A 121,896-nucleotide genomic window follows, 5' to 3' on the forward strand; every position below is an offset into this window, starting at 1 on the left:
GTAACAAGTAAATGAATACACTTTACAACTAACGAAATAAAACAAACATTCATTTAAAAGTAAATAGAAATGAAGGATACAATGACGTGTTAAAGCAATTCTGGAAGATATTGTCACGGAAGTGGTAACAACGCCTGCTCGAAAGTCCAGGATGACCCATAACATTTCCGTATCACTGCTGATGTCCACGGAAGACTACCATCAAGAGACACTTCACCTGTTCTATCTACGATTCCAGAGATACAGAAAGGTAACAAAAATACAATACCTCGTAAATAAACACCGTGTTCATACGGCAAGGGCAATACGGTCTACGCTGATGCGGATAAAATATCTCTGCCTTGTTTAATCTAAAAATATTATTTTGCTCGAGAAAATATATCATCCGTCGCAGATATTTCTTCTATTTCCACCTTATCAACAACCTTGTTTAAATTTGTTGCTGTTAAATAAAGGAACCAAACTGTAGATTAGTCGGTACAGCTTTTTGATGTTTAGAAGAAATTGGTTACGTTATCGGTTGGTTGATGAGATCTTCACCACTCATTAATGATCAAGTGAAAATAAGGAAGGAACATAACATTTATGACATACTGACTCATAGTCGTTGTTAAGGATAATTCGACGATGCTTACTACTCCTCAGAGGCACACAATTCCACCTCTGGTGTTATTCGTTATCCTCATCTTTGCAAACGATCGGAAAGATCAAAATTCATAATAATCTTTTTTTATATGAAATATTTTGGTACATGGATTTCTGATAATTCTATTAAATGTATCTACATTTGTGACGCACTTTGTATGTATTTCAATGTGTAATACAGTTATCTTTCTGTTATGCATTATAACAGTATGCCTTTGTTGATATATTGTATATGATATAAATAGATATACGAAACACAATAGATGGATTTATGAAAGTTGAGGAAACGTCAAACGTTGATACGTACTGGCCTTTTCATCTATAAATTTGCATAGGAAATGATTCTAGTATAATTCTGATTCACTGATTATACAAATCATCCAATATGTATCCCCACAAAAATATTTTCATACAGTCCTCTGTTAATTCATTTCAGTTCTAGAAAAATATATTTGATATATATATTTTTTTGTCATTTAAATGTATAAATGAATCAGCGGGTTTTCTCATGTGAACCCATAAAACTTGATGATTCATCAATAAACTAGCTATTGCCTTCTAAGAAACAAATTGGCACGTGAATATATATTTTTAATGTTGTATTGATAACAGGTGCCATTGAAGGAAATTTACGCAAAATAATTTCCGTTTCCTTGTGTTGCAAACGTGAGAAAGAAATTATTACAATATTAATAGCCAAAAATAGTGATGATTTGTATCGCAGGGTGACAGTTGGTGTCAATGTTCATTATATATATATATATATATATATATATATATATATATATATATATATATATATATATATATATATATAGTTTGTAAATAAAGAATTCGGTATTTGATACAGTAAATACATCCAATAATAAAAGTCAAGAAACACAAAACTCGAATAACATTTCACTGTTAGCGCTTTCGGCCATGGGGACAAAAGTGAGTCCTACCTATGCAACCTTAGTAATGGGTTACTTGGAAGAAAAACTACAGAATAAACTTCCTGAGATGTTTGCTGAAAATTTTTGCACAATATATTCGACATAATTGGAAAAGATACCTCGATGATATTTTCATTTTTTGGAATAAAACTACAGATGATTTACAAAAATTCCGTGCTGAAATCAATCAATTACATCAATCAATTCAATTTACTATGGATATGAGTGATAAAGAACTACCATTTTTGGATCTCCGAATCATTAAGGATGATACCAATATAATCACGGATCTTTATTGCAAAGAAACAGATTCACATCAATATTTGGATTTCCATTCATGCCACCCTTCCCATACTAAACGTAACATTCCATACAACATGGCTAGACGGATATGTACAATAATTACGGATACCTCATTACGGTAAAAAAGACTGGAGGAATTGAAAGCATGCCTTCGGCGACAACATTATCTGGAAAACCTCATTAATGACGGAATTACCAAAGCACGGAACACACCTATATCTATCTTAAGAAACTCCCGACACGAAGAAAACGATGTAAACAACGATATTCTTTTTGTAATTACGCATAACCTTCGCAACCACAATATTTTTGGAACAGCTAGAATTTTTTTTTTCTATATTAGAACAATCCCAAAATCTCAGAAACCTGATAAAAGAATCTCAAATAAAAAACAGCAGAAGACAGGCTCCTAATCTGAAGAGAATTCTAACGCGTGCCCGATTTACTACGGAAAATTCCAAATCCGTGCAAAAATGTGGTGATTCACGTTGCGGTACATGCGATCATCTAGAGGAAGGCAGAGAAAAAATTCTTAAATGCGGCAAAAAATTAACACCAAATTCTAACATGACATGCAAATCCGAAAATGTAATATATTGTATGACCTGCCCTACCTGTAATGAAAACTATATCGGACAAACCAACAAACTGAACGCCCGTGTGCGCGTCCACAAGCAGCAAATTCGCGATCCAAGTATCAGAAATTCGCCATGTTCCGAACATTTTGCCAATTGTGGTCATGGAGATTTCAACATATTTCCATTTTATAAAATGTATAATGACTGCAAAATTTCCAGAGTTACAAAGAAGGAATACTTTATATAATTGTTTAATCCCAAACTTGATAGAAAATAACTGTGTAAAATTGAAACTACATTGAACTGAAATCTGTAATTGATTTCCAAGTTTTGTCTAATATTGTGTGTATTATACCGCTATCAGTGTAATTTATTATGACGTCACAAAGGACAATTACTTACGTCGTGATATGTTGACTTTACTTAGCAATATTATTTCATTTTATAACTGTCTGAAGAGAAAAAGTACAGGAAGATACACTTTTGGTTAGTTTTGATGTTACCAGTCTGTACACTAACATACCACATGACTTGGGACTAGAAGCAGTGAAATTTTCGATTGAGAAATATCCAACAGAAATTAACGAAAGGTTTTCCAAAGATTTTATACTTAAAGCTCTTCAAGTAGTTTTAGAAAATAACCACTTTCAATTTGATGATCAATTCTATCTTCAAATTAAATCTTTATTGCAAAGAAACAGATTCACATCAATATTTGGATTTCCATTCATGCCACCCTTCTCATACTAAACGTAACATTCCATACAACATGGCTAGACGGATATGTACAATAATTACGGATACCTCATTACGGTAAAAAAGACTGGAGGAATTGAAAGCATACCTTCGGCGACAACATTATCTGGAAAACCTCATTAATGACGGAATTACTAAAGCACGGAACACACCTATATCTATCTTAAGAAATTTCCGACACGAAGAAAACGATGTAAACAACGATATTCTTTTTGTAATTACGCATAACCCTCGCAACCACAATATTTTTGGAACAGCTAGAAGATTTTTTCCTATATTAGAACAATCCCAAAATCTCAAAAACCTGATAAAAGAATCTCAAATAAAAAACAGCAGAAGACAGGTTCCTAATCTGAAGAGAATTCTAACGCGTGCCCGATTTACTACGGAAAATTCCAAATCCGCGCAAAAATGTGGTGATTCACGTTGCGGTATATGCAATCATCTAGAGGAAGGCAAAGAAAAAAATTCTTAAATGCGGCAAAAAATTAACACCAAATTCTAACATGACATGCAAATCCGAAAATGTAATATATTGTATGACCTGCCCTACCTGTAATGAAAACTATATCGGACAAACCAACAAACTGAACGCCCGTGTGCGCGTCCACAAGCAGCAAATTCGCGATCCAAGTATCAGAAATTCACCATGTTCCGAACATTTTGCCAATTGTGGTCATGGAGATTTCAACATATTTCCATTTTATAAAATGTATAATGACTGCAAAATTTCCAGAGTTACAAAGGAGGAATACTTTTTAAAACTGTTTAATCCCAAACTTAATAGAAAATAACTGTGTAAAATTGAAACTACATTGAACTGAAATCTGTAATTGATTTCCAAGTTTTGTCTAATATTGTGTGTATTATACCGCTACCAGTGTAATTTATTATGACGTCACAAAGGACAATTACTTACGTCGTGATATGTTGACGTTACTTAGCAATATTATTTCATTTTATAACTGTCTGAAGAGGCATTAAAGCCGAAAGCGCTAACAGTGAAATGTTATTCGAGTTTTGTGTTTCTTGTCTTTTATTATTGGATATATATATATATATATATATATATATATATATATATATATATATATCCAATAATAAAAGTCAAGAAACACAAAACTCGAATAACATTTCACTGTTAGCGCTATATATATCCAAATTGTGTTTTGAAAAAAACCACAGTGTCCGGTATAAAATATTAAAAGAAATAGAATAAACAGTACACAAAGTTAAAAATTAAAATTAAATTTTTAACTTTGTTTACTGTTTATTCTATTTCTTTTAATATATATATATATATATATATATATATATATATATATATATATATATATATATATAATTTAACCTAGCAGAATAAAATAAAAATAAATCGTTTCTACGTTTTATATATATATATATATATATATATATACTCCTTGCTTTTATTTTATTAAAACGCAACAACACTTCATGTTCAAAGTGATCTGATTATAAATACGAGGTCAAATTAAAAGGGATATAGAAAGTACTAAATAATTATGAACGACACGAACAATATGAAATTTTCTTTTTGGACAACTTGTCCCCTTTTTTTAGGACGTTAGAATATTTACATTGAAATGAACACTATATAAATTTTATGAAAAACAGAAACAAATGCAAACTAGCTACAAAGACCGAGGAAATGATAATAGATTTTAAAAAAAAAAAAACCAACCAAGAAAACCTGCATATTGAAATTATGGAGTGTTGGTTAAAAAGTGTCTTTTGTCAATGAGAGTCAAGCCTGGTTTTTTCCCTCAGTCAGCCTTTATACCTTCTTCAAGACAAAAGAAAAGGTTTAAATAAGATGACTAAAGATATACAAAGACACTAGCACTAAAACTACACTAAATATACAAACGTATTCACACTGCAAAATACATGATTATTGTTGGCTTGCTAATAGCGAATGAGAGTTTTTCTGATCACCTATCATCTGTCCGTAAACTTTACACATTTTTTATTTATTTTTTCCAGAATCGTGGGGTTAATTTCAACCAACCTTCCCATATAACATCCTTTGGTAAAGGGGATTCAAAATTCTTCAAATGAAGGGTCACACCTCTCTCAAAGGAGAGATGATTAAGAAATAGTAAAAACATAGGGGCTTCTTGTAAAAATATTCCACTAGACCAGAAGCGACAAATCTAAATATGAAAGCTTCCTTAAAGAACATATATTTAAAATTGTTCAAGTAATGGACCCCTCCCCCCCCTCCCTTTGGGGGAGGGTATAACCACAAAAAGGGATCAGATATTTTAAAAATGGGGATAAATAGGGGGACACCTTACAGAGTGCAGTTCTATCCACAATATCGGATAAATCCCTCAAAGTTCATCGTCACTCTATAAGGACTAGTAACCTTGACCTTTGGGTTCAGGGGGTATTTGAAGTTGTAAGGTTAGGGAGTGTATGAAGTTGTAAGGTTAGGGGGTGTATGAAGTTGTAAGGTTAGGGGGTGTATGAAGTTGTAAGGTTAGGGTTGTATGAAGTTGTAAGGTTAGGGGGAGTATGAAGTTGTAAGGTTAGGGTTGTATGAAGTTGTAAGGTTAGGGGGAGTATGAAGTTGTAAGGTTAGGGGGTATATGAAGTTGTAAGGTTAGGGGGTATATGAAGTTGTAAGGTTAGGGGGTGTGTGAAGTTGTAAGGTTAGGGGGTGTATGAAGTTGTAAGGTTAGGGGGAGTATGAAGTTGTAAGGTTAGGGTTGTATGAAGTTGTAAGGTTAGGGGGAGTATGAAGTTGTAAGGTTAGGGTTGTATGAAGTTGTAAGGTTAGGGGGTGTATGAAGTTGTAAGGTTAGGGGGTGTATGAAGTTGTAAGGTTAGGGTTGTATGAAGTTGTAAGGTTAGGGGGAGTATGAAGTTGTAAGGTTAGGGTTGTATGAAGTTGTAAGGTTAGGGGGGGGTATGAAGTTGTAAGGTTAGGGGGGTGTATGAAGTTGTAAGGTTAGGGGGTGTTTGGAGATGTAAGGTTAGGGGGTATTTGAAGTTGTAAGGTTAGGGGGTGTATGAAGTTGTAGAGTTATGGGTGTTTGAAGTTGCCCACAATTTTTGCACCTATGAATTTTTATGTTTTTATCTAAACGATTGAATCCTGAATTATCTTAGGTCTCTTTTTAGATATGGACTTCTTATCACAGAATATATACATTTACTTATGTTTTGTTATTGATAATCTTATTATTATTTTATTCATTTATAAAGCGCAAAATTACCTATAGTTTCTTTGCACTGTACAGTGTTTGTGCTAATAATCATTGATGATATACTAATAAAAGACCTGAAAGAGCTATACAGAAAATGATAAAACAATAGAAAGAATTAAAAAAAACAAAAAAACAAACATGGTAGTAAAATGACGAAATGTGCTTCAATGTGTAAGAGAACTTTCCAGACACGAGATTTGATATGCATAGGTACAATTACAAACCATAACTATATAGGAGAGGTAGATACATGTACACATCACTTCATGCCACCATTGTTTTTCTATTTCTACAATACAATCAATCAAGATATTCATTCAACATGGCATAACTAAATAGAAACTTAATTAATTCAGAAATAAGTATAGAAAAATCTACATAAATAGTAGTATAATAGAATATCATGAAACCTATTGTGTGTACTCGACTTGTTTCTTTAATTCTTCAATAGTGTAATTAATCTTCCTGAAGAAGTAAATGAATTACCCGGGTATACTCAATCGGATTTGTGATATAGATACATGAATTAAAAATATCACAAAAGCTGATTGAGTATACCCGAACAGTTCCGTTACTTCTTCAGGAGTATATAGAATATTACTTACATGTTCTCATCACCTCGGTCGATTCCATCTAGGCTAATGCCGAATGTTAGTTCACTTTGGTATGTCTGACACAAGTAAAGTCTACTTCGGTATAATAAAACACCTATTTACTGACTATTCGGACAATAGCAAGTTTATTGTCCTCCTCGACAGCATAATAGTAAAGCCTCGGGAAATAGTTGCTGTCTTGGGGGACAATAAACTTGTTATTGTCCTCATAGCCAGTAAATAGGTGTATAATATATATCAGTGGAGTATTAATCATATGTACTTATACTACCTTTACTATTATTACATGTAGTGGTGTTATGTTCATGTATATATGTTTTTTATTTTATTTTTTTACTTACATATAATACAAATAAGTATTATAATGTTCAAAATGTCTCATATATGAACATTGCTCATACTAATAGTGCATATTTTGCTCTTATTTTTTTTTTTTTTTTTTTTTTTTTTATCATCATTTTTTAGAATAAACATTGCACATTGAAATGTTAACAATCATGTATGCTGTATGCCCGAGAGGGCCCTAATTTGGAAATAAATCATATTCTATTCTATCAAATCCGATAGAGTACACCTTCATAGTTCCTTTAAAGGGACTGATTCACAATTTCGACTCAAATTTTATTTTTCACTTCAAATGATCAAAATATACAGTCTAATATGTTTAGAAGGTTTCATAAAAAAATTAAGGTAATTTATCATAACAGAGGCTCATTATAGAGAGTTTATTATTTGTTTTGAAAACAAAGATTGAGGCGTGTTATTGTTTACAAAGTTTTCAAAATAAATGGATATTGATCCAAGTTTATTATATATATCACATCTCAAGTATACTTTAGGTAAAATGCGCCATTTAAAAGTTAAACTTCGTAATCGTACAAAATGAAGATGCTTTAAATTACAAAATTAACTTTTCACTGGTTTGTTTGTTTACATAAAAAGATACATAATACCGAATTATAGCTAAAATATTACTCTTGTCCTTGCATTCAGAAGGTTCAAATCCCGTGAGGATCCGGGTTAGAATAGGTTCTCAGTACCCCTTGCTTGTCGTAAGAGGAGACTAAATGGGGCGGTCCTTCGGATGAGACCGCAAAAACCGAGGTCCCGTGTTACAGCAGGTGTGGCACGATAAAGATCCCTCCCTGCTCAATGACCATAAGCGCCGAGCATAGGCCAAATTTTTGCAGCCCTTCACCGGCAGTGGTGACGTCGCCATATCAGTTATATATTCTCGAGAGCGACGTTAACAATATTCAATCAATCAATCAATCAATCAGAAGGTTCAAACTTTGGTTGTCTACATTAAATAAGTTATATTTTTAATTTTTAACATAAAAAATGAAGAAAAAAACATTTCTTTCGAAAAAGGTGAACCAGTCACTTTAAAGTAGTGCAGCAGGTGTGGCACGATAAAGATCCCTCCCTGCCCAGAAACCGTATAGACCGAGCATAGACCTAAATTTTGCAGCCCTTCACCGACAGTGGTGACGTTTCCGTATGATTAAAAAATTCTCAAGCGGAACATTCAATAATATGTACACTACACAACCATCAACATGAACGCAACGCAGTTGTGAACAATGTGCGCATGAATCTTGATAGATATAGTACGTCTATCTCAGCGACCGGAAATTCCGATGGAATTGAAAGTAGAATACGCAACTATTTTAGAATATATATATATATATATATATATATATATATATATATATATATATATATATATATATATATATATATAATGATCCTGGATAATCATGTATATTATACAATATTAAACAAGATGTGAGTAAAGTAAAGAGGTGCATATGATGATGGGGACGTTTTACATTAGTAGTATATGATTGTATTTAAACATTCTAGTGCTACAAATTCTTGAGAGCAGAGAAGACTCTACGACTTTGTATTATAATACCATATCTGTTTTATCTGTTTGTAGACTTTTCAATTGTTGCAATAGATACAAATGGGATAGATATCCTGCAAAATGTCTTCGTGTGTACATGAATCTGTAAATGAGAATATCAGCATCTATAATATTTAAAAGAAACAATCAATATATATATGATGATATTTTGAATTGCGGATAAACGAATAGTATGATAGTTTAAAAACCCAAAAATAGAAACAAAACTTTTTGTCGGAATTGTTTCATTTCTTTCCCATTGAAATTGTAGCCTGTGATACTATTTTGAGATAGATGATAGATAGTAATGTCCCATTCTCTCCGTTGGGAAGGGATGTCAGTTATTGAACAACTGCTCTAAAATTTAGGTTAGTCATGCAAAAGGATGCCCCAAAAGTGGTAAGAAAGTGCGATTATATAAAATATACCGGTATATGATTAAGAATTGACTTGAGAGGCACCCTGGAATAACGTACAATGATGATGTTGAAAACTGACTTGTCTACGTTTCAGACTGTTCTTCGTGATTTTTTTGACTTGAAGTACCGGTATCCAAGTTTTGGTAAGGAATGTCAGAATAAATGTTTGTGTGAACAGGAAAAGTGTGATCCACCAAAGGGATGCCAAGGTCTACAGTTTTATTATTACAAATATTTCTGTATGTTACATGTGCTTAACAAGGCAATTTATACTCTACAACTTACAAAATGAAAACAATTATTCCTTTAAAAGTAAATAGAAATAAAGTATACAATGATGTGAGGCAATTTTGGAAGGTATTGTCATGGAAGTGTTAACAACACCTGCTCCAACGTCCAGGATAACTCTTAACATTTTCGTATCACTAAGACATGATGCTGACATTGACACTTCAACTGTTCTATTAAGGACTACACTTTTGCGGAAAGGTAACGAAAACAAAATATAATACACTGCCTCGTTTACAGAAATGAGTAAACACTTTATTTCGAATTAGCTCAGAATTAAAACTAAATTATTGCAAAATAAATTTACACTGTCCTCACATGGAGAATGTGGTCTTGCGTGTTTTATAACAATTGTTAGATGCAAGGTGAAGATAACGAACAGTGATCAATCTCATAGCTCCTACAAGCAATACAAAATAGATAGTTGGGCAAACACGGAGCCCTGGACACACCAGAGGTGGGATCAGGTGCCTAGGAGGAGTAAGCATCCCCTGTTGACCGATCACACCCGCCGTGAGCCCCATATCCTGATCAGGTAAATGGAGTTATCCGCAGTCAAATCAGTGTGCCAAGAACGGCTTAACAATCGGTATGAAACACGTCAGACAGCATTTGACCCAATGCGGGGTTGTATTGGCGAACTGGATCGTTATAACGACCATAGAATTTGCGAAATGCTGACTTCAATCGAGACTGTTGAAATCCCTGTACCATCAACTTGTTTGTCAGTAGCTTACCTCGATTTAAAAATTGACTATACCCAGAACAAGCTCTTGCATATCGAATCAGTTGAGATATATAAACACCATATGCAGGTGATAATGGAATATTGCTACATAAATGTGGGAAGTTGACGATGGAGAAGCTGAAATCATTCCGTTTGTCATACAGTAGAGTTGTCAGTTTGCCGTTAATGTCTACTTTCAATAAAATATCTAAGTATGAAGCAGAAGTGGACGACTCTGTGGTGTCCTTTATTTCGAGCTCACAGGGATATATCAAATCGACATATGAATGAAAGCTATCATTGTTAATAGACAAAACGTCATCGATATATCTAAATGTCGAAGTGAAGGTCACAGCGATATATTTTTTCTTCTCACGTAGAAGGTTTTGAATAAATTTTGCTTCATATGAATATAAAAACAGGTCAACTAACAAAGAAGCACAATTCGTGCCCCTGGGAATTCCAACAGACTGTTAGAAGACCTGATCACCAAAAACCACGAAGATATTGTCAATGAAGAACTCTAGCATATTTTTTATTTCAACTTCAGAGTACTTGTGCGTGGAATCAGGGTGGTGTTTAACAAAGTAAGTTTTTGAATGACTGATCACTAGATATGAATATTTCCGTTTTCCGTTTTTGTTGAAGAAGCAACTGTCTATGATGTCAAAAAGTCTAGTCTTTAGTTTATCGTGAGGAATGGTCGTGTATAGTGTTGAAATCGTTCTTTCAATGCTAATTTTGACTATGGATTATTTCTTTAGCTGATCAAGATGTAGGACTCACGGCGGGTGTGATCCGTTGACAGGAAGTGCATACTCCTCCTAGGCACCTTATCGCATCTCTTGTGTATTCAGGGGTCTGTGCTTTCCCAACTTTTTATTTTGTATTTTTGATAGGAGCTATGCGATTTATCACTGTTCGTTATCTTCACCTTTTTCATGATATGTACTACACTGATCCGGATTCAATTCTTTTTTCATCCTCGATATGAGAAAGATATAACTTTGCTAGGAAAGAAAGGACATCGTCAGTTTTAAGTGTTCTTCTACATGCATCTTCTAAACAATCTGGCTTAAATTTCTTTATCTTAAATAGAAAAACCAAATATGTCAATACAACCCTGAAAGTAGACCTATTACTCGGCCTACTTCACAATCAAATGGAAATGCGGAACCACTCGTCCGTTTTCCGAAATGTGGTATTTTAAAGATATCGGTTTGATTTTTATATGGCGATATGAATGTCCTATATTAATTCCTTCCAGGGCGTTCTTATAGCTGCGGTCAAATTTTGTATCAAGAAAAAAAGGAGGGGGAGCTAAAGATGATTCAAGCTTTAGAAAAAAATCGGTTGGAGAACAGACAACATTTTGGGGGATGAGGGCGTCCGTGAGGTACTTTGACTATTCATGTATGTAAAAGTTTTACAATGATCCATGTTCAAGATATGGAATTGCGCGGGCATCAGAAAGTTGGAGAGATGGATGGGAAAGGGGAACCAATTCATATTTCCACCAGCATCATGATAATATTATATCTTTTGTGAGGATCCGGGTTAAAATAGGTCCTCAGTACCCCATGCTTGTCGCAAGAGGCGACTAAATGGGACCGTCCTTCGGATGAGACCGCAAAAACCGAGACCCCGTGTCACAGCAGGTGTGGCACGCTAAAAAGCCCTACTCAAAGGCCGTCGAGCATAGGCCTAGGCCCAAGTTTTGCAGCCCTTCACCGGCAATGGTGACGTCTCCATATGAGTAAATAATTCTCGAGCGTAATAATTGCTAATTCAAAACTACGCAGCTGTTGATTCCAAATTATCATGAACAAATACATGGTAAGCTTGTGTAAAAATAAAAGTTCACACTTCGCTGTTTCAGTGACCACATCTATCGTAGTTGTGTTCGCTGCTCCAGTGTTGCAGATATTGACGCAAGCTTCAAAGAACGGCTGCAAATAATTCGTTTTATTTCACCGACCGTCATAAATTTGTCATTTTTTCCTCATCCCCTCTCCTTTTTTTTTAAAAAACATTGAGCGGCATCTGTATAACGCGATTAGTTCCTTATTGAGATTGCATCTACATAGGTCGGCGTAAGTGGTGTACATGTACGTATATCCAATTTATGTACATGCAAATTATTTCATGATAAAAAGATATAACACACATTACACACATGCATTAATCATAATAAGCAAAACTATCAAATTTCAGTTTGTTACTTTCGTTTTACATTCACATTGTGAATACCCTCTTCTAGAATTTGTTTTCAGATAAAATGTAAAATTTAATTGCAAACCACATGTATCTTATAATACTTATCGTTTAACATAGATTAAATTATTTTCCAAGGTTGTAAATATACTCAAATTTCACATGTCGTATGAAAATATGATAATGTATAATTCAGATTTTTTTGGGGGTGGGGGTGGGGTGGGGGTGGGATGTACTTGTTGTAGAGCTTATATCTTTTAAAATGATACGTCAACATATGATTTTCTTACGCAAATCCTTTTTCTGAGATAATAATCTGTAAATTAGGAACAATTTATTCAAGATTTAGTCCATAAAAATTGGGGGAAAAGACCACTATTGACATCAAATGACATTTTCAACAGTATTTGTTTTAACATGTTTGGACTCACAAAGTGTACATTATGAAAATAGTCATTAAATAATGGTTATATAGTCTATGTTGCTTATTACAGCCAATTTGTTTGGAAAAATAATAATTATTAAGTAAAATAAGAAAGAGGAATACATTTTCATCAATGCTGATTGTATGTGAATGGGGTACTTACTTTTGAGAAGCAATAACAATGAAAATAGCACGTTAACATATATATTTTTCAATGTTTATCTATTACTGGAATATATATCTAACTTATAAAGGCAATTTTTTCATGATTGAGTCCATTTAAGGCCGAATATAGGTCTACCTGAAATGTTCAGAACAAATTGACCAAATTCTAAGTTGGTTGGTATTTGCAAGGTGAAGATAACGAACAGTGACCAATCTCATAACTCCTACAAGCAATACAAAATATATAGTTGAACACTTCGAATCAAATTGATAAGCTTTAACTTTTATCAGGATAGTTGTGCTGCTTTGTCAAAATACAAACGCTAGTATAGTTGTCAAATATTTGTTTGTGTTTCCATGGATCAAAGTTTTACGGAAAACTAAAATCATAAGGAATTTTAAGATTGTAATTTTCAAAATATTTAAGAAGAATCGAGAGAAGTAAAATTTTCATTTTAAATTACACATTGGTTGAGATGATATAAATTAAAAAAATAATCCGCGTGCCTTTGAGTTAAATGAAATATTATATGCTTCCAATATCAGATAAAATCGGAATTCCAAAAAACCATGCATGTTTTAGTTATAGTTTATTCCTATAGATATGTCAAAGGTAAATTAGATTAGAATATGCTTAATCTTCACAGAAAGTATATGGATTTTAGATTGATTTGATCATGCATTCCTCTTCGAATAAACGTTATACAAATCTTTTCTGAATTATAATACAATTTCGTGCGGAATAAACACTTCGTGTAAACAAAGTTTGAAGAAGAGACTCATTCAGATTGAAATAATATTCTTGAAAGGGAGGACATTTTTACTGTATAACGTACACTAACACCCATTCCTGTGTCAGAAAAAAAAATCATTCATCACGAATGACCCCTTTTTGCGCATGCTCACGAATATAGCTAAAATGATACAGTTACCACCGGCGATCTGTGGAACTGACTGTGGAATTGTAACATCAACTTACGTATCAGTAGTCTACCTCAATTTAAAAACTTGTCATACGCAGAACATGCTCTTGTGTATTGAATCATTCGAAAGGCATAACTTCGATATGCGATCACGGAATATTGTAATAAAATATCCAAATATGAAGATGTGAAAGTCGTTCTTCACATGGATATATCGAATCTACATATATATGAAATTAATATTTTGAATAGAAAACAAACGTTGATGAATCTTTATTTTAAGATGAAGACAACATCATTTTTTTTCTCTCACTATGCTAGAAGCTTTTGAATAAATACTGCCTCTTTTAGAATACAAGAGTATCTCGACTAATAAAGGAACACAATTCGCACTTATTAGGCGTCCACAAAATTTTTGGAAGACTTGATGACCAACGATCAATATGAATTTACATAAAATAATTTCAAGAGTTTTACATTCGCTGCAGGGTACTTTAAATGCTCTATTTTATTACCAGTTATACAGTACAGTACACCGTGTATCTACAGGTTTGCATCATAATCATGATGACATAAATATTTTAGAAACGTCAATTCAAAGTGACGCTGCATCAATGTGGAAAACGTTGAACGAGAAGAAAGTAGGTATGGTTATCAGCATTACAACGCTAGGACTACTTTTTCTTATCTTAACAGTCATGTACATCTGGGTATCTCATCGCATTCGTGTAGAAACAAATAATCGTGGGAAAACAACAGAAGATTTACAATGTAGATGAGTATGAAGAACGGGTAATATGTTGTTACAAAGTGCAGTGTAGCGGGACACGATGTGTTACGCCTGTATTTGTATTTACCTGTGCTTTGTAAGTGATAAACTTTTCATGTTTAATCATGTATAATTTTATATGTAAACTGTGACTTCTTGGTTATCTTCAATATGAAATAATCAAACCACGGAACATAAATACATTTAGAAGTACGGAAAACCTATCTAATTTGTATTATGGTAATATAAAACAAAGAACACGTTGTAGTTCAATGCAGCGCATTGTACAATAAATGAAGGGCATTTCGATGTAAACTCTGTAAATTTGGTCTGTCATGCAATCAAAAGTTGTTTCAGATGACGTTATAAAATTACGAGCGATAAATCATGTCATTATAAAATGTTCGATGCCTCAGGTGAAAGTTTGATAGCGTCCTGTAAATCACACCAAGTGATTTTCGTAAACATTTTCATGAAAATTAATCCATACGTGAATGATAGACATTTTTATGTATAAAACTCAAGTTATAGGAAAATCACTTTACTTGACCTGGATGCTATAGGCCAATCCGAAAACATGAGTTATCTTTCCTTGATCCGGAACGTAGTGCCCTTGCGTAGCAGTAGTTTAAGACTTCCGGGTAGTATATTCGAGAAGCGTCATTATCAACAGTGCAGAAGACCGCAAAGATATTGCTGTATAATTTTACAGTAATCATGCCAACAAATATGTTAACGTTAATAAAAAATCCCAATGCATAAGTTTACTTCATACACGTGAAAATAACCAACTTTGCATGTAAAAATAATAGAAAATTAATGTTGTAAGTAGAGGAGGACCCCCCCCCCTCCCCGATAGAATGTGATGTAATTTCCTACGGCGGGCCTGTCATGAGACGCAGTTATATTATTCTAACTACCCTTCCCCCTCCCACTTTCCAGGATTTCACGTGTTTTATGACTGAAATTAGTATATATTATATATTGCATACATTTCATCAGGATCTTTAGCCCGTGTTTCAATAGTCAGATTTATAATAAAATATCAGAAGTTACTTGTTCAATATCAATGTAGTACATTCAGCGATAACAGTTCTGCCACGATGAACGTCTAGGTATGTCGGACTGACACCTCTGGATTTTGAAAATGTCCATCTCTTTGATTGGCGAGTAAAATTTATCCCAGCCTGTACTTGTACGTGAGAGTCCACTGACAGATTTCCAGCTGACTACTCACAAATTTTATACAGTTTCAAATACAAGTACAACCATAAAAAAATTCATCGTCACAAACCATCTTTAAACTGACATTTACACATACAATTGTTTTGAAAATAAAATAACTTATAATTGAACGCCCTGAATTTATAGTCGGCAAGAGTGTGTACCTGTAAATACAGCCATTTGGGGTAAAATATTTGGAGTTTTACTCAAATTATTTTGTAAATTTGTGGCGAAAAGGGGGATCTAAATCTGTCAAATTGCAATTTCTGTTATGACACGATGCATGCCTATATATAATCATTTACATTTCAAGGGGGCTAAAACGAATAAAAGAGGGAAGATACAGAGACGTCAAAAGCATTCTATTGGGGGTTAAACTTACCTTCCCCCAGAAAGTACATTTGAGAATATACCCCCCTCCCCGATCACACAGGTCTATGAAAAATAATTTATATCAATCGAGCAATATTGAATAAAATTAATTAATTTTTTTTATTTAATTACCTATTTTCCTGCATTTTAAACATATCAGTTGATATTTTAAAACAATTTCAGCCTCATGCTGCAATGTACAAATGATTTGCACACAGAATGAACACGTCCAGGTACTTTGGAGAAAATTACCCAAACATTGTGATCTGGTTTAATTTTGAAAGAATCGATTGGTAGTGGTGGAATAATTTTAGCGCTGATAAAACAATGAGAGCATTGATTTCCTGATTTAATTGATTTGGGGGGGGGGGGGGGGGAGGGGGGATGTTATGCAAGATCTTTGCACTGTCGATCCTCGTAAAAACCCGAGCTTTGAGTTGATGAGATACCATCATCTCTTGAGAATCAGAAGTTCTGTTCTGACTTCATACAAAATAATTATGTCAGTCGTTATTAGAGACATATGTAAACAAATGAATGTCTGCGTGATTTCCAATTCAACCCCCCCCCCCAACCCCCGAAAAATCACAGCCGATTCGATCAAGAAATTCGTTTTTGTTTCCATTAACATTTTCTTACTCTCTCGTACAAATGATTTCAATGTTTACGATTTTGAACAACACCCATACTAATATAACTCTTATAATATATGCGCAGCCTGAGTGTGTTACTACCCGGAAGTTGTCATATTCACACTAAATGTAAGAATACAAAGAGAGATAACTCACGTTTTCGGAAAGGCCTATATCAGGTGCGTTAAACTAACTATTTCTCTCTTAGAACTACATAAGCGTGCATATATGAAAGTTGAAGATAACGAACAGTGGCCAATGTAATAACTCCTATAAGCAATCCAAAATAGGGAGTTAAGCAAACACTGACCCCTGGACACACCAGAGGTGGGATCAGGTGTCTAGGAGGAGTAAACATCCCCTGTCGGTCGGTTACAACCACCGTGAACCCTATATCTTGATCAGGTAATTCATAACGTTGTAATAATAATGTATCATTGTGAATTAGGGATCAATTTTGTTTAGGCACACTCAACTTCTTAGAATTGATATAAATTAATTTTCTGTTTTCTTGTATTGGACATGTGCAATGAGTTCAATTACAGCATTAACTTTGGTCATTAGAAACTGATAGCCGGAGATGCTCTTAATTTGTAACGCAGGCAGACTGTTGGCTTCAATCTTCATTAAGTTCTCTCTGCAGCTGGTTTAATGGAATGAGATTCCGTCTGGTGGGTGAGAAATGACGTTCGCATAATTGTCACGCATAATTATTGATATCATATGATATTAAACGGTATGTGAGTAGAGTAAAGATGTGCATATGATGATGGCAATGTGTGTGTGGGGGGGTGGGGGGGGGTGGGGGGGGTGGGGATGTGGATGTAAGTGTTCTATTGCTAAAACTTTTGTGAATGTAGAGAGGACTCAAAGACTATGTATCATAGTATCACATTCGCATTTATCCATTTTTGCAGATCTTTCAAATGTTGCAGCGGATAGAAATGGGATAACGGTTAGAAATGGGATAGCAATCGTGAAAAATTCCTCCGTATGTATATAGATATAACAAACACATTATCAGTACATGCACAAAGATATTTTGAATGTAATTTCATACAAAACACCAAAAAGTATGATAGTTAAAATCCCCAAACATATCAATATATACTACAATTTTGTCCTACGTGTTCGAGGTCAAAAGTGAAAAAGATTCTTTCCTCCCTGAAATTGTAGCCTGTGAGATTGGGGTTTTTGGGATGGATTGTACACAGCAATGTCCCTTCCCCATCTTTGGAAATGAATGGCACCTAACCTGTGTAATCATGCAGTGGATACCCAAAAAGTGGCAAGAAAATGTGATGACTTAAATATGTCGAACTTAGAAACAACCTGGAGTGTTGTTCAATGATTATCGTGAAAAGAATTACTTGTTTACGGTTCAGTTTATCCGCCAGGTTATATATTTGACTTTTGTTAAGTCAATACATTTTTTCTCTATCATACATGTACTAATATGTACTTACATATATGTTATAAGGAAATAAATGTGCTATAGAGCTTACGAAATCAAAAGGAAAAAATAATTTAAAAATTAACGTGTTACAGCATTTCTGGAAAATATTGTCACGGAAGGATGACGTATTACTGCTACTTCCTTCAAGAGACACTTCACCTGTTCTATCTACGATTCCAGAGATGCAGAGAGGTAACACAAAAAACAATACCGCGTAAATTAACACTGTGCTCATAAGGCTAGGGCAATACGCTCTATATTTATACGGATTAATTTGTTTTGCCTTGTTCGATATAAAAAAGTTGTTCGAGAAAAATTAATAAGTCGCAACAGATTTCTTTGATATGCATCTTCTAAACAATTTTGCTTATATGTGTTGCTCCGAAATAGAAGGATGGTATTGAATATCGGTCAGTACAACTATTTGATATTCAGTGGGATTCAATTACGTTTTTTGGTTGGTAAAATATTTTTCTCATATTAATGATCAGTTTAAAATAACAAAGGGGCATATAATTCATGCCATACTGACTTGCGATGGTTGTTACTAGTTATCAGGGGATCCATACTCCTCCTCAGACACTTAACTCCACCTCTGCTGTTTCCAAGGGCCGCTGCTAGTGGAGGGCTAATTTTGCATTTATAATGGGATTTCTAAGATTCATAACTAGTCGTTATCTTAACGTTGTCCACCGATCTGAAAGAATATAATTTATAATTATTTGTTAAAATATTTGGTACCATGGACTTCCTGATATAATATGTATTAGAGCGAGTTAGGGAAATATGAAGGCACAACCAATTGATGGAGAATAAGTTAAGTTTCATTTTCCTTGTTTCATACATGTTACAAGCTATTACATTACAACACAGCATTGGTAATTAAGAACTGATAGCCGAGGATGGTGATGAGTTGTAACGGAGAAAGACTGTTTGTGTCTATGTTAATCACGTTTTTCCTGCTGCTGGTCAGTGGGAATGGTTTGCCATGTGATGGGTAAGAACTGCCATAATCGCATAATCATTTTGAATTATTCTATAATACAAAAACAATTGTGGGTAAAGTAAAGGCGTGCATAGGATGAAAAAGGATTTTTACTTCCGTAAGATACTATTTTATGTAAATGTTTTATTGCTAAGACATTCTTGAGAGGAAAGAGAACTCCTCGACCATATAGCAAAGTAATACATCTAGTATATCTATGATTGCAGATTTTTCAAATGCTGCAATGGTTCCAAATGGATTGAAAATGCTGAAAAATGTGTTTGTATGTACATGGGTATTTTAAAAGATATTATTAGTACATATACTAGGATAACTTGATTGTTGATGTCATACAAAAAAAATCAAATACCGGTAACATGATCAAAAGTGTCAATGCATTCCATAATCTTTGTCGGAGTTGTTTGAGGTAAATAGTTCACATTTCCCTTTTGCTAACTTGTAGCCTGTGCACTTTGATATTTTGGGATGTATTGCCCAGAGCAATGTCCCTTCCCCTCCTTTGGGAATGAATGCCAGTTATCCTGCAACTGTTCTAAACATCAGTGTAACCATGCAAAAGGATGTCAAAAAAGTAGTAAAACGTTTAATTACAGAAATATATATCATTAAAACATGAACTTAGAGACAACCTGCAATGATGCTCATTATCTTGGAAACAGTCATTTCTTTAAGTTTCAGATTGTGGACCAGGCTATTTAGGTGAATTTTGTGACGTGAAATGCCGGTATCCAAATTTTGGTATGGATTGTCAGGATAAATGTTTGTGTGAACAGGAGAAGTGTGATCCAGCAAATGGATGCCAAGGTCTACAGTTTTATTATTGCACATATTTCTGTATGCTATTGTGCTTAACAAAGAAATTTATACTTTACAACTTACAAAATGAAAGAAAAAATCCTTTAAAAATCAATAATCATAAATTATGCAATTATGTGATGCAATTTTAGAAGGTATTACCAGGGCAGTTGTAACAACACCTGCTCCAACGTCCAGGATGACCCTTAAAATTTCCGTATCACTAAAACATGATGCTGATGTTAAAAGACGTTTTTCTTCACGAGACACTTCATCCGTTCTATCTACCACTCCAGACATGCCAAAAGGTAACGAAAAGAGAATGCCCCATTCACACATATTGGCATAGATTTTACTTAATATCAGCCTAGTATTCAATCTAAATTACAGCAAGGGAAATTTACACCGTGCTTACTCAGAGATGCTGTATGACATGTTATGCCGTTCTGCACACACTGATTTTGACTACGGATTAATCCGTTTACCTGGTCAAGATATAGGACTCACGGAGGGTATGAGCAGTCGGCAGGGGATGATTACTCCTCTTGGGCACTCAAACAATCTTACTTGAATTTGTCGCTCTAAAATAAAAGAAACAAATAAATGACAATACAGCCTTTTGATGATTAGAAGATATAGGCTACATTTAAGTTGGTTTGTAAATCATTAACCTCACATTAATAAGCTTTTGTCTTTAGCAGGACATTGTTGTCGCTCTATTAAAATGGAAGCACTGACGTCTTTGTCATGTTTTTGTTTCTGTTTCCAATGTTCAATTATCTATTCAAAATTAAAGTCCTAAAGAATTTTAAAATAATTTAAGACGTAAGATAGGAAAAATGTCCTGGCCAGACTTTTCATTGACTGAAATTGTAGAGATTAGAAAATATGAGAGGTATATTTACACCCACATGTCTTTGAATTAAATGAAGTATTAGATGTTTTCAATATCAGATAATTTAATGGACTTCCCAAAATGATAAAATTGATTATTATTTTTTGGGTCCACCAATGAAAACTCACAGTTGTATTAACTTTAGACTAGGTATCGAACTATGCCTGTTAACAAAGATGAACAACCATATATCGTTTTGTAAGCTCCAGTATTCAGGTTAGATGTTTGAAGATAGTCCCCGTGTACGTTTGAAGTAGGTTTCGTAACATCGTGTATATAAAAAAGTAGTATACTGCAAGCTGCTGTTTTCATAGACTTAAAATGGCTTACTACACAATGAAATTGTAGTTTTAAAATCAGCGCAGAATATGAGTTTGACTATCATTCTTATTAAGGCCATGTATAACGTTTACATGATTATACATTTAAAATAATATACGAGGTCACTTGAAACACAATACAAACTCTAATCATGTAGCAGCTGAATTATATACAGGCAAGTAATATCAGGTGTGTCAACCCCTTCCACTTTTTCTAGAAAGAGTGTTTTTTTGTATATTTATACGGGGATAGTGCCCTTCCCTTTTTTTGACAGAAAGGAATTATATAATAAAACGTTCAATTAAAACTTAACATGGATAAGGGAGAATTAATGACACCCCTTATGTAGGAAATTCGTAGTCGATTCTTCTTATTCTGTCTTTTTCTTAGTTCGTCTGTCAACCTTTTTGAAGGTGTACTCCCCCTCTGAAATAACTATACAACATGTCCAATATATGTTGTCAGTATCCACACGTGTTTTAAAATGTGACATTACTCATTGCTCTGATTTTGTACCTACGTCTTTGTATCCATCGCTTACATAACATCTACTAGGAATCTACATAAACTACAAGGAAGGGTTTTCCCAGTGTTGTGTGTGTAGCCGATTGAAAAACAACACACCAAATTACATATTAGCGCTGAGTCGTTGTTACGACTGTGTATGTTCCAAACGTTGTTGTACCCGGAAGAGGTAAAAGAGAAATTGAACCAAACAAGACTTACAGACCTTATTCCCTTTTCCTTATAGCAGTTATGAGATTGATCACTGTTCGTTAGGCTTAAAATAAAAATTGATTTGTTTGATATACTCCGACCGACCCGTGAAATTTGCCCCGACCCAATCTTTTTTTCTGCACTTGGAAATTTTAATTTTTTTTATTTGCTCCCTGGAAAATAAACTTTCTTCGAATTAGTATTAAACTTGATGCCATTTTTTTTATTTGGACTAGTTGTTTTACAGAATTCTTGTTATTGTATTGCTTCTTTTATCGTTTAGTACAATTGTCTGAACATGATACCACGATTTACCTTAAATTTGAAAATGTTAGGGGGGGGCGGTTGCGCCCCCTTAAATCCGCCACTGAAAAGAGAGTTGTTATAACGTACGTTAACATAGTTAAACGACAACTTAACAGGAATGCTATCAAATTGTATTTCTAAATTCAATTTGGATTAATGTTATTGTATAATTATCAGACGTAGATCTGTCACTCTTGATTTTAAAACGAATCCTGTTTTAAAATGCATTCCGATTTACTCATAGTAATTCAATTAGAAAAAATAAAATGAAATATTACAGATACAAACTATATCAAAGATAATTTGAATTATAATCACCTGATAGAAATCTTGACGCACAATTGCATAAAAAATTTCCATCGCCTAGGATCTTAATAACTCTATAGTCATTCTCTCTCTCTCTCTCTCTCTCTCTCTCTCTCTCTCTCTCTCTCTCTCTCTCTCTCTCTTTTTTTTTAAGGGAATCCAAAGGGGGGTTGGGTTGCAACCCTCGTAACCCCCTCCCCCCGCTAGATCCGCCACTGAACTTTAATCTACTAACTTCATGACTATGTAGTATGTGAATTTTGCTAAAAATTGCTTCATAAAGTGTCTGATATTAAAAAAAAATAATTTGACTAGTATTGTGAATTCTGAATCACCGATCCACAAATCGAGTAAGAGATCGGCTGAAACCCCGAAACCCCACATTCGCAGTTAAAGCGAAACACTGTTTTAAACCAATTAATGTCTTCTGTGGAAAAGTGGAACGTACACAAGAGACAGTCAGTATCGGAAAGGTTGGAAAGGTACAGTAGTTTGCCTAGTTCCGGATCAAATTTTCATTAACGATTGATAGCGGTACAATTCACGAAGATACTGTAGGTTTTAATCGTCTTTTGAGATCAGAAGTTACTAAAATGAAAAATAACAAAAAATATTTGAAAACCATGGTAAATATCACCAGCCTTTGTATTTACCATAACCGTGTTCATGAGTTAGTTCCGAATCACACTGCCAGTTCCGAATCACGGGAATGTTTGAAACAACTGCAGGCCGATTCGAACTTTTACTGACCCATTTCGACTTTCAATCGGTCCAAAACTTTAAATCAGTACGTGTGTATGTTTATTTCGCTTAATATATACCTAGTTTTTTGTAGAAATAAAAATCAAATCAAACACTAGTTTAAATTAATCTTTACATTATTGACGTTATATATATTGAACAATATTCAAAGCTTCATATCTAGGCATAGACATAGCCAAAACTGCGGCATTCAAAATTCTCTTAATTAATATTTTTAAATAATTATTTTTTCACTGAGTAAGGTTATGATCTAACGTTATATATACCCGGGATAACAATCCTTCGGCATTTTCTTGTGGAGTTGGAAAGAAAAAATATTAGTTATACATGTATATTGATATGCTTAAAATTGAATTGACTACAGTAGGCCTATACTTTTTAAATATCAATTTCAATATGTAAATCTAGATGCAATACATAGTATATTTACTGTCCCGATGTTCTCATCTTAAAATGTATTTGCGGGGGAAGGGGGGTATCCATTTTGGTAATCAGAAAAAAAATAGTTTACTGTGTTTATGAAAAAAATGTGTGCGTATTATATCTGACACTACTTCTATAAATCGAACAGTGCATTTAATGTGAACTGAGATATTGCTCAAAGTTTAAAACTAAGTTCAACAAGTCGCCCATGACAGTAGTTGACTCGACTGATCCGGAATTTGACAAACAGATGATGTCTCTTTGGTAAGGCATCTCAACCACAATAATGCATTCACTGAAGAAATATTATTGATGCATTTGCTGAGAGATATATTAAATGCATTTATTTTTTGTGCAGACCACTTGGTTATTTTTTAGCTACAGACAACTCCCCCCCCCCGCCTCCAATTTTCCCCAAGCGTGTAAGTGACAAATATGTCGAAGCCCTAACGTATCAAAGAAGAGTGACAAGTAATAAACCTGGGTTGGATAAAAATTACAATAGTTTTGTATCCCTCAGTAATCATTTTGAATGTGATTTACTTTTCTAAGTAAAAGTAATTTCATTAATTAGATATTTTTAATGATAATTACAAAGTGATTCGGAACTGGCAATAATCCAGAACTGGGCAAACGAATGTACATGTAAAGAACAGTTACAAACAGTTTTTAAAAAGCCTTATATAAATATACTTAATTTTTGCATAGCAAATTCTAGCTGGCCCTCCATATTTCTGTGCACCATATGCGCCCTAACTTCTGGCGAACAATTTAAGAAATATTCTTTCTATCAGTTTACGAGGTTATTTTTCGTTCGCGGAAATGGCCGAGTAGTAACGATTGCTATTTCTCTCTTAGAGCTACATAAGTGTGTATATACATATATATATGTAATTGTTGTAATAATGATATATCATTATCAATGAGCGAAATTATTTAAGCACACTTAACTTTTATAATTGATGTAAAATAAGTTTTCGGTTCCTTGCATTGGATATGTGAGAAGGAGTTTGATTACAGCATTAACGTTGGTCATCAGAAACTGATAGCCGAAGATGGTGGTGATTTGGATAAGGGGGAGACTGTTGGTGTCAGAGTTCATCACGTTTTCCCTGCAGCTGGTCGGTGGGAATGATTCTCCTTGTGGTAGGTAGGAAATGAAGTTTGTATAATGGTCTTGGCTAATCATTTATATTATGTAATATTAAATTATATATGAGTAAAGGGTTGTATATACGGATGGATACTATATTTAATGATATTTAGCAATATATGTAATTAAATGTGAATTGTCGCGAATAAACATTTTTATTACAATATTAAACATGTTTATAAAGTAAAGGAGTGTATATGATGATGGGGACTATTTACATCATTAATACATGATTGTATGTAAATGTTCTATTGCTAAGACATTCTTGAGCGCAAAGAGGACTCTATTGCTATATATCATATCCACTTTGTCTATGTTTGTAGATCTTTCAAATGTTGCAGTGGTTTCAAATGGGATATAAATACTGAAAAATGTCTCCGTACGTACATTGATATGCAAATGAAATCATTACTATTTACATGTATACTATTTTAGAAAAAAAACATATCAATACATACAATGATATTTTGAATAACTTTTGATGAAACAAAATGCAATGATAGTTTAAAAATCCAAATATATAGCTGTACACAAAAATCTTTGTGAGAATTTTTTAAATTTCTTTCCCCGTAAAATTGTAGTCTGTGAGGTTGGGTATCATGGGATAAATTGTGCAGAGCGATGTTCCTTCCCCTCCTTTGGAGAGGAATGTCAGTTATTCTGCAACTGCTCTGAAGTTCAGTGTAATTATGAAAAAGGATGCTCAAAAGATGGTAAGAAAGTTTATTTATAAAAATGTATATCATTAAGAATTGAACTTAGGGAAACTTAGAAATCTTGCACAATGATTATCTTCAAAAAGTTGAGTGTATACAGATTATGGACCAGGCTATGTAAATGACTTGTGTGACGTGAAATGCCGGTATCCAGGATTTGATGTAGGATGCCAGAATGAATGTTTTTGTGAAGAGAAGGACTGTGATCCTCTAAATGGATGTCAGGGTGTGAATTTTATCAATTCGAAGGTTCTCTATGATACATGTACTTAACAAGGAAATAAATATGCTTTACAATTTACAAAATAAAAACAAATATATATTTGGAAGTAAATAAGAACAAAGTATGAAATGATCTGTTACAGGAAGTTTAGAAGGTATTATCATGGAAGTGGTTACAACACCTGCTCCAAAGTCCAGGATGACCCATAATATCTCTGTTTCACTAAGAGATGATGCTGATGTTAACAGAGGTTTTCCTTCACGAGACACTTCATTCGTTCTATCTACCACTCCAGACATGCCTAAAGGTAAAGAAAACAAAACCACAATTCGTTCTTTACACAGATAGGCGTACAACATACTTTGCCTCAGATTAGTAATCAAAATGAATTACTGCAAAGAAAAATTTACACCATGCTGACAAGGACAATACTGTCTGACGTGTTTCAAACCAATTGATGGGCCGTTCTTTACACATTCATTTTGATTACGCATTGTATGGATCGCTACTTTATCTTATCAAGATGTAGGACTCACGGCGGGTGTGATCGGTTGACAGGGGATGCTTACTCCTCCTAGGCACCTGATCCTACCTCTGGTATGTCCAGGGATACGTGTTTCCCAAAAATTTAATTTTGTGTTCCTCATTTTTGAGTTTTGAGATTGATCAAAGCATTTCTACATCCCCGCACCGAATGAAAATGAATATAAAGAATCGTAATACATGCCAGAAAGAATACGAAATTACATGTAAAGCAAATACGAACCCATGGACACACCAGACATGGGGTCAGGTGCTTAAAAGGAGGTAGACATCCCATGTTAATTGGTGTCACCCGCTTCGAGCCCTCTATCGCGATCATATAAACGGAATAATTCATAGTCAAAATCAAAATGGAAAGAACGGGCTAACAATGGGTATGAAACATGCCAAACAACATATGGACTAACGACATGGATTGTATTCGTAAATACGGTCAATATAAAGACCAAAGAATATGCAAAATACTGACTTCAAAGGAGACTACTGAACTTTAATATAGAGTTTCTTATCAATAGCTTGCCTCAATTTAAAAACTGATCCTACTCAGAACATGCTCTCTTGTATCGAATCATTTGAGAAATATAGCGTTGATATGCAGGTGCTCATGGAATATTGCTACATAATTATGAGAAGTTGAAAGATGGAGAAGCTGAAGTCATACCATGTGTCATGGTGTTAATTTGTCTGTTTGCCCTTAACATATATGTCCAATAAGATATTCAAATATTAAGAAGATGTGGAGAGGTCTGTGGTATAATATTTCGAGTTCATATGGATATATCGAATGAACGTATGTACACAAATGAAACCTGTGAATAGAAGAATCGTGGAGAAATCCATAATGAGAGATGAAGGTCACAGCAAAAGTTTTTTTTTCTTACTATGCTAGAAGCTTTTGAATAAAAAAATTTAGAATGAAAAACAATAGCTCGGCTAATAAGGGAACACAATTCGTACCTATGGATGTCCATCAGATTTTCGGAAGACTTGATGATTAAAGACCAATAGGAATTTATATAAAATGATTTCAAGAGTTTTACATTACTTTCAGAGTACCTTGAATTCTCTGTTTTTATTACCAGAATAAGTAAATATTTCGTTTTCGTATCTTCATTTCTCCCTTCACAAGAAAAATTAAAACCACTAGTGAATATAAAACAATACACCATGTATCTACAGGTTTGCATTATAATCATGATGGCATAAATGTTTTAGAAACGTCAATTGAAAGTGACGCTGCATCAATGTGGAAAACGTTGAACGAGAAGAAAGTAGGTATGGTTATCAGCATTACAACACTGGGACTACTGTTTGTTATCTTAACAGTCATGTACATCTGGATATCTCATCGCATTCGTGTAGAAACAAATAATCGTGGGAAACCTACTGAAGATTCAGATGAAAACTCTGCAGTATGAAAAACGGGTAATCTGTTATAAGGTGCACTGTATCGGGACAGGTTATGTAATGCTTGTATTTGTATTAATCTATGCTTTGTAATTGATAGAATTTTCATAATTTTATTTGTAAACACTGACTTGGTGGTTGTTTTTCAATCTAAATAATCAAATTAGGAATATAAATAGATATATATATAGGCCAGGAAAACCTGTCTACTTTGGTTTATGGTATATGTTCAAGATGGTGGGTTTTTTTCAAGATCCACAACGCCGATTTTGCAAATATGCTATATTGTTATTATAGCATTCTGAAGTAGACTTCATATTCTTATATATTTGGTCGTAAACAGGTCACATCGTTCTGCAGATCATTTTGTATTGACTCAAACCGAATTATTCATGAAATAAAGATATGTATTTTGAAATTTCTGTTTACCCCTAGTTATCTATAATAAAACAAGATAGAGTTCAATGTCGATAAAATGATTTATAAAGCAGACGTGATTGTTTTCAGTTTTAAAATGGAATTCCGCTTTGTGTTCCGTTTTAATGTTTGACTTGAAATATCTTAATGACTTTTGTTCAGGTGAATTTATTTTAGGTCCTTTTCATATTAACTTTAATGTTTCGATGTAACACGTAACCCTATTAGTTCTCGGAATCTAGACGTGTGTATTTAATCAATCTTTGGTAGTGAAACTGAGAACGTAGATCTTGATAAAGTCGTAATAGATAGTTCGAGAACAAAAGTGAACAATGAATCAGAAGATGAAAGTGGTTTGAGAAAAATGAACAATAAGCCAGTATGTCTTTACAAAACGTTAGCGTGAAGGTGTTTTACAAATTGCGTGACAAAATATTAATACTCGTAACATGGATGGTTAGCACCAAAACAGAACATCACCAAGAAATCGCATTAGGAGAACATGAAATCTAGGAGAACAAGTGAAAGAGTTTCTGGTAACTAATATATCAATGACTGTAGTCTCCGTTGATTTACGATACTAGTAAACAGGGATTTATCACTACCTTCTCTGTGACATACGTGCGGCATATTATCCGTAATTCTCACTTTATAGAACTCCATCATTAATTTGTTTCTAAAAGCACCAATCAAACTTCACCTAATATCATAACGCGAATTATCTTTATTTTCTCTGTATGATAATATATATGTTTGCAGATCTTTCCAATGTTGCTGTGGTAGTGATTACAAATGAAATAGCAATATTGTATACGTATGTGTGTGGAGATCAAAAAGGCTTCATCAGTCCATGTACGATGATATTTGGAATTTGATATTATATAAAAGTACAAAAAAAAAAAAAAACGTATGATGGTTGAAATCCCGAGACATGTCAATGCTAACTACAGGTTTGTCGGAATTGTTTGAGGTAAAAAGTGAAATTTCTTTCTTCCTTTGAATTGTAGCCTGTGAGATTGGGGATTTCTGGATAGATTGTACGCAGTAATGTCCTTTCCTCTTCTTGGGAAAGGGATGTCAGTTATCCTACAGATTAGGGTAATCATGCCAAAGGACGCCCCAAAAGTTGTAAGAAAGTGTAATTATCAAAATATATCGACCTTAGAGACAACCCAGAATGTTCCTCAATGATTCTCGTAAAAAGATTTACTTGTTTACGTTTCAGATTGTACGTCAGGTTATATTGTATATGGTTGACTTCTGTGAAGTTAATACATTTTTTTCTTTATCATACATGTACTAATTTGTACCTACTTCTATGTAACAAGTAAATGAATATGCTTTACAACTAACGAAATAAAACAAACATTCATTTAAAAGTAAATAGAAATTAAGGATACAATGACGTGTTAAAGCAATTCTGGAAGATATCGTCACGGAAGTGGTAACAACACCTGCTCCAAAGTCCAGGATGACCCGTAACATTTCCGTATCACTGCTGATGTCCACGGAGGACTTCCTTCAAGAGACACCCCAACTGTTCTATCTACGATTCCAGAGATGCAGAAAGGTAACAAAAATACAATACCTCGTAAATTAACGCCGTGGTCATACGGCAAGGGCAATACGGTCTACGCTGATGCGGAAAAAATTGCTTGGCCTTGTTTTATCTAAAAGTATTGTTTATACTAAAAATTTATTTTTGCTCGAGAAAATACATCAACCGTCGCAGATATTCTTCTATTTGCATCTTATAAACAATCTGGTTTAAATTTGGTGCTGTAAAATAAAGGAACCAAACTGAAGATAAGTCGGTGCAGCTTTTTGATATTTAGAAGACATCGGGTACGTTATCGGTTGGTTTATGAGATATTCACCACACATTAATGATCAGGTGAAAATAAGGATGGAACATAATATTTATGACATACTGACTCATGGTGGTTGTTAAGGATAATCCGAGGATGCTTACTACTCCTCAGAGGTACATAATTCCACCTCCGGTGTGATACGTTGTCCTCATCTTTGGAAACGATCGGAAAGATCAAAATTTATAATAATCTTATTTTATATGAAATATTTTGGTACATGGATTTCTGATAATTCTATTAAGTACTGCTAACTCAGAAAATGTATCTAGATTTGTGACGCACTTTGTATGTGTTTCATTGTGTAATACAGTTATCTTTCCTTTATGCATTATAAAGGTATGACTTCGTTGATATGCTGTATATCATATATATAGATATACGAATTACAATAGATTAACTTGTGAAAGTTGAGAAAAATGTCAATTTTTTTTACCTGACTGGCCTTTTCATCTATAAACATGCATAGGAAATGATTCTAGTATAATTCTGATTCACATATTATACAAATCATCCAATATGTATCTCCACAAAAATAATTTCATACAGTCCTCTGTTTATTCATATCAGTTCTAGAAAAATATATTTGATATATAGATTTTTTGTCATTTAAACGTATAAATGAATCAGCGGGTTTTCTCATGTGAATCCATAAAACTTGATGATTCATCAGTAAACTAGCTATTGCCCTTTAAGAAGCGAATAGGCACATGGATAGATATTTTTAATGTTGTATTGATAACAGGTGCCATTGAAGGAAATTTATGCAAAATAATTTCCGTTTCCTTGTGTTGCAAAAGTGAGAAAGAAATTATTACAATATTAATAGCCAAAAATAGTGATGATTTGTATCTTAGGGAGACAGTTGGTGTCAATGTTCATTATGTGATATATATATATAATCATGTAATCATTTATATTATACAATATTAAACAAGCTGTGAGTAAAGTTAAGAGGTGTATATGATGATGGAGACGTTTTACATTAGTAGTATATGATTGTATCTAAATGTTCTAGTGCTACAAATTCTTGAGAGCAGAGAAGACTCTACGACTTTGTATCATAATACCACATCTGTTTTATCTGTTAGTAGACTTTTCAAATGTTGCAATGGACACAAATGGGATAGATATCCTGAAAAATGTATTCGTATGTACATGAATCTGTAAATAAGTATATCAGCATCTATACGATTTAAAGGATACAATCAATATATATACGATGATATTTTGAATTGAGGATAAAGGAATAGTATGATAGTTTAAAAACCCAAAATAAAAACAAACCTCTTTGTCGTAATTGTTTCATTTCTTTCCCCCTGAAATTGTAGCATGTAATGCTATTTTTGGATAGATGGTAGACAGTAATGTTCCTTTATCTCCTTTGAAAAGGGATGTCAGTTATCCTACAACTGCTCTAAATTTAGGGTAGTCATGCGAAAGGATGCCCCAAAAGTGATAAGAAAGTGCTATCATATAAAATATACCGGCATATGATTAAAAATTGACCTTAGAGACACCCTGGAATAACGTACAATGATGATGTTGAAAACTTTTACTTGCTGACGTTTCAGACTGTCCGTCGGGCTATGTTGGTGACTTTTTGGACTTGAAGTGCCGGTATCCAAGTTTTGGTACGGAATGTCAGAATAAATGTTTGTGCTAACAGGAGAAGTGTGATCCAGCGACTGGATTCTAAGGTCTATAGTTTTTTTTATTACAAATATTTCTGTATGATACATGTGCTTAACAAGGTTTATACTTTACAACTTACAAAATGTGAATGGATATTCATTTAAAAGTAAATAGAAATTAAGTATACAATGATGTGATGCAATTTTGGAAGGTATTGTCATGGACGTGGTAACAACACCTGCTGCAACGTCCAGGATGACCCGTGATATTTCCGTATCACTAAGACATGAGGCTGACATTGACCTTCAACTGTTCTATCAATGACTACAATCTCAGTACAATCTCACAGAAAAGTAAAGAAAACAAAATAAAATACAATGTATCGTTTACACAAATGGGTAAACAATTTGTTTCGAATCGGCTCAGTATTCAAACTAAATTACTGCAAAATAAATGTACACTGTGCTCACGCGGAGAATATTGTCTGGTGTGTTTTATTACAATTGTTAGATTGTTCTTTAAATGCTGATTTTGACTATGATTTTTTTCTTTAGCTGATCAAGATGTAGGGCTCAAGACGGGTGTGATCCGTTGACAGGAGATCCATACTCCTCCTCAGGTTACAGAAAACGTGTTCATAACATTGTATTCCTGTTGTAAGGACGTTATCAGAAAACATTACTAACAAAACATTTTAAAAATGTTATAATAGCATTATTTCCCAGTTGTGAAAATATTATAAGCAAACGTTTTTAACCAAACATTTGTCAGTGTTTTAGAATAATTTTGTGATCGTTATAAAAACATTGTAAAACATTGTTGAAAATGTTAGGATCATTTTTCTTATAAACATTTGAAAATACGTTTTCAAAACGTTTTAATAAAGATTTTAAAAACATACCTAGTATACTATTTTTTTTCTTAAAGTGACCCAAATCAAAGTCGTGGTTTAAAGATATTCTTTTGAAAATATGTTTTTCTTAAATTGCATAATATTAAAATGTTGCCAGCCAACAAAAATACAACATTGCCTTACAATGTTGATAAAACATTTTTAAAACGTTACAGAAATACATACAACTTTCAAAACTACTAGTACCTCAACTTGATTTCATTTACTTCACTGATATCAAACTTTATAAAAATTGTTACAAGATTCAACTGCAGTATATTGAATTATGATAATCATTTTGTGAGTTAAAGAAAATTATTTCATGTTTCTAAATTACCGGTAATCATCTTACGTCAATTTTAAAACATATTTTATTTTAACACCAAAAAAAAAAGAATAAAGGTGTATTTTTAACTCAACAATATTTTAAAGAAATGAATTAATGTCATTTGCTTGTGGGTATTGCCTGCTCTGGGAATCAGGTTCCCCCTTTCAATGTGTTTACTGAAAGTTAATGGAATTACACAGCGGGGTGCTATGGCCAAGACTCACACAGGGGATCCTAGTTATGCAATTGTCCTCGCGATTTAATGTACTGTGTAGTCAACGTTTTGAAAAACCCAAGCCATTCTTGTCACATAAAGTCTGAGAGCTGGTGAACAGTCGGGTAATGTGAGTATAGTTTTGTAGTTAATATTAATATCTTATACATGCCAGCATTGATATGTAAATGATTCATTCTGTATATTTAGCAATTGTAAGGTATAATTTGATTTGTAAACAAAAAGATTCAAATTCTAAGAACATTAATTTTGAAATACTAACATCAAATGCACATCATTACTATTATGTAAACATGTATAACATGTAAACATTTAAAACAAATTATGTAACACTAGCATGATATGCATGGTTATATTGATTGTTTAAGATGGCTCTGAATTTTGTGGTAGAACGCAGTGATTTGAGTGCCGTTTTGTTCTTATTGTTTACACATATCCACCTACATATTTGTGTAGACGCTGCATCACTCTTATATTTGCACAATTTTCACAGCTAGCTTAAATACTTTCCCCAAAGATTGAGCAATATTAAATGCATTCATACCAATTAAGGATGATGTGAAACAAAACCAGTATTTCTTAAATATGAAATTCTCCCACTTTTTCTTTTGTTTTATTTCCGGATTTGGGGACAATGTACCTAGTCCCTGTTATATCTTCCATATATTTATTGAATTGAATATCCTCTTAGGTATTCCTGTAAAATTTTACTGACTCCTAGATGTGTTAATTATGACCAACAATTGCATGAGTCAGTTTAGCGGCACTGGACAGAAAGGAATAATTGCCTTTATTGGAAATACCCTTTACAAAATCATCCTTTGTAAGTTTAAACAATAAAACTTTGGTATATTTAATGAATACAAGGTGAAGATAACGAACAGTGATCAATCTCATAACTCCTACAAGCAATACAAAATAGATAGTTGGGCACACACGGACCCCTGGACACACCAGAGGTGGGATCAGGTGCCTAGGAGGAGTAAACATCCCCTGTTATGATAATGATAATAAATTAAAACATATGGGCTCATCACATCTCAGTACATATCGTTTTAACTAATGCTGTAATTCAACTGTTTTAAACAGTCATGCACTAATATATACTTTTTACAATGAATTCCATTTTCCATTTTTATAGCTGCTACACGTAAAGCATCAAAGAAAACTGTTTAGTTAGAAGGTTTAGACGTTTTCCGGTTTGCTCCATACCTTCCTGGAGGAACTAATTATGCTAAGGTATATATGAAATTTGTCGTCAGAAAATTACATTAAAACATCGTTGACTCTCATGCTGGTCTGTTTATAAAACTCTGTAGCGTATCACATGTTGATCATGTTTTCATCAGATGTTTGAATATACATAGTACATGCAGTTGTCCGCAGAAATGAGTAATACTTTTGTAAATTTATGCTTCATGTTCAAATCGTTTTTTTATTCTTCAGAAAAGGCGGACAGAAGTCAATTCAAAAAGATGAATATCCATCCGATTTGAAATAATATGGAATGATTTTTCAAAAATACAAATTTTATTTGTAAAGAAGACTTGTTTATTTTATTTTAGTACAGTTCAGGTTTTTAAACATATTCACATAACTTTTATATAAAAAAATTGGTGAAATAGTTTGAAAACATTTATCAGAATTGTTTGAAGAATATTGTATATAATCTTGTAAAATTGAATTTTAAATTCTCTCAAAATGTTTCTGTAAATGTTTTCAAAGCGTTTCTTAGAAATGTTCTCTAAACGTTTCTCTTAAATGTACTTAAAGCGTTTCTTTTAAATGTTCTGTAAACGTTTCTTAGAAATGTTTTCAAAACATTGCAGTACAATATTTTCAAAAATGTTCTGCTAACATTTAAAAAATCTACACAAATCACGTTATAATAATGTTTTAGAAAATGTTTTCCTAGCATTTTCACAATAGTTTTACAACGTTTTAATCACATTGTAGTGTTAACTGGGTCCTAGGCACCTTATCGCCCCTCTTGTATATTTAGGGGTCTGTGTTTTCCCACCTTTTTATTTTGTATTTCTGATAGGACCTGTACGATTTATCACTGTTCGTTATCTTCACCTTTTAATGATATGTACTACACCGATCCGGATTCAATTCTTTTGTCATCCTCGATATGAGAAAGAGATAACTTTGCTAGGAAAGAAAGGACGTCATCAGTTTTGAGTGTTCTTCTATTTGCATCTTCTAAACAATCTGGCTGAAATTTGTTGACCAAAAAAAAAAAACACAAATAGAAGGTCAATACAACCCTTAAATGTTCAGAACAAATTAATCACATTCTAAGTTGGTTTTTGTATCATTCCTCACGATAAATTAAAGACAAGACTTTTTGATATCATAGACAGTTGCTTCGTCAACAAAAACGGAAAACAGAAATATTCATATCTAATGATCAGTCATTCAAAAACTTACTTTGTTAAACACCACTCTGATTCCACACACAAGTACTCTGAAGTTGAAATAAAAATATGCTAGAGTTTCTCATTGACAATATCTTCGTGGTCTTTGGTGATCAAGTCTTCCAGAAGTATGTTGGAATTCCCATGGGCACGAATTGTGCTCCTTTGTTAGCTGAGCTGTTTTTATATTCATATGAAGCATAATTTATTCAAAAAATTCTACGTGAGAAGAAAAATATCTCGCTGTGGCCTTCAATTCGACATTTCGATATATCGATGACGTTTTGTCTATTAACAATAATAACTTTCATTCATATGTCGATTTGATATATCCCTGTGAGCTCGAAATGAAGGACACCACAGAGTTGTCCACTTCTGCTTCATACTTAGATATTTTATTGAAAGTAAACATTAACGGCAAACTGACAACTCAACTGTATGACAAACGGGATGATTTCAGTTTCTCCATCGTCAACTTCCCATGTTTATGTAGCAATATTCCATTATCACCTGCATATGGTGTTTATATATTTCAACTGATTCGATATGCAAGAGCTTGTTCTGCATGTAGTCAGTTTTTAAATCGAGGTAAACTACTGACAAAGAAGTTGATGGTACAGGGATTTCAACAGTCTCAATTGAAGTCAGCATTTCGCAAATGCTATGTTAGTTATAACGATATACTTCGTTAGTACAACCTCGCATTGGGTCAAATGCTCTCTGACGTGTTTCATACCGATTGTTAAGCCGTTCCTGGCACACTGATTTTGACTGCGGATAACTCCGTTTGCCTGGTCGGGGTGTGGGGTCAAGGCGGGTGTGGCCGGTCGACAGGGGATGCTTACTCCTCCTAGGCACCTGATCCCACCTCTGGTGTGTCCAGGGGTCCGTGTTTGCTCAACTATCTATTTTGTATTGCTTATAGGAGTTGTGAGATTACTCATTGTTCGTTATCTTCGCCTCACGTTAACAACAGACAATTTTGTGTATAAAATTCAAGTTGTAGAAAAATCACTGTACTTGAACTTGAAATGTGGATGTGATATCGTTAAACTAATATTTCTCTCTTAGAACTATATAAGCGTGTATATATGAAAGGTGAAGATGACGGAAAGTGACCAATGTCATAACTTCTATAAGCAATACAAAATAGGGAATTGGGCAAACACGGACCCCTGGGCACACCAGAGGTAGGATAAGGTGTCTAGGAGGAGTAAATATCCCCTATCCGCCGGTCACAACCACCGTGAGCCTTATATCTTGATCATGTAGTTCATAACGTTCTGATAATAATGTGTCATTTTGAATTAGGGATCAATTGGTTAGGCACACTCAACTTTTTGGAAGTGATGTAAAACGAGTCTCCGTTTTCTTGTATTGGACATGTGCAATGCGTTCATTTACAGCATTAACGTTGGTCATTAGAAAATGATAATCGGAGATGCTCTTAATTTTGTATCGCAGGGAGACTGTTATCTTCATTAAGTTCTCCGTGCAGCTGGTTTGTTGGAATGATATTCCGTCTGGTGGGTGGGAAATGACGTTTACATGATTGTCCTGAATAATTATTGTTGTCATGTGATATTTTACGATGTGAGTAGAGTAAAGGAGTACATATGATGATGGTAATATGTGTATGTAAATGTTCTATTGCTAAGACTTTCGTGAGTGTAGAGAGGATTTAAAGACTATGTATCATTGTATCACATTTGCATTGATCCATGTTTGCAGATCTTTCAAATGTTGCAGTGGTTAGAAATGGGATAGTGATTAGAAATGGGATGGCAATCGTGAACAATTCCTCCGTATGTATAAATATATTAAAAACACATTATCAGTACAATCACGAGGATATTTTGAATGTAATTTCATGCAAAACACCAAAAAGTATGATAGTTAAAATCCCCAAACATATCAATACATATTACAATTTTGTCGGACGTGTTCGAGGTAAAAAGTGAAAAAGTTTGTTTTTCCCCTGAAATTGTAGTCTGTGAGATTGAGTATTTCGGGATGGATTGTACACAGCAATATCCCTTCCTCATCTTTAATAATGAACGGCAACTAATCTGCAACTGTTCTAAAAACAATAGTGTAATCATGCAAAGGATGCCGAAAAAATGGCAAAAAATGTGATGATATAAATATGTCGAACTTAGAAACAACGTGGAATGTTGATCAATGATTATCATGAAAAGAATTACTTGTTTACGGTTCATATTCTGGTGTGTCCAGGGGTCCGTGTTTGCCCAACTATCTATTTTGTATTGCTTGTAGGAGTTATGAGATTGATCACTGTTCGTTATCTTCACCTTGCATGTATGTTACAAGGAAATGAATGTGCTATAGAGCTTACGAAATCAAAACAAAAATCCATTAATAATAAAGGATACAATGACGTTTTAAAGCATTTCTGGAAAATATTGTCACGGAAGTTGTAACAACACCTACTCCAGGATGGCCCATGCCATTTCCTTATCACTGAGACATGGTGCTGATGTCCAGGGAAGACTTCCATCAAGAGACACTTCACTTGTTCTATCTACGATTCCAGAGATACAGGGACGTAACAAAAATGCAATACCTCGTGAATTAAGATTGTCCTCATACGGCAAGAGCAATGCGCCATACAGTGATACGGAATAATTTGTTTTGCCTTGTTCGATATAAAAAAGACAATTTTTTCTAGAAAAATTAATAAGTCCCAACAGATTTCTTTGATATGCATCTTCTAAATAATTTTACTTAGATGTGTTGCTCCGAAATAGAAGGATGGCATTGAAGATCGTTTGGGAAGGACTGCCAGTTATCCTGCAACTGTTCTAAACATCAGTGTAACCATGCAAAAGGATGTCAAAAAAGTAGTAAAACGTTTAGTTACAGAAATATATATCATTAAAACATGAACTTAGAGACAACCTGGAATGATGCTCATTATCTTGGAAACAGTCACTTCTTTAAGTTTCAGATTGTGGACCAGGCTATTTAGGTGAATTTTGTGACGTTAAATGCCAGTATCCAGGTTTTGGTACGGATTGTCAGGATAAATGTTTGTGTGGACAGGAGATGTGTGATCCAGCAAATGGATGCCAAGGTCAATGGTTTTATAATTGCAAATATTTCTGTATGATAATGTGCTTAACAAAGAAATTTATACTTTACAACTTACAAAATGAAAGAAAAAATCCTTTAAAAGTCAATAATCATAAATTATACAATTATGTGATGCAAGTTTGGAAGGTAGTACCATGGAAGTTGTAACAACACCTGCTCCAACGTCCAGGATGACCCTTAAAATTTCCATATCACTAAGACATGATGCTGATGTTAAAAGACGTTTTTCTTCACGAGACACTTCACCCGTTCTATCTACCACTCCAGACATGCCAAAAGGTAACGAAAAGAGAATGCCCCATTCACACATATTGGCATAGATTTTACTTCAGATCAGCCTAGTATTCAATCTAAATTACAGTAAGGGAAATTTACACCGTGCTTACTCAGAGATGCTGTATCACATGTTATGCCGTTCTGTACACACTGATTTTGACTACGTTTACCTGATCAAGATATAGGACTCACGGAGGGTATGACCAGTCGACAGGGGATGATTACTCCTCTTGGACACTCAAATAATCTTACTTGAATTTGTCGTTCTAAAATAGAAGAAACAAACTGATGACAATACAGCCTTTTAATGTTTAGAAGATATAGGCTACATTTAAGTTGGTTTGTAAATCATTAACCTCACATTAATAAGCTTTTGTCTTTAGCAGGACATTGTTGCCGCTCTGTTAAAATGGAAGCACTGACATCTTTGTCATTTTTTTTTTTTTTGTTTCTGTTTCCAATGTTCAATTATCTATGCAAAATTAAAGTCCTAAATAATTTTCAAATAATTTAAGAAGTAAGATAGGAAAAATGTGCTGGCCAGACTTTTCATTGACTGAGATTGTAGAGATTAGAAAATATGAGAGGTATATTTACACCCACATATCTTTGAATTAAATGAAGTATTAGATGTTTTCAATATCAGATAATTTAATGTAAATTGATTATTATTTTTTGGGTCCACCAATGAAAACCCACAGTTGTAATAACTTTAGACTAGGTATCGAACTCTGCCTGTTAAAAAAGATTAACAACCAGGTATCGTTTTATAAGCTCCAGTATTCAGGTTAAATGTTTGAAGATAGTCCCTGTGTACGTTTGGAGTAGGTTTCGTAACATGGTGTATATAAAAAAGTAGTATACTGCAAGCTGCTGTTTTAATAGACTTAAAATGGCTAACTACACAATAAAATTGTAGTTTTAAAATCAGCGCAAAATATGAGTTTGACAATCATTCTTATTAAGACCATGTATCACTTTTACATGATTATACATTTAAAATAAGATACGAGGTATCTTGAAACACAATGCAAACTTTAATCATGTAGCAGCTGAATTATATACAAGCAAGTAATATCAGGTGTGTCAACCCCTTCCACTTTTTTTTAGAAAGGGTGTTTTCTTGTATATTTATAGGGGAATAGTTCCCTTCCCCTTTTTTTGACAGAAAGGAGTTATATAACAAAAAACTGCAATTAAAACTTAACATGGATAAGGGAGAATTACTGACACCCTTAATGTAGGAAATTCGTAGTCGATTCTTCTTATTCTGTCGTTTTCTTAGTTCGTCTGTCAACATTTTTGAAGGCCTACTCCCCCTCTGAAATAACTATACAACATGTACAATCTATGCTGTCAGTATCCACACGTGTTTTAAAATGTGACATTATTCATTTCTCTAATTTCGTACCTACGTCTCTGTATCCATCGCTTGCATGACATCTACTAGGAATCTACACAAACTGCTAGGCAGGGTTTTCCCCAGTGCTGTGTGCGTAGCCGATTGAAAAACAACACATCAATTTACATATTAACCATGAGTCGTTGTTACGACTGTGTAAGTTCCAAACGTTGTTGTACCCGGAAGAGGTAAAAGAGAAAGTAAACCAAACAAGACTTACAGACCTTATTCCCCTTTCCTTATAGCAGTTATAAGATTTTTCACTGTTCGTTATCTTCCCACTTTTTCAGAATTGTACAGCCTTAAAAATACAATATTCACTTCGTCCCTCGATCTCGATGAATATAGTGCATTTTAGATAGCCAAATCCCTGAACTGACATTAAAATTTCAGTAGTTGTATAGTGCGTGTATGTATTAGCTATATTTTATTACTACAAATATCGATGTGTCAAAGTTAAGCTACATTCTAATTCACTTGGCGTTTATAGAAACGGTTTGATAAATTAGATTTGAATTTATCTTGCACTATACTCCGTATAAACAATTTACAAATCTTATCTGAGTTGTCATAAAATCTCATACGCAAAAAAGTCGTTGTGTAAAGGAATCTTGAATAAGAGACATATTTAGTTTGAAATAATGTTCCTCAAAGGGATGGAATTTATACTCTCTAACGTTAACCAACCTTCAATCATACGTCAGAAAAAACCATCAGGGGCACCTTTGTTGTGTTCACTTACAAATATAACTGAAAGAAGAGTTACGACCGGCGATACGATAATAAATATAGCCGCGAATCATATCACTAAGTCTCAGAATTAATTCTTCTTAGTTTAAACGATACACACAAAAGGACAGACATATTTGGGGTATTCCCGCAGCTATAAATTAGTTTTTATAGAATGAAAATTGAAAATAACGAATAGTGATCATTCTTACAAATTCTATAAAAATACAATATTTTTAAAAAGTAGGGCAAAGACAGAACCCTGGAAAACAAGAGGAGGGTTCAGGTGCTTAGCAGGAATAAGCATTCCTTGTTGATCGGTCACACCCGCCTTCAGTCCTTTAACCCAATATTGTAAACGTAGTAATCCGTAGTTAAAATGGGTATGTAAAGAACGGCATAACAATTGATATGAATCATGTCTTACAAACCTAACAACTGGGGTGGTATTTTGAAATTACATCACTATAACTAGCATGGAATTTGCAAGAAACTCCTGTAACATCAACTTGTTTATCAGTAGCTTGCTTTCATTAAAAAACTCATCATACGCAGAACATGCTCTGGTGTATCAAATTAATTCTGAAACATAATGTTGATTAGCTGCAATAATGTAGCCCAATCGAATTTTTTTTTTTATTCTGACGTTTTCGGGATAGGGCTACAATTCCATAGGATCTCCGTAATGGTGCAAAATAATTTTATGAATAACCGATAATAAACTCTGTGTATTAGTCCCAAATGTTGTTTACACCAAAAGGAGTACCAACTTTGTGCTCGGGCATGTCTAATAAAGGTGTTTTTCATTAAATATAATGTACAGCATGCAAAATTCGTCGTCTGCTCCGCCATGCTTGTTATCGAGAGATCTCGTAGGTGGATCTAATGAAAAGCCTAAACATTGACAATCAGCGCGAAAATGTAGTTACTCGAGCCCCTTCGACAAAGGAAAGAAAATCATATTGTTGCAGAAAGAATTTACACTCTGCTGTTCGGTTTTTAACTTGATATTAAATTCAAACCTTCTCAATACCGACGAAATAGCTTTCGCCTCCATACTTGTTCATTGATGTAAATACCACCTTATATGGCATATGCAAATGACTTGACAACAGGAAGTTGAAACTTCAGTACATCAAACATGGCGCATAAATATGAATCGAGAAACTGGGATTTATCGAAATTGTTGAAAACGGTAGAATAGAGCCTCACAAATCTAAAGTTGCAGGTTATAAATTTATATATTGACTAAGAAACATAGAATATCATTTTATTTACGTAAAGAAAGTCAGGAAATGTTTAGAATGAGCGCAAATGTTGCACCATTACGGAGATCCTAAGGAGTTGTAGCCCTCTCCCTAAAAAAAAAAAAAAAAAAAAATCAGAGAGGGCTACATTATTGCAGCTAAATGTTGATATACAGGTGATCATGGAATATTGCTACATAAATATGAAATTTGACGCTAGAGAAGGTTCAGTAAAATGTTCAGTAAAAGATCCAATATGAAGCAGATGTGGAAGACTCTGTGGTATCTTTCATTTCGAGTTCAGATGTATATGTCGAATGAACATATGAATTAAATAAATATTGTGAATAAAAACGTAGATAAATCTAAATATTGAGATGGGATTCCCACCAAGAGTTATTTCGTCTTATGGTAGAAGGTTTTAGATACAATATGTCACTCATGATTGTAAATACAGTAACAAAGTTCGTGGCAATGAAAAGTCCAACATACTTTTGGAAGACTTGATGACCAAAGACCAAAATGAATTTACATAAAATAATGTCAAGAGATTTACATTTGCTCCAGGGCACTTTGAATTTTCTGCTTTTATTCCCAGATTAAATAAATATTTCGTTCTACCTATGCTTTGTATTTGAAGACTTATCATGCTTTATTTATGTATAATTCAATATATAAACTGTAACTTGCTGGTTGTCTTTCAATTTATGCAAACATCGCCTAATCTTATAACTCAAATTACCTTCAATTTCGCAATATGAAGGACGAATTTGGCTCCACTTTTTTGGCACGCTGTTTTTGGCTATATTTAGCTCCAAAACTTCATAGTTATTTTGGATTTCAAACATTTCGGTTGAGCATCACTGAAGAAACATTATTTGTCGAAATGCGCATCTGTTGCATCAAAATTGTTACCGTATACGTTTTACATGATGCTCACTGATTATCTTGAAAACGGTTACTTATTTACGTTTTAGATTGCACGCCAGGTTATGTATTTCACTAGTGAAGTTAATCCAATTTTTTCTCTATCATACACGTACTAATTGAACCTACGTATAATCTCAACAATCTCGTTTAAAGTCAGCATTTCGCAAATTCTATTATCGTTATAAGGATGGAGTTTGCCAATATAACATATCATTGGGTAAAATGCTGTCTGACGTGTTTCAAACCGATTGTTAGGCCGTTCGGGGCACACTGATTTTGACTACGGATAGCTCCGTTTACCTGATCAAGATATGGGGCTCACTGCGGGTGTGACCGGTCAACAGGGGATGATTACTCCTCCTAGGCACCTGATCCCACCTCTGGTGTGTCCAGGGGCCCGTGTTTGCCCAACTCTCTATTTTGTATTGCTTATAGGAGTTGAGATTGAGTTTGCTATCTTCACCTTTCATAGCCCTTTGCAGTAGTGATACTTTTAACTATTGCTCAGGTTACTACGGAAGCATATTAGGGCCGCAGCAGTATCTTTTTTTTAGTTTGTTATAACAAATTAGTAATTTGTTATAACAGATTATTAATTTGTTATAACAGATTACTAATCTGTTATAACAAATTACTAATCTGTTATAACAAATTATCAATCTGTTATAACAAATTATCAATTTGTTATTCATATTGCTAATTTGTTATAACAGATTATCAATTCGTTATTTCAAGTTACTAAATTGCTATTTCAAATCATTAATTTAACAAGAGGCCCACATGCTTTATTGGTAACCTGAGCAATAGTTAAAAGTATCACTACTGCAAAGGGCTATGAAATCAATACTAATTTTCCTGGTTGCATATCTAAGCTACATATATGTAATTTCTATTCATATTATATTTAGGTTTTGCAGATTAGCTCAGACTCAGGCGATCTTTAAGGCCCATGAACCTTTTGTTTTGCTTTATTTCCACTTTAGTTACAACTGTGAATAATTGTAACTTAAAAAACCTTCTAATACATGGTGTTAGATCTGATATTGAGCACATAACTTTCAGTTTGCAGGAAACCCATTTTGAAAATGTATGCATGTTCTTGATTGAAAAGTTGTTGTACCGGTGGTATTTCACATGTTTTCTTTAAAAATATTTATGAATATAAATATATCTCCCCTTTCCAGAAAGGGGACATATTGTTTTAGTATGAATTCTTCTTCATCTTCTTCCGATTCTCATACTAAGTTTGTCCGGGTCATAGCTTTTTTGTCTTTTGACATAGACCTTTGATATGTGGAGACTATGGAGAGAAAATTCACGAATGTCTATTATAATGTCTTGTCGTTGATATTGATAATCTGTTATAACAAACTAAAAAAAGGTACTGCTGTGGCCCTAATATGCTTCCGTAACTATTCGATATCTTCAGCTTTTTCTGACCTTAAAAAAGGAGGTCCTGTGTCACAACAGGTGTTGACACGTCAAAAAAATCAATGTTATAGCCTTAAGTGCTAAGCATAGGTTTTATATGTGGTACTTCACATAGAACTGATGATTTCTCAATTTGAGAGAAAAGTTCTCGAAAGGACGTAAAATAAACAAACAAAACATGAAAAACTTTTGAAGTCAAAATACTTCTCTCTCTCTCATAAATATAGCATGCCTCAAACAGACCATCTCTCATACACATATTCACACACACTCTCACTCACCACTATCAGGCTTCGCCACAAAAAAATCGTCAATGTGTTCGGTACTGTACAACTGAGCGATACAAAGCTGGTACACCCCAACACTTGGTTTGAGCAATTTAGTGTCATTGTATCCACTTTTGCCCAAAGAAACCCTCTTAAAAGTTGTAAAATACAAAAATCATTCGAAAGCTTATACAAGAGAAATAAAACTTAAAGACTTGCTAACCAACCCCTGCCCCTTGATAAAAGAAAACCATTCTAATATAAACTGCATTTTTTCATTATGTATATTTATCTCGAATGGAGAAAAAACAAATTTTGACGAAATGCTCAATACTGCGAGTCTCAATATTATATTTGTATACATCCATATGTTGTTTATTCGCTTTGTGTAGGCCTAATCCCCTCCCCCGGACTGCATTTTATAGTAGTAGAGAAAGATAGATGAAATGTAATTGTAAGTGATACATTGGATACATGTAATCAACCCACACCATTGACCAATGATACCAAAATCCTTATTTTTGTGTTTGTTAATGTTTTCGAGAAGTCAACCCCCTCCCCTTTTTTGTTGTTGAAAAAACGATATATGCACCTATAATCTTGTAAATTGAAATACATATCGTAATGCAAGTAACACATATGGAGCAAATTAGTGTTCGTACAATGACCTATGGAGATCGAAGGTTTGATGTAACAGCTGCCACACTATGGAACAGTTTACCGATAGACACCCGTTCGTGTGGCACTGTCAAAAGTTTTAAGACAAACCTCAAAACATATCTTTTTATGAAATCTTATAACCAAATTTTGTAATATATTCTTTTTTAAAGTAAAGGCTGGTTTGTCGCATAAACTCGTAATGTTTAAATTGTTTTATTTTATTGGATGTTATATTTTATGCTCTGATTAATCTTATCATGTTTTACATTTTACATATTGTTAAGGCGCTTAGAGTAATTACAAATTATACAAATGCCGCACATTATCATTATTTATCTTTCAGGCACCTCAAGCATACCATTTAAAAATAATTTTAATGAGTAACATATATTCCTTCTAGGACTAATGCAAGTAAAAAGTGCCTTGCAAGAAATGTATATTAATCCTTATCTTAGTGTAACAGAGACATTTTTATGCCTCTGATGGGATTTGAACCCGGGTCTCTGGCACTGAAGTCCAGCACTCTACCAATCGAGCTAAAGGGTTAACCCTCTAGCCAGAGCTAGTAGGAATGCCATATCACTCACACTACCACATTGTCCCCCTCCTTTTTAAGAGTCGTCCCTGACTCTTCCGGAGTGCCAACACCTGTGAGGCGAAGTACTGAAGACAATATCTCTCACCCGCCAGAGATAACACAGGTCCCAACGTGGGCGCCATTTTGTAACAGGGTGTTGATTGAGAACAGTTAATGACGACCAACTCCTGTTGAGGTTCTGAACAAGGCTTTTATTCAGCAAAGTATATATTAAGTTGCTTGAAAAGAAAGCCCTGTAACAATTGTATAACAATAATCAAACATTTGTATAAATCATAAAATACAATAATGCTATCATTAATTGTATATCAATTAGTCTGTAAAATTAATATTGTACATATCCTCCAATTTCCATCCGTATCAAATTTCGCTGGTGCAGCATACCTCCTTAATGTCCCACTCGAGATTTTTTCACTCATATGATTTCAAATTTACTTTATTAATCAAAAATACAGTATTAGTTGAAACACATCTGAAACAAATTTTAAATCCCTAATATATACTATACACTAGCTATGTAAATACGGATAACAGTAATGAAAGTGTAAATTTTGTTTATATCAGCCGTTGGTATACCTTAAACTGACCATATCAAGAACAATATTTATTTGAATTAGGTCCTTAAATTAAATATGATACTATTTTTTTTATTTCTCTTCTGCACGAGTGATATCTTAATCAAAGAAAGATGATGATTATCGATTTTCGTTTCAGCTTTTTTTATTATCAAATACTAATAAACTTAATAATATTGTGTGTTCGTGCAATTTGGGTGGTTGCATGATGTCTGGTAATCAGCCTTTAGCCAATATATGAAGGCAGCGATAAGCATTTCTACTGACCGCGTGTGGACAATAGGATGTTTGCATCTCACTGTGCGTAAGAGTTCCACAAAGGGAATTCCATGGACGAATTTGGCTCCACTATTTGGGCACGCTGGTTTTGGGTATATTTAGCTCTAAAACTTCATAGTTATTTCGGATTTCAAACATTTGGGTTGAGCATCACTGAAGATACATTATTTGTCGAAATGCGCATCTGGTGCATCAAACTTGGTACCGTATAAGTTTTACATTGGGCAACTCGGAAATTGCGTATTGGATGCCAAGCTGTGATTTTTTTTTATTAATACAAATTTTCTCTATGGTACATGCACTTAGATATACTTTATAAATAGATATACTTTACAAGTTACAAAATAAAAATTAATATTCATTTGGAAATAAATAAAAACAAAGTGTAAGAAATGATGTGTTACAGGAAGTTTAGAAAGCAATTTCATGGAAGTGGTAACAACACCTGTTCCAAAGTCCATGATGACCCTTAACATTTGCGTATCACTAAGAAATGATGCTGATGCTAACAGAAGTTTTTCTTCACGATACACTTCATCCGTTCTATCTACCACTCCAGACATGCCTAAAGGTAAAGAAAACAAAACCACAATTCCTCCTTTACACAAATAGATGTTCAACATACTTTGCTTCAGCTTAATATTCAAAATGAATTAATGCAAAGACAATTTACACCATGTTGACACAGAAAATGCTGTCTGACGTGCTTCATACCAATTGATGGGCGATACTTTACACACTTATTTTGACTATGGATTGTAAGGATTGCTACTTTATCTGATGAACATATAGGGTTGATGGCGGGTGTGACCAGTCAACAGGGGATGCTTAGTTCTCTTAGGCACCTGATCCCACCTGATATTGCTAGGGGTCGTCCCAACTTTAAATTTTGTGTTCCTCATTTTGGGGTTTTGAGATTGATCATAGCATTTCCACCTCCCCACACTTAATTGAATATAAAAAATTGTGATCGATGTAATAAATCCTATAAATAATACGGATTAAATGTAGAGCAAATACAACCCCCTGGACACACCAGAAATGGGGTCTGACGACCGTTTCACTAATAGATCGTAGATCGTAAACGTACGATTACATTTAAGATCACTTGACTCGCACATATACGAGTGTTTCACGAATCTGTCGTAGTCATAACACTTACGATTGCAATTTACGTCTGACTTTTAGAACTTTTTTCTCTGTGGAGGTAGATTCAAAATTAATCCTACGATTGACAGAAATACATTCATTATTTCCTCATGGTTTTAAACATGTCCTTATCGTCTGCAGTAACCATGCATGTTGACAAATAAATAGATAAGAAAATGAAATGATCTTGATAAAAAAGAATATGATAATACAATGAAAAAAATAGGCACTCACATATAGGGATTTTTATCCTGCATCGAATACATTTATAACCATACATATATACATGCATTCGTTTAACCATTGTTGTAAAATACACCAGAACACTAATGACATATCTATTGACATATTTGTTTAAATATCAAACAATATCGTGGACTCAATTTGTGCCTTAAATGAATTGAAATAAATGTTTCCCACGCGTTTGTATATTTTTTATAGATTTTTCCCGTTTAGGCATGTAAGCATATATGCTTACATGCAAGGTGAAGATAACGAACAGTGATCAATCTCATAACTCCTACAAGCAATACAAAATAGATAGTTGGGCAAACACGGACCCCTGGACACACCAGAGGTGGGATCAAGTGCCTAGGAGGAGTAAACACCCCCTGTATATATACTTTGAACTTTACGTGATGAAGTATAATTAATCTCGATGATTTTTAAAAATCATTATTGATGCTGCACTTTATAACAAGGGATCGGAACCCCAAGGGTACGATAATGACCCATCCCATTGTCGTTTATGCATCTTGGCCTAGTTTGTATGTCTAACTACCTTCATAAATCGACAGAAACGTTTCCGCTTACAAAATTGGGATTTTGACCCCTCTCTCATTACAAAATCAGTTATTATCATATTTTCCTACAAAGTTGTAATGTTTATCGTTCGAATGTGCATGTATTATACAGTTAGTCAGTTGCATCAAAGGTATTGATCGAACAGAAAAAATAGCCGAGTACGACGAATCGCAACGTCTCGGATTTAAATCAAATTCTGTTACTAAAAAAACTTAATTTCTGAACATGTATATGATAATTACTTGAATTTTGCCTAATGTTAAATATACATATACACCGACGATGATGCAGGTACATGTAGCAATATCTCCCCCATTCTCCCCAATTACTTCTTTTATTTTCGTTATCATTACATGCAAAGTTAGATATATTGACTACCCCCTTCCTCACTTTTTAAAATAAGAATTTATTGCCCTTACGTTTATTTCGGCAGACTGGTCACAACGATTAAGTACATTTTGAGCCCGAACTCAATAAATATAAATTTATTATATTTATGATATCACAGAGTCCTGGCCCAAAACGTGCTTAGCCCCTGTGAGAATGGCATCTCTGTGGTTGTGCGTAACAAACAAGGATACCTCTAATTGATTTAAGATTCGGGCTCGGACTGTACAATGTTTTTGTTCAAAAGCAGACTGGAAGTCATCGTGATTGTTTTCTTCCTACAAAATATATAAAAAAAAAACTCAGTCATGTAAATACTACATGAACCACAAAATCATCTCAGACAGGCCAAGCTTGGCGGTCATATTGCTCATTTACGTACATGTAGAAGCACTTACTATAGCACTAGACCACTCGTAGGGTTAAGATCAATACCGATCGTAAATCGCAAGTCGTAACGCTTAGTGAAACGGTTGTACGTACTACGTTTACATTTAAGTATACGTTTACGATCTACGATCGTTTAGTGAAACGACATCCAGGTGCCGAGGAGGCAGACATCCCATGTGCAAAACTCTGTGGTATAATATTTCGAGTTCACATGGATGAAAGGTGAAAGAACAGTGAGCAACTATATAACGAATTAACGTATGTTTGAAAATGAACGCCGTGATTGGAAGAATCGGTGAGAAATCGATATCTTGAGATGAAGATGTCATTAAGTATAGTACTGTAATTATCAATACTCCTGAAAAGTTCTGAATCGCTAGGATTACTCAAGTAACACAAAAAGTCCAAGCTAAATAAAAGAAACATTTAATTACGAGAAAAAATTTGAAAATATACATAAAAAAATTAAATACTGTCCAAAAATAATAAACTTCAATTCAAAATTGTTGCAATCCTTCAGACTGATTTAAGCTAATAATTTCTAGTTTTGAAACCGGTTTTGAATTACATAATTCACTATAATTTTCGTAAATACAATCACTTAATTTGATAATCAATTAAAACGTGTTCAAATATCTGCCATCTTCTGTGAGCATTAGGTGATTTCTGTTCTGGATCCTGATGATATTAATTTTACGAAATGTAACACAGTGACACCATGTAAACAAACTACACTGTGTAGACTTTTACAGAACAGGTGACACGCAGTACAACAGGTAAGACATGACATTGTTTCTGCTCCTGGATATTAACATGACAACACCGTCATTGTTGGCTCCAACGGGTAACCATATTTTGCCCCACGTGCATATCGACTGATGAGCTAGTCCCCATACTTAGTATCGTACCGTTAGTAGTGTTGTAAGACAAAACCTCACCCCCTATGATGATTGACATAAGAGTGAAAAAATAACAACCAAGATATAACTTTCAACCAAACATAATAGCGTAAGTTCACATAACGAACAGCTGTTCATAAATATCGCATTCTTAAATATTGTCATAATAATCACAATTAAAAAAAACAAAATACATAAAATGAAATGTAAATACTCTGAAATTGGTCTTAATATATTAAACAAACTTGGGAGAATTCCAACTGCTGAAAATCGGAAACACCGATCTAATGCGTCCACTCACTCTGACTTCACGGACTGAAGGGAAGTATTTAAATCAATACCTGGAAACGTCAGCTAAGCAAGTGGACAAACAGGTGGTGTCAGCAAATACAAATACGGGAAAATTTAAAACATAACCATAAAGCATCAAGTATGTTACACACAACAAAAGTGATTTTCTTCTGATGCTAGAAGCTTTTGAATAACTTCTGTCTCTAAGTATATAAAAATAGCTCGGCTAATAAGGAAGTACAACTCGTACCTATGAGACGTCCAACAGTTTGTCGAAAGACTTCATGATCAACGACAATTAAGAATTTACGTGAAAGAATTTCAAGAGTTTTACATTCACTTAAGGGTTCTATCAATTTTCTGTTTTTATTCCCAGATTAACTAACTATTTCGCTTTCGTATCTTCATTTTTAACCTTGTATGCAAAATTAAAACCACTAGTGAATATAAAACAATACACCATGTATTTACAGGTTTGCATTCTAATCAAGATGACATAAATGTTTTAGAAACGTCAATTCAAAGTGACGCTGCATCAATGTGGAAAACGTTGAACGAGAAGGAAATAGGGGTGGTTATCAGCATTACGACGCTATTGTTTATTGTCTTAACAGTCATGTACATCTGGGTATCTCATCGACTTCGTGCAGAAAGAATTAATCTTAGGAAAACAAAGAAAAGATTTGGATGAGAACTCTGCAGTATAAAAAAAACCCGGGTAATGTGTTATAAAATGCACTGTTTTGAAGTACACCGTATCAAGACATGGTGTGTAGTGCCTGTATTCGTATTTACCTATCCTTTGTAATTGATAGACGTTTCATGCTTCATTATGTAGAATGTTATTTGTAAACTGTGACTTCCTGGTTGTCTTTCAATTTGAAATAATCAAACTACGTAGTATATGATACATTTATAGGTAGAGGAAACCGGTCTATTTAGTAATATAAAACAATGAACAAATGGTATTATCTGTTCAAGATACACACCACCCATTTTGCAAATATGATGCTATATCTTTATTATAGCATTCTGAAGAAGACATCAATGTCCTATATATTTGGTTGTGATCAAGCCACATCGTTGTACAGACTGTTTTATAGACCCAGGCCGTATTAGTCAGGAAATAAAGATGTATATATATATTGAAATTTCTTTTTACCCTTCGTTATGTATAATAGAACAAAAGTTAAATATCGAAAAAAAAGGTTGTAAAGCAGACGTAATTTTCTTCACTTTTAAAATGGAATTCCGCATTGTGTTTTGTGTTCCGTTTAAATATTTAACTTTAAATACCATAAAGAGGTTCTTTTCAGGTGAATGTATGCTAGATTCTATTCATACTAAGTTTAATAATTCGACGTAACACGTAGTTGTATTAGTTCTCGGAATCTAGTAGTGTTTATTTAATCAATCGTTGGTAGTTAAACTGATCATGGACTTACATCACGGTAAATTTGTAATGGATACCAAAATCCTAGAAAGTGAGTTGGAAAACAAAAGTGCACGATGAACTAGAAGAATAGAGAAAAATAACTAACAACCCAGTATGTCTTTACATAACGCTAGCGGGAAGTTCTTTTACAAATTGTGCCACAAAATATTTCTATTCGTCACATGGATGGTTTGCAACACAACAGCACATCACCAAGAAATTGCATTAGGAGAACAAGAAATCTAGGAGAACCAGTGAAAGCTTTTCTGGTAACTACATGTATGAATGCCTCAGTCAAATCATACTGTATTTCAGAGGGGCATATTCCTGACTTACTGTAAATTTTTATTCTATTTTTTCTCATATATAATCTTACAATCTAAATCATTAGTTATTCTTAGATTTAAATATTTCGCAGCCATGTAATCTTAAAATCAAATTATCAAGTTCTCAAACAATATCTGGAAATTGTTCATGTGCTTAAAGTATTTTCATATGACGCGTTATGCAATAATTGTCTGGAATCTTGGAATTTTCTATCACGAATTCTCAAGTAATAGAATGTTTGAGTTCTCAAAAAGCTATTTTAAGTAGACTCTATATGAGTATACGGTCTTGTGGAAATCCGTGTTAGAATATGTGCTGAGTACCATTTGATTGTCGTAAGAGGTTACTATGGCGGTCCATCGGATGAGACCGCAAAACACCGAAGCCCCATGTCACAGCAATTATGGGATGACAAAGATCCCTCCCTGTTCAAAGCATGTAAGCGGCGCAGCCTTTCACCGGCAATGGTGACGTCTCCATATGAGTGAAACAATCTCGAGTGGGACATTAAGGATGTATGCTGCACAAAAGAAATTTGATATGGATGGAAAGTGGAGAATATGTACAATATTTTGAAAGTAAAAACTTTCAAATTTATGTTATTAATTAAAAATACAGTATTAGTTGAAACAAATTAGTTAAATGATGAACTTCACAAGCATCCAAATAATGTCTTTATTTAGGCACAGTTTGAGGTCAGTTTCAAATTAGGCAAACAAAAACAGCATAAAAACGATGTTTAAAGTTGATCAGATTTTAAGCCAAACTATCATAAAGATATTTTTCCTGCTGAAATTAAAACACAAAATATTCTTATTTTGCATTTATCTAAATGTAAATTTATAATAATGAAAATATTATGTAGCAACTGTTGTAAATGATCATACAACACTTCGATGGAATGTAAACAAATATTTATTCCATTGTAACATCATCGGTAGTCCTCTGCGTACATGTGGAAAAACTGAAGATCAGGTCCTTAAAAAACAAACATTGTCAATTCTAATTGTATACTTTTGTCTATTTAACTCGTAGAGAGAATTGTATGTTTACGTATAGGTGAGAAGAAAGAATCTCTCGCTGTGACCTTCAATTCGACATTTCGATATATCGATGACGTTTTGTCTATTAACAATAATAACTTTCATTCATATGTCGATTTGATATATCACCGTGAGCTCGAAATGAAGGACATCACAGGGTCGTTCACCTCTGCTTCATACTTAGATATTTTATTGACAGTAGACATTAACGGCAAGCTGACAACTCAACTGTATGACAAACAGGATTATTTCAGCTTCTCCATCATCAACTTCCCATATTTATGTAGCACTATTCCATTATCACCTGCATATGGTGTCTATATATCTCAACTGATTCGATATGCAAGAGATTGTTCTGCGTATAGTCAGTTTTCAAATCGAGGTAAGCTACTAACAAACAAGTTGATGGTACAGGGGTTTCAACAGTCTCAATTGAAGTCAGCATTTCGCAAATTCTATGATCGTTATAACGATCTCGTTCATGAATACAACCTATCATTGGGTCAAATGCTCTCTGACATGTTTCATACTAATTGTAAAGCCGATCTTGGCACATTGATTTTGACTGCGTATGACTCCGTTTGCCTGATCTGGATATAGGGCTCACGGCGGGTATGACCGGTCAACAGGGGATGCGTACTCCACCTAGGCACCTGATCCCACCTCTGGTGTGTCCAGGGGTCCGTGTTTGCCCAACTATTTATTTGTACTATTTATTTGTATTCCTTATAGGAGGTATGAGATTGATCACTGTTCGTTATCTTCACCTTGCATGTTAAGATGTGATTCATCATTGACTTTATAGTAAAACCAAACTTTCAGTAAACGATCGATATATCTTTCTCCAAAGCTTTGCCATATATGTATCGTTTTCCTTGATGAACAGAATATATTTTAGTTTTTCAGAAATTTCTATCTTTATTCTTTTAATAGGTAATTTACACTAAGATTTAAGGTGTTCATATTTTTATTCTTTAAATGAGCAATTTCAACTAAGATTTAAGGTGTTCGACTTTGTACACAAATAATAGAGAGGATTAGTACTTATGGAAAATTAACGTGATTAATTCTTTGCAATGAGTGCTGTAAAATCTTATTTACATATCTAATTGAATATCAATGAACTAAGTTTTATGTAAAAGTATTTTACAGTTATAAATCGAATTCCCTGATGAGACAACAAAATTGTTTCGTATATCTACTCAGCAAATGGTAATTAAAGTTTCCCCGATTATTTTTTTACACAAGAGATCCACGTGCTCCGTCTGACAATCAACTGATGCTTGCTACTTGAGAAAGTTATCATGGCCTGAAATTCTAGAGCATGTGGTTGGATTTTTCGAATTTTTTCATTACAAATTTTCTTCGAAACACACACACACAAAATTATCTATTGTAGTTAGTTAATTCAATTTACAAGTGAAAGTTTCGGAAATTTCCCAGATGTTTTCACATCGAAATAAAATTAATGTACTGTTGAACTCACAAACAAATTTATTGCATATATTAAGTGGAAAATGAATGTACTGTTTCACTTCAATTACTGCGATTTAATGCTAGAACAAAGCAATTATCACCGTTATCAACGTTGACCAATTTATTCCAATTTGATTTGAACTATGAACGCAACTTACATAGCATTATCAGAATATTATGATTAGTGGTTCTTAATCTTTTGCTGGGGGAAACTCGTCGCTTTGCATAACGTGTACAATATCAAAGATATAGTGCTCACGGGAGTGTGACCGATCGACAGGGGATATTTAATCCTCCTAGGCACCTGCTCACGCCTCTGGTATATCCAGGAGTCCGTGTTTGCCCACCTCTCTGTTTTGCATTGCTTATAGGAGTTATGAGATTGATCATAGTTCGTTATCTTTGCCTTTCATTCATAAGATGGCACCTCAATACTTGGAAGAAGTGAGTACGGTATACCAACCTAAACGTTCCCTAAGAGCAGAATATTCAATTAGACTAAGATGTTGGAACCTCCACATATGGGAACAGGCCTTTGTAATTTGAATCGTTTATCGGTATGGTGTGGACTTCTTCTACAAGCATAGTCAGAATCAATTGTAATCATTTTCATTTAAATTAATAATTGATGTTTTGATCATACAGTTTTAACACTATTTGGCATATACCGATCAAAATGTACTTTTATTACTATTATAACATGACATATAAGTTTATTATGTACAACTATTTAGATTGATTGTTCATAATCATATAAGGTTCAATATGAATAAATGTTAGTATCATTATTATCAAATGCATATGTGAAAGTTGAGGAAAATGTCAAAATTTTATACGTCTTAGCCTTTGCATTTATAATTTTGTATGTGGGATATTTTTAATATCATTCTACTTAGTTGATTTTTTTAAATTATCCAATATAGAACCATACAATAAAATTACCTAGATGGTTACATGTATTTCGTTATTTATTCATTTGTTTCAAAAGTTATTGATAATGGAGAGGTTTGTCATTTCAATGTGCAGGAAGATAAGTGGTCAATTTCATGTGACCAATGTGTTTCGTTATTTATTCCTTTCACTTGTATTAAAATGTATTGGTTATGTAGATGTTTGTCATTTCAATGTGTAGTAAGATTGGTGGTCTAAACAGGCATGCATTAGCTATTTTGAACAATGTTATTATGATATGTATCATTGTGAATTAGGGAAATATAAAGGCATAACGAACATAGATAATGTATGTATTTCCGTTTCCTTGTGTCGCAAACGTAAGGATTTAAATTACAGCATTGCCGTTGATCATCAGAAACTGATAGCCGAGGATGGTAATGATTTGGATAGGACGGAGACTGATGGTGTCTTTGTTCATTACGTTTTCCCTGCAGCTGGTTGGTGGAGATGGTTCAAGGTGTGGTGGGTAAGAAATGGCATTTGCCTGATTGTCTGGAATCATCATCAACATTATAGAATATAAAAACAATTTGTGAGTAAAGTTAAGGAGTATATAGTTTGATCAGGATTATTTACATCTGAAATATATGTTTGTATGTAAATGTTCTACTAGGTAAGAAATGACGTTTACATAATCATAAATGATCTCGAATAATCATTTTTATTACAATATTAAACATGTTTATAAATTAAAGGAGTATATATGATGATTGGGACTATTTACATCAGTGATACATGATTGTATGTAAATGTTCTATTGCTAAGGCATTCTTGAGTGCAAAGAGGACTCTACGACTATATATCATAGCATTACATCCATGTTATCTATGTTTCTAGATTTCGCAAATGTTGCAATGGTTACAGATGGGATAGAAATACTGAAAAATGTCTCCGTACGTACATTAATATGCAAATGAAATTATCACGATCTATACTATTTTTTAAAAACACATATCAGTACATACAATGATATTTCGAATTACTTTTGATGATAAAAAATGCAATGATAGTTTGAAAATCCAAACATATAACTGTATACAAAAATCTTTGTGAGAATTTTTTAAATTTCTTTAACCCTGAAATTTTAGCCTGTGAGGTTGGGTATTATGGGATAGATTGTGGAGACCGATGTCCTTTCCCCTCCTTTGGAAAGGAATGCCAGTTAACATGCAACTGCTCTAAAGATCAGTGTAATCATGGAAAAGGATGCCCCAAAGGTGGTACGAAAGTTTAGTTATAGAAATGTATATGATTAAGAATTGAACTTAGGAAGATTTAGAAATCTTGCACAATGATTATCTTGAAAAAGTTGAGTGTATACAGATTATGGACCAGGCTATGTAGATGACTTGTGTGACGTGAAATGCCGGTATCCAGGATTTGATGTAGGATGCCAGAATGAATGTTTTTGTAAACAGAAGAACTGTGATCCTCTAAATTGATGTCAGGGTGTGAAGTTTTATCAATTCGAAGGTTCTCTATGATACATGTACTTAACAAGGAAATAGATATGCTTTACAAGTTACAAAATAAAAACAAATATTCATTTGGAAGTAATTAAGAACAAAGTATGAAATGATTTGTTACAGGAAGTTTAGAAGGTATTATCATGGAAGTGGTAACAACACCTGTTCCAAAGTCCAGGATGACCCATAATATCTCCGTATCACTACGGCATGATGCTGATGTTAACAGAAGTTTTCCTTCACGAGACACTTCATCCGTTCTATCTACCACTCCAGACATGCCTAAAGGTAAAGAAAACAAAACCACAACGCTTCCTTTACAGAAATAGGTATACAACATACTTCGCATCAGCTTAGTATTCAAAATGAATTACTGCAAAGAAGATTTACACCATGCTGACAAGGACAATACTGTCTAACGTGTTTCATACGAATTGATGGGCCGTTCTTTACACACTCATTTTGATTACGCATTGTATGGATCGCTACTTTATCTTATCAAGATGTAGGGCTCACGGCGGGTGTGATGGGTCGACAGGGGATGCTTACTCGTTCTAGGTACTTGATCTTACCTGTGGTATGTCCAGGGGTACGTATTTCCGAAATTTTAATTTTGTGTTCCTCATTTTTGAGTTTTGAGATTGATCAGAACATTTCACCATCCCTGAACTGAATGAAAATGAATATAACGAATCGAGATAAATCTAATAAATCCCATAAAGAATGCGAAATTACTTGTAGAGCAAATACGAACCCCTGGACATAGCAAAGGTGGGGTCAGGTGCTTAGAAGGAGGCAGACATCCCATGTTAATTGGTCTCACCCGCTTCGAACCCTTTATAGCTATCATGTAAACGGAATAATTCATAGTCTAAATCATTATGGAAATAACGGCCTAACAATGGGTATGAAACATGCCAGACAACATATGGACTAACGACATGGAAATACGGTCAATATATGAGGACCACAGGATATGCAAAATGCTGACTTCAAAGGAAACTATTGAACTTTAAGATCAACTTACTTGTCAGTAGCTTACCTCAATTAAAAAACCTGATGCTACTCAGAACATGCTATATTGTATGGAATCATTTGAGAACTATAACGTTGATATGCAGGTGCTCATGGAATACTGCTACATAATTATGAGAAGTTGACGATGGAGAAGCTGGTCATACCATGTGTCATAGTGTGAATTTGTCAGTTTGCCCTTAACATCTATGTTCAATAAGATATTCAAATATTAAGAAGATGTGGAGAGGTCTGTGGTATAATATTTCGAGTTCATATGGATATATCGAATGAATGTATGAGTACAAATGAAAACTGTGAATAGAAGAATCGTTGAGAAATCCATAATGACAGATGAAGGTCACAGCAAAGGTGTTTTTCTTCCTATGCTAGAAGCTTTTGAATAAAATTTTAGAATGAAAAAAATAGCTCGGCTAATAAGGGAACAGAATTTGTACCTATGGATGTACATCAGATTGTCGGAAGACTTGATGATGAAAGACCAATAGAAATTGATATAAAATGATTTGAAGAGTCTTACATTACTTTCAGAGTACTTTGAATTCTCTGTTTTTATTACCAGATGAAGTAAATATTTCGTTTTCGTATCTTCATTTTCCCTTCACAAGAAAAATTAAAACCAGTAATGAATATAAAACAATACACCGTGTATCTACAGGTTTGTATTATAATCATGATGACATAAATGTTTTAGAAACGTCAATTCAAAGTGACGCTGCATCAATGTGGAAAACGTTGAACGAGAAGAAAGTAGGTATGGTTATCAGCATTACAATGCTAGGACTATTGTTTCTTATCTTAACAGCCATGTACATCTGGGTATCTCATCGCATTCGTGTAGAAACAAATAATCGTGGGAAAGCTACAGAAGATTCAGATGAAAACTCTGCAGCATGAAAAAAGGTTAATCTGTTATAAGGTGTATAGTATCGGGACATGTTATGTTATGCTTGTATTTGTTTTAATCTATACTTTGCAATTGATAGACTTTTCATGCGTCGTATTCATAATTTTATATGTAAACTCTAACTTGGTGGTTGGTTTTCAATTTAAATAATTAAATTAAGAATATAAATAGATATATAGGCAAGGAAAACCTGTCTACTTTGGTTTATGGTATATGTTCAAGATGGTGTTATATGTTCAAGATCCACAACGCCGATTTTACAAATATGCTATATTTTCAATATAGCATTCTGAAGAAGACTTCAATTTCTTATATATTTGGTCGTGAGCAGGTCACATCGTTCTTCAGATCATTTTGTATTGACTCAAACCGAATGATTCATGAAATAAAGATGTATATTTTGAAATTTCTTTTTACCCCTAGTTATCTATAATAAAACAAGATAGAGTTCAATGTCGAAAAAATGATTGATAAAGCAGACGTGATTTGTTTTCAGTTTTAAAATGCAATTCCGCTTTGTGTTCCGTTTTAATATTTGACTTGAAATATCTTAATGACCTTTGTTCAGGTGAATTTATTTTAGGTCCTTTTCATATTAACTTTAATTTTTCGATGTAAAAGTTAATAGTTCTCGGAATCTAGACGTGTTTATTTAATCAATCGTTGGTAGTGAAACTGAGAACTTAGATCATGATAAAGTTGTAATAGATAGTTGGAGAACAAAAGTGAACGATGAAAGTGGTTTGAGAAAAAATGAAGAATAAGCCAGTATGTCTTTACAAAACGTTAGCGGGAAGGTGTTTTACAAATTGCGTGATAAAATATTAATACTCGTCACATGGATGGTTGGCAATACAACAGTACATCACCAAGAAATCGCATTAGGAGAACGAGAAATCTAGGAGGACCAGTCAAAGACTTTCTGGTAACTACACGTATCAATGACTATAGTTTCCATACGATGATACTAAACAGGGATTTATCAGTACCTTCTCGGTGACAAACGTGCGGTATATTATCCGTAATTCTCACTTTATAGAACTCCATCATTAATTTGTTTCTAAAAGCACCAAGCAATCATCACCTAATATCATAATGCGAATTATCTTTATTTTCTCTGTATGATAGTTTCTATGTTTGCAGATCTTTCCAATGTTGCTGTGGTAGTGATTACAAATGAGATAGCAATATTGCATACGTATGTGTGTGGATATCAAAAACGCTTTATCAATCCATGTACGATGATATTTGGAATTTGATATTGTATAAAAGTACTAAAACAACGTATGATGGTTGAAATCCCGAGACATGTCAGTACATACTACAATTATATCGGATTTGTTTGAGGTAAAAAGTTAAATTTCTTTCTTTCTTTGAATTGAAGCCTGTGAGATTGGGTATTTCGAGATAGATTGTACACAGTAATGCTCCTTCCTTTTCTTGGGAAAGGGATGTCAGTTATCGTAGATTAGGGTAATCATGCAAAAGGATGCCCAATAAAGGTGTAAGAAAAAGTAATTATCAAAATATATGGAACTTAGAGACAGCATGGAATATTGCACAATGATTATCGTAAAAAGATTTACTTGTTTAGGTTTCAGATTGTACCTCAGGTTACATTGTATGTAGTTGACTTTAGTGAAGTTAATACATTTCTTCTCTATCATACATGTACTAATTTGTGCCTACTTCTATGTAACAAGTAGATGAATATGCTTTACAACTAACGAAATAAAATGGTCATTTAAAAGTAAATAGAAATTAAGGATACAATGACGTGTTAAAGCAATTCTGAAAGATATTGTCACGGAAGTGGTAACAACGCCTGCTCCAAAGTCCAGGATGACCCATAACATTTTCGTATCACTGCTGATGTACAAGGAAGACTTCCATCAAGAGACACTTCACCTGTTCTATCTACGATTCGAGAGATGCAGAAAGGTAACAAAAATACAATACCTCGTAAATTAACACCGTGCTCATACGGCAAGGGCAATACGGTGTACGCTGATGCGGATAAGATTTCTCTTCCTTGTTTAATCTAAATATATAATTTGCTCGAGAAAATACATCATCCGTCGCAGATATTTCTTCTATTTGCATTTTATAAACAAACTTGTTTAAATTTGGTGCTGTAAAATAAAGGAACCAAACTGTAGATTAGTCGGTGCAGCTTTTTGATATTTAGAAGAAATTGATTACGTTGTCGTTTAGTTTATGAGATATTTACCTCACATTAATAATCAGGTGAAAATAAGGAAGGAACATAACATTTATGACATACTGACTCATAGTCGTTGTTAAGGATAATCTGAGGATGCTTACTACTCATCAGAGGTACAAAATTCCACCTCTGGTGTTATTCGTTGTCCTCATCTTTGCAAACGATCGGAAAGATGAAAATTTATAATAATCTTATTATATATGAAATATTTTGGTACATGGAATCTTGATAATTATATTAAGTACTGCTAACGCAGAAAATGTATCTACATTTGTGACGCACTCTGTATGTGTTTTATTATGTAATATAGTTATCTTTCCTTTCTGCATTATAACAGTGTGACTTTGTTGATATGTTGTATATGATATATATAGATATACGAAATATAATAAATGAATTTATGAAAGTTGACGAAAATGTCAAACTTTTATAAGTACTGGCTTTTTCATACATAAATTTGCATAGGGAATGATTCTAGTATAATTCTGATTCACTGATTATACAAATCATCCAATATGTATCCCCACAAAGCATATTTTCATGCAGTCCTCTGTTTATTCATTTCTAGAAAAATCGATTTGATATATAGATTTTTTGTCATTTAAACGTATAAATGAATAACCGGGTTTTCTCATGTGAACTCATAAAATTTGATGATTCATCAGCTAAATAGCTATTGCCCTCTAAGAACCAAATAGGCATGTGAATAAATATTTTTAATGTTGTATTGATAACAGGTGACATTGAAGGAAATTTATGTAAAATAATGTCCGTTTCCGTTTCCTTGTGTCGCAAACGTGAGAGAAAAAATTTCAGTATTAATAGCAAAAAATGGTGATGATTTGTATCGCAGGGAGACAGTTCGTGTCAGTGTTCATTATGTGATATATATATATATATATATATATATATATATATATATATATATATATATATATAATGATCCTGGATAATCATTTATATTATACAATAGTAAATAAGATGTGAGTAAAGTAAAGAGGTGCATATGATGATGGTCCCCATTAGTAGTATATGATTGTATCTAAATGTTCTAGTGCTACAATTCTTGAGAGCAGAGAAGATTCTACAACTTTGTATTATAATACCACATCTGTGTTATCTGTTTGTAGACTTTTCAAATGTTGCAATGGATACAAATGGGATAGATATCCTGAAAAAATGTCTTCGTATGTACATGAATCTGTAAATAAGTATATCAGCATCTATACGATTTACAGGATACAATCAATATATATATATATATATATATATATATATATGAGATAGTTTGAATTTGAGGATAAACGAACAGTATGATAGTTTAAAAATCTAAACATAGAAACAAAAGTTTTTGTCGGAATTGTTTCATTTCTTTCCCCATGAAATTGTAGCATGTGATATTATTTTGGGATAAATGGTAGACAGTAATGTTCCTTTCTCACCTTTGGGAAGGGATGTCAGTTATCCTAGAACTGCTCTAAAATTTAGGTAGTCATGCAAAAGGATGCCCCAAAAGTGGTAAGAAAGTGCTATTATATAAAATATACCGGAATATGATTAAGAATTGACATAAGAGACACCCTGGAATAACGTACAATGATGATCTTGAAAACTCTTACTTGCTGACGTTTCAGATTGTCCGTCAGGCTATGTAGGTGATGTTTGTGACTTGAAATGCCGGTATCCAAGTTTTTGTACGGACTGTCAGAATAAATGTTTGTGTGAACAGGAGACGTGTGATCCAGCAAATGGATGCCAAGGTGGGAAGTATTATTATTACAAATATTTATGTATGTTACCTGTGCTTAACAAGGAAATTTATACTTTACAACTTACAAAATGAAAACAAATATTTCTTTAAAAGTAAATAGAAATAAAGTATACATTGATGTGATGCAATTTTGGAAGATATTGTCATGGAAGTGGTATCAACACCTGATGCAATGTCCAGGATGACCCATGGTATTTCCGTGTCACCAAGACATGATGCTGACATTGACACTTCAACTTTTCTATCAAGGACTACAATCTCGCAGAAACGTAAAGAAAACAAAAATAAAATACAATGCTCGTTTACACAAATGGGCAATCACTTTACTTCGAATCAGCTCAGTATTCAAACTAAATTACAGCAAAATAAAATTACACTGTGATCACACGGAGAATATTGTTTGGCGTGTTTTATAATAATTGTTAGATCGTTCTTTGAAAGGTGATTTTGACTATGGATTATTTCTTTTGCTGATCAAGATGTAGGGCTCACAACGAGTGTGACCCGTTGACAGAAGATATATACTCCTCCTACGCACCTGATCGCACCTCTTGTATATCCAGGGGTCTATGTTTACACAAGTTTTGATTTTGTATTTCTGATAGGAGCTATGAGATTTATTACTGTTCGTTATCTTCACGTTTTTATGATACATACTACACCGATCCAGATTCAATCCTTTTGTCATCCTCGATATGAGAAAGAGATAACTTGCTAGGAAAGAAAACACATCGTTAGTTTTGAGTGTTCTTCTATTTGGATCTTCTAAACAATCTGGCTGAAATGTGTTGATCTAGAAAAAACAAAACAAAATAGAAGGTCAACACAACCCTTAAATGTTCAGAACAAATTAACCAAATTCTAAGTTGGTTTGTATATTATTCGAATCATATTGATAAGCTTTAAATTTTATTAGAATATTAGTGCTGCTCTGTCAAAATACAAGCGTTAGTATAGTTGTTTGTTTGTGTTTCCATGGATCGAAGTTTTACGGAAAACTAAAATCATAAAGAATTTTAAGATTGCAATGTTCAATTTTTTTAAAAAAGAATCGAGATAGCAAAAATCCATTTTAAACTACACATTGGGTGAGATTATACAAATTTTAAAAAAATCATCCACGAACCTTTGAGCTGAATGAAATGTTAGATGTTTCCAACATCAGATAAAAATGGAATTACAAAAAAATCATGATTTATTTTTATTTTTGGTAGATTACTGAAAACCCGCTATTGTAAGTACTTTAGACAAGATTTGCACGCTGCCTGTAAACAAAGCTGATTAACTATGTATCGTTTTGTATGCTCTAGCCTCCGATTTTGATGCTTTAGTTTAGTCGGTCATATAATAAAAGAATGATGTCCATTTACGTAGAAAGTCAGTTCAACAAGTGTACTGACCCAAAGTGAGTGAAGTCAGTGATTAAGCTATTCGCGACGGATCACGGAATATTGTTAGATAAATATGAGACGTTGACGATGGAGAAACTGAAATCATCCCATGTGTCATAGACTTGACCTGTCAGTTTCCCTTTTGACATCTATTTCAATAAACTATCCAAATATGAAGATGTGAAAGTCGTTGTGGTGTCTTGTATTTCGAGTTTACCTGGATATATCGAATCTACGTATGTATGAAAATGAACATTGTGAATAAAAAAAGAAACATTGATACATGTAAATCTATATTTTGAGATGACAGTAATATCAAACGGTTTTTCTTACTATGATAGAAGCTTTTGAATAAATGCTACCTCTGTTAGAATATAAGAGTAGCTCGACTAATAGAGGAGCACAATTCCTGCTTTTGAGGCGTCCACAAGATTGTCGGAAGTGTTGATGACCAACAACCAATATGAATTTATATAAAAATAATTTCAAGAGCTTTACATTCGCTCCAGGATACTTTAGATTCTCTGTTTTTATTACCAGGCAAAGTAAATATTTCATTTTCGTATCTCCATTCGCAAGAAAAATTAAAACCAGTAGTGAATATGAAACAATGCACCGTGTGCCTACAGGTTTGCATGATAATCATGATCACGTAAATGTTTCAGAAACGTCAATACAAAGTCACGCTGCATCAATGCGGGAAAATTTGAACGAGAAGGAAAGAGGCATGGTTGTCAGCATTACGAGGCTATGACTACTGTTTCTTATCTTGACAGCTATTTATATCTGGGTATCTCATCGCATTCATGTAGAAACAAAGAATCGTGGCAAAGTAATAGAATATTTAGATAAGAACTCTGCAGTATGAAGAACGGTTGATCTGTTGTTACAAAGTGCAGTGTATCTGGACATGGTGTGTAATGTCTGTTTTTGTATTTACCTATGTTTTGTAATTGAGAGACTTTTCATACTTTATTATATATAATTGTATATGTAATCTGTGACTTCTTGGTTTTCTTTCAATTTGAAATAATGAAACTATAGAACATAAATACATTTAGAAGTACGGAAAACCTATCTAATTTGTATTATGGTAATATAAAACAATGAACACGTTGCAGTTCAAAGCAGCGCATTGTACCATAAATGAAGGTCACTTCGATGTAAACTCTGTAAATTTGGTTTTGTCATGCAATCAAAAGTTGTTTCAGATGACGTTATAAAATTACGGACGATAACTCATGTCAATACACACTTTTCGATCCCTCAAATGAAAGTTTGATAGCGCCCTGTAAATCACGCCAAGTTACTTTCGTAAACATTGCCATGAAAATTAATCCATACATTAACAACAGACATTTTTGTGTATAAAATTCAAGTTATAGAAAAATCACTGTACTTGAACTTGAAATGTGGATGTCATATCAGGCGCGTTAAACTACTATTTCTCTCTTAGAACTATATAAGCGTGTATATATGAAAGGTGAAGATGACGAACAGTGACCAATGCCATGACTTCTATAAGCAATACAAAATAGGGAGTTGGGCAAACACGGGCCCCTGGGAACACCAGAGGTAGGATAAGGTGTCTAGGAGGAGTAAGCATCCCCTATCCGCCGGTCACAACCACCGTGAGCCCTATATCTTGATCAGGTAGTTTGTAACGTTCTAATAATAATGTGTCATTGTGAATTAGGGTTCAATTGGTTAGGCACACTCAACTTTTTGGAATTGATGTAAAACGAGTTTCCGTTTTTTTGTATTGGACATGTGCAATGCGTTTATTTACAGCATTAACGTTGGTCATTAGAAAATGATAGTCGGAGATGCTCTTAATTTTGTATCGCAGAGAGACTGTTGTCTTCCATCTTCATTAAGTTCTCCCTGCAGCTGGTTTATTGGAATGATATCCCGGTGGGTGAGAACTGACGTTTGTATAATTGTCCTGAATAATTATTGATAGCATGTGATATTAAACGGTATGTGAGTACAGTAAAGGAGTGCATATTATGATGGTAATGTGTGTATGTAAATGTTCTATTGCTAAGACTTTCGTGAGTGTAGAGAGGACTCAAAGACTATGTATCATAGTATTGCATTTATCCATGTTTGCAGATCTTTCAAATGTTGTAGTGGTTAGAAATGGGATAGCAATCGTGAAAAAATCTTTCGTATGTATATAGATGAAAGGCGAAGATAACGAAGAGTGATCAATCTCCTAATTCCTATAAGCAATATAAAATAGATAATCGGGCAAACACTGACCCCTGGATACACCAGAGATATCAAAAACACATTATCAGTACATGAATGAAGATATTTTGAATGTAATTTTATACAGAACACCAAAACGTATGATAGTTAAAATCCCCAAACATATCAATGCATACTACAATTGTGTAGGACGTGTTCGAGGTAAAACGTGAAAAGTTTCTTTTCCCCTGAAATTGTAGCCTGTGAGATTGAGTATTTCGGGATGGATTGTACACAGCAATGTCCCTTCCCCATCTCTGGAAATGAATGGCAGCTAACCTGCAACTGTTCTAAAATTAGTGTAATCAAGCAAAGGATGCCCAACAAGTGGCAAGAAAGTGTGATTATATAGATGCAAGGTGAAGATAACGAACAGTGATCAATCTCATAACTCCTACAAGCAATACAAAATAGATAGTTGAGCAAACACGGACCCCTGGACACAACAGAGGTGGGATCAGGTGCCTAGGAGGAGTAAGCATCCCCTGTTGACCGGTCACACCCGCCGTGACCCCATATCCTGATCATGTAAACGGAGCCATCCGCAGTCAAATAAGTGTGCAGATATGACGAACTTAGAGACAACCTGGAATATTGCCTAATGATTATCGTGAAAAGAATTGTTTGTTTACGGTTCAGGTTATATATTTATTTGACTTTTATGAAGTTCATATAATTTTTTCTCTATCATACATGTACTAATATATACTTACATATCTGTAAATAAACGTGCTTCATAGTTTACGAATTAAAAATAAACATTCATTTAAAAGTAAATAGAAATAAGGATACAATGACGTGTTAAAATACTTCTGGAAAATATTATGAAGAAGGTGGTAACAACACCTGCTCCAGGATGACCCATAACATTTCCGTATCACTGAGACATGGTACTGATGTCCAACGAAGACTTCCTTCGTGAGTGACTTCACCTGTTCTATCTACGACTCCAGATATTCAGAAAAGTATAAAAGCAAACAATAATACAACACCTCGTAAATTAACACTGTGTTCATGCGGCGAGAGCAATACGTAATATATTGATGCGGATTAAATTATTTTGCTTTGTTCGATATAAAAAAAAGACAATTTGCTCAAGAAATATTAATAAGTCGCAAAATCGTTCTTTGTTATGTATCTTGTAAACAATTTTGCTTAGATGTGTTGCTACGAAATAGAAATATGACATTGAATGGTACCGTATAAGTTTTACATTATGACCACTTGGTCGAGGACTCTGCTGGTGGATTGTTAGTCCCCGAGGGTCTCTACAGCCCGGTAGCTAAGTACTTCGTTACTAGCTTGAAAATACGGATGTATATTTAATTGCTGTTATAAAATTTAGAAATTCATTTCAAAATTAAGAATTATCTCCCTCGTGCATAGCTTTTATCCTTAGACGAATTTGACTCCACTTTTTTGGCACGCTGTTTTTGGCTATACTAGCTCTAACATTTCATTGCTATTTCGGATTTCAAACATTTCGGTTGAGCATCACTGAAGAGACATTATTTGTCGAAATGCGCATCTGGTGCATCAAAATTGGTACCGTATAAGTTTTACATTGAAGATCGGTCGATACAACTATATAATATTAAGAGGAAGTGGGTGACGTTTTTTGGTTGGTAAAATATTCTTCTCACATTAATGATAAGGTTAAAATAACAAAGGGGCATATGATTCATGACATTCTGACTCGCGTTGGTTGTTACGGGTTATTGTGGGACCCTTACCGCTCCTTAGACACTTAACTCCACCTCTGGTGTTTGCAAGGGCCGTTGCTTATTGAGCACTAAATTTTGCATTTATAATAGGATTTATGAGATTCAAAACTATTCGTTATCCTCATATTATCCTCCGATCTGAAAGGAAATAATTTATGAATATTTTTTTAAATATTTGGTACCATGGATTTCCTGATATAATATGTATCAGAGTGAGTTAGGGAAGTATGAAGGCACAACAAATTGATGGATAATAAGTTTCTGTTTCCTTGTTTCATACATGATACAATCGATTACATTAGAACATAGCATTGATAATTAAGAACTGATAGCCGAGAATGGTCATGAGTTGTAGCAGAGGAAGTCTGTTTGTATCTATGTTGGTCACGTTTTTCCTGCTGCTCGTCAGTGGGAATGATTTGCCATGTGGTGGGTATGAACTGACATAATCGCATAATGATTTTGAATTATTCTATAATACAAAAACAATTGTGGGTAAAGTAAAGGAGTGCATATGATGAAAAGGATTTTCACTTCCGTAATATATTATTTCATGTAAATGTGTTATTGCTAAGACATTTTGTAGAGCAGAGAGGACTCCTCGACCATATATCAAAGCATTACATCTAGTCTATCTATGCTTGCAGATTTTCCAAATGTTGTAGTGGTTACAAATGGGATGGGAATATTGAACAATGTCTTGGTGTGTACATGGATATTTTAGAAGATACTATTAGTACATATATTATGATAAATTTATTGTTGATGTCATACAAAAAAATCAAATACCGGTAACATGTTCAAAAGTGTCAATGCATTCCATAATCTTTGTCGGAGATGTTTGAGGTAAATAGTTCACATTTCCCTTTTCTTAACTTGTAGTCTGTGCTCTTGGATATCTTGGGATATATTGCCCAGAGCAATGTCCCTTCCCCTCCTTTGGGAAGGACTGCCAGTTATCCTGTAGCTGTTCTAAACATCTGTGTAACCATGCAAAAGGATGTCAAAAAAGTAGTAAAACATTTAATTATAGTATTGTATATCATTAAAACATGAACTTAGAGACAACCTGGAATGATGCTCATTATCTCGAAAACAGTCAATTCTTTAACTTTCAGATTGTTCACCAGGCTATTTTGGTGACTTTTGTGACGTGAAATGCCGGTATCCAAGTTTTGGTACGGAATGTCAGGATAAATGTTTGTGTGAACAGGAGAAGTGTGATCCAGTCAATGGATGCCAAGGTTTACCGTTTTATTATTGCAAATATTTTGTATGATAGTGTGCTTAACAAGGCAATATACTTTACAACATACAAAATGAAAACAAATATTCCTTTAAAAGTCAATATACATAAAGTATACAATTCTATGATGCAATTTTGGAAGGTATTACCAGGGAAGTTGTAACAACACCTGCTCCAACGTCCAGGATGACCCTTAATATTTCTGTATCACTAAGACCTAATGCTGATGTTGACAGACGTTTTTCTTCACGAGACACTTCATCCGTTCTATCTACCACTCCAGACATGCAAAAAGGTAACGGAAAGAGAATGCCCCATTCACACATATTGGCATAGATTTTACTTCAGATCAGAATAGTATTCAATCTAAATTACAGCAAGGGAAATTTACACCGTGCTTACCCAGAGATGCTGTATGACATGTTATGCCGTTCTGCACACACTGATTTTGACAATGGATTAATCCGTTTACCTGATCAAGATGTAGGACTCACGGAGGGTATGACCAGTCGACAGGGGATGGTTACTCCTCTTGGGCACTCAAAACAATCTTACTTGAATTTGTCGCTCTAAAATAGAAGAAACAAATAGATGACAATACAGCCTTTTAATGTTTAGAAGATATAGGCTACATTTAAGTTGGTTTGTAAATCATTAACCTCACAGTAATAAGCTTTTATCTATAGCGGGACATTGGTGCCGCTCTGTTAAAATGCAAGCACTGACGTCTTTGTTTGTCATTGTTTTGTTTCTGTTTCCAATGTTCAATTATCTGTGCAAAATTAAAGTCCTAAAGAATTTTGAAGTCTGCAATGTTTAAATAATTTACAGAAGAAAGATAGGAAAAATGTCCTGGTCAGACTTTTCATTGACTGAGATTGTAGAGATTAGAAAATATGAGAAGTATATTTACACCCACATATCTTTGAATCAAATGAAGTATTAGATGTTTTCAATATCAGATAATTTAATGCAATTCCCAAAATCATAAAATTGATTATTATTTTTTGGGTCCACCAATGAAAACCCACAGTTGTAATAACTTTAGACCAGGTATCGAACTCTGCCTGTAAGCAAAGATAAACAACCAGGTATCGTTTTGTAAGCTCCAGTATTCAGGTTAGATGTTTGAAGATAGTCCCCGTGTACGTTTGAAGTAGGTTTTGTAACATAGTGTCTATAAAAGGTAGTATACTGCAAGTTGCTGTTTTCATAGACTTAAAATGGCTTACTACACAACAAAATTGTAGTTTTAAAATCAACACAGAACATGAGTTTTAATATCATTCTTATTAAGGCCACGTGACACTTTTAGATGATTATACATTGAAAAAAATATACGAGGTCTCTTAAAACACAATGCACACTTTAATCATGCAGCAGCTGAATTATATACAGGCAAGTAATATCAGGTGTGTCAACCCCTTCCACTTTTTCAAGAAAGAGTGTTTTCTTGAATATTTATACGGGAATAGTGCCCTTCCCCTTTTTTGACGAAAAGGAATTATATAATAAAAACTGCAATTAAAACTTAACATGGATAAGGGAGAATTACTGATACCCCTTATGTAGGAAATTCGTAGTCGATTCTTCTTATTCTGTCTTTTTCTTAGTTCGTCTGTCAACATTTTTGAAGGCCTACTCCCCATCTGAAATAACAATACAACATGTCCAATATATGCTGTCAGTATCCACACGTGTTTTAAAATGTGACATTACTCGTTACTCTGATTTCGTACCTACATCTTTGTATCCATCTCTTACATAGCATCTACTAGGAATCTACATAAACTGCAAGGCAGGGTTTTCCCAGTGTTGTGTGTGTAGCCGATTGAAAAACAACACACCAAATTACATATTAACGCTGAGTCGTTGTTACGACTGTGTATGTTCCAAACGTTGTTGTACCCGGAAGAGGTAAAAGAGAAAGTGAATCAAACAAGACTTACATACCTTATTCCCATTTCCTTATAGCAGTTATAAGATTATCACTGTTCGTTATCTTCCCCCTTTTTCAGAATTCTACAGCCTTAAAAATACAATATTCACTTCATCCCTCGATCTCGATGAATATAGTGCATTTTAAATAGCCAAATCCCTGAACTGACATTAAAATCTCAGTAGTTGTATAGTGCGTGTATGTATTAGCTATAGTTTATTCCTACAAATATCGATGTGTCAAAGTTAAGCTACATTTTAATACACTTGGCGTTTATAGAAACGGTTTGATGAATTAGATTTGAATTTATCTTGCACTGTACTCTGTATAAACAATTTACAAATCTTATCTGAGTTGTCATAAAATCTCATACGCAATAAAGTCGTTGTGTAAAGGAATTTTGAATAGGAGACATATTTAGTTTGAAATAATGTTCCTGAAAGGGATGGAATTTATACTCTCTAACGTTAACCAACTTTCAATCATGCGTCAGAAAAAAATCACCAGGGGCACCCTTGTTGTGTTCACTTACAAATATAAATAAAAGAAGAGTTACGACCGGCGATACGAGAATAAATATAGCCGCAAATCATATCACTAAGTCTCAAAATTAATTCTTCTTAGTTTAAACGATACACACAAAAGGACAGACATATTTGGGGTATTCCCGCAGCTATTAATTAGTCTTTATAGAATGAAAATTGAAAATAACAAATAGTGATCATTCTTACAAATTCTATAAAAATATAATATTAAAAGTAGGGCAAAGACGGACCCCTGGAAAACAAGAGGAGGGTTCAGGTGCTAAGCAGGAATAAGCATTCCCTGTTGATCGGTCACACCCGCCTTCAGTCCTTTAACCCAATATTGTAAACGTAGTAATCTGTAGTTAAAATGGGTATGTAAAGAACGGCATAACAATTGGTATGAAACTTGTCTTACAAACCTAACAACTGGGGTGGTATTTTGAAATTACATCACTATAACTAGCATGGAACTTGCAAGAAACTCCTGTAACATCAACTTGTTTACTAGTAGCTTGCTTTCATTTAAAAAATCATCATACGCAGAACATGCTCTGGTATATCAACTTAATTCTGAAACATAATGTTGATATACAGGTGATCATGGAATATTGCTACATAAATATGAAACTTGACGCTAGAGAAGGTTCAGTAAAATGTTCAGTAAAAGATCCAATATGAAGCAGGTGTGGAAGACTCTGTGGTATATTTCATTTCGAGTTCAGATGTATATGTCGAATCAACATATGAATTAAATAAATATTGTGAATAAAAAACGTAGATAAATCTAAATATTGAGATGGGAGCCCCACCAAGAGTTATTTCGTCTTATGGTAGAAGGTTTTAGATAAAATATGTCATTCATGATTGTAAATACAGTAACAAAGTTCGTGGCAATGGAAAGTCCAACAGACTTTCGGAAGACTAAATGACCAAAGACCAATATGAATTTACATAAAACAATGTCAAGAGATTTACATTCGCTCCAGGGCACTTTAAATTTTCTGCTTTTATTCCCAGATTAAACGAATATTTCGTTCTCGTATCTCCATATTTCCCTTCACAAGAAAAATTAAAACCATTATTGAATATAACACAATACACCTCGTATCTACAGGTTTGCATTATAATCATGACGACATACATGTTTTAGAAATGTCAATGCAAAGTGACGCTGCATCAATGTGGAACAATTTCAACGAGAATGAAAGAGGTATGATTATCAGCATTACGATGCTAGGACTATTGTTTCTTATCTTAACAGCCATGTACATCTGGGCATCTCATCGACTTCGTGTAGACACAAATAATCGAAGGAAAGCAAAAGAAGATTTGGATAACTCTGCAGTATGAAAAACGAGTAATTTGTTATAAAGTGCACTGTATCGGGACATGGTGTGTAATGACTGTATTTGTATTTACCTATGCTTTGTATTTGAAGACTTTTCATGCTTTATTTATGTATAATTCAATATATAAATTGTAGCTTGCTGGTTGTCTTTCAGTTTATGCAAACATCGCCTAATCTTTTAACTCAAATTACCTTTATTTTCGCTCTATGATAATTTCTATGTAGATAGCTTTTGAAAGCAGTGTTACTTTTCGAGTTGACCTAAGACGTTTTGGGTCATTTTAGATATGTAGCATTTAATAAAAGAAATAAGATAATTTTAACTATCAAGCAATCGGAAGTTGTCGCAAATGACGTTATAAATTACGGGACATAACTCATGTCACTACACAATTATCGATCGTTCAGATGAAAGTTTGATAGCGCCATGTAAATCATGCCATATGAATTTCGTAAAAATTTCCATGGAAAATAATCCATACGGTAACGACAAATATTTTGTGCATAAGACTCAAGTTGTAGGAAAATAGCTGAACTTTACTTTTAAAAGTGGATGTCATATCAGGCGCGTTAACACGCTCGGCCATTTAAAAAAAACCTCTGATTTAGACGGCGGATGAATTCGGTGATTTCCTTAAAAACGCGTGACGTAACAAAAAAACAACAACATAGCAGCTCCCATGTATGTTTGTTGCCATGAGAAAAAGAGCAAAATAATTAATGTTATGTCATGTATACTAAAAAGGCGGAGTTTTTGATTTAAGGGATAACATTCAAAATTTATTCCATTATGGTATTAACTTTAGGCGCGGATCTAGAATTGTTACAAATTGGGGGGGGGGATTGAAGAGGAAATGCAGGGGCGGATCCAGAAATTCCTGTCACGGGGGGGCGCCACTTTATGAGGTAGGGGGTTGGGGGCTGCCTTGGGGCCCCCAGTGGCTTAAGGGCGAAGTTCTAGCGGGGATCCAGGGGCGAAGCCCTCGGAAGCTCCTGGATTTTACAGATTTTATAGGGCTTAAAATAAGTCTCATATTTATGTCATTTTTACTATATTGTATCATTCCTAATAAGGTGAAATTAGTAAAATGACGCAAATTATTGATTATGACGTCACGGGATATGTAAGATAAATGATAAATGATATATGAAAGATAGAAATATCTTACAAACCTTTCTTTCATAGAATATCTGTATCTTACATACGTAGATATGAGAGAAAATTTGAATTATCATCACCCGATAGAAATGTTGACGCACAATTACATAAACAATTCCTATCGCCTAGGATTTTAATAACTCTATAGTCATTCTCTCTCTCTCTCTCTCTCTCTCTCTCTCTCTCTCTCTCTCTCAAGGGCGAAGTTCTGGTGCGGACCCCCGGAAGCTCCTGGATTTTACAGATTTTATAGGGCTTAAAATAAGTCTCCTATTTAAGTCATTTTTACTATATTCTATCATTCTTAATAAGGTGAAATTAGTAAAATGACGCAAATTTTAAGGGTTTTTGAAACAAAAATTAAGTTCTCCCATTGAAGTAATTCAAGAAATTAAAAATATTTTGTCATTCGTTTCTCCGGGAGTGGGAGACATTATTGCTTCTTTTATCGTTTAGTACAATTGTCTAAACAAGATACCACGATTTACCTTAAATCCGCCACTGAAAAGAGAGTTGTTATAACGTACATTAACATAGTTAAACGACAACTTAACAGGAATGCTATCAATTTGTATTTTTAAATTCAATTTGGATTAATGTTATTGTATAATTATCAGACGTAGATCTGTCACTCTTGATTTTAAAACGAATCCTGTTTTAAAATGCATTCCGATTTACTCATAGTAATTGATTTAGAAAAAAGTGAAATGAAATATTACAGATATAAACTATATCAAAGATAATTTAAATTATCATCACCTGATAGAAATATTGACGCACAATTGTATAAACAATTTCCATCGCCTAGGATTTTAATAACTCTATAGTCATTCTCTCTCTCTCTCTCTCTCTCTCTCTCTCTCTCTCTCTCTCTCTCTCTCCTTTTTTTTTTTATCGAATCCAAAGGGGGTGGGGTTGCAACCCTCGTAACCCCTTGCCCCCTATAGATCCGCCACTGAACTTTAATATACTAGCTTCATGACTATGTAGTATGTGAATTTTGCTTAAAATTGCTTCATAAAGTGTCTGATATTTTAAAGAAATATTTTGACTAGTACTATGAATTCTGAATCACCGATCCACAAATCGAGTAAGAGATCGGCTGAAACCCCGAAACCCCACCTTCGCAGTTAAAGCGAAACACTCTTTTAAACCAATTAATTTCTTCTGTGGAAAAGCTGAGCGTACACAAGAGACAGTCAGTATCGGAAAAGTTGGAAAGGTACAGTAGTTTGCCTAGTTCCGGATCAAATTTTCATTAACAATTGCTATCGGTACCATTCACGAAGATAATGTAGTTTTTAATCGTTTTGTGAGATCAGAAGTTACTAAAATGAAAAATAACAAGAATTATTTGAAAATCGTTATATATATCACCGGCCTTTGTATTTTCCATAACCGTGTTCATGAGTCAGTTACGAATCACACTGCCAGTTCCGAATCACGGGAATGTTTGAAACAACTGCAGGCCGATTCGAACTTTTACTGACCCATTCCGACTTTCAACCGGTCCGAAACTTTAAATCAGTACGTGTGTATGTTTATTTCGCTTAATATATACCTAGTTTTTGTAGAAATAAAAATCAAATCAAACACTACTTAATTAATCTTTACATTATTGACGTTATATATATTAAACACTATTCAAAGCTTCATATTTAGGCATTAACTTAGCCAAAGCTGAGGCATTCAAAATTCTCTTAATTATTATTTTTAAATAATTATTTTTCTCTGGGTGTGGTTATGATCTAACGTTAGATTTACCCGGGATAACAATCCTTCGGCATTTTCTTGTGGAGTTGGCGGAGTTGGAAAGAAAGAAAAAAGCCATACATGTATATTGATATGCTTAAAAATTAAATTGACTACAGTAGGCCTATAGTTTTTAAATATCAATTTCAAGATGTAAATCTAGATGCAATACATAGTATATTTACTGTTCCGATATTCTCATTTTAAAATGCATTTACGGGGGAAGGGAGGTATCCATTTTGGTAATCAGAAAAAAAATAGTTTACTGTGTTTATGAAAAAAATGTGTGCGTATTATATCTGACACTACTTCTATAAATCGAACAGTGCAATTAATGTAAACTGAGATATTGCTCAAAGTTTAAAACTAAGTTCAACAAGTCGCCTATGACAGCAGTTGACACGACTGATCCGGAATATGGACAAACAGATGCTGTCTCTTTGGTAAGGCATCTCAACCACAATAATGCATTCACTGAAGAAATATGTATTGACGCATTTGCTGAAAGATATATTAAATGCATTTATTTTTTTATGCAGAACACTTGGTTATTTTTTAGCTACAGACAACTCCCCCCCCTTGCCCCGATTTTTCCCTAAGCGTGTAAGTGACCAAGATGTCGAAGCCCTAACGTATCAAAGAAGAGTAACAAGTAATAAACCTGGGTTGGATAAAAATTACAATAGTTTTGTATACTTCAGTAATCATTTTTAACGTGATTTACCTTTCTAAGTAAAAGTCATTTCATTAATTAGATATTTTAATGATAATTACAAAGTGATTCGGAACTGGCAATAATCCAGAACTGGGCAAACGAATGTACATGTAAAGAACAGTTACAAACAGTTTTAAAAAAGCCTTATATAAATATACTTAATTTTTGCATAGCAAATTCTAGCTGGCCCTCCATATTCCTGTGCACCATATGCGCCGTAACTTCTGGCGAACAATTTAAGAAGGATTCTTTCTATCTGTTTACGAGGTTAGTTTTCGTTCGCGGAAATGGCCGAGTAGCTACGATTGCTATTTTTCTCTTAGAGCTACATAAGTGTGTATATACATATATATATATATATATATATATATATATATATATATATATGTGTGTGTGTGTGTAATGTTGTAATAATGATATATCATTATCAATGAGCGAACAATTATTTAAGCACACTTAACTTTTATAATTGATGTAAAATAAGTTTTCGGTTCCTTGCATTGGATATGTGAGAAGGAGTTTGATTACAGCATTAACGTTGGTCATCAGAAATTGATAGCCGAAGATGGTGATGATTTGGATAAGAGGGAGACTGTTGGTGTCAGAGTTCATCACGCTTTCCTTGCAGCTGGTCGGTGGGAATGATTTTCCTTGTGGTAGGTAGGAAATGAAGTTTGTATAATGGTCTTGGCTAATAATTTATATTATGTAATATTAAATTATATATGAGTAAAGGGTTGTATATACGGATGGATACTATATTTAATGATATTTAGCAATATATGTAATTAAATGTTCTATTACTAAGACATTCTTGACTGTCAATAGGACTCTATGACTATATATCATAGTATCACGTCCATTTTATCTACGTTTGCAGATCTTTCAAATGTTGCACTGGTAGTGGTTACAAATGGGATAGCAATATTTAATACGTATGTATGTTGATATTAAAACTACATTATCAGTCTATGCACGATGATATTTTGAATTTGATATGATACATAAAAAGTTCAAACCCAAAAACCTGTCAATACATGCTACAATTTTATCGGAATTGTTTGAGGTAAAAAGTAAAATCTCTTTTTTTCCTTAAAATGTAGTCTGTGATATTGCATGTTTTGGGTTACAGTGTACACAGTAATGTCCTTTCCCCTCCTATGGGAAGGGATGCAAGTTATCCTGCAACTGCTCTAACGATTAGGGTAAACATGGAAAGGGATGACCCAAAAGTTGTAAGAAAGTGTAATCATATCAATATATCGAATTTAGAGACAACCTGCTATGATGCTCACTGATTATCTCGAAAACAGTTACTTATTTACGTTTTAGATTGTAAGCCAGGTTATGTATTTGACTAGTGAAGTTAATACAAATTTTTCTCTATCATACATGAACTAATTTGAACCTACGTATTGTATGAACAGTCTCGTTTAAAGTCAGCATTTCGCAAATTATATGGTCATTATAACGATGTAATCTGCCAATATAACATATCATGGGGTAAAATGATATCTGACGTGTTTCATACCGATTGTTAGGCGGTTCTTGGTACACTAATTTTGACTACGGGTAGCTCCGTTTACCTAATCAAGATATGGGGCTCAATGTGGGTGTGACTGGTCAACAGGGGATGCTTACTCCCCTGAGGCACCTGGTTCCACTTCTGGTATATTCATGGGTCCGTGTTTGCCCAACTCTCTATTTGGTATTGCTTATAGGAGTTATGAGATTGAGTTTGCTATCTTCACCTTTTATATATGTAACAAGCTAATGGATATGACTTCCAACTTCCAAATAAAACAAACCCATTCATTTAAAAGTAAATAGAGATAAAGTATACAATGCTGTGTTAAGACATTTCTGGAAGATATTGTCATGGAAGGGGTAACAAAACCTGCTCCACAATCCAGAGTGGTCCATAACGGTTCCGTATCCATGCGACATGATGCAGATGTCAACGGAAGATTTCCTTCAAAAGACACTTCACCTGTTTTATCTATGAATCCAGATATGCAGAAAGGTAAAACAAACAAAAATACAATACGTCGTACATTAACACTGCGCAAGGGTAATACCGTCTACGATGATGCGGATTAAGTTAATCTGCCTTGTTTTATATAAAAACATTATGTTGCTCGAGAAAAGACAGTCCGTCGCAAATATTTCTTCTATTTACATGTTATAAACAATCTTGTTTAAATTTAGTGCTGTAAAATAAAGAACCAAACTGAAGATTAATTGGTCCAGCGTTTTTTAATATTTAGAAGACATTGGGTACGTTATTGGTTGGTTTATGGGATATTCACCTCACATTAATGATCAGGTGAAAGTAAGGAAGGAACATAACATTGATGACATACTGACTCATAGTCGTTGTTAAGAATAATCCGATGATGCTTACTACTCCTCAGAGGCACATGATTCTACCTCTGGTGTTTCCGAGGAACCGTTCTTATCGAGCACTAAATTTATATTGGTTTATAAGATTAAGAACTAATTGTTGTCCTCATCTTTGCATACGATCGGAAAGATCAAAATTTATAATTATCTTATCTTATATGATATTTTGGTACCATGGAAATCCTTATAGAACTACCAAGTATTTCTAACACAGAAAAGGTATCTACATTTGTGACGCACACTGTGTTTTATTGTGAAATACATTTATCTTCCCTTTATGTTATAACAGTATGTATGTGTTGATATGTTGTATATGATAGATGTAAATATGTAAATATACTGGTATACGTACTGGCCTTTTCATTTATAAATTTGAATTGGGGATGATTATAGAATAATTCTGATTCACTGATTATTCAAATTATCCAATATATATACTCTCACAATAGAAAAATTGAATTGTTCTGTTTATTCATTTCAGTTATATAAAATTATATTTCATATTTAGATTTTTTTCATTAAACGTTTAGAGAAAGAGGCGGGCTATCTCATCTGTACCCTTAACACTTGATGATTTATCCGTAAACTAGCTATTGTCCTCTTAAAACTGAACAGGCATTTAAATAGATATTTTTAATTTTGTATTGAAAATATGTGCCACGGAAGGAACAACCAACATTTAAATGTTATGCAAAATAGTTTCTGTTTCCTTGTGTCGCAAATGTGAGAAAGAAATCACAGCTTTAATAGCTGAAAATGGTGATGGTTGGCATCGCGGGGAGACTGTTGGTGTCAGTGTTCATTACATATTCACCGGAACTGGTCGGTGGGAATGGTTTGCTGTGTGATGGGTAAGAAATGATGTTTGCACAATGGTCGTCAGTAACAATTATATTATAAAACCCTAAACGATATGCGAATAAAGTAAAGGGGTGCATATGATGATGGAGACATTTTACACTATTAAACATATGTAAATGTTCTATTGCTAAGGATTCTACGACTATATATATATCATATCATCACATCTATTTTATCTATGTTTGCAGACGTTTCAATTGTTGCAGTGGTTACAAATGGGATAGAAATACTGAAAAATGTATCCGTATGTACATGAATTTGTAAATGAAAATATCAGCATCTATACTATCTAAAAGAAATTATCAATACTTATATGTTGGTATTTTGATTTTTTAGGGTAAATAAATAATATGAAAACCCAAACATATAAATAGAAACAAAAGTTTTTATTGGAATTGTTTCATTTCTTTCCCTCTGAAATTGTAGCTTGTGAGATAGGGTATTTTGGGTTAGATTGTGCACGGCAATGCGTCTTTCCCTCCTTTGGGGAGGAATGCCAGCTATCCTGCAACTGCCCTGAAGATCAGTGTAATTATGAAAAAGGATGCCCAAAAGGTGGTAAGGAAGTTTAATAATAGCATATTATAGTATATGATAGATTATAGTATATGATTAAGAATTGAACTTTGGGACATCTAGAAATCTTGCAAAATGATTATGTTGAAAAATGTTGATTGTTTACATTTCAGATTGTGGACCAGGCTATCTTGGTGACTTTTGTGACGTGAAATGTCCGTATCCAAGTTTTGGTACGGAATGTCAGGATGAATGTTTGTGTGAACAGGAGAAGTGTGATCCTGTAAGTGGATGCCAAGGTGGGAAGTTTTATGAAAACAAATTTTCTCTCTATGATACATACACTTAACAAGGAAATAGATGTACTTCACAAGTTACAGAATATATACAAATATTGATTCGGAAGTAAATAAGAACAAAGTGTATGAAATGATGTGTTACAGGAAGGTCAGAAGGTAATTTCATGGAAGTGGTAACAACACCTGCTCCAACGTCCAGGATGACCCATAATATCATCGTATCACTACGGCATGATGCTGATGTTAGCAGAGGTTTTTCTTTACGAGACACTTCATCCGTTCTATCTACCACTCTAGACATGTCTAAAGGTAAAGAAAACAAAAGCGCAATGCCTACTTCACATAAATAGATATACAACATACTTTGCTTCAGCTTAATATTCAAAACGAATTAATGGAAAGAAATTTTACACCATGTTGACAAGTACAATGCTGTCTGACGTGTTTCATACCAATTGATGGGCGGCACTTTACACACTCATTTTGACTACGGATTGCTATTTTACCTGATCAAGATATAGGGGTCACGGCGGGTGTGACCGGTCGATAGGGGATGCTTACTCCTCCTAGGTACCTGATCCCACCTCTGGTATGTCCAGAGGACCGTGTTTTCCATCTTTCAATTTTGTGTTCTTCATAAAAGTTTTGAGATTGATCAAAGTATTTCTACATCCCCACACTGAATGAAAAGAATATAACAAATCATGATCAGTGTAATAAATCCCATAATGAATACGGAATTAAATGTAGAGCAAACACAAATCCCCGGACACACCAGAAATAGGGTCAGGTGCTTAGGAGGAGGCAGACATCCCATGTGAAAAAACTGTTCACATGGATGCAAGGTATATCGAATTGTGAAGAGAAGAATCGATGAGAAATATATTTATATCCATAAATTTTGCTAAGTGCAACTCATGTCAAAACAGGCAATTCGCAAGTAGTTTCTTGCTGGATCTCATATATCATAAAATAAGAGGAACAACGTTATATGAGTGAAAATGTAATTTTATCAAATAAATAACGTAAAAAGACAACATGTAAAACAAAATCTAAAAATAATAAATGGCTGGGATATACAGGCAAGCAAACAAGGGAAAATCTGACTAGATTCAATGAGAGACACAATGACTAGTCATACATAAGATATCCCAGCCAATACAATTCAAGAAAACTAACTACATTAACTAAAAACAAAATCTTACCAATCATAATTATAAAGATTATAGCAAAAAGGGTGGTGCACATAAGAACCACAAGCAAACATACGTGCTGATTAAAGTATGTGTGTTGCTGCCCCACTCACGAATTGCCAGAAAAAAAAATTCTACAGAGTAGTTGAGACTCATTTTGTAATGAGACTCTCTATAATCAGATATTAACAATGTGATTGTTTTCTGATTAACGACGAAACACGTATATACAGAAATGGTAAAACAAATTATAGCATCTAAGTATTAGAAAACAGAGGTATACTTCGGTAAGGAATAAATGCAAAATTGTAGATAATCAATACATATGACAGATCATTGTCATGATTGAAACTGTATACATAACTACTATTTCCAGGGGTGGGGTTGGGGTGGAACCATCTCATATATAAAGATTGACTGTACAATACTAATGACAACAAGCTAATGCTTGTTTTAGACATTCATAAAAATTATTTACATACAATTGTCATTTTACCCACTGGAACAGCAGACAAATTCTGACCTGTTCCTTTCTAGCAGGCAGATATTAATAGTATTGAAAACAAATTAATAAGTGCGCAAAAACTGGGTAACAGCAGACAAATTCTTGCCTGTTACAGTGTGTGAGTGTACAGGTCTACAAAAATTCATTACAAAAGCAAATGTACTCTAAAATACAAACAGCAGACAAATTCTGGCCTGTTTACAAATTTCTGTTCATCAATAAATTTTAAATTGCATACAATCTGTAGAAACAGCAGACAAAAGCTATAATCTGACTACATGAGCTAATGAACACCATAATTGTAATAAGTTTAAATCGGGTTTACAGGGTGAAAGAATTTATCCTTATATAACGTTTAATTACACTAGAATGCCATCGACCCAACTTTTGAATGTAATTTTCCGAAAGACCCATTTTTGCAGCTTCTGTTGCAGCTCCAATTCTGAAGCTATGACCTTTATAAAATTTGTATTCAGGCCACAAAATTCGAGTGCTGACGTTAGCTGAGTTACAATGAAAGAATGTGGAACTGGTGAGTCAGATTGAAAGGAAAATAAAGGGCCATTGTTGTGACAAAACTTGAAGATATAAACTTGCAAAGCTTGAACAGGACATATAGATGGGTCTCTGCTTGGTGTTAGAGATATAGTTATTGGTTGATTGTTCTTCATATTTTTTAAATGTCTGAGGACAATCTGAACACCTTGACTTTTAATAAATGATACATCAGTTCTCTGAATAACCTTTGAAACATGGGCATTGTCTTGTGATACTAGTTTTCCTAATCTAAAAAAAATCCAAGGAAAGCCAACAGGAAAACTGCACGAAGCAATATGATGTTGTTGCTGTCTGCTGCGGAATGAGGTAAGGCTGACAGAATTTGTAGCAGAATTGGCTTTGCGATTGTCATTCCGTTATCTGGAGATTTATTTAAGTTTTGAGCACCTTTAATTAATTTTCGTACAATAAAATGTTGAGTGGGATCTGGGAGATTACAAATTTTGTGAACATAGCTGATTGCAGAGACATGAGAAGCTATGGTTGATAGGCAAGAATTTGTACTATGTAAATGTCCAACGAAATTGCATAGAGGGATAGTGAACAGGGTAATTCAAAAACTAAACTCCATGAACGGCAAAATTCTCGCAATCGCTTCCAACTCCTTAAATCGGCTTTCTGAGTAGCTGATGATAGGATATATATTTGAGATAAAGATACATTGATACCATGAAGTATGGTACTGTAATTACCAATACTCAAAAAGTTCTGCATCGCAAGGATTGCTCAAATAAGACAAGTCCACGCTCTATAAACAAAACATTTAATTACAAGAAAGAAATATATAATAGACATAAAGAAAAAAATGAAATACTGTCGAAAAATAATAAACCTCAACTCAAAATTGTTTCAATCCTTCAGAATGATTTAAGCCCATACGCTAATACTTTCTAGTTTTGGAACCGGTTTTGAATATATTTTACACAAATACATGTATATTCACTATACTTTTCTTAAATAGAATCACTTATTTTGATAATCAATTCAAACGTGTTCATCAGATGATTTCTGTTCTTGATCCTGCCGATATCAATTTTACAAAATGGAACTCAGTGACACCACATAAACACACGACGCGGTGAACACCGCTATTTCTGACTCCAACTGACTACCATACTTTGCGACTCGTGGATATCGACAGATGAATTGGTCTCTGTACTTAGTCTCATCCCGTTTGTAGTGTTTAAGAGAAACCTTCATCCCTATGATTATTGACATAAGAGTGAAAAAATAATAACCAAGATATGACTTTCAACATAACAAAATAGCGCAAGTTCACAGAACGTTTGAAAAAATATGCGTACTTGTATATTGTTATAATACAGTGGAGCCTCGTTAATCCGGACGCTTTGGTTCCCAGCAAAATCGTCCGGATAAATGAAGCGTCCGGATAATTGAATCGCATATTTTCTAGCTTTTCATAAGTAGCCAATATGTGCCTACTTTATTGATGCATAGTGAATTAAACACATTCTATCATTGGATTTAACCATTTGCATTAGTAAATAAATTATGATAATGTTAACATTTACATGTATTTCAAAGCACTAAAATTTAATGTACGTGTTCAGTGTATTTGCCTGTTATTACATTGTACATACATATGACCCTAAAAAAATATACAAAACTGTGTACCGTATGCACTAAAACAAATAATGAAGCACTTTATGTAACTATAAATAATTAAATCATTAGTAACTAACAATCATTTACATTTCAAACATTTCATCACACTTTTACTTTTTAAAGAGGCCGGTAATTTCCATCTGTCACGATTCACGGGTTCGGCGGTCTGTTAAAACAATCTTCATCGTCCAAACTTGATATAAGAATTTCGTGATTATCATGTCAGTTGACAACATTCTTTAACCAAAATTCAATCTGCCAGACTTTATATTTCTTATTCTATAATTATCCAAGACAATATCAGGAGAACAAAATCATTTAAGATCGTAATATCAAGACCTACTACTGCTTTGATCTAGTCACGCGCACCTATTATTTTCATGATGCGATAATAACGGAACAAAACTCGGGTGAAATTAACATTACAGGTACATACAGAATTTAATTGTCATTTTCCTTAAAATGGTAATTTTCTCACTTCTACGCAGAGTTTAAAATTTCGAAAGCAATAAAGCTCTACAACATCGTAAGAAGAATCAATCGTACACAAGTACATTCTACATGAGCGACATTCTAAACGTTAAAAAATCATACTATATATACATGTGCATGAACATACATGTATATTTCACGCCAATCAACATAATAAAATCCAGAATCTAGAAGTATAATCTACACTCTTTAGATTTGAATAAACCGATATGAATTTACGAATCAGTACAACTGATACGTGTAGCAGTTAAAAAAAATTATCATTACGGCATGATGTTTAATTTATTAATACTATTAGGGTATTGATCAAGACTATAAAATAATATGCTACAGATTTATTTACAAAATTCAACACTACACGCAATAAAGATCTTATGTGCGAAAATTGGCAATACAATGTCTCGATCGGCACGTGCTATCTAACGGACTTATCATCACACACCACCTAATTGGGGAGAGGTGTTGACAGGGTACAGGTAATCGCTTCAATTAGACAGTTTGTCTTGTTTTCTTTATAATTTACACTTTGCTAAAATTGTCCGACACAGACCTTCCCTACACAAAATTACCGTCCGGATTAACGGTACAATTTTCAATGCATTATAACGTTTTGTAGTAAAAAGTGATCGTCCGGATCCGGAACGCGAATTTCCGGATTAATGATACAAAACAATGTATAAAAATTCCGTTCCCTAGAAAAATCGTCCGGAAGGTGAAGCGTCCGGATTAATGGCGTCCGGATTACCGAGGCTCCACTGTATACACATTTCAAAAAACAAAATACATGAAATGAAATATAAATACTTTGAAATTGGTCTTAAAATATATAACAAACTGGGGAGAATTCCAACTGCCGAAAATCGGAAACACCGATCTAATGCGTCCCCTCACTCTGACTTCACGGACTGAACGGAAGTATTTAAATCAATACCTGGACACGTCAGCTGAGGGAGTGGACAAACGGATGGTGTCAGCAAATACAAATGTTTTGTTTGATGCTAGAAGCTTTTGAATAAAGTCTGCCTCTTTCAGAATATAAGAAAAGCTCGCCTAGTAAGGGAGCACAATTTGTATCCATGAAATGTCCAACAAATTGTCGAAATACTTCATGATAAAGACAATTATGAATTTACGTAAAAGAATTTCAAGAGTTTTACACTCGCTTCAGTTTTATATAAATTCTCTGTTTTAATTACCAGATTAAGTTAATATTTCGTTTTCTTATCTTCATTTTTAACTTTGCATGCAAAATTAAAACCAGTAGTGAAAATAAAACAATACACCATGTATTTACAAGTTTGCATTATAATCATGATGACATAAATGTTTTAGAGACGTCAATTCAAAGTGACGCTGCATCATTGTGGAAAACGTTGAACGGGAAAGAAAGAGATATGGTTATCAGCATTACGACGCTAGGACTACTGTTTCTTATCTTAACAGTCATATACATCTGGGTATCTCATCGACTTCGTGTAGAAACAATTAATCGTAGGAAAACAACAGAAGATTTGGATGAGAACTCTGCAGTATAAAAAACCGGGTAATGTGTTATAAAATGCACTGTATCAGGACATGGTGTGTAAGGCTTGTATTTCCATTTACCTATGTCTCGTAATTGATAGACTTTTCATACTTCATTATGTAGAATGTTATATGTAAACTGTGACTTGCTGGTTGTATTTCACTTTGAAATAATCAAACTACGGAATATATATTACATTTATAGGTAAAGGAAACCTGTCTGATTTGTTTCATGGTAATGTAAAACAATGAACCTATGGTGTTATCTGTTCAAGATCCACACCGCCCACAATGCAAATATGATGTTATATCTTTATTATAGCATTATGAAGTAAACAACAATGTCTTATACACAAGTATTTGGTCGTGATCTAGAATCTAGTAGTGTTTATTTATTCAATCGTTGGTAGTTAAACTGACCAGGAACTTAAATCACTGTCAATTTGTAATGGATACCCAAATCCTAGAAAGTGAATTGGAGAACAAAAGTGAATGATGAACTAGAAGATGTGAGTGGTTTGAGAAAAATAATTAACAAGCCAGTATGTCTTTACATAAGGCTAGCGGGATGATGTTTTACAAATTGTGCCACAAAGTATTAATATTCGTCACATGGATGGTTTGCACCACAACAGTACATTACCAAGAAATTACATTACGAGAACAAGAAATCTAGGAGAACCAGTGAAAGATTTCTGGTAACTACATGTATAAATGACTATGGCTCCATACGATGATAGTAAACTGGGATTTATCGGACGTGACCGGTCGACAGGGGACGCTTACTCCTCCAGGGCGCCTGATCCCACCTCTGGTATGTCCGGGGGTCCATGTTTGCCCAACTATCTATTTTGTATTGCTTATAGGAGTTATGAGTTTGATCACTGTTCGTTATCTTCGCCTTTCATCCGAACCTTCTCGGTGACAGAAATGCGGCATATTATCCGTAATTCTCACTTGATAGAACTCCGTGATTACCTGGTTTCAAAAAGCACTATGCAACATCACCTAATCTTATAACCCAAAATACCTTCATTTTCTCTGTATGATAATTTCTATGTAGATAGCTAAAAAAAATATACCTTTACTTTCAGAGTTGACTTTTAAGACTTAAGATACCATGGGTCCTTTTAGATAAGTTTCATTTAATGGAAGAAATACAACAATTTTAGCCAGATAATGGTGGATCTTTTATGTGATCAACGTAATGAAAGTACTGAAAAACGATAGCGTGGGTTGCAAAAAGTTTAACTCGGGTGAACTTAAAACAGTACAAAGATAGTAATCATCTGAATGAGGAATCATTAATGGCAATTGATTGAGTAGTAATAATTCAATAATGGTAAAACAGGGTATAAGAGTGAATAGATAGATGATGAAATCCAAAGGAAGAAGCATGTACATGTAGTTTTAAAATGCAGTTTCCATATGTTCATAAAATATATTTTCTTATCACGAATTCTCAACTAATAAAAGTTTTGAGTTGTCAAAAAGCTATCTAAAATAGACTCGATCAGAGTATACGGTCCCCTGGAGATCCGTGTTAGAATATAACCTCAGTAGCCCTTGCTTCTCGTAAGAGGTTACTAGGACAGTCCTTCAGATGAGACCGCAAAAAACCGAAGCCTCGTGTCACAGCAACTGTGGAGTGACAAAGATCCCCCCTTCTCAAAGGATGTAAGCGCCGAGCATAGATATAAGTTTATCAGTCGTCCACCAGCCATGGTGACGTCTCCATATGAGTGAAACAATCTCGAGTGGAACATTAAGGAGGTATGCTGCACCAGAGAAATTTGATATGGATGGAAAGTGGAGGATATGTACAATATTTTGAAAGTAAAAACTTTCAAATTTACTTTATTAATCAAAGATACAGTATTAGTTGAAACAAACCTTAAATAAACTTTAAAACCCCTGCTAGATTCTAACCCGTGTTCCACAGTTCAGCAGTTGACATGCTAGCCTACTTAGCTACTCGGCTAGGTCATTCATTTTGAATCGAATATACAAATATTGCTGATATCTATATTTTCATTCATGTTTTAAAACAAAGTCAGCCATTATGGGATATAGAGTAACCCCCTTAAACAATATTCAACCAATAGAGTATAGGGAGGATACAAAACTTAACACGAATATGCAAAATTAGCTAGAAGCATTTCAGCTTATTGCAGTAAATTAGTTAAAGGATGAACTTCACAAGCATCGAGATAATGTCTTTATTTAGGCACAGTTTGGGTTCTCCTTCAAATTAGGCAAACAAAAACAGCATAAAAAATGTTTAAGGTTGACCAGATTTTAAGCCAAACCATAATAAAGATATATTTCGTGCTAAAATTACAACACAAAAATTTCTTAATTGCATTTACCTAAATGTAAATTTATATTAATAAAGATCTTGTGTAGCAACTATTGTAACTGATCATAAAAGACTTCGATGCATTTTAAACAAACATTTATTACATTGTAACATCATCGATAGTCCTCTGTGTACTTGTGGAAAAACTGAAGATCGGGTTAAAAAAGAAAGAAATATTGTCAATTCTAAATGTATACTTTTGTCAATTTAACTCGTAGAGAGAATTTTATGTTAATATTGACTCATTATTGACTTTATAGTAAAACCAAACTGTCGGTAAACGATCGATATACGTTTCTACTAAGTTTTTCCATACAAGCATCATTTTCATTGATGAACAGAATATATTTTAGTTTTCCAGAAATTCATATCTTTATTCTTTAAATGTACAATTTCAACTAAGATTTAAGGTGTTCGACTTTGTGCACAAATAATGGCAAAAATTAGTGCTTATGGAAAATTAGCGTGATTAACTCTACACAATGAGTACTGTAAAATATTATTTACATGTCTGATTGAATATCAATGAACTAAGTATTATGTAAAAGTATTTTACAGTTATACATCGAATTCCCTGATGAGACAGCAAAATTGTTTAATCTATATATTCAGCAAACATGTTGTAGAATTCCAGGCCATGATAAATTTCTCAATCCGCAATTAGTTTATTGTCAGATGGAGGATGCGGATCTCTTCTGTAAAACAATAACTAGGGAAAACTTTAATTGCTCTGGTTAGATTTTTCGAATTTCTTCATTACAAATGTTCTCCAAAACACACGCACAAAATTATCTATTGTAGTTATTTAATTCAATTTAGAAGTGAAAGATTCGGAAAGTTCCCTGTTGTTTCCACACTGAAATAAAATGAATGTACTATTGAACTCACGAATAAACTTCTTGTATTTATTAAGTGGAAAATAAATGTGGTGATTTACGCTAATTTCACTTCAATTACTGCGATTTGATGCTAGCACAAAGTAATTGTCACCGTTATCAACGTTGAGCAATTCATTCCACTTCGATTTGAACTATGCACGCAAATTACATAGAATACTCGGAATATTATAACTAGTGGTTCTTAATATTTTTACTCCTCCTAGGCACCTGTTCACATCTCTCTGGTATATCCAGGGGTCCGTGTTTGCCCGACTAGCTATTTTGTATTGCTTATAGGAGTTATGATATTGATCACTGTTCGTTATCTTCGCATTTCATTCATAAGATGGCACCTCAATACTTGGAAGATGTGCGTACGGTATACCAGCCTAAACGTTCCCTAAGATCAAAATATTCAATTAGACTAAGATGTTGGAACCACCACATATGAGAACAGGCCTTTGTAATTTGAATCGTTTATCGATATGCTGTGGACCTTTTCTACAAGCAGAGTCAGAATCAATTTTAATCATTTTAATTTAAATTGATTATTGATGTTTTGATCATATAGTTTTAACACTATTTGTCATATAGCCATCAAAATTTACTTTATTACAATTATAACATGCCATATAACTTTATTGTGTACAACGCTTTAGAGTGATTGTTCATAATCATATAAAGTGCAATATAGATAAATATTATTTTCATTATTATCAAATGTATATGTGAAAGTTGCGGAAAATGTCAAAAATTTATACGCACTAGCCTTTGTATTTATAATTTTGTATATGGGATACTTTTAATATCATTCTGCTTAGCTGATTATGTAAATTATCCAATATTGACCCATAGAATAGAACCTAGATGTTTACATGTATTTCGTTATTTATTCATTTCAGTTGTATCAAAAGTTATTGATCATGAAGAGGTTTGTCATTTCAATGTGCAGGAAGATAAGTGTTCTATTTCATTTGGACACCTAAATCCTGATGCTTTATCATTAACTAGCAATTACCATCTAAAAACTAAACAGGCATGTATTAGATATCTTGAACATTGTAATTAGCATATACATCATTGTGAATTAGGGAAACATAAAGGTACCAGCAACATTAGGAATTTATGTATTTCCGTTTCCTTGTGTCGCAAACGTGAAGAGTTAAATTACAACATTAACGTTGATCATCAGAAACTCATAACCGAGAATGGTAATGAATTGGATTGGAGGGAGACTGATGGTGTCTTTGTTCATTGTGTTTTCCCTGCAAGTGGTTGGTGGATATGGTTTGGCGTGTGGTGGGTAAGAAATGACATTTACATGACTGTCTGAAATAATCATCAACATTATAGAATATTAAAAAAAATTGTGACAAAAGTAAAGGAGTATATATTTTGATCTGGATTATTTACACCTGTAATATATGTTTGTATGTAATGTTCTATTAGGTAAGACATGACCTTTACATAATCATAAATGGTCTCGAATAAACATTTTTATTACAATATTAAACATGTTTATAAAGTAAAGGAGTATATATGATGATTGGGACTATTTACATCAGTAATACATGATTGTATGTAAATGTTCTATTGCCAAGACATTCTTAAGCGTGAAGAGGACTCTACGGCTCTATATCATACCATCATATCCACTTTATCTATGTTTGCAGACTTTTCAAATGTTGCAGTGGTTACAGATGGGACAGAGTTATTGAAAAATGTCTCCGTATGTACATTGATATACAAATTAAAATAGCACTATCTACATGTATACTATTTTAGAAAAAAAAATATCAGTACATACAATGATATTTTGAATTACTTTTGATGATAAAAATACAATGATAGTTTAAAAATCCAAATATATAACTGTATACAAAAATCTTTGTGAGGATTTCTAAAATTTCTTTCCATCTGAAATTGTAGCCTGTGAGGTTGGGTATTATGGGATAAATTGTGCAGATCCATGTCCCTTCCCCGCCTTTGGAAAGGAATGCCAGTTACTATGCAACTGCTCTCAAGCTCAGTGTAATCGTGAAACTGGATGCCCAAAAGATGGTAAGAAAGTTTAGTTACAGAAATGATTAAGAATTGAACTTAGGGAGACCTAGAAATCTTGCACAATGATTATCTAGGGAAAAAATGAGTGTATACAGATTATGGACCAGGCATTGTAGATGACCTGTGTGACGTGAAATGCCGGTATCCAGTATTTGATGTAGGATGCCAGAATGAATGTTTTTGTGAACAGAAGAACTGTGATCCCCTAAATGGATGTCAGGGTGTGAAGTTTTATCAATTCGAAGGTTCTCTATGATACACGTACTTAACAAGGAAACAAATATGCTTTACAAGTTACAAAATAAAAACAAATATTCATTTGGAAGTAAATAAGAACAAAGTATGAAATGATGTGTTACAGGAAATTTAGAAGGTATTATCATGGAAGTGGTAACAACACCTGCTCCAAAGTCCAGGATGACCCATGATATCTCCGTATCACTAAGCCATGATGCTGATGTTAACAGAAGTTTTCCTTCACGAGATACTTCATCCGTTCTAACTACCACTCCAGACATGACTAAAGGTAAAGAAAACAAAACCACAATTCCTCCTTTACACAGATAGGCATACAACATACTTTGCCTCAGCTTAGTAATCAAAATGAATTACTGCAAAAAAAAATTTACACCATGCTGACAAGGACAATACTGTCTGACGTGTTTCATACCAATTGATGGGCCGTTCTTTACACTCATTTTGATTACGCATTGTATGGATCGCTACTTTATCTTATCAAGATGTAGGACTCAATGCGGGTGTGATCGGTTAGCAGAGGATGATTACTCCTCCTAGGCACCTGATCCTACCTCTGGTATGTCCAGGGATACGTGTTTCCCAAAAATTTAATTTTGTGTTCCTCATTTTCGAGTTTTGAGATTGATCAAAGCATTTCTACATCCCCGCACCGAATGAAAATGAAAATGAATATAACGAATCGTAATAAATCCCAGAAAGAATACGAAATTACATGTACATGTAAAGCAAATACGAACTCATGGACACACCAGACGTGGGGTCAGGTGCTTAGAAGGAGGTAGACATCCCATGTTAATTGGTGTCACCCGCTTCGAGACCTCTATCGCGATCATATAAACGGAATAATTCATAGTCAAAATCAAAATGGAAAGAACGGGCTAACAATGGGTATAAAACATGCCAAACAACATACGGACTAACGACATGGATTGCATTCGTAAATACGGTCAATATAAAGACCAAAGAATATGCAAAATGCTGACTTCAAAGGAGACTACTGAACTTTAATATAAAGTTTCTTATCAATAGCTTGCCTCAATTTAAAAACTGATCCTACTCAGAACATGTTATCTTGTATCGAATCATTTGAGAAATATAGCGTTGATACGCAGGTACTCATGGAATATTGCTACATAATTATGAGAAGTTGAAAGATGGAGAAGCTGAAGTCATACCATGTTACATAGAGTTAATTTGTCAGTTTGCCCTTAACATATATGTCCAATAAGATATTCAAATATTAAGAAGATGTGGAGAGGTCTGTGGTATAATATTTCGAGTTCATATGGATATATCGAATGAACGTATGAACACAAGTGAAACCTGTGAATAGAAGAATCGTTGAGAAATCCATAATGAGAGATGAAGGTCACAGCAAAAGTTTTTTTCTTACTATGCTAGAAGCTTTTGAATAAAATTTTAGAATGAAAAAAAAAATAGCTCGGCTAATAAGGGAACACAATTCGTACCTATATATGTCCATCAGATTTTCGGAAGACTTGATGATGAAAGACCAATAGGAATTTATATATAATGATTTCAAGAGTTTTACATTACTTTTAGAGTACCTTGAATTCTCTGTTTTTATTACCAGAATAAGTAAATATTTCGTTTTCGTATCTTCATTTCTCCCTTCACAAGAAAAATTAAAACCACTAGTAAATATAAAACAATACACCGTGTATCTACAGGTTTGCATTATAATTATGATGACATAAATATTTTAGAAACGTCAATTCAAAGTGACGCTGCATCAATGAGGAAAACGTTGAACGAGAAGAAAGTAGGTATGGTTATCAGTATTACAACACTGGGACTACTGTTTGTTATCTTAACAGTCATGTACATCTGGGTATCTCATCGCATTCGTGTAGAAACAAATAATCGTGGGAAACCTTCAGAAGATTCAGATGAAAACTCTGCAGTATGAAAAACGGGTAATCTGTTATAAGGTGCACTGTATCGGGACAGGTTATGTAATGCTTGCATTTGTATTAATCTATGCTTTGTAATTGATAGACTTTTCATAGTTTTATATGTAAACACTGACTTGGTGGTTGTTTTTCAATCTAAATAATCAAATTATGAATATAAATAGATATATATATAGGCCAGGAAAACATATGGTATATGTTCAAGATGGTGTTTTTTGTTCAATATCCACAACGCCGATTTTGCAAATATGCTATATTTTTATTATAGCATTCTGAAGTAGACTTCATATTCTTATATATTTGGTCGTGAACAGGTCACATCGTTCTGCAGATCATTTTGTATTGACTCAAACCAAATTATTCATGAAATAAAGATATATATTTTGAAATTTCTTTTTACCGCTAGTTATCTATAATAAAAGAAGATAGAGTTCAATGTCGATAAAAAGATTTATAAAGCAGACGTGATTGTTTTCAGTTTTAAAATGGAATTCCGCTTTGTGCTCCGTTTTAATGTTTGACTTGAAATATCTTAATGACTTTTGTTCAGGTGAATTTATTTTAGGTCATTTTCATATTAACTTTAATGTTTCGATGTAACACGTAACCCTATTAGTTCTCGGAATCTAGACGTGTTTATTTAATCAATCTTTGGTAGTGAAACTGAGAACGTAGATCTTGATAAAGTCGTAATAGATAGTTCGAGAACAAAAGTGAACAATGAATTAGAAGATGAAAGTGGTTTGAGAAAAATGAACAATACGCCAGTATGTCTTTACAAAACGTTAGCGTGAAGGTGTTTTACAAATTGCGTGACAAAATATTAATACTCGTCACATGGATGGTTAGCACCAAAACAGCACATCACCAAGAAATCGCATTAGGAGAACAAGAAATCTAGGAGGACAAGTGAAAGATTTTCTGGTAACTAATGTATCAATGACTGTAGTCTCCGTTGATTTACGATACTAGTAAACAGGGATTTATTACTACCTTCTCTGTGACATACGTGCGGCATATTTTCCGTAATTCTCACTTTATAGAACTCCATCATTAATTTGTTTCTAAAAGCACCAATCAAACATCACCTAATATCATAACGCGAATTATCTTTATTTTCTTTGTATGATAATGTCTATGTTTGCAGATCTTTCCAATGTTGCTGTGGTAGTGATTACAAATGAAATAGCAATATTGTATACGTATGTGTGTGGAGATCAAAAAGGCTTCATCAGTCCATGTACGATGATATTTGGAATTTGATATTATATAAAAGTACCAAAAAAAAAAAACGTATGGTGGTTGAAATCCCGAGACATGTCAATTCAAACTACAAGTTTGTCGGAATTGTTTGAGGTAAAAAGTGAAATTTCTTTCTTCCTTTGAATTGTAGCCTGTGAGATTGGGTATTTCTGGATAGATTGTACACAGTAATGTCCCTTCCTCTTCTTGGGAAAGGGATGTCAGTTATCCTACAGATTAGGGTAATCATGCCAAAGGATACCCCAAAATTTGTAAGAAAGTGTAATTATATGAATATATCGAACTTAGAGACAACCCAGAATGTTCCTCAATGATTCTCGTAAAAAGATTTACTTGTTTAAGTTTCAGATTGTACGTCAGGTTACATTGTATATGGTTGACTTTTGTGAAGTTAATACAATTTTTTCTCTGTCAGACATGTACTAATGTGTACCTACTTCTTTGTAACAAGTAAATCAGTATGCTTTACAACTAACGAAATAAAACAAACATTCATTTAAAAGTAAATAGAAATTAAGGATACAATGACGTGTTAAAGCAATTTTGGAAGATATTGTCACGGAAGTGGTAACAACGCCTGCTCCAAAGTCCAGGCTGACCCGTAACATTTCCGTATTATTGCTGATGTCCACGGAAGACTTCATTCAAGAGACACTTCACCTGTTCTATCTACGATTCCAGAGATGCAGAAAGGTAACAAAAATACAATACCTCGTAAATTAACACCGTGCTCATACGGCAAGAGCAATGCGCTATATATTGATACGGATTAATTTGTTTTGCCTTATTCGATATAAAAAAGACAATTTGTTCGAAAAACATTAATAAGTCGCAACAGATTTCTTTGATATGCATCTTCTAAACAATTTTGCTTAGATGTGTTACTCCGAAATAGAAAGATGGCATTGAAGATCGGTCGGTACAACTATTTGATATTTAGAGGAATTCGATTACGTTTTTGGTTGGTAAAATATTCTTCTCACATTAATGATAAGGTTAAAATAACAAAGTGTCATATGATTCATGACAATCTGACTAGCGATGGTTGTTACGGGTTATCACGGTACCCTTACTCCTCCTCAAAGACACTTGATTTCACATGTGGTGTTTCCAGGGGCCGCTCCTTATTGAGCACTAAATTTTGCATTTATAATAGGATTTATGAGATTCAAAACTATTCGTTATCCTCATATTTTCCTCCGATCTGAAAGGAAATAATTTATAATTTTTTTAAATACTTGGTACCATGGATTTCCTGATATGATATGTATCAGAGTGAGTTAGGGAAGTACGAAGGCACAACCAATTGATGGAGAATAAGTTTCTGTTTCCTTGTTTCGTACAGGTTGCAAGCGATTATATTACAACATAGCATTAGTAATTAAGAACTGATAGCCGAGAATGGCGATGAGTTGTAACGGAGGAAGACTGTCTGTGTCTATGTTGATTACGTTTTTCCTCCTGCTGGTCAGTGGGAATGGTTTGCCATGTGATGGGTAAGAACTGACACAGTCGCATAATGATTTTGAATTATTCTATAATACAAAAACAAAATTGTGGGTAAAGTAAAGGAGTGCATATAATGAAAAGAATTTTCACTCCCGTAATATATTACTGTATGTAAATGTTTTATTGCTGAAACAGTCTTGAGTGCAAAGAGAACTATTCGACCCTATATCAAAGTATCACCTCTATTCTATCTATGCTTGCCAATTTTTCAAATGTTGCAGTGGTTACAAATGGATTGAGAATACTGACAAATGTCTTTGTATGTGCATGGATATTTTAAAAGATACTATTAGTACATATATATACCTACCTACCTACCTATCCTCTTCGTACCCAGTGGCACATAAGGCTGATACCAGATCCCTCCATTTGTTTCTATCCATAGCCATCTTTTCTATTTCCTTCCAGGTTTTTCCCATCTTCTTTATGTCACTTTCTATAGTCCTTCTCCATGTCTCTCTAGGTCTTCCTCTGCTTCTCTTTCCTTCTGCTAGAGTCCATTTAATTGTTGTTTTTGTGATGGATTCGTTTCCTTTTCTGATGACATGACCAAGCCATCTAAACTGTCTTTGTTTAATCATTGTGATTAGATCTTTCTGCCTTGTTCTTTTATATAGATCTCTGTTTGATATTTTCCTGGGCCAGTAGATCTAGCATATTTTCCTTAGACATTTTGTGTGGAATCTGGACAGCCTTTGATTATCTTTTTGTGTTAGTCTCCAACATTCTGCACCATACAGCAAGACTGATAGGAAATTGCTCTGGTATAGTCTGATCTTTGTCTTTTCGCTGATGTTACTAGTCCTCCATATTTTATTAAGTTGGTGAAATGAAGTTTTTGCCTTCTGTAATCTGCTGGTGATGTCTTTTTCTGTTGCGTTGTTTTTGCTAATTGTGCTTCCAAGGTATGTAAACTCATTTACTTCTTCCTAGTTCTCATTTTCTAATTTTATTTCTGGTGGTGCAGGAACAAACTGCATGGTCTTTGTTTTCTTCTTGCTTATTTTAAGGCCGATCTTGTTAGCATTTATATTAAGTTCGTTTGTTTTCTTTTGAAGATGGTTAGCAGTAGATGATATTAATGTGATGTCGTCAGCAAAATCTATGTCTTCTAGCATAGATGTCAGTGTCCTTCTTATTCCTCTGCGTTTGTTCCCAACAGTTCTTCTCATAACCCAATCGATTGCAATTTAAGAAAAGCATAGGTGACATAATGCATCCCTGGCGTAATCCACTTGTTATGTTAAACCAGTTTGTCAGTATGCTGTTATGTATGACACTGCATGAAAAGTTGTTGTAAAAACGTTTGATGATGTTAATGAATTTTTCTGGGCATCCATACGTTTTGTGTATCATCCAAAGGCTCTCTCTGTGTATGCTGTCAAAAGCCTTTTCAAAGTCAATGAAATTTATGTGTACTTTGCTGTTCCACTCAATACACTGTTCTATGATATTTCTTAATGTAAATATATGGTCGATACAGCCTACACCTGGTCGAAATCCAACCTGTTCTTTCCTGATGATATCATTTATGGCATCCCTGAGTCTCATATAGATGATTTTGCAGAATATTTTGCTTGGCACAGACAACAGGGTAACACCACGCCAGTTTGTACATTCTGTTTTATCCCCTTTCTTTGGAAGCTTTACAATAACACCCTTTAACCAGTCCGCAGGTAGTACTCTCTCTCTCTCTCTCTCTCTCTCTCTCTCTCTCTCTCTCATATACATATACATGTACTATGATAAATTGATCGTTGATGTCATACAAAAGAATCAAATACCGGTAACATGATCAAAAGTGTCAATGTATTCAATAATCTTTGTCGGAGTTGTTTGAGGTAAATAGTTCACATTTACCTTGTTCTACCTTGTAGCCTGTGCGCTTGGATATCTTCGGATATATTTGCCCAGAGCAATGTCTCTTTCCCTCTTTTGGGAAGGACTGCCTGTTATCCTGCAACTGTTCTAAACATCAGTGTAACCATGCAAAAAGATGTCCAAAAGAAGTAAAACGTTTAATTACAGATATGTATACTTCTTAGATAAAACTTTTATGCTCGATATACTATTTAAGAATTCTTAAGTGATACTTGTATTTTACAAAAATATCGTAATATATATATATATATATATAGAGAGAGAGAGAGAGAGAGAGAGAGAGAGAGAGAGAGAGAGAGAGAGAGATTACATACTGATTGTTGAAGCTTATTGTTCATTGTGACCTTCGAGCTCGCGTGCGGGTCCACAAACAGCATATTCACAATCCGGAATACAGGCAAATTCAACTAAATGAAGATTTCTATGTTTGTGGACAAAAACAATTTAATATATTTCCATTTTACAAGTTTACAGGTGGAAGTGACATTCAGAGATGTGAAAAGGAAAAACATTTCATTAATATGTTCAAACCTAAACTCAATAATTCAGTTTAACGTTATCATATTTGCAAATGAAAATGTTTTCACGCATTATTTTATAATGACATCACTGTAAACACTATGTTTTAACGTTCAGTATCTTATGACGTCGAAATTTATTTTGATTTACTATGACGTCACAATGAACAATAAGCTTTAACAGTCAGTATGTAATGACATCTAGATTTGTTTAATTTTAACGTTTCGCTTTTTCTGACATAACGTTGCTATGTTACTAAATGTAAAGCTTCTGAAGATTTGAAATGAAAGCGCTAAAACTTTACTAAACGTCTTCGTGTATCTTTCTTTATTTTTTACCTATATATATATATATATATATATATATGTGTGTGTGTGTGTGTGTGTGTGTGTGTGTGTGTGTGTGTGTGTGTGTGTGTGTGTGTGTATAAGACTCTAAAGTGCGATAGTCGCTCCAAAGTGCGATGGTCACGCCAAAGTGCGATGATCTGCGACAAAGTGCCATGGTTTGTTAACGTTACGGACACCAAAGTGCGATAGCCCCACCAAAGTCCGATGGTGCAGAGTTCAGTAACGTTTGTGAGGTCAAGTCATTGTGACGTCATTCTTAATATTTTTCAAAATGAAACCGAAGAAATGCAACACTGACGACAGCAATGGCAAGGTATACATGGTTGAGGATAGTGAGAACGGCAAAGTACATTTGTTGTCGAACTATTTACTTTGTCCCAACATTCTTTAATTCATGATCATGTATTACTTGTGACGTACACGTATTGAAATCCTGGGGATATGCTATAATGCAAATTTTTCTATACGATTTCGCGTTGGAAAATTTTGTGTTTAATAACACGACAACTAGATGGTAATGAAATAAGTTAAACTTCTTATTTTTTATGCATGTTTTTACACTCTGTGTCGTTTACAAACCAATGGATTTTGGCGTGCCACACCATCGCACTTTGGCGTGTCACACCATCGGGGTTTGGCCCATACCATCGGGGTTTGGCGTGACCACCGCACTTTGGAGTTCCATCGCACTTTGGAGTCTTACACAAACACACACACACACACAAACACACACAAACATACACACACATAGATATCTCTCTCTCTCTCTCTCTCTCTCTCTCTATATATATATATATATATATATATATATATATATATATATATATATATATCAGTGGTCTTATTCATCGTAGTGTTAAATGATACACTGTCGTTGATAGATTTGAGTGATAAAGTATCCACATTTCGTATCATTTTGACCAAAAGGTCGGACCCCTTGAACCCCCCCCCCCTCTAACTCCGCCGTTGAAATCTTTTAAAATATATATATCATTAAACCATGAACTTTGAGACAACCTGGAATTACGCTCAATCATTATCTTGGATAATGGTACCATTGACTTCTTTAAGTTTCAGATTGTGGACCAGGCTATTTAGGTGAATTTTGAGATGTGAAATGCCGGTATCCAAATTTTGGTACGGAATGTTAGGATAAATGTTTGTGTGAACAGAAGAAGTGTGATCCAGAAAATGGATCCCAAGGCCTCCAATTTTCTCATTACAAATATTTATGTATGTTGCATGTGCTTAACAAGGAAATTTATACTTTACAACTTACAAAATGAAAATAAATATTCATTTAAAGAAAATGGAAATTAAATATACAATGATGTGATGCAATTTTGGAATGTATTGTCATGGAAGTGGCAAGAACATCTGCTCCAAATATTCCCTTTAAAGTCAATAAACAAAAAGTAATTATATGATGCAATTTTGGAAGGTATTACCATGTAAGTTGTAACAAAACCTGCTCCAACGTCCAGGATGACCCCTAACATTTCCGTATCACTAAGACATGAAGCTGATGTTAACAGAAGTTTTTCTTCACGAGACACTTCATCCGTTCTATCTACAACGCCAGACATGCAAAAGTGTAACGAAAATAGAATGCCGCGTTCACACATATTGGCATAGATTTTACTTTGGATCAGCTTAGTAGTAAATCTAAATTACTGCAATGGGAATTTACACCGTGCTTACTCAGAAATGCTGTATGACACGTTATGTCGTTCTTTACACACTGATTTCGACTACGGATTACTCCGTTTACCTGATCAAGATATATGACTCACGGAGGATATCACCAGTCGACAGGGGATGATTACTCCTAGGCACTCAAACAATCGTACTAGAATTTGTCGCTCTAAAATAGAAGAACCAAATAGAAAGACAATACAACCCTTTAACGTTTAGAAGAAATCGGCTACATTCAAAGTGGTTTGTAAAGCATTAACCTCACATTAATAAGCTTTTATCTTTAGCAGGACATTTGCGCCGCTCTGTCAAAATTCAATCACTGATATCTTTGTCAAATTTTGTTGAATTTTGAAGTCTGCAATTTTCAAACAATTTAAGAAGAGAGATAGGAACAATGTTCTTGCCAGACTTTCCATTGACTGAGATTGTAGAGATTAGAAAATATGGGAGGTATATTTACACTCACATATCTTTGAGTTAAATAAAGTATTTGGTGTTTCCAATGAAAGAAGATAACGAACAGTGATCAATCTTATAACTCCTATAAACACTACAAAATAGATAGCTGGGCAAACACGGACCTCAGGATATATAAGAGGTGGGATCAGGTGCCTAGGAAGAGTAAGCATCCCCTGTCGACCGGTCAAACCCGCCATAAGCCCTATATCCTGATCTGGTAAACGGAGCTGTCCGCAGTCAAAACCGGTGTGCCAAGTACGGTCTAATAATAGGTATATAACACGTCAGACAGCATTTTACGTAATGATAGGTTGTATTGACGAACTAGATCGTTGTAACAACCATATAATTTGCGAAATGCTGACTTCAATCAAGACTGTTGAAACCCTGTATCATCAACTTGTTTGCCAATAGCCTGCTTCAATCTAAAAACTGACCACAAGCAGAACAAACCCTTGCTTATCGAATGAGTTGAGAGATATAAACACCAAATGCAGGTGATAATGGAATAATGTTACACAAATATGGGAAGTTGACGATGGAGAAACTGAAATCACTCCGTTTGTCATTAAGATGAGTTGTTAGCTTGCCGTCAATATCTACTTTCAATCACATGCACATGTATTTAAGTATGAAACAGACGTGGACGACTCTGTGGTGTCTTTTATTTCGAGTTCACTGGGATATATCGAATCGACATATGAATGAAATTTATTATTGTTAATAGATAATACGTTGTCGATCTATCTAAAAGTTGAATTGAAGGCCACAACAGGATATTTTTTTTCTTCTCACATAGAAGTTTTTAAATAAATAATGCTTCATAGGAATACAAAAATAGCTATACTAAAAAGGAGCACAATTCGTGCCCATGGGAATTCGAACAGACTCTTGGAAGACCTGATCACCAAAGACCACGAAGATATTGTCGATGAGGAACTCTAGTATAATTTTTTTTCAACTTCAGCGTACTTGTGCATGGAATCAGAGTGGCTTTTAAGAAAGTAGTTTTTGGATGACTGATCACTAGATATGAATATTTGATTTTTCCATTTTTGTTGAAAAAGCAACTGTCTATGATGTCAAAAAGTTTAGCCTTTCTTGGATCGAATCACAGAACACTTGTACTGAGTCTAATGTTACTGCAGATTCACCTTTGTTTTACAACCCAATGATCCATATTAGCAAAAAAGTGTATGTTAATAAATATTTATTCGACAATAATTAATGACACATTAATGATATTATTGAGGAAGATTGTACTTTTTTAACGATGAAACTTTTAGTGATACTTATCCAAATGTAAACATTAACTTCTTGGAATATCCAAGTATTGTCCATGCTGTAAAAACTTGGATTAAGCAGTCAGGTACAGACACTAACTTTAAAAGATTACTAAATCCTTTTATTAGAAGAAACATTTACAGTGTACTGAAGTGTAAAAAAGTTTTTTTTTTATGAATTTTTAAACAAAATCTCTTCAGTGACTGCAGGTACAATAAGATGGAGTCAGCATTTTGGATATAGATAACAGAGAATGGAAAATTTTCAATATACTACCTTTTAAAATAACTAAAAACGGCAAACTCCAATCGTTTCAATACAGAATAAATAACAGAATTTTAGCAACAAATTCGTTTTTATTCAAAATCAAAACAGTAAATTGTGAGATGTGTACGTTTTGTCACAGAGAGGAAGATACAATAGAACATATACTGTGGGAATGTGATTGTGTTCAAGTATTCCTAGATGAGTTTCAACTTTACATAGAAGATAAAACAAACTTTCATATAGTTTTACCAAAACATATTTTATTTTAGGTACTCCTGGTAAAATGTTTTGTATGCAAAATACTCTTATCCTTTGGTTGAAATACTATATTTATACAGTAAGATGTACTGAGAAATCATTGAACATTCGTTTTGCAATATCCTACTTAAAACTCTTTTATGAAACGCAAAAATTCCTATTTTACAAAAATGGTGATAGCGAAAAATTGTATACCCATTGGAAGAGATGGAACCTGATCTTTCCTTAACTCTCTCTCTCTCTCTCTCTCTCTCTCTCTCTCTCTCTCTCTCCTCTTTCTCTCTCACATATAAAAAACTTGTCTGTATTCCTACATGATACTTGATATGCCTATATTGAACATGTATTATAATATATAATATTAGCTTGAAAATGCGGATGTATATTCAATTGCTATGATAAAATTTAGAAATTCATTTCAAAATTAAGTATTATCTCCCCTATGCATAGCTCTTATCCTTAGATGAATTTGACTCCACTTTCTGGCACTCTGTTTTTCCCTAAAATAGCTCTAGTAAGGTTATCATTATTTCGGATTTCAAACATTTCGGTTGAGCATCACTGAAGAGACATTATTTGTCGAAATGCGCATCTGGTGCATCAAAATTGGTACCGTATAAGTTATAAATATACAGATTGTTTACAAAAATAAAAAAAAGTATTTAATTTGTCGTGAGGAATGGTCGTATAGAGTGTTGAATAGTCATACGTTTTGATGTTGTTGATTGTAGATAAGTTTTGCGATTTGAAGTTAACTAAAAGTTCTCTACAATTTTTTAGAATCCACATTTGATTTACACCACTTCTGGCATATGTGGTCGCACAGTAGGTTTGAAGTTTCTCCTTCACAGCTTTTGATATTTTCGTGAGGAGGAAAGATAGGGGCTTGGTATAACATTTACTGTATCCAGCAATGTATCTTTATTTGTAAGGGTTTAATAAAGTTTAGGAATCCAGTATAGGTACGGTAACTCATATTCATCCAACCCATTGACTGGGACATTAAATGTGTCTAAAGCTGAAACATATATAGTTTTGAAGAAGTTCGTCTGTTGAAGCAATTTATTTTGTATTGCTTATAGGAGTTATGAGATTGATCACTGTTCGTTATATTTACCTTGCATGCACTACATTGATCCGGATTAAATTATTTATATTTTCTAATCCAGACATGCAGAAAGGTAAAGCAAGCAAATAATCTTACTTAAATTTGTTTCTCTAAAATAGAAGGAACAAATTGAAGGTCGGTTTGTAGAACCCTTTATTGTTTAGGAGAATTGAAGGTCGGTTGGTAGAACCCTTTATTGTTTAGGAGAATTGAAGGTCGGTTGGTAGAACCCTTTATTGTTTAGGAGAAATAGTCTTAGTTTTAGTTGGTAAATTGTTCACTTCACATTAATAAGCTTTGATATTGGTGTTGCTCTGTCAAAAGACAAACACTGGCATCTTTATCATATTTTCTTTTGTGTTTCCATGTTTCAAATATTTATGATATACACTTGAAGTGAGGGGATATAAAATATTGCAAGTTTTCAATGGAACAGTATATCATTCACATGTTGTTTACGGATGTACTATATGTTTTAAGTCCCAATATCATAATTGTTACAGTGCTCTGTAAGACACAGTCTTCACAAAACTCTGCCTTTGGATTGATGCTTGCATTGAATCTTATCATTATTTTTCTACCGTGGATTACATCATCACAGAAACATCAAGTCATAAGGAGTTTTAAGACTGCGGTTTTCAAAACAAAATTAAGAAATTTTAGAAAGGAAAAATACTACGTTCAGACTGCTTATAGGATGAGATTCTAGAAATTACAAAATCAGGGAGGCATATTCACATGCACGTATCTTTGAGTTGAATGACATATTTGATTTTTTGAAATATCGGACAAAAATATGGAATTCCCATGAGGAAATGTTTGACTAGTATTTTTGGTCGACCTGTAACAACCCACAGTTGTATTAACTTGGGACTAGGTCTTGCACTCTGCCTGTAAACGAATATGGCCCACCAGGTATCGTTTGTAAGTGTTCGTGTCTGGTTTTGATACATAATGATTTTGATCATTTCATTGATCAATACATAGAAAGTCAAGTCAAAACGTCTACAACCCCCAAATTACAATATTCACCCCGCCCCTCGATCTCGGTACATAGTGTTCTTTATATTTCAGTCATTCACGTTTTTCAATATGTATATCAAAAATTCACTCGAGGGTACTTTGAATTCTCTGTTTTTATTTCCAGATTTGGTAAATAATTCGCTTTGTTTAGAAACACCAATAACAAGTGACGCTGCATCAATGTGGAAAACGTTGAACGGGACAGAGAGAGGTATGGTTATCAGCATTGCGACACTAGGACTACTGTTTCTTATCTTAACAGTCATGTACATCTGGGTATATCATCGACTTCATGTAGAAACAAATAATCGTAAGAAAGAAACAGAAGATTTAGATGAGAACTCTATGGCATGAACAACGTGTATTTTGTTGTTATAAAGTACTGCGTATCGTGATATGATGTGTGATGCCTGTACCTCGTTTTGTAACTGACAAACTGTCCATGTCTCATCATGTATAATTTTACCTGTAAACTGTGACATGTTGGTCGCCTTTCAATTGTTTTTAAAATGAATAATCAAATTACGTACTATGTATACATTTAGATGTAAAGGAAACCGGTGCAATTTGTTTGTATTATGGTAATATAGATAAAAAAAAAACCAATGGACATGTGGTACTATCTGTGCATGACCCGCACCACCCATTGGGCAAATATGTTACTATTAATCCATTATATAGTATTATAGACTAGATATGCATTCGTGATACATTTGGTCGTGATCTAGCCATATCGTTCGAAAACCCGTCTTTATAAAGCTAAGCCGCATTAATCAAGTGGTAAATATATATTTTGAAATTTCGTATTACCTTTCGTTATCTGCAATGGAAGTTCTATGTCCAGAACATTAGGTTATAAAGTAGACGTGATTTTCTTCCGTTTTAAAATTGAATTCCGCCATTGTATAATTTGTAAATCTGTGTTTCGCATTCTGTTTTGTTTAATATGAAAATATATGGATGACCCTTTTTATCAGGTGAATCTATTTTAGATCCTTTTTGATATTAATTTTAATTTTTCGACATAACACGTAATTTATTAGTTCTCGGAATCTAGTAGTGCTTATTTAATCAATCGTTGGTAGTTAAACTGAGAACTTAAATCACGGTAAATATGCAATGGATACCCAAATCCTATACGTGAGTTGGAGAAAAAAATAAAAGTGTTCGAGAAGTTCATAAGGGTATTAAAAACACCTGAAGTTGGGCGTGGTTGACGAAAAAGGTAAACGATGAACGATGGGCCAGTACATCTGTACATTTGTAATCGGGAAATTCTTTGCTATTGTGTTACAACGAAATTAATCGTCACATGAATGGTGGGCGCTACAACAGCATATCAACAAGAAATTCCATGTGGAGAACAAAATAGTTAGCAGAACCAATCGGAGCTTTTCTGGTTACTACAAAATGAAATAATTTCCCTAGATTTACGATGATAGTAAATGGGGATTTATCAGCATTTTCATCCATTATTCCTTTTTAGCAATACTCCATTATTAATTTGTTTCTGAAAACACTATGTAAACATCGCTAACTTTGATAACCCAATTTTCCTTTATTTTGTCTGTTATGGTAATTGCAATGTGGATAGTTCATAAAATTATTTTTAGTTCTCTTTGTAGACTTATTAGTTATTAAGAAAGCACTATGGCTCATTTTAGGTAGAAAAAAATATTTTCAAAGTACCATAAGTGGAAAATTGAACTTTAAAAATTGTGTACTCGTTTTAGGGATTCTACGAAAAAGAATACAAAAAGGTATGATCCATGGGGGTGTGGGTGTCTAATTACAAATGTTGAGCATATTATTCCAGTTCGCAAAAGAGTGTATTCAGATTGTGTTTACTCTGATTTTCTATAATTCAAGATTCAATTTGTTCAATATATTAGCTATTATGACAATACATTATCAACTTGCATATTTCCCCCAAATACTTTAAAGTCAGATAACATTTATTAATGAGTTATTTGCTCTATTGGCCATGAAGTATTTGAAATAGATCACCTCTGGTGTGTACAGGGATCCATATTTGTCCAGCTTTCTATTTTGCATTGCTTATTGTTATTTCGGATTTCAAACATTTTGGTTGAGCATCACTAAAGAGACATTATTTGTCGAAATGCGCATCTGGTGCATCAAAATTGGTACCGTATAAGTTTTACATTATAGGAGTTATGAGATTGATCACTGTTCGTTATCTTCACCTTTAATCTAAAACATGGCATTATATTTCATTTGTTATTTTAACAGTTTAATCAATATATCGGAACTTGTAGGTACATGTATATTTAGAGGAAATATAAAAACTTTCATTTTCAATAATGTCGGGTTTGGTTGAATTAACCAAAAAGGTCTGGGAGTAATTAATCATGAATCGGATAAGAAAAGTCGCTTTGTGGTGGGAAATATTTCCCGATAGTGTTCTGGATGAAATTATTTTTGTATAAATCTAGATGAGTTTACTAGTTCTAATATCCAAAACGTTTGGATTATTCTGGTTTTTCTTCGGTAAAGAAAAGAAAAAAAGTCATTGTTTCCCATTTAAAGTTTCTTGCAATGATATGGACAATCTTTGATAGTGAATCACTTTTAATAAAACAGTGAAAGTTAGTAAGGGTAACCAATTTCCTCGTAAGAACCCGATGTCAGTACGTATAGACTCATGCAATGTAATGCGTTGCTCTAAATCTGTACTGGATACTCGAATTCGGAAGAAGAAAGCAGATCATTTCTTGGATGCTGACGTCAACACATTCATAATGCAACCATGGCATTCCACTAGCCATTTAGATAATTTATAGAACTTCTATTCTGCGATTTATTTAATGACTTTAAATGAAAATATAAACTTCGTGAGAAGTATTCCTAACGGTTAAATGTAAATGAATGTATCACAGTGTAGTTTCAGAACAAGTATGTCTTACTTGTAAAGGTCAAAATGTAAAACAAATATGGTAATGATCATAAAATGTGTCAACGAGCTGTGGCAATAATTGGAAAAGAATTAATTGGTAGCAGAGCAAGCATGGATCTGTGGACATACGAGAGGTAGGATCAAGTACCCGCGAGGAGTAATCACACCCTGTCTCACCTGCCGTGATCCCTATACTATATTTTATACGCGTTTGGCGATGAAACTGTCACTACCTGTTTTAACGACTTATAGGCCTTTTGAAGCCCTTCACCGATAATGGTGACGTCTCCATGGGTGAAAAATTCTCGAGAGGGACGTTAAACAATATCCAATCAATCAATCATACAATCCATTTGACATTAAACATTACAGAGCACTGTCCTGCCCAAATATTAGGGGGGGGGGGGGACGCACAGGTATCTAAAATATTTCTTATAAAATAACCCATGAGTCCACACTCTTATTATTATGCATGCGTCGATTAAATATATATCTATATACAGTGAGCAGAGTATTATTTTTCTTGGCCTTGAAACATTTTTGCCCAATACTAGATCATCCTTGAATCTATAGTAACAGCCGGAGGAAAACGACCTGATTCACCATAGACTATATAATGCTGGCGTACTACTTTCCATCCATAAAATATATTTCAGAAATTTTTTACCCTCTCAATAATATCCAAATTTTCGTATCCACAAATTTCACAGCCACAGAGTAGTACTGACATACATGTATACTATTTCATCAAACTGGTGTTAAAATGGTAAATAAAACCGTCTTATTTTTCTAATGATACCGTACATTGCTTTCTGTGCTTCATCGACAAGATGGTTGTTTTGTTTTGTTTTTGTTTTGGGGGGGATTTTTTTTTTTTTTTTTTTTTTTTTTTGGTCTTTACAAAGAGAATCCTTTTTTTTAAAAATACCATACTTGAATTCATTCACACTTTCATATGGGTCTCCGTGGCCGAGTGGTTAGGGCATCGCGCTCAAATTCACACGGCCTCTCTCCTCTGTCGGCGCGGGTTCGAATCCCGCTCGTGTCTGTAAATGAGGAAAATTTCCCAGTTTACTTTCGGAAGGTCGGTGGTCTCTTCCCAGGTACATTGAATCTGGGTTCTTTCTTCCACCAATAAAAACTGGGCGCCACCAGATCACTGAAAAATTGTTAAGTGTGGCGGAAAATACCAATCAATCAATCAAAAACATTATTGTTGTAATAAGAAATATCTCAGGGCTTGGGGCTTTTGAAAATACCAGTATTTTTGCTTTCTCAACATTTACATTCAATTTTCATCGAGAACAGTACACATAAAACTAATCTAATGCTTTTTGAAGGTCATCTGCGGTATCGGCCATAATAACAGTATTATCAGCGTAAATTAATAGAGAAACCTTTAGGTACAAAAACAACTCATCTGCGATAGAAGTACTAATACTTTGTAACCCAACAATTTTATTTCCATCAGAATTTTTTCTAGGTCATTAATATAAATAGATAATAGAAAGTGGTATAAACTTTCACCTTGGCAAACTCCGACATTACCAAGGAAAAAATGATGGTGATCATCGACATACTGTTCATTTCTATCTTTTTAGATAAATTGTATTCCTCTATACATATTTCGTATAAAAGTATAACATTTTCCATTAATTCCATTTTCTAATAGTTTATATCAAAGGTCATTTCTTCAGACAGTATCAAACGCTTGCCTGAAATCTACAAAAAGCACAAAATAATTTTTTTTCTCACTGCTGAGCAGAGCATGCGATAGTTAAATTATGGTCTAGAGTAGATTAATTTTTTTCTAAAACCTACTCGACTTTCATTAATTAATAAGATTAAATTCGGATGCATAGACCGCAAAGCGCTTACTCAAAATACATGTAAATAGTTTACCGATGCAGCTAAGCAATGTAATATGTCTATAGTTTTCTGGCTGACTTGGGTCACCCTTATTCTTAACAAGAGGCCCATGGGCCACATCGCTCACCTGAGTCACCTTGGTCCATATCAGAAGATTTTCCATATCTATTTGCATGTAAAACCGTAGTCCCTATTATGGCCCAAACCTTCCCCTGGAGGCTATGGTTTTTGCAAACTTGAATCTACACTATGTCAGAAAGCTTTCATGTAAATGTGAACTTCTTTGGCCCAATGGTTCTTAAGAAGAAGATTTTTAAAGATTTTCCCTATATATTTGTATGTAAAACTTTGACCCCTATTGTGGCCCCATCCGACCCCCGGGGGCCATGATCTTAACAATTTATAATCTGCACTATATCAGGAAGCTTTCATATAAACCTCAGTTTTTCTGGCTCAGTGGTTCTTGAGAAGAAGATTTTAAAAGATTTTTCCTATAAATTTGTATGTAAAACTTTGATGCCCCCCTTGAGGCCCCATCCAATCCCCCGGGGTCCATGATTTTAACAAACTTGAATCTGCACTATATCAAAAAAAAAAAAAATCAAAAAAAAAACCAAACTTTGACCCCCTATTGTGGCCCCATCCGATCCCCGGGGGCCATGATTTTAACAATTTAGAATCTGTACTATATCAGGAAGCTTTCATATAAATCTCAGCTTTTCTGGCTTAGTGGTTCTTGGGAAGAAGATTTTTAAAGATTTTTCCTATATATTTGTATGTAAAACTTTGACCCCCTATTGTGGCCCCATCCGATCCCCGGGGGCCATGATTTCAACAATTTATAAATCTGTACTATATCAGGAAGCTTTCATATAAACCTCAGCTTTTCTGGCTCAGTGGTTCTTGGGAAGAAGATTTTTCCTATATATTTGTATGTAAAACTTTGATCCCCTATTGTGGCCCCATCCGACCCCCGGGGGCCGTGATTTTAACAATTTAGAATCTGTATTATATCAGGAAGCTTTCATATAAATCTCAGCTTTTCTGGTTCAGTGGTTCTTGAGAAGAAGATTGTCCCTATATATTTGTATGTAAAACTTTGATCCCCTATTGTGGCCCCATCCCACCCCCGGGGGCCATGATTTTAACAATTTAGAATCTGTACTATATCAGGAAGCTTTCATATAAATCTCAGCTTTTCTGGCTTAGTGGTTCTTGGGAAGAAGATTTTTAAAGATTTTTCCTATATATTTGTATGTAAAACTTTGACCCCCTATTGTGGCCCCATCCGACCCCCGGGGGCCGTGATTTCAACAATTTAGAATCTGTATTATATGAGGAAGCTTTCATATAAATTTCAGCTTTTCTGGCTCAGTGGTTCTTGAGAAGATTTTTAAAGATTTTCCCTATATATTTGTATGTAAAACTTTGATCCCCTATTGTGGCCCCATCCGACCCCCGGGGGCCGTGATTTTAACAATTTAGAATCTGCATTATATAAGGAAGCTTTCATGTAAATCTCAGCTTTTCTGGCTCAGTGGTTCTTGAGAAGAAGATTTTCCCTATATATTTGTATGTAAAACTTTGATCCCCTATTGTGGCCCCATCTGACCCCCGGGGGCCATGATTTTAACAATTTAGCATCTGCATTATATAAGGAAGCTTTCATATAAATTTCATCTTTTCTGGCCCAGTGGTTCTTGAGAAGAAGATTTTTTAATGACCCTACCCTATTTTTACCTTTTCTTGATTATCTCCCCTTGGAAGGTGGCCTGGCCCTTTATTTTAACAATTTAGAATTCCCTTTACCTAAGGATGTTTTGTGTCAACTTTGGTTGAAATTGGCCCAGTGGTTGTTGAAAATGTGAAAAGTTTACAGACGGACGGACGGACGCCGGAATACGGGTGATCAGAAAAGCTCACTTGAGTTTTCAGCTCAGGTGAGCTAAAAATTGGTTGAATAATTCCTATTGACCATTCGTCTGGTACAAAACCGCTGTCGTAAATCAAAATGAATAGCTTTCTACATACTGGTGAGACTAGAGTACTGAAATTGTTGTAAAAATATGTTCATTGATAACCAAATCGTGTCCCGCTGCTTTATTATTACTAAGTTTCTTAACAGCTTCTTTAATCTCTTCATCGATCAGGATATCATCTGCTACATGTTTGTCAGTACGTGTATCTGTTAAACTCTCAGTACTATTCACCTCGTCTTCGCATTCAATAATACCTTTCCAATAAAATGAAACATATCATTAATGTCTACAGCGCATGCATTGTTTTTAGTTTTCGCATTTCAAGGATTACAAACGATGGGTCCCAAGAGTATGCCTTTATACTACGGTTTGTGTACTGTTGTTTACGTACTGGTTTTGCCTGTGACAACAACCATTGCTTTTATGGTGTCGAATATACCACTGAAAAAATCCACCACATACTGAACATCCAACTTTCTTGATAATTATTTTATTCTTAAATCACCAATTTTTAAAACGTAAAACTTTACAAGTACATGCAACCAGAAAGCAATCACTGGGTTATTTCTCTCAACATCAAAATAATTGTACCATATCAAGTAGTTACACATTTTTATCACTTCATCAATGGAATTACTACAGAATACTACATGTACTACACTTCATTTTGGTCCATTCAATAATAAACACTAAAACGTAATCAGCTGCAGGTAAAATGTGAAAGTCAATGAAAATCACATGGTATGAATGCTTTGACCAAATTCAGCCTAGTTAATGGGTCATCTTCCCAATGATGAGAAAATGTTAAGCTTGCAATCCCCCTCGCCAAAAGGAAAAATCTGAATGTCATTTATTTAAACGATTGGCGTTTTACTGCGTCTAGTGCACACGTTATTTTCTGTGTGGATTCCCTTTCAATTTTACATGTCTCATTTCATCTTTCTACAATAAAAGATTCTTTATTGTGCCAGAGTCTACCTTGATGCTGGGTCTAACAGTTTTAAAGGTCTCATAAAGACCTCTATTATGACTCTCCTTTAGTTAAACACCAACAGAAAGAGTAATTACTCTCTATGTTTGATATATTGACTTTCCTTTACTGTACACCTGTAGAGGGAATAATTACTTTCTCTTTCATATTCATTTTCCTTTAGTGTACCCATATTTCGTTGAACACCTGTAGAAGGAGTTGAGTCACACCCATATTTAACTGTGCACATGTAAAAGAAATAGTCACTATCTATTTTTGAGTCACAGCTAGCCTCAGTGGTGGATCTGAATGAGGAGGGGGTGGGAGGGTGTTACAACTACACTCCCTCCATTCCCTACTGGTGGAAGATACTTCTTAAAATTCTCATTTTTATTTCTTTTTACATTCTTGAGTCTGCAAATCAATGATTCTCCAATTGCCCCCTGACAAGTCATTGCCTAAATGAGCAAGTCAATATTTCAGTTAGGAATATGAAATCTGAAACAAAATTCTAAATTCCATTTTACATTCCATGATTTCATCACTTTTTCATTTTTTTGAAAAATCTACGGTTGCATCTTCTATTATATATAATCCTTGGTGTACAATTGAACCTGATAGCAAACTAGACTGAGCCTTTAAGTGAAGGAAACAGGACTTCTTAGTCTTCTGGTAAACATATATTTTTGGGAGAAATAAACAGAAAAGATATGATATCCTGAAAAAAGTCAAACTGAAAATAAACAAAAATATATGAACTGAAAAGGAAACATGGGTTTCAGGCTGTATAACGATCTTAATATTGGGGGCTGGTTGACACTGTGGATTGCAAGCTTCTACCCCACCCCTAAAAATATTCTGGATCCGCTCCTGGGCTTGACTCAGACTGAATTAATATGTACACATGTACATTGTAGATCTTCCTCCCCTAGGGCAAACATAATAAAGTAAATTGTGTGCTCATGTATAACATATTATACAACTGTTTAGTAAAGTGTACATAATGGTAGCAATTCATTTGCAAGTTGATGAAATAAAACCTGGGGATGATGGGGGTGGAGGTTCACCTACATGTGTTTCCATGTGTGTCTATAGATATATATATATAGACATGTATAAACTTCCAGTCTAATTAGTAACTACACACTTTACAACAGACATATTGATCTGTTTGTGTCCTCATGTTCTTCCAAGGCTGTCACTCCCTCAAAGTTAGACTGAACCCATTTTCAATGACAAAAAGTACCATTCATATTCCCAATGTTAGCAAAATTCACTAAATTGTACAATGTAAAGTGGTGGGGAATTTAATTTGCATTTGCTTAAAACTCATAGAAAATGAAAGTAAACAAACAACATTTTTTCCTGGTCTGCTAATTCAACAGACTTGGTACATTTGATTTTACATAGTGATGATAGTCTGGTCTTAAAACGACTAGTCCTGGGTGTCGGATGCCCCATCATATTTTTCAACCCCTGGGACAAATTAATAAAGTAAAGAAATGAAAATATGGTTGTTTTGTTTTTCTTATGGTTTATAATTTATTTATTTTTTACATGTATTTGCAAGAAGACAGTTTACAAGCTAAATTTTCCCAATTTCTCAATCTCATAGGGATTCAGTTAGAAAAGGGTGGTCCTTCGGATGAGACCAGAAAAACAGAGGCCCCTTGTCACAGCAGGTGTGGACGATAAAGATCCCTCCCTGTTCAAAGGCCGTAAGTGTCAAACATAGGTCTAAATTTTGCAGCCAGCTGCCATGGTGACATCTCCATATATGAGTGAAAGATTCTCAAGTGGGACGTTAAACAATATACAAACAACCAACCCAATTTATCAAAGAAACTGATGATGATATTCCCAATCAAAGGGGCCCACTTCCCAAACCAAAAAGTATGGGGTCATGTGACAGCCCTGACCGAGCTATAATTTTTTTGTTACAATGATTGCCTCTGCACAAACATCACATACGGCTTATCACCAGTATGTATCCTCATGTGTGCCTGCAAGTGTCCTTTCTGATTAAACGCCCTCTCACAGATCTCACATTGGAAAGGTTTATCGCCAGTATGTGTCCTCATGTGTCTCTGTAAATCTCCTGTTACAGTGAATGCTTTCCCACAGACTTCACATCCATATGGTTTAATGCCTGTATGTGTTCTCATGTGTGTCTGTAAGTGTCCTGTTATATTGAAAGCCTTCCCACAGATCTCACATTTGTAAGGTTTATCACCAGTATGAGTTCTCCTGTGTGTTTGTAAGGTTCCTGTCAGATTAAACGTCTTCCCACAGATATCGCATTCGTAAGGCCTATCACCAGTATGAATCCTCATGTGTCTCTGCAAGTCTCCGGTAACGCCGAACGCCTTTCCGCAAACATCACATTGATAAGGCTTAATACCAGTATGTATCCTCCGGTGTTTGTGTAGGTTTCCCGATACGTTGAAAGCCTTCTCACAGATATCACATTTGTAAGGTTTATCACCAGTATGTGTCCTTATATGTCTCTGTAAATTTCCTGTTACAGTGAATGCCTTCTCGCAGAACTCGCACTTGTAAGGTTTATCACCAGTATGGATCCTCATGTGTGTCCGCAAGTTTCCTTTCTGATTGAACGCTTTCCCACAGACTTCACATTCGAAGGGTTTATCACCGGTATGTGTCCTCATGTGTATCTCTAAGACTCCGGTCTGATTGAATGTCCTTCCACAGACATCACATTTATACGGTTTTATACCCCCTAGAGTATTCATGATGTTCTTTCAATAAGTTGATTGGATTTCTGTAACATATAAGTAAACATGAAATTCATATGACACTAATTGGATAGGCTGAGAAGGCAGACAATCATAGAAGTGTTAAATCTAAAGCAAACTAGCATGGCGCCGCACCATGTCCTTTTTGGCTGACGCCATGCCCTTTTTAATTGCACAATGCCCTTTTTTCTCTCTAATTTTTTTTAAAAATATTTGTTAATAAAAACAATTGTTCTTTATTTCACAAAGTTGATTGAAAAGTTTAAAATCATAGCAGCAGGTATTTATTTTCAAAGAGGCTAAATGATTATTCTATTACTATCATAGTATGATACAATGAAAGTGCCCCGAAATTGTCTTGCTGCGACGAAAAGTGCCCTTTTGAACATATGATATGTGTGCCCTCTCTAGATCCTAGATTTAACACTACATAGGATAATTAATCAAAGGTAAATTTTATACTTTAAATCCTGCAATGCTACCACCACTGAGGTGTAGAGGTTAGAGCATTCGCCCCACATGCAGAAGAACAGGGTTTGAATCCAAGTTGCTACAGACCTAAGTCGTTAAAATAGGAAGTGACAGTTCCATTGCCAAACGCTCAGCATCAGATGTGAATGTCACGGGTCCTCAGATATGAATGACCTTAAAATCGGATGTCCCGTGTCACAGTAGGTGTGGCACGCTAAAGAACCCTCACTACTCAATGGGTGTAAGCATCAAACGAAGGCCTAAATTTAAAGCCCTTCACTGGTCTTGGTGACATCTCCAAATGAGTGAAAAATTCTCGAGAGATGTTAAACAAGACAGTATCAATCAATCCTGCAACTACCCTTCCTACACACACAAACAAAAGTAACCCAATAAATCAGTGATATTTATTTTACCTATAAAAGTATAACTTTGACCTTGAAAAACAACAAGCATCTTCCTTTCACCATTAGGATATGGTTTTTTGATGTCCTGTCGAGAATTTTCACTCAGATTTAAATGTCACCTGTTGTAGGTGAAGTACGAAAATTTATGCCTATGCTTAGCACTCTGATCAGAGAGCCTGCCACTGTGCCACAGCAGCGAGGGTTCTTCAACGTGTCAATGCCTGTTGCAAATTAGAACCTCCATTTTTCAGCCCCCCCCCCCCCCCCCCTCTCTCTCCAGTGGTGGTGGTGTTTTTATACCAGGTGATTATTTCACAAAATGTAAATTTGATTTTATTCAATTTTTGAAGAGAAAATTGCAGTCAGCTGTATTCACCAGGACCTGTACTATGAGTATTGAATGACCTTGAAATCACCAGGCTATTGTTTCTCTTATTCTCTAGTCATGGTAATTTTGTGACCCACGGTATCAAATTGATTTATCATTACATCATGTATATTTTACTGAATTAGTTATTTTTGTTTTTAAAAAAAATAAATTATTGGTGCTTTGATCTTGAATTCAATGCTACAAACGAGTCATATGATAAAATTCCAATTCGCAGGAAAAAATATTCCCCAATATATTTCATGGAACACCATGTTTTTTCAAAAGTAATATATATATATATATATATATATATATATATATATATATATATATATGCCCTTTACATTCATATCGTGTATGAATGTATCATATCATTATGATACATTATCAATATCATATAAAGTGATATTGAATACACTTTATATATATATATATATAAAGTGCTTTATATATATATATATATATATATATATATATATATATATATATATATATATAATTCAATAAAAGAAGCAGGAAAATACAGTTCCAAAATATATTATCACACAGTCAAAATAATTCAATAAAATTATTGAATTATTTTGACTGTGTGATATCAACTCTTTCTATTTGGATTATATATATATATATATATATATATATATATATATATATATATATATATACTTATATTAGATTAGAATAAGTATATCATAAACTTCTTGTTAAAATTGCCTTGCCATAGATATATTCTACGATAGTTTCTGAGATTAGTAGAATATAACAAATAGTACTGTAAACAGAATAATTATCTAACCCAGGATTTAACAATTAAATTTTGCTTTCAGTTAAAGTGCATGTTAGTTTAGTAACTAAGTACATTATTTTTTTAATTTTCTTGCAGAGTGAGTTAACTCAGGTTAGTAAGTCTTGATTTAATGGGAAAAAATAATTTCTACTGTTTTACATTTAATAAAAATAATTTCTACTGTTTTACACTTAATAAGCTTCAATGAATGTAATGGAATGTTTTCAGTGTTTATTCGATTTTTTGTTCTAAGCCTATATTATGATAGTTGGTAAAATGGGAAGCAAAAAACGGGCCAGGTCACCTTCGTAAACCGATTTCTTTAGTTTTCTTCGTTGATATATCTTTGCTTGTTTTGAAACTTTAACAGAATATATTCTTAATGATACATTTAGTCTTCAGTACAAAATTTAGCACATATTATCTAAAGATAAAGAATGCAGTGATTGTATAAAATCTGGTTGGTAAAATGGGTAGCGAGACCAGAACACACATTATTGCATATTTTTTGTAAGCTATGCACCTGCTGCTGAAAACCTTGCATATTTTCAATTCATAGAGAGTTGAATTTGATACTCAATGCATTATTTGACCATTTCAATGCCTTTTATTTTACTTATCGGCGATTTTTCCAAACCCGGGCCAAGAGGAAACCGGATGTGGTTGACCCGGGCCAGCGTTATTTATTCTGATTTAGTTGCTACTGTTTTTGATTAATTAACCGTAATTATGAGATCAAAGTGATACCATTCATAATTAGTAATTGACGGGAAGCTGAATTACGTTTAGGATGCATCAAAGATGAAAGTGACAGCTAACACCTTCAGTTTATTCGGAATTTTAATATTCAGCCATGGGCTACCTGTGTCCGGTTTCCTTTTGACCCGGGTTTTAATCAATCGTAAATATCAAATATATAAAACCCACATAACAGGTACTGCAGCATTTTGGTAATAAATTGTCATAATATTTATCTAAATTATGTCTAGTTTCATTGTTGTGTAACATATATCAGTTGTAATCACAGAAAAATGTGTATTTTTTCTCGTTACCCATTTTACCAACCTGAAATAAACAATCGTTGATATTTTCACAGTGAAGCAAAAATATGCCGTAATTTTTGTAGCAAAGACTCAATGTATCATCCAGATTAAGATTAAGAAATTTCACATCAAACGAAAATAAAGTAACGAAGAAAACTAAAAAATTCGGATTACCAAGGTGACCCGGTCCAGTTTTTACTACCCATTTTACCAATTATCCTATATTATTGTTAACAAGTTGTGTTTCTAGAGAAGATATTTCTAAGATCAGACAGTGCTTTTTATTTCAAAATTGGACTAGAAATGAATACGGAGAATTTTTTTTAATGTAGTTTATACTAAATATACATAGATTTTTTTAAAAAGAAACTAACTATTGGCAAAGGAGCGTATACATCTATTTCGATCCGCCCACAGGGGAACAAAATGGATAAGAAGCCCCTGTGATCCGCCTATCGTTTTGTGGGGTTAGCAACGATAGAGGGCGCTTGGTTTCATTACGAGGCAGAGAAAGGTTCAGTAACAGATCTCCATCAGATTGTCTTACCTTTTATATTACCAAACTGTTGGTACTATTGTCACGAAAAGCATGAAAATAAATTTCGGGCAACAAGAATGTTGGAACTCTGAAGGTCTAGACAACAGGCCTCTGTGGACAAACCGATCTGGATCTGGATGGTGTGATGTAGCCTACTCGTTAAAACGACTGCACTGCTAAAATAAAAAGAAACATTCGTTTAAAGCAAGGCCATTTAAGCTCATGTTTATCGTTTAATGTATAGATGTACTGATTCTAGATAAAATGTACTTACTCGAACAACTGAAGCTCTTTAAGTCGAGCTCCAGGACAATAGGCTTGTGGCCAATTTATATTATAATTTATCGACTATGTATTTTTTTTTTCTTGGCATAACGAACCCGACGACAAAAAGATTTGCTGGGGATTTCACAGCAACAATTTGTCTTTTCTTTAAGGTAGCTCCTCCCTCGTGCGACTTATCAATATTAATGATTAAAAGTAGGAAAACTATTGATTTCCACTCAATATATTTTAATAATCAAAGAGATATAGAGTAATTGTGCATAATAGAAAATTAAAATATTTCCTTTAAAATAATAGAAAAATTTTCAGTCACTATCAATAGTTTACCAATTTAGAAAATTT

General features: G+C 34.0%; 4 protein-coding genes and 3 long non-coding RNA genes across 8 annotated transcripts; 6 read left to right on the forward strand and 1 right to left on the reverse strand.

The window, feature by feature from the left end:
• The first annotated feature begins 25,172 nt into the window (after positions 1-25,172).
• LOC125674634 (uncharacterized) lies at positions 25,173-29,476 on the forward strand. The gene is made up of 5 exons (XM_056160788.1): positions 25,173-25,263; positions 25,530-25,649; positions 25,852-25,983; positions 26,352-26,516; positions 27,968-29,476. Exons 1-5 carry the CDS (start codon positions 25,173-25,175, stop codon positions 28,168-28,170), a joined length of 711 nt encoding a protein of 236 aa, XP_056016763.1. The 3' UTR covers positions 28,171-29,476.
• Positions 29,477-31,972: 2,496 nt separating this feature from the next.
• LOC130053293 (uncharacterized) lies at positions 31,973-32,953 on the forward strand. Its single transcript, XR_008801827.1, has 3 exons — positions 31,973-32,144; positions 32,291-32,432; positions 32,634-32,953. It is a non-coding gene; the product is annotated as an uncharacterized LOC130053293 (long non-coding RNA).
• Positions 32,954-56,916: 23,963 nt separating this feature from the next.
• Positions 56,917-108,307, forward strand: LOC125676663 (uncharacterized). The gene is made up of 11 exons (XM_056160789.1): positions 56,917-57,082; positions 57,454-57,509; positions 57,705-57,836; positions 58,206-58,370; positions 59,812-60,008; positions 69,720-69,820; positions 70,035-70,090; positions 70,270-70,398; positions 70,506-70,631; positions 70,776-70,928; positions 107,287-108,307. The coding sequence occupies exons 1-11, from the start codon at positions 56,988-56,990 to the stop codon at positions 107,514-107,516; spliced, it is 1,440 nt and encodes a 479-aa protein (XP_056016764.1). The 5' UTR covers positions 56,917-56,987; the 3' UTR covers positions 107,517-108,307.
• Positions 61,031-66,414, forward strand: LOC125674652 (uncharacterized). Its single transcript, XR_008801826.1, has 3 exons — positions 61,031-61,965; positions 63,883-64,008; positions 66,076-66,414. It is a non-coding gene; the product is annotated as an uncharacterized LOC125674652 (long non-coding RNA).
• On the forward strand, positions 81,884-82,373 carry LOC125674667 (uncharacterized). The gene is made up of 3 exons (XR_008801829.1): positions 81,884-81,895; positions 82,027-82,136; positions 82,297-82,373. It is a non-coding gene; the product is annotated as an uncharacterized LOC125674667 (long non-coding RNA).
• On the forward strand, positions 91,610-95,991 carry LOC125674640 (cell death abnormality protein 1-like). The gene is made up of 5 exons (XM_056160261.1): positions 91,610-92,590; positions 92,961-93,016; positions 93,217-93,348; positions 93,713-93,877; positions 95,337-95,991. Exons 1-5 carry the CDS (start codon positions 92,496-92,498, stop codon positions 95,537-95,539), a joined length of 651 nt encoding a protein of 216 aa, XP_056016236.1. The 5' UTR covers positions 91,610-92,495; the 3' UTR covers positions 95,540-95,991.
• A 6,090-nt stretch (positions 108,308-114,397) lies between the features above and the next one.
• On the reverse strand, positions 114,398-121,621 carry LOC125674631 (zinc finger protein 235-like). Of its 2 annotated transcripts, none has more exons than XM_048911877.2 (3): positions 121,544-121,621; positions 121,279-121,445; positions 114,398-117,679 (listed from the first exon to the last, which is right to left on the reverse strand). In XM_048911877.2, the coding sequence occupies exon 3, from the start codon at positions 117,648-117,650 to the stop codon at positions 116,835-116,837; it is 816 nt and encodes a 271-aa protein (XP_048767834.1). In that variant the 5' UTR covers positions 117,651-117,679; positions 121,279-121,445; positions 121,544-121,621; the 3' UTR covers positions 114,398-116,834. The 2 variants fall into 2 exon arrangements, with proteins under 2 accessions (XP_048767834.1, XP_048767835.1); XM_048911878.2 differs by having other exon boundaries at positions 121,279-121,442; positions 121,544-121,619.
• Positions 121,622-121,896: the final 275 nt, after the last annotated feature.

The sequence above is a fragment of the Ostrea edulis genome, chromosome 3 (genome assembly GCF_947568905.1).
Source record: "Ostrea edulis chromosome 3, xbOstEdul1.1, whole genome shotgun sequence".
In the NCBI taxonomy this organism is placed as follows: domain Eukaryota; kingdom Metazoa; phylum Mollusca; class Bivalvia; order Ostreida; family Ostreidae; genus Ostrea; species Ostrea edulis.

Excerpts from the sequence above, each read along its gene's own strand:
- LOC125674634 (XM_056160788.1), top strand. The coding sequence starts at position 25,173 with ATGGTGGTGATTTGGATAAGGGGGAGACTGTTGGTGTCAGAGTTCATC. Across the intron at positions 25,984-26,351 it reads AAAAGGATGCTCAAAAGATG|GAAGTTTAGAAGGTATTATC; the intron begins GTAAGAAAGTTT and ends GATCTGTTACAG. Across the intron at positions 26,517-27,967 it reads CACTCCAGACATGCCTAAAG|AAACGTCAATTGAAAGTGAC; the intron begins GTAAAGAAAACA and ends TAAATGTTTTAG.
- LOC125676663 (XM_056160789.1), top strand. The coding sequence starts at position 56,988 with ATGGTAATGATTTGGATAGGACGGAGACTGATGGTGTCTTTGTTCATT. Across the intron at positions 58,371-59,811 it reads CACTCCAGACATGCCTAAAG|AAACGTCAATTCAAAGTGAC; the intron begins GTAAAGAAAACA and ends TAAATGTTTTAG. Across the intron at positions 70,091-70,269 it reads GAATATTGAACAATGTCTTG|TCTGTGCTCTTGGATATCTT; the intron begins GTGTGTACATGG and ends CTTAACTTGTAG.
- LOC125674640 (XM_056160261.1), top strand. The coding sequence starts at position 92,496 with ATGGTAATGAATTGGATTGGAGGGAGACTGATGGTGTCTTTGTTCATT. Across the intron at positions 92,591-92,960 it reads TATGGTTTGGCGTGTGGTGG|ACTTTTCAAATGTTGCAGTG; the intron begins GTAAGAAATGAC and ends CTATGTTTGCAG. Across the intron at positions 93,349-93,712 it reads AACTGGATGCCCAAAAGATG|GAAATTTAGAAGGTATTATC; the intron begins GTAAGAAAGTTT and ends GATGTGTTACAG.
- LOC125674631 (XM_048911877.2), bottom strand. The coding sequence starts at position 117,650 with ATGAATACTCTAGGGGGTATAAAACCGTATAAATGTGATGTCTGTGGA.